Source organism: Ahaetulla prasina, chromosome 1 (genome assembly GCF_028640845.1).
Source record: "Ahaetulla prasina isolate Xishuangbanna chromosome 1, ASM2864084v1, whole genome shotgun sequence".
In the NCBI taxonomy this organism is placed as follows: domain Eukaryota; kingdom Metazoa; phylum Chordata; class Lepidosauria; order Squamata; family Colubridae; genus Ahaetulla; species Ahaetulla prasina.
In genome coordinates this window covers 254829651-254973829 of record NC_080539.1, presented here as the reverse complement: position 1 = coordinate 254973829, position 144179 = coordinate 254829651, and the positions used below count along the sequence as shown (strand labels likewise).

General features: G+C 40.2%; 7 protein-coding genes across 12 annotated transcripts; 3 read left to right on the top strand and 4 right to left on the bottom strand.

The window, feature by feature from the left end:
- Nucleotides 1-9977: 9977 nt before the first annotated feature.
- Nucleotides 9978-21938, bottom strand: OOSP3 (oocyte secreted protein family member 3). The gene is made up of 9 exons (XM_058197210.1): nt 21869-21938; nt 19500-19678; nt 18076-18188; nt 17557-17660; nt 16618-16789; nt 15189-15300; nt 14163-14346; nt 12311-12529; nt 9978-10237 (listed from the first exon to the last, which is right to left on the bottom strand). Exons 1-9 carry the CDS (start codon nt 21936-21938, stop codon nt 9978-9980), a joined length of 1413 nt encoding a protein of 470 aa, XP_058053193.1.
- A 2490-nt stretch (nt 21939-24428) lies between these two features.
- On the top strand, nt 24429-44700 carry LOC131205204 (cobalamin binding intrinsic factor-like). 2 transcript variants are annotated; one of them, XM_058154561.1, is made up of 9 exons: nt 24429-24513; nt 35696-35875; nt 38232-38375; nt 39629-39784; nt 40330-40511; nt 40657-40843; nt 41512-41647; nt 41983-42101; nt 44353-44700. In XM_058154561.1, exons 1-9 carry the CDS (start codon nt 24444-24446, stop codon nt 44412-44414), a joined length of 1236 nt encoding a protein of 411 aa, XP_058010544.1. In that variant the 5' UTR covers nt 24429-24443; the 3' UTR covers nt 44415-44700. The 2 variants fall into 2 exon arrangements, with proteins under 2 accessions (XP_058010544.1, XP_058010535.1); XM_058154552.1 differs by lacking the exon at nt 24429-24513 and adding an exon at nt 27609-27894.
- Nucleotides 44701-53597: 8897 nt separating this feature from the next.
- On the top strand, nt 53598-65937 carry LOC131205194 (cobalamin binding intrinsic factor-like). Its single transcript, XM_058197196.1, has 9 exons — nt 53598-53745; nt 55709-55885; nt 57772-57915; nt 59564-59719; nt 60508-60689; nt 60806-60992; nt 62055-62190; nt 62527-62645; nt 65800-65937. Exons 1-9 carry the CDS (start codon nt 53616-53618, stop codon nt 65859-65861), a joined length of 1293 nt encoding a protein of 430 aa, XP_058053179.1. The 5' UTR covers nt 53598-53615; the 3' UTR covers nt 65862-65937.
- Nucleotides 65938-68714: 2777 nt separating this feature from the next.
- Nucleotides 68715-73184, top strand: MRPL16 (mitochondrial ribosomal protein L16). Its single transcript, XM_058154613.1, has 4 exons — nt 68715-68902; nt 70614-70679; nt 72230-72378; nt 72515-73184. The coding sequence occupies exons 1-4, from the start codon at nt 68845-68847 to the stop codon at nt 72998-73000; spliced, it is 759 nt and encodes a 252-aa protein (XP_058010596.1). The 5' UTR covers nt 68715-68844; the 3' UTR covers nt 73001-73184.
- Nucleotides 73185-74618: 1434 nt separating this feature from the next.
- STX3 (syntaxin 3) lies at nt 74619-122727 on the bottom strand. 5 transcript variants are annotated; one of them, XR_009151856.1, is made up of 12 exons: nt 116781-117234; nt 92800-92880; nt 90499-90598; nt 90160-90234; nt 89131-89198; nt 88367-88475; nt 87010-87083; nt 86514-86648; nt 84224-84334; nt 81175-81289; nt 76571-80120; nt 74620-76166 (listed from the first exon to the last, which is right to left on the bottom strand). XR_009151856.1 is itself a non-coding variant. In XM_058154592.1 (11 exons), the coding sequence occupies exons 2-10, from the start codon at nt 92868-92870 to the stop codon at nt 81206-81208; spliced, it is 861 nt and encodes a 286-aa protein (XP_058010575.1). In that variant the 5' UTR covers nt 92871-92880; nt 122584-122727; the 3' UTR covers nt 74619-80120; nt 81175-81205. The 5 variants fall into 5 exon arrangements, 4 of the variants coding, with proteins under 4 accessions (XP_058010575.1, XP_058010584.1, XP_058010567.1 ...); XM_058154592.1 differs by lacking the exon at nt 116781-117234 and adding an exon at nt 122584-122727 and having other exon boundaries at nt 74619-80120; nt 90499-90632; XM_058154601.1 differs by lacking the exon at nt 116781-117234 and adding an exon at nt 122584-122723 and having other exon boundaries at nt 74619-80120.
- A 4840-nt stretch (nt 122728-127567) lies between these two features.
- On the bottom strand, nt 127568-128509 carry LOC131185155 (olfactory receptor 10V1-like). Its single transcript, XM_058157414.1, has one exon. It carries the CDS (start codon nt 128507-128509, stop codon nt 127568-127570), a length of 942 nt encoding a protein of 313 aa, XP_058013397.1.
- Nucleotides 128510-142198: 13689 nt separating this feature from the next.
- On the bottom strand, nt 142199-143149 carry LOC131185105 (olfactory receptor 10V1-like). The gene has a single exon (XM_058157274.1). It carries the CDS (start codon nt 143147-143149, stop codon nt 142199-142201), a length of 951 nt encoding a protein of 316 aa, XP_058013257.1.
- Between the last annotated feature and the right edge of the window lie 1030 nt (nt 143150-144179).

Below are 144179 nucleotides of genomic sequence, written 5' to 3'. Positions count from 1 at the left end.
TGTCTATCTAGACCCGTTCCAGTCCGGTTTCCGACCCGGGTACAGCACGGAGACAGCTTTGGTCGCGTTGGTGGATGACCTCTGGAGGGTTAGGGGTAGGGGTTATTCCTCTGCCCTGGTTCTCCTAGATCTCTCAGCGGCTTTCGATACCATCGACCATGGTATCCTGCTGCGACGGTTGGGGAGTTTAGGAGTGGGAGGCACCGTATTTCGGTGGTTCTCATCCTATCTCTCCGACCGATTGCAGACGGTGTTGGCAGGGGGGCAGAGATCGACCTCGAGGCGCCTCCTTTGTGGGGTGCCACAGGGGTCGGCTCTCTCGCCTCTCCTGTTCAACATCTATATGAAGCCGCTGGGTGAGGTCATCAGTGGTTTTGGGGTGAGTTATCAACTGTACGCGGATGACACCCAGCTGTACATTTCCACCCCTGACCACCCCAATGAAGCTGTCGAAGTGTTGTCTCGGTGTTTGGAGGCCGTGCGGGTCTGGATGGGGAGAAACAGGCTCAAGCTCAACCCCTCCAAGACTGAGTGGCTGTGGATGCCGGCATCCCAGTACAGCCAGCTGCAACCGCGGCTGACTGTTGGGGGCGAATCATTGGCCCCAGTGGAGAGGGTGCGCAATCTGGGTGTTCTCCTGGATGGACGGTTGTCTTTTGAAGATCATTTGGTGACCGTCTCCAGGAGAGCTTTTTACCAGGTTCACCTGGTTCACCAGTTGCGCCCCTTTCTAGATCGGGATGCCTTATGCACGGTCACTCACACCCTCGTCACTTCTCGCCTGGACTACTGCATTGATCTCTACATGGGGCTCCCCTTGGGGAGCACCCAGAGGCTTCAGTTGGTCCAGAATGCAGCTGTGCGGGTGATAGAGGGAGCCACTCATGGCTCCCATATAACACCAATCCTGCGCAGGCTGCACTGGCTACCTGTAGTCTTCTGGGTGCACTTCAAGGTGTTGGTTATCACCTTTAAAGCGCTCCATGGCATAGGACCGGGATATCTTCGGGACTGCCTTCTGCTACCACATGCCTCCCACCGACCGGTACGCTCCCATAGAGAGGGTCTCCTCAGGGTGCCGTCAGCCAAACAGTGTCGGCTGGCGACCCCCAGGGGGAGAGCCTTCTCGGTGGGGGCACCTATCCTCTGGAACGAGCTTCCCCCAGGACTTCGACAACTTCCTGACCTCCGGACTTTTCGCCGCGAGCTGAAAACATACCTATTCTTCTGAGCAGGACTGGCTTAATAGGGGTTTTTAATTCGTTTTTAAACGGGGTTTATTTTATATTATGTATTTTATATTTAAATTTAGGCCATATGGAATAAGTTTTTTAAATAGTTTTTATTGTAATATATTGTATTGTTTTATTTGGCTGTTCACCGCCCTGAGTCCTTCGGGAGAAGGGCGGTATAAAAATATTATTATTATTATTATTATTATTATTATTATTATTATTATTATTATTATTATTATTATTATTATTATTATTATTATTATTATTATTTTAGTGTGTTCATTATTTTAATTAGGAGACTTATCATTGCAGATTTGTAAGACATCCAAAGCTTGGGGAATGGACAGCAGATACTTCACATTTGTTAAATAAACCTATTTAACGATAATATGTAGAAGCAAGAAACAGCTTAAAACCTCAAACCAATGTTATTGTTCTTGGCTTTGGCTATGGCATTTCACAGCATTGAGGACACAACAACATTGGGCTGTGTGGTTCAGTTCCAACTTCCAACAGTCCTGACTAGCATAGCTAATGGTGGATGATGGGAGTTTCTGTCCAACAAAATCCTGACAAAGGAAAGGACTATATAATTCAGACAACACATAACTAATCAAAAATAAATCCCACTAAACATTATGGGGTTTATGCCCCAATAAACAGGGCACAATCATTGAAGCTTATTTATTTGTCGATATAAATCTGTGTTAGAAAGATTTATTTAAACCTTTGTAAAGAATTATGAAGATGAAGCATTTAGCAGAGACTCACGTAAAAGTGAGTCTCTTCAGACAGTAAGAAAAAGAAGGTAAGACAGTTGCAGCTTTAATCAAAGAGAGAAAAACATAACTTCAGCAGCTATAGCTTGCCATTTCTCCTGCTGATTTTATCCTTTGTACAATCTTACCAAAAGTGTGGAATCAGTGCTATCTTCTGTTTCTGAATTTCCAGCATATCGACATTAATTCACTTACCAGGGAACCTGAGAAGAAGTGAATGCCAAGGTCATCTGTATAAGAACAGCAGACGGTTAGAAAGAGGACACCAAAAGCCACCTGCAGCAGGCCAAGTATCACCAGCACAGCCTGAAAAAGAGAATCCACGGAGTTAAATGCAAAGTATCCTGTAATGCCACAGTAGAAATCATGCTCTAGGTAAGTATTGGAAGGATATAAGTACAGTATATGTATGTACAGTATACATACATATACAGTATATATGTACTGTATATGTACAGAATTCAAATACAATACGTGGAACTTAGCATGAGTTGAAATAGATGCTCTTCATTTTCTTTAAAACAAGTACATACATAGTCCTCAGGGATTCAAAATTAGCAAGTGGGGGTGGGAGGAGGAGGGACTTATATTGGCTGGAAGGAGACATTTTGTAACCCTATGGCAGGGGTGAAATGCTCCCGGTTCGGACTGGATTGCGTGATCCAGTAGTGATCATAGCTGGTAGTTTGGAGAACTGGTAGCAATCGCAGTGTGAGGCTCCGCCCACCTGCCCGGCTGTCAGTTTTAACAGGAAGTAATGTGTTTTGTACCCTCTGCGCATGCACAGAAAGGTTTTGCGCATGTGCAGAGGGTGTGCATGCGCATGTTACGCACATGCACGTGTGAGCGAAGCACCCGCACCCGCGTGGTGTGTGCACTTCCGAACCGGTAAGGAAGGTAAGTAGATTTCACCCCTGCCCTATGGATTGTATAGTTGGGGAAAGCAGGAATTCTAGAAAGTCATTTTATAATGCAGATAAGGATATTGTTTAGTTTTACTTTCGGTTCCCACTTTCAAAACTTTAAAGAGAAGGTGAAAGCACTGAAAGATTATTTTAAAATCTTTGTTAAATTTCAAAAATAAAAAGTTAAAATTAAAAATTAAAACAGAAAGGGAAAAATAGGGAAAGCAGCAGAGTGTAACAAGAAAAACACAGACTTCAGAGGATAATTAGAACTGCAGAAAAAATAATTGCTACCAACTTGCCTTCCATTGAGGACCTGTATACTGCACGAATCAAGAAGAGGGCCGTGAAAATATTTGCAGATCCCTCGCATCCTGGACATAAACTGTTTCAACTCCTACCCTCAAAACGACGCTATAGAGCACTGCACACCAGAACAACTAGACACAAGAACAGTTTTTTCCCGAAGGCCATCACTCTGCTAAACAAATAATTCCCTCAACACTGTCAGACTATTTACTGAATCTGCACTACTATTAATCGTTTCATAGCTCCCATCACCAATCTCTTTCCACTTATGACTGTATGACTATAACTTGTTGCTGGCAATCCTTATGATTTATATTGATATATTGATCATCAATTGTGTTGTAAATGTTGTACCTTGATGAACGTATCTTTTCTTTTATGTAACACTGAGAGCATATGCACCAAGACAAATTCCTTGTGTGTCCAATCACACTTGGCCAATAAAATTCTATTCTATTCTATTCTATTCTATTCCTTTGTTAGGAGCAATATAGGGGAAAGCAGTAAGCAAGATCACTAAGGCAAACAACAGGGACCAGGGCCTCAAGGACAGACAATTGCTAAGGTTCTTATTGTTTTATTTTTATTGTTGAGCATTGGACATAGAGAGTGGCCTTTTGAAACAGGAATTCCTACTAAAGCAACTTAAAACTCTGTTCTAAATATGAGACAAGGATCAGCCTCAAGGTCTAGACTTAAAGCCAAGTTAGAAAATGATAGAGAAATTCTAAGGCTATGCAACCTGTTTTCCTCCACCTCTGAATACCCCACCCTTGAGGGTATCAGAGCAAAGCTGCCTCAGTTACTTCCAGAGAAGAATGTTGTCGTGCATCCATCCTGCCTCATCCACAGGCAGTTTGCACACACCATCTTCCACTGAGAGCCCATCCTCCAACTTTTTTCTGACCACAGAAAATCCATGAAGAAGAAACAGAAGGGAACATGGCACAACACCTTTTGAATGGTAGTGCTGTTTTTCTGTGCCTGAAAATACCCCAAGGTAGTACCAAATCGAGTTGGTCTCACAATTCTTTCTGATCTCTTCCTAAAAGAGACAGATAGAAGATAGGTTGTCACTCACCCCAAATATTCTTGGCTGAATCCCAAGAAATTTCTGTAACAAGGGTGCTTTTTCCAGCATATTTTTCACGTCTGGTTTATAGCTTCTGTAGCGTAGCACCTATGAGTGTTACAGAGTAAGTAGGAGTTAGGAAAACAAAGGTCCATTTTAGTTATGTCACATCATTTGTAAATTTGCAGCTGATCAGTTAGCTGGAACTCTAACCTTACCATCATTCCTAAGGATCTAAAAAAGCAAGTTGCAAGAAATGTATTTGTAGTTTCCATCCTTCCATTAAAATCCGTTCACATTAGTCTGCAGAGAGCATGCCCTCTATAAGGATATACAAACTTAGTCTTGAATTAAGAATCTTCAAATTAAGATTAATACCAGCTTTTTGAGGTAGGCCTGCTCGAGACATATTTATTTATTTATTTATTTATTTATTCATACTTTTATACCGCCCTATCTCCCTAGGGACTCAGGGCAGTGTACAGCCATATAAAAAACACATAAATATACAAAGTAAAACATTAATCTAAAAAACTTATTAAATAGGCCAAATATTTAAAATAGACATATAAATAATAAAACCCGATTTAAAACCAAATCTAAAATTTAGACATTTAAAATTTAAAAATCTAGTCCAGTCCTGCGCAGATAAATAGATGTGCCTTAAGCTCGCGGCGGAAGGTCCGAAGGTCAGGAAGTTGACAAAGTCCTGGGGGAAGCTCATTCCAGAGGGTGGGAGCCCCCACAGAAAAGGCCCTTCCCCTAGGCGTCGCCAGTCGGTACTGCCTGGCCGACGGCACCCTGAGGAGTCCCTCCCTGTGAGAGCGCACAGGCCGGTGGGAGGCATTCGGAGGCAGCAGACGGTCCCGTAAGTAACCCGGCCCTATGCCATGGAGTGCTTTGAAGATCATTACCAAAACCTTGAAGCGCACCCGGAAAACCACAGGCAGCCAGTGCAGTCTGTGCAGGAGAGGTGTTACATGGGAGCCACGAGGGGCTCCCTCTATCACCCGCGCAGCCGCATTCTGAACTACCTGGAGTCTCCGGGTGCTCCTCAAGGGGAGCCCCATGTAGAGAGCATTGCAGTAGTCCAGACGAGATGTCACAAGAGCATGAGTGACCGTGCATAAGGCATCCCGGTCTAGAAAGGGGCGCAACTGGCGAACCAGGCGAACCTGGTGAAAAGCTCTCCTGGAGACGGCCGTCAAATGGTCTTCGAAAGACAATCGTCCATCCAGGAGAACGCCCAAGTTGCGTACTCTCTCCATTGGGGCCAATGACTCGCCCCCAACAGTCAGCCAAGGTTGCAGCTGACTGTACCGGGATGCCGGCATCCACAGCCACTCCGTCTTGGAGGGATTGAGCTTGAGCCTGTTTCTCCCCATACAGACCCGTACGGCTTCCAGACACCGGGACAACACCTCGATAGCTTCGCTGGGGTGGTCCGGTGTGGAAAAGTACAGCTGAGTGTCGTCAGCGTACAGCTGGTACCTCACACCGAAACCACTGATGATCTCACCCAGCGGCTTCATATAGATGTTGAACAAGAGGGGCGAGAGAATCGACCCCTGAGGCACCCCACAAGTGAGGCGTCTCGGGGCCAACCTCTGCCCCCCCGTCAACACCGTTTGGGCAGCCTACAATATAATAAAAGATTTAAAAAATACTAGAAAACAATTAAAATTAGTAAACTTCAATAGATTCAATTTCTGTTTTGTAGGATATATTCACAAGATCTTAAAAGGCTGCTAGCAGCTTTTCCGTCTGTCTCCTCTTTTACCAACCAGAATCAAAGTGGGCTTACTTTGAGTCTGTCTCCTGCTCTCCCTACTTCCAGGATTGAGCTGTCATTTACTTTCTTTCAACCCCTCTCCTTGCAGCTCCCGCATACCTTTCTCAAAGCTAGCTCCACAATCCTTTTCATTTCATAGTAGCTCTGCTCTCTGGGTTCTATGCTCCATCTCTTCTGCCTGAATTGAAGGACATCTTTACTGGTTTTTAATGGGATGAAACTAAAATAATTCTGCACTGAATAACTGGTGCTTCAAACTCAATGAAAGACCAGGAGGGCTGTCTGTATTAAAGGGGAATTGCTCCTATTGAGCTGGATATCTTTGGACCACCAATACCTGCCCAGTTACTACACCATTCACCTATGTCACTGCCTGTAGCATAGAACTTAAATTCTTTTTGCCCAGAATTTCTCATCAACTATTCTCTCCCCATTGAGGATAGAAAAATGTTTCTGTTGGACAGGAGCACTGTTACAGAGAAGGAAGCATCCCAATCTGTCCCTCAGCAGACCACTCTTTCTGTACTGCGCAGCTTTCAACACAATCCTTTTTGGGCAATACCAAACATAAAATTTTGATCTTTCTTATCTTAGAAAAGCACAGCAAGTTGAAACTGGCTTGATTGCAACTATCTAGTCAATGGCTCCCAAGCATTGTGTGACTTTCTTATATTTACATCTGTGTCAAAGAAGCAGCAATAGCCACAGTGGTGCAGTGGTTAGACTGCAGTACTGCAGGCTACTTCTGTTGACTGCCAGCTGCCTGCAATTTGGCAGTTCAAATCTCACCAGGCTCAAGGTTGACTCAGCCTTCCATCCTTCCGAGGTGGGTAAAATGAGGACCCAGATTGTTGGGGGCAGTAGGCTGACTCTGTAAACCGCTTAGAGAGGGCTGTAAAGCACTGTGAAGCAGTATGTAAGCCTTAAGTGCTATTGCCATTGCTAATAGAGAATGAATCAAAAAGCAAAATTAAAGTCTGTTAAACTTGAGTGTTGCTGCAGAAGCAAATGGTACTGGGTAGACCAGAAAAGAGTGGATTTCCAGACGGAAAGCAAAGCTCTCTTTTGCAAGAACAGGCTGAAAGAAAAAGCAAGTCAAAATGGAGCAATACAAACCAGATGTCTGTATTGGCTAAGGCAGGAATGGCGAAAGATACGGTGGTGATTCAGCTTTATATATTTTCAGACAATTTCCCCTCCATGCTTTTTAAAGTTACATTTTAATACTGCATTTGTAGCAGTTCCCCTTTCTTTTCTGTTGTAATTTTCTACTAAAATGCTTTAAAGGGGAAAAAAAATAGCCTTCTCAAATTTTTCATAGCTGTACTTTTAAGGGCATAAAAGGGGAATCTGCTATACAGTACTTGTTTCATATGTACACTTTTTTTAAATTTGCATTTATATCCCGCCCTTCTCCGAAGACTCAGGGCAATAATCTCATCCATTTTTATATTATATACAAAGTCAACTTTTATTGCCCCCAACAATCTGGGTCCTCATTTTACCTACCTTATAAAGGATGGAAGGCTGAGTCAACCTTGGGCCTGGTGGGGCTTGAACCTGCAGTAATTGCAAGCAGCTGCTGTTAATAACAGACTGCATTAGTCTGTTGAGCCACCAGAGGCCCCCTTTTAAAAGTACAAAACCCTTTTAAAAGTACAAATGGATTTTGTCATATATGCTCTTTCCAAGGTATTTTTAAGGTGCTGATGAAGATAACTGTTCTTGAGGACCTTTCTCCACAAAAGAGTTAGGGCTACCCATCCAACCTTGAGCTGGCAGATATTATGCCTACCTAAAATATGCTATCGTCGGTGAAACCTAAATGGGCACAGGAATGATGGCAAATGGTGCTTTCTTTCTTTCTTTCTTTTTTTTACAGTGTAGAGGGCATGTTAAGACAAGGGTTGGGAGACTGGTGAATTACCTCTAGCTTTGGTTCCCAGCCATGTCTAGCATAAATCATCATCCAGTACAAAAACATGGGTTTGTTTAACCACCTGTCAAAACCTACTGTGGTTTTCTGCAAATGTTTCTTTCCTTCTCCAAATCAAGTCTGACAATCAACCAACTATAATTGGATTCCTTTTAGACACACAGCTGAACAATTCTAGAAGAGCATTAACCAGTGTTCAGCAGCAGTGGGGTGAAAATAGAACTGACAGGTTAAGGGAGTCATCAGAAACATGGTTGGCTCACTGTTTCCATGCAGCCTCTATTCCTGGCCACCTCCAGTTATTAGACTCTGTTTAAGGTTAATCAAGGTTTCTAAGTTGGGGATTTGCTGAGAGATCTGGCAGACACAAGGGAAGAGCTTAGTATGAAAGAAAACGGACTCTCTTGCTACCGGAGCAGCACAGCCCTGGAAGATCTGAGGGGAGGAAGCTGTCAAGGTTCCAGAAAAACCTCTTCTGCATAAAAAAAACTCAGAAGCCATTGTTTTTCAGAGTTCTTTACTAGCATGAGGAAACTGGCACACGATGAGTGAAATTCCAAAACTGAACTTCCGGATTCTTTTCCCAGTTATACAAACCCCCAGAGTCCCACCCCCCTGACCCCTTTGATGGTCACATGGTCCCACGTTCTCCCAGTTCATTCGAATATCTTCTCGCCACTCTTCCTGCAGATGTGAACACCATCCGACCTTGACCGCTTGAAGAATGTTACCATACCCCTCATCCCCCCTTCTTCCCCTCAGGGGAAAAATGTGGCAGCGTCTGGAACCCTAAAGTCTAGTATGGTTTCCAGGCCTGACAGAAGCCTGCTCTCTCTAGTCACTTGACTTTGTCACCAGTAGAGCAGTAGTCAATGGATGAAACACATCATAGTGTATCCATGGCAAAATCTGTGTTTGGATAAGAGAGAAAATACAATTTTAACCCTGTTACAGCTAAGAACAATTTAAGACTGCCTGAGGTATGACCTGAGGAATCAAATGAAGGAATGAAGGAACTGGGGTTTAAGGGCAGGACTGTGCTGCAGTTGGGTGCAAATGAAGAAAGGTTCATCCTTTTTGTTGTTGTTGTCGCTCTCCCATTGCATAACTTCCAGAGAAAGGAAAGAAGCAAGACTGATTTGGGCTAAACACACAAGCCTGACATTTTGGGGATGAGACTAAAAGAGAAACAGGTAGCTGAGTTCTCCACCAATAGAAATCTGGTGCTACTGTTTCCCCACTGCCACGCCAAACCTGAATTCAAAAATAAAGTTAAGTTATTAAAGTCTTGTTGCTGTGGATCTTCAGTTATGCCCAGACCATATATGTAAACTGTGTTAGGAATATCTTGAGCATCCTAATTCTACATTCGTCACTCCCCCACCCTACCCCTGCCGTTTGAAGATTGCGTGTGTGAGATATATTATAATGAGCTTTGAGGGAAGGGTCCATATGAATCGAGAAGGACATTTAGTCCTGTACTCTCTAATTCTTAAGCATTAAAGATTTCTAAATATAGCTCTCCATGTGGACGGCTGAAGGTAAGCCGCTTAAAGTGTGACAAGGAGTCAGATGATATCTGCAGTTGTGTTGCAGCTGATCAACAAAGCAATTAATAGCCAGTGATGTTTCTGTGATAAGAAATATATTTGCAATGGTAGCAGATGAAATATATTTTGCAGAGTGCAAAACCAGCAAGCTAGTTCTGCTTTTGGAGCTCACCCTGGGTTTCCTTAGAAATGTTTTGCCAGCTTGTTATCATGAACTCACATGCTGGAACCTCTGGAACATTTTGTGGATTAGAATTGGGTTGAGTATGCATATTACCTTGGTCTAGGACTATAACAAAAATTTGATTGTTACACATTACACAATCACACTTTCTGTTTTGCACTGGCATATTTATTTTCTTAAATACTTGCTATCCAGAAAGGAGTAGGTTTGCCTTTCTAAAATACAGCTACTAGGTCATCAGGTTTCGTAGAAGCAATGCTGGACTGCCCAGAGGTTCCAGTGCCAGATGATCCAACTGAAACAGGTGCCATGGCCACAGCACTAGTTTCGCTCAGGACTGGCTGGATCATCCCCATTTGGTATCTTCTGCGTGAATGTTTGATGGAGTAGAAACAGGCCAGGATGGACACCAAGACAATGAAGGAACAGGCAGCTAATATGACCGTGGTGGCAGTGGAAAAGGGGAGATGAAACCCTGTAAGGAGAACAAATGAAGCAGAGAGAGAATGGAAAGTCAGGATGCCAATTCCCAGAGAAGATGACAAACTGAATCATTACCAGTATTAACTGCTAAAAAAACAAATCCCTCCTAGACCCGTTCATTCTCTCCACCTTTTTAGATGGCCGACTGAAAATCATATCAGATCCAAAGAGCTCTCTTCATTTCCACTCCGAATTGTAGTGCCTCCTGCTACTCGGTTCCAGATGAATGCTGCAGAAATGCCAGTGCAAACTTGTTTTATGCACTAATCTTTGGGTTCAAACGCAGGTTCTCTGATTAAACCAAGGCTTCAGAGAAAGTCTTGCCATTTTTACACGGAGGGAATATTTGCTGTGTAGATAATATCTGGTCTAATGCAAATGTCATGAGGCAACTGTTAACTGTACAGTATGAACACAGCTGTGGCTTTCTCTGAATATCTCTTTAGATTTGAAAGACCATTGAAAAAAATACTCTACAGCCTTTCCTGCCCTGGCATTGGGTGCTTTTCCCACTTGCACCCAGCCAGAGTACTACAAACATGTCCTAGCAATAGATCTTTTTAGTTGTGTGCCCATGATTTTGCCTTCATTTATCAGCAAGGCAGGCTGAAGTGGCTCTTAGCCATATCGGTATTAACATAAAGCTTCCTTATTTTGACACAATCCAAAGGCAGCTTTCAAGTGAAGGGACCCCTTAAAAGGAAAATCAGGTGATGGACACTGACTGAGAACAGACAAAATAGAGTCAGGAAAAGGATCCACAATGGGGACAGCCAATTTCACTCAGGTAAAGTTTTCTGCTGGAAACTTTAATTTGGCAAAGAGGAAAAGCCCTGGGATCTGATATGCACCTCCTTTGGAGAACACCATGTTGAGACTATATAAAGGACTTGCATCAGTGGTGGGATTCAGGTAACTTAACAACCGGTTCTCTGCCCTAATGATTTCTTCCAACAACCAGTTTGCCAGACTGCTCAGAAAGTTAACAACCGGTTCTCTTGAAGTGGTGCGAACTGGCTGAATCCCATCACTGGACTTGCTCCTTCATGCATCAGAAATACATTACTATTACAGAAAGTACCAGAACCTGTATTTTGATCTTTCATAGCTGAGCCATTTGCCAATTATAAGATTCCGTAGCAAAGTCCTGCTCCAAATATTTAGCCTAATGACAATATCTCATGTACCCAATTAAGCCTAATCTAGCTATGAAATCTTATACCATGATAAATTAGTTAAAAGTTAAAAGATTTGATAAGACTATGAAGTTCTTTGCTATAAAAAGCTTACTTCTCTGGAAAAAGGAAATGTTTACTTTGCATTATTGCCTATAGATCAGAAAGAACATCCATCCTTAGCAAAACAAACAAACAAACAACCACCCCAAAACCTGATATAGCAACTGGATTCTCAAGAATCTCAAGTGGAATTCACTATTTGCAGGCAGCTTTACGAAACAAGTTAGCTTATAATTAAAGACTTACTCTCCCTGACAATTATATCTACAACTGTTTCTTATAGACATGCATCTATCCAGTGATGGGTTTCATTTTTTTTTACTACCGGTTCTGTGGGTGTGGCTTGGTGGGCATGGCATGGCTTGGTGGGCGTGGCTTGGTGAGCATGGCAGGGGAAGGATACTGTAAAATCTCCATTCCCACCCCACTCCAGGGGAAGGTTATTGCAAAATCCCCATTTCCTCCCAATCAGCTGGGCATTGGGAGGCAGAGAATAGATGGGGATAGGGCCAGTCAGAATTTTTACTACCGGTTCTCCAAACTACTCAAAATTTCTGCTACCGGTTCTCCAGAACTGGTCAGAACCTGCTGAAACCCACCTCTGCATCTATTGGATGAAAATATTTGCAGCATAAAAAATGGCTGATGCATTTATTTCTACTGACACCAGATCCATTGGCCACTGCAGCATGAAGGAAGAAAAGTGTGGTTTGCCATCTTACCAACTGCTCTGTAAAACACACCGTCATATCCATGGCCTCAGTTCTGTCCCACCCCCTGCCCCAAATCTCAACCCATCAAAAAATGGAAAAATGTGGTATTCTTACTGGAAACATCTTCTTTCATTCCTTCTTTCCTCATGATAATATTCACCATCTGGTTCAGAGATGGCCTAGCAGCAGGAGATGTGTTGGATACAGCAGGGGCAGAGTTGGTCACAATGGACACCAGCTCCAAGGTCCTGGAGCCGTTCTGCAAAGAGATGTGGGCCTGCACCCCTTTCAGTTCAATGGGACCAAGTTTGAGATCTCCTTCTCCAAATGTTCCTGGAAAGATGCAAATAACAGCTAGGAATTCAGCCCTGCAGTCCCATACATTATTACCACAATTATTACACAGTGATTCAATTTCTCCATGCTGTTCTTTTAATTCTACTTGTAATACATGCAAGATAGTTGGTGTAGAAATTTGATAAGTAAATAAATTTTATGGACTTTAGAAATCCCAAATTAGCCTGAACTCTGCTAATATAGAAGAACAAACTGGGTGCTTCTATTCGAGTAGGTGCCAAACAGGACCAGTAAATAAAGCACGGTTTTGCTGATCTTTTAAATAACAAACATTAAAGTAAATGCAGTAAAATTATATAAAATATTACAATGAGATAAAATAGAATAAGATAGAATATACAGATATAATCTAGAATAAAAATATGGATAAATAAGATAATTATATCTCAATATCACCCCTACAATCCACCCCAATCAGTCCCACATATGCCGGGTTATTCTGCAAAGCGGATATTGTTTACTACATTTATATACTGGACTCTTGGAGATCTTGGAGTCTACAGTAATAATTTTTTAAAAAACCTGACCCAAAATTACCAAGGAAAAGGGGCCTCTGGTGGCTCAGCAGACTAAGTCTGTCTGTTATTAACACAGCTGCTTGCAATTACTGCAAGTTCAAGTCCCACCAGGCCCAAGGTTGACTCAGCCTTCCATCCTTTATAAGGTAGGTAAAATGAGGACCCAGATTGTTGGGGGCAATAAAGTTGACTTTGTATATAATATACAAATGGATGAAGACTATTGCTTAACACAGTGTAAGCCGCCCTGAGTCTTCGGAGAAGGGCGGGATATAAATTCAAATTAAAAAAAAGGAAAAAACAGTAACCAATAAACCCAGATGGCAATATCTTCATTAATCCCCAAATATCCTCTGAAAAATGTCCTGAGCTCTGTTTTTATCATCCTCTGGAAAGCTACCACAGAGGGACCTATTCTTGTTCCCGGGAGGCTATTTCCAAATATGGGTACCCTTATCCAGAAATAATGCTTCAGCCTCTCTCGCCTCATGAAAGTGTGGCACCACCAGCCTTTTCCTCCAGGGCAGCTATATTGGATGGGTTGATTCTGGCTGGAGAAGAGATATCTGGGCACCAAGGTATAAGGGTTTATAAATTAATACCAGCAATTCAGGAGCTCTTCTCTCCCCCCCCCTTTTTTTTAACTCATTGTCTAGGTATTTATTCTAGCACTTTATTTCTCAGAGCAATGCAGAAAACGAAAGGACATGCTGGGACTGACCAACCGCGAGCTTAAAACATATCTATTTAACTGCGCAGGACTGAGTTAGATTTTAGTTTGTGGTTTTTATCTTGGGTTTTAATTTTAATTTTTATATTTTTAATTAAGGCTTTTGAATAAGTTTTTTAATTGTTTTTAGAATTGTATTTATTGTATTTTTTGTTTTTTAAATGCCTGTAAACCGCCCTGAGTCCTTTGGGAGATAGGGCGGTATATAAATATAAACAATAAATAAATAAATAAATAAACCAAGATCCAATCTTGTCAAGGGCCCAGATCTCCTCCTGGTACCAGAGGCCAGAGTGGGATCACTGGACCAGGTCCACCAGATGCCCGAGATGGAGCATTCTAATAGGGGAGATCACGCTACCTCTCCTCTGCTGCTCTCTCCTTTTTCTTCTTTTGCTGCCACAGCCAGTATGAGATGTACAACAGGAGCAGTCAACCCCTTCGTGAGAGCTCCAGGTTGCAGTAGTGCGATCATAGGAGCATGCCTTATTGAGATGGTTTGCTGAGCCCACAGGTACTGCCTTCAAGTGGCAGATGAGGTAGATCTAGAAGAATCAGAATAGATATTAGCTAGTAACTGTAACTGTCCTGTATTTAGGAAAGGGAAGACAAGGTACCGAACAATCCATGGTAATCCCTTACACCAAAGTATCTGCTGTTATTGGCAAAATTATTATTAATAATAATAATTGGCATCAGGGGTGAAATGTAAAATTTGTTACTACTGGTTCTGTGGGTGTGGCTTGGTGGGGGGGTAATGTGACTGGGTTGGCGTGGCCAACTTTTTTTTTTACTTTTAAAAGCATCGGCCGAAGAGGTTGTAAAAAAATGCTTTTAAAAGCCTCTGATGATCAGGCAACTCAACTAGGATCACCAGAGGAGCCGTTTAAAAGCTTTTAAAGGGTTCTGACAATCCCAGCTAAGCCGCACGATCATCAGAGGCTTTTTTTTACTTTTAAAAGCATTTTTTCAGCCGAAGAAAAAAATGCTTTTAAAAGTTAAAAAAAAAATCCTCTGATGATCATGCACCTCAACTGGGCATGGGTGGGGCAGGGCAGGGATTTTTGCTACCGGTTTTCCGAACCACCCGCCGCCATTGCTACCGGATCGGGCGATCTGGTCTGAACTGGGAGCATTTCACCCCTCATTGGCATCTGTTGTGATGCATTAAGGAGGACTTGCTCCATTTCAATATCTCCGCTCAATACAGGCAGTTGCAGAATTAAATTAGGAGGCTGGCTTTATTCCTCACCTTTGAAGAAGATATCATATCTATATATATATATGCTTAGATTTTCCATCCCAACTCATACCCACACGCTAATCAAGTATACTAGTCCTACATTTAGAAATTCAACTTCCATTTCTTCCCATCTTCTATCTTAACCTGATTGTTGGAAGCTTCAATGAAGGTAAATGTATCCAGCTGGAAACGGAGAAACCCATCTTCTCGCATGGCAAGAAAATGGGAGCCACTCTGCAGCCCATCTACAAAGCATCTGCAGAATAGAGAGAGACAACATAAATGGGCTCATTTTCCTTCCCCAGGTTATCAATACTTTTAATTATGGCTTTCTTTGTGTTTGTCGACAGTATTGCAATAATGAGCACAACTGCAAGCTGGGTGATTTTGAGCCAGATACCTTCTCTTAGGTCCAGCCCACATCACAGGATTCTTGTTGTTTGAAAATATCCATTAGGTGGAGCAGACCATGATAAACACCACATGGATGGCTAAAACTACTCTTATTGAGATCGGCTCAGTAACAACAGAATCTTGCAAATCTGATTGTGCTGTACCCCTCCACCTTTCTATAGTTCAGTGAATTATGGGAGGTGCCTGAGCCACTTCTCAATGTTATCTAGACATTGTTGGGTTTAAATATGTTTAGGGCCTTTTGCTTAGGAAACAACATTGTGCCCGTCTCCTTCAAGGTCGTGTTCTTTACTGTCTATTGGAAAACAGGAGGAAGGAACATTATGTACCACACATTCAGTTGTACAAAATAAAGTGGGATCACAAAATAAATTGCCATTTTGACCTCTGCACGTAAGCTAGCAGCAGTAGTAGATTTCCAGATAAACCCCTTACTTTGGAAAGATGCTTTATTTTGAGAAACAGGAAATCATTGCCATTTCTACATATTTTGGAAACAAAAGTAATTTCCTCCAAATCTAAGTTCAAGTTGACATAATGATGAAATAGTGGCCAGCTTCTTTCATCATGCTAAGCTACAACCTCATTCTATGGCTTAGCCTTAGACATTTCAGTGGGTCAAAGGAAGTGATGGTTGGGGAGGTTCATTTTAGGAATGATAAACAATAACCATGGTTTCTACAGGTCTCCCTAAACCTCCCAAAGGGCTGCTCCCCTCACTTCTTTTTTTCCTCAGGTTTAGTCTGAGAACAGACAGGAAGAAAAAGAAGAAAACTCTGTCTTTGGACACAATTCAACTCAGAATAGATCTGTTCTCCAGTAGCCACTTTGGGGCACCTATATGCTTTTTATACATGGTGGAGGTGTGCTAAAATGTTATGGGCCCTTCTAATGGTAAAAATTATAACCTGTTAAGTTCTTAACCATTGACTTTACCAAACAATCTGCTTTCTCAGCTATTTTAGTTTCCAAATGGGGTAGTCACCATTCAAATCAGAGAAAATAACTGAACACCATTTACCCTCAAAGTCCAATGATTATGAGCTTACTTTCACAAACATAGGAACTCAGCTTACTTCTACTAAGAAATATGAGGCTACTTGTAAAGATAATGACCACCACCTCTCATTCTGCTGGGCCCAAACTCTCAGAGACTTACCCGTGATTTGTGATGACCTCATATTTCACAGAGGATTCTGCACTTGGCCGGGCGACACATTCATCCACATAGATTCTTAATGGAACATGGTTATCCTTTCTTACTGATGCCTGGATGTTGATGAAGTCCCCAAGATAGTAAGTAGGGTGAGGCATCAGTTGTGACCAGCTATCTGAAGAACAATATATTAATAGAGAATCATCAATATCACAGAAAAGCAACCGGTAGCCTGCTGGCAAAAAACTTTTTTTTATTCTTAATAATTTCTTAAGCTCTTCCTTTTTCCAGTGCACGTTTCAATGGTATGGATTTAATGTTTTAAATACTGAGCATGAAGGTTCATTCTCCGAGCTTATGGGTTGGTTTCTGAATGTTTCATTACCAGGCTAGGTAAAATCTTCAGCAGAGTTTAGGGGATGCCAATGTTCTTCTATTTTAAATACTCTTTAAAATGCTCATTAGGGATTTAAAAATGACTATTAGATGTACTTAATACGGGTAGTCCTCAACTTAAAACAGTACATGTAGTGACCATTTGAAGTTACAATGGCCCTGAAAATAGTGACTTATGACCACTTATGGTCATTGCAGCATCCCCATGGTCACGTGATCGAAATTTGGATGCTTGGCGACTGACTCATATTAATGACGGTTGCGGTGTCCCAGGGACGTGATCCTCTTTTCCAATCTTCTGACAAGCAAAGCCAATGGGGAAGCCAGAGTCACTTAACAATTGTGTTACTAATTTAACAACTGCAGTGATTTTCAACTAGCAACTGTGGCAAGAAATGTCATAAAATGAGGACAAATTCACTTAACAACTATCTTGCTTAACAGTTAAAAAATTGGACTCAATTGTGGTCGTAAATCGAGGACTACCTGTACTGCAACTTTCTATAAGTCAATGGAAACGGTATTTGACTTGATTAGCACACTCACTGTCATAGATTTCCAGGGCGAACACCAGGCTCTGATGATCCATCACGGTAGAGGTGAAAGGGACCCAAGTAGGACGCAGTTCAGAGGAAGAGACATTCCAGAACCTAAATTTAGACACCATGTTTATCTACTCACATCCTCTTTGCATTTCCAAAGTTCTTTAATTGTTTTTACATTTATCATTTTGCCGTCTGTAAGCTGCCCAAAGTCACCTTATAGATGAGAGGGGCAGTATATAAGTTTAATGTAAAAATAAAGGACATTATATAATTTCCTAGAAGGAAAGAGGCAGCTAAGTGCAAATCCAATCCAAATTAATTCTCAGAACTCAGGATGCTGGTAGCAATAATGATATAAGAGACTTTCTATTGTACTTAGCTTCTTGGTCTGCTTTAAATAGATAACAAATGACAAAAGATGGATCCCTACATTTCAATATTTAAGACTCAGTCTATAAATACACAGAGCAATTTATAAGTGAGACTGTCTCACTTCTTTCACCAGTATTCCATGACTTACCTAGGATAGAAACAGTTTATAGCATGGGAGAATGGATTGGTTCTGATCACCCCATTTGGAGCTGAAGGCGCATAGTGGAGAATGTTCTTATAATGGATGCTTCGTGGAAGAAGCTATGGGGTCAAATAAAAAAAAAATACAGAAGCTCATTTTAAGGTTATATTCTAAAATGACTACGGGCCTTTCCCCACTGGTGAATTAAAGTGCCATTCACCCATCCTTGAATAAGCAAAAATGAACTCAATAGGATATAGCTGCCCACCTGCTGATCCTTATCCTGTTTAATGCCTCTGTTCTGCTCATTGGTGAACAGTATAGTATTATTTGGATATTGCTTAATTTTGTTCCAACATTCTGTTGAATTGGGAAGAATGAAAAGAAATCCCAACAGATTGCAAATAAATCAATTTTTCCCCAAAGCTACTAAGGTTGTATTAACAGATCCTTCTTTCTAATTTTCCGAAAAAGAATCAATGAAATTAGTGTGATTCTTGCTAAGTAGCTCACTCTTGCCAATAATCAAGGCCAAGGCTATAGCTTCATTTCAAGAAATGGCATCTATAGTTGGGTAGAGGATGACATGATAACAAATAAAACCAGTTTATCTTTTGACAAAGCATCCTTGTCAGCTAGATTTAGAATTATTACTTTTCAACAGAAAACCTCCTACTAGGTGTTAGATATTTTGGAGCAACTTCAGTAATCTATTAAGTAAAAAAATTATAAAGAGCTATAAAGTAGGTATGTTAAACTGCTTTATCTAATGCCAAATTTTAGATTTTATCTGTAGTTTGTTATCTGGGGTTTTTGGCTAGAAATAAAACTAAATGAAAACTCTTTGGAGAAATGTATATATTGTGCTATGCTTGTAAGTACTATTTATTACTGATACCATCACAATACTAATATCTGCATTTGTAGAACATATCCAATAATTGTTGCTAAATAATTTTCAAGACACAATTTCCCATGAATTCAAATCACGGGAAAGCTACCACTTCGTTCTATTATGCACAAATTAGGAGGTATTTAGGATATTGTGTTTGGGCACCAAAGCCCAAAAGTGACAATGACACCTTGAAACAACTTCAGAAAAGTGCAGCCAAGATGATGATATGGAAATCAAACTGTAATTAAAGTATCTGGGTATGTCCCATCTATGGAAGAAATTACTGAGGGGAGGTATGATAGCAGTCTTCAAATACTGAAGATTGTTGCATAGAAGCAGCATGGAATTTATGGCAGAATCATATCCAAAGGGTTAAAATAACAAGGAAGGAGGTTCAGGCTAGACCTCCAGATCTAGTGGTTCTGTCATTCTACTGCTATTATCCAGAAGGGTACTTGCCTTCCTGAATAGTGTTATTGTAAAGACCTCTATAATTAAATCTATTCACAAAATTCCAAACACAGAACTATCTTACTTGTCTGGTGGCTCCACAAGCAGAGAGAGGATATTCAAGCAGGAGAACATTTGGACGTACAGCTGTCACTGGACAGCCAGATCCCAGAATGAGTTCATTGGCATTAACCACCACACCTGTCCCAAAAAGATTCACAGGAACGGTGATCACTAGATGTGAGCTTCCACATGACACTGAAACTGCAGAAGATATAAGAGGTCAGGCATGAAGAGCAACCTGTAGCAGCATATTTTTTCCACAAACAGGAACATGCAAGTGTTTTCATAAATGGCACCATTATGCTTCTGAAAAGATGGAGGATCCAGCGGACCAAATCAGAGCTCCAATAAATTGAGATTATCATTATACACATTGCATAAAATGCCTCCAAGAGGTCAGGAGGACCAAGACATAAGGCCCTCATTTGTTGTTGGTCCCCACCAATTAGCTTCAGAGCTGCTGGCAGAGCAATTAGCCAGCTCAGAGGGTAAATAATGGAGAGAATGAGGAAAACCATGAGAGGAAGAGAGGGTTGTGGCTGGTCTGAAGTCGTTAAGTCAACTGTACTGCCATCGGCAGTGTATTGTTCTAACACCATCTAACCTTTGTAATCATCAGTTTTATTTGTTAAGCCTCTGCTTAAATGTCAGAGGGTCTAGAAAGTTTTTCAATCATCTGCATTCCTTTGTAATAAAACCAACAAGCAACTGAAGCAATCACATATTCAAAGCTTGTCGTCTATTTAGGTGCACAGAAGTAGCCACTTCAGTTAAAGTAACTACTCAGGCAGAAAATTTGGATCAAACTCTTTGTTATATCTAACCCACCAAGCTCTTTAGGGCACTTGACAGCCCTATCAAGCCATTTTGTGGCTTTGTTTACATGCCCTGCTGTTTTCTCATGCTTAACTAAACTACAACTTATTCAATTGACCCAGTTGTCAACCCTGAACTAATTACAATATGTAAATCTAAAAGGTAATTGGTAGTTTGTGGTCCTGGAAGTTCTGTAAATTTACCTTGCATGCATTTCTCCAAAGCTCCCTTTAAACCAATACATTGGCTGAGTTTACACAACTTTTAATTTATTTACCCTATTTTCCAATACACAGAATATATTGATGTAATTTATAAATGTATTTACAATTTTTGCAAAGAAACCAGAAACTACTACTTTGCATCTTTTTTTCTATTTTTTTCTCTGTTTCATTTTTAGCTTTTTATTTTTTCAATTTTCATGTGTATACACACATGTACATACACACATTTGTTTTATGGGCCATTTCCAAGTATTGTGGCCCAGCAGCTATCCCAATTAATCAGACAATGATAGGAAAATTACCAGTATTTTACTTAGCAATTAAGAAACAAACTTTTGATCAAATGCGGGGCCTTGCCAGCAAACAGGCCAAGTGAAGGACTCCCAGGAAAAAGTAACCTACCTCTTATGCTAAAGAATGTGCACATATAAACTGTATTTGTATGAATCTATAGTGAAGTCAGGCTGTCTCCAGTAGTAACTTTTTTTTAATGTTGACCATTAGATTTCACCTTAACAGTCATGAACTTATTTAACATTCCCTTTACTGTATCTAGAGATGACCTAATTGACACCATGTTTAAATTCTCTAAGACTCTACAGGCATTTTATAAATAAAACAGCTTGAGGCACACCTTGCTCTGGATTCTTTTTTTATTTTTTATTTTTAAATCCTCTTTGGGTTTTTTCCTGATTGGCCCAGTTTAGAAACCATGCAAAGATGAATCCAAAAATTGGTGGACTTTACATGTAACTCACAGAGTCTATATACTGCATCCGTTCATTTAAAACAAATAATTGCTTTCCTTAACTCTGCATCAGCAAACTTTCATGCAACTAAAGATTTTGCACAAATTAATCTAAGTGTTCTCCAATAAGACTTGTCTATTGATCTGAAAGCATACTAAATCTAGCAAAATGCCCAGAACTCAAAAGCCAATGGGTTTTCTTTCTAATTCTGAACCAAATTCCCCACTTTTCCCCCATTTTACAACTTGGTAAGATGTTCCAATAAATATACTTTCTCCCCATTCCCAGCACTCGTTCACAAGCCTGGTGAGCTGGGTAGCTTGTGTTATGAATACATTGAAGGAAAAATGCTAACTCTACCCTAACATCAAGTAATACACGTCAGCTTTAATTAATCCTCATTAAAAATTGTTTTGTAATTAGACATGCATCTTGGCAAATCTTTAATAACAGGAAACAACCTATGATCAAAACACATTTAAACCTGGTTCTCTCTGGATTGAGTACAAACCAAAACCAAATTATAATAGCTAGTTAAGGAGCAATCAATTAATCTTTCTTCCTTTTCATTTCTCCAAGTTGTATTCCCCCTCTGCATTTACCTGAGGAGTTCTGAGTAGAAACGCCAGTGATTAAAAGCAACAACGCCCATATTCTTAGATGATTCTCCATCATTCACAGCAACTACTCAAGAATTCTCTCAGGTGAGAGCCAAGTCCTGGGGCCTCTCATTGGCTTCATTTATAGCCCATGCAATACTCAGGTGCCTTGGCTTCTTCCAATGAAACTCTATAAGCTATTTCCTTACCTAAATGATGAAGCCATTTCCTCTACTCTGAGAGAATTCAGAAGTGGTATTCAGGCTAGGTTCACACTCCTTTCTGGGATAAAAGACAGGCTGTTTTTTGGTTAATTCATGTAACGTACTTTGTCAATAGTAATTTCACCATGTTGTTCAAATACTAAGACATTTTGGAGTCAGGAATAGACTTTGTAACCAAGGTTTATTGAAAGTTACAAGTTCTAGTTTCTATTAATCCAGAATGGAAGCTATTCTGAATTCAGTACGCTCAATAGAAGTATACAGAAAGTTACAATACATTGTAAGTAAACTCATAGACATAATTAATAATTGCTTTGGCTAGTATGATATTTAAACCCAGCAGTTTGCTTGCATAGCTAAAACAAACCATGCTGGCACAGTAGTTAGAATGCAGTACTGCAGGGTACTTCTGCTGATCACTGGCTGCCAGCAGTTTGGTCAGTTTGGGTCTCACCGGCTCAAGGTTAACTCAGCCTTCCATCCTTCCGAGGTGGGTAAAATGAGGACCCAAATTGTTGGGGGCAATATGCTGACTCTGTAAGCTGCTTAGAGTGGGCTGTAAAGCACTGTGAAGTGGTATGTAAGTCTAAGTGCTATTGCTATTCCTATATCAAGCTCATTATGTGTTATAAGGAATAAAAGAACTACAAATGGGAGAATTTATAACACATGTTCAATATAATTTATTTTCAAACAGTTGTCATGGATTTTCAACTTGTTCATCTTTCAAGAATGTTGTGTGGCATTAAATACTGGGCCATCGAATAAGAATTCATTTCTTTAGAATACTGCCAGAAGAATCTAGTGTTAATGGCAGTCTTAATGTTAGTGTTAGTGTTAAGGATGGTCATGAAGACTACCAGCATAACACTTCTCTATCAACTTTATAGGGAAAAAAGAGCAGATGGACTACAGAAAAGGGGACTGGAAAGGAGGGAGATACATCCATATCTGCCTAAAACAGCCCATGAAAACTATGATCTCACCCATGAGAGATCGGCTGAGCTCACTTCCTATGTAATTACATATTAGTATGTAATACTGTATGTGCAGAGCAGGGGTGAAATCCAGCAGGTTCTGACAGCTTCTGGAGAACCGGTAGTGGAAATTTTAAGTAGTTCAGAGAACCGGCAAATACCACCTCTGGCTGGCCCCAGATTGGGGTGGGAATGGAGACTTTGCAATATACCTTCCCCCAGGAGTGGGGAGGGAATGGGGATTTTGCAGTATCTGTCCCCTGGAATGGGGTGGGAATGGAGATTTTGCAGTGTCCTTCCCCTGCCATGCCCACCAACCCACACCCACCAACCCACACCATGCACACCAAGCCACGCTCACAGAACCGGTAGTAAAAAAAATTGAATTTCAGCACTGGTGCAGAGGTATTAATTGAAACAACCTTTTTCCTGGGTAATTTATTTAAAAGTACATTGGGTTCTAGTTTTAACCTGATCCTTTCTTACTCTGTTGATCTTTGAAATTTGCCAGTGAGAAGGCACACTAATTCATTATCCTACCTGGATACGGGTAGTTCTTGATCACAATTGAATTCTTACGATCACAATTGAACCCAAAGTTTCTGTTGCTAAGTGAGACAATTGTTAAAGAAGTTTTGCCTCCTAAAACAAGTTTTAAAGACTATATGTAAAAATAGAACCAAAGGGACAGACAACAAGGATTTTACCCTATCAATTACCTCCATCAGTAACCCCTCCCCTTGGGGCCCCAAGACAACTAGGAAACCAGGTTTTGATACTTGTTTTCACATTTTATGACTGTTGCAGCATCCCCATGGTCACATGATCAAAATTCAGATGCTTGGCAACAGACTCATACTTATGACAGTTGCAGTGTCCCAGGGTCATGTGACCATCTTTTGTAACCTTCTGACAAGCAAAGTCAATGGAAAAACCAGATTTTGTTAATAACAAGGTTATTTTACAGTGATTCACTTAACAAATGTGGCAATAAAAGTTGTAAAAGGGGGCAAAACTCATCTTTCTCTTCTTTCTTCTCTGATCTTTGACTACAAAACTGAAAACTGGGCAAGATAAACATTTGGCTCATCCAGAGGTTTTAGTTGAACCTTGTTTTATTATTAAACAGGACTCTCTGGGAATCATCTTTCAGTGGTACTCAGCACCCGGCTTTCGGGTTTACTGAAGTCCAACCTTACAATCACAGTTGTGTCATCCTGCATGTCTTGAAGGACATGTCCACATTAGGAGGCATTACTCAATATCTCTTGCTTTGGTATGGGAATGCAACAGGACAAAGGAGGAGCCCTCTGCCTCTGCTTTTCAATCACAACATAAATACTTCTCTGTGCACTTCACATTGCATGATAGCCCTGCATGATGATGAGAGCTCTGGTGAGTTTCCTGCTCCTGCTTCTCAGCCAGGGACAGCACTGCCTTAGGTGTGGTAAGTAGGAAAAACCGGATGCGGCCATTTGGATTCCTAGTTCCTTAGGTCCTTATTCCCTTTATCTCAAGAGGCGCTCTTAGAAAACACAATACATTTTCCTCAGTACCAAAAATCTGCTGTGATAACGTATGCTTCACTAGCTTCTTTATGGATGTAATCAACTTCAAAATCTTTGCTTTCCTATTGTTAGCTGCCTATGTTCCACTTTTAAAGGGTGAGAAATTTCAGGAATGTTAATGAATACTCAGCATCAAGTTCCTTGGAAGACAGAACATAATCTCCTTCCACAATAAAAGGGTTTATTAATACACCTATGGAGGTACACAGAATTTAATAATAACAGGTTTACTGTAACTGATCTTTATTTTATGTCAGATTCTTAGGGAACCCTTATTGGCACATCATTTCTTACCATGTTTTTTATTATTTCTTCCCAATTCAGCACAAGTCTATGCACTACTATCCATACAACCAGATTCTTAGTTGGATAAGAAAAATGAGTTATCACCACTGTCATTGTTCAGGTTCAGTTTCCAATGCATTATTATAGTTTTCTGGCAATAACTTGACTTATGAGTCATTGAAAAGACAACAGTGGTTCTCAATTGTGCAATTGTGCCTTAAGACAGATTGCTCAGTGGTAATTATACTAATTTCTCCATTCATAATCAAAAAATTAATGTATTTGTATCCTGCCATTGTGGTGCAGTGGTTAGAATGCAGTATTGAAGGCTAACTCTGCTCACTGCCAGGAATTGGATCCTGACTGGATCAAGGTTGACTCAGCTTTCCATCCTTCTTAGGTTGGTAAAATGAGGACTCAGATAGTTGGGAGCAATATGCTGACTCTGTAAACCACTTAGAGACGGCTCTAAAGCACTATGGGGGGGGTTATATAAGTGGTATTGCTTCTTGCTATTTATTATTTTTCCAAATAACTCAAGGCAACGAACATAACCAACATAACTTCCTCCTCCTATTTTCCCCACAACAAAAGCCCTGTGAGGTAGGTTGGGCTAAGAAAGAGTGACTAATTAGCCTAAAGTCATCCAGCTAGCTTTCATGCTTAAGATGTGAGATTTGAAAAATAAAGTAAAACATACTCCTAGTATTAGAATCCAAACATTAGCAGCAGAATTACACTAACTGTAAATACATGCATAGCATCGATCTCTCATTCAGTAATCAGAGGAATTGCTCCAAAAGCTCCATTTAAGCTTTGACACTTAAGGAAAAGCTTTTGAAGTAGGATTCATTTCTGCAATTTGATCTTGATCACTCATTTCTGAAGAGCTTCTAGTATCTGGATGACATTGTTATAATAATTATTGCCAAACTATTTTTCCACATGGTTCTACATTAGCATTTTTTTATAAAAAAAAATTGAACAGCCTTATTTCTTTTTTTTTTTGAAAATTTTTGTTTATTTTTAGACATAAAATAAAAAAAACCTCATCAAATCAATTCCATTACAACGTGCTGCATGGGTGTTAACATATATTCGTGTGCATTCACAAAATGAACTTCTCTTTCATACATATATCTTATACTCATTTTTCCTAACATAGCTTTCCGTTTAACCAGTTGTAGAATAAGTCCCATATTTTATAGTGCCATAATTATAGTCCCATAAGTCCCATATTTTATATTTTATATATTTTATAGCTTATCTTCTTGTTCTCTAATTTCAAATGTTAATTTACTCATCTCTGCACATTCCAACATTTTTCTAATTATTTCATCTTGCGAAGGTAACTTTTCATTTTTCCAATTTTTTGCAAATACAATCCTAGCTGCTGTAATAATATTCACAATCAAATATTTTATATCTCTAGTATATATCTCCGGAATAATTCTCAATAGAAAGACTTCTGGCTTAAAGTCAATATGCTTTTTGATCATTTTTTCCAACCACGTGTGTATTTTAGTCCAGTATCTTTTAGCTTCAATGCATGTTCATCACATGTGGTAATATGATCCAGGTATCTGATGACATGTCCAGCATTTTTCAGATTTATCCTTAGACATTCTGGCAATTCTTGTCGGGGGTAAATGCCACCTGTAAAACATCTTATACAAATTCTCTTTGAATGCTGTAGACATCGTCATTATATAATTATACATCCACAATTTCTGCCAATCCTCTAAATCTATCCCACAACCAAAATTCCTCCCCCAAGCAGTCATTGTCTCTTTAATTTGTTCTTCCTCTAATTTCACCTCTAATAAGTATCCATACAATTTCTTTATCAGGTTGTTATCTGAACCTGTTAAGATCTCATCAAAACTCATTAAATTATTATAAAAGCCTTCTGTTTTAACATCATTATCATATCTGGATTGTATTCCTGAATGTAGGATCATTTATAGCAATAGCATGTTTTTAAGAGACACGGTTTTAGCATATACAGTGACATATGGGTGGTAGCAAAAGGCTTAGGACAGTGATGGCTAACCTTTTAAGTCACCATGTGCCAGCCTGCGTGCCGGACATGGCACATGAAACCATTTTGTAAGGAATGCACGGCCCTACTGGCCTTTGCGCATGCGGAAGTTTGGATGTCGGCCTGTGCATGTGTGACAGAACATTGCTGCTCCAGGTTTCGCCGCTCCTGCGCGCGTGACCAGTGCATGTGGAAGAGAAGCCAGCAGGGCTGCGCATTCCTCGCAGGATGGTTTCATGTGCCGCTTTTGGCACACATTCCATAGGTTCACCAACACTGGCTTAGGAGAAGCTCTATTGCCATCTTCTATTTCTCTAGAGTAGCCTAGCAATTCCCGTTCTTTAGCCTTTTTAAGCATGGACCCTGGAGGAAGATACAGTGCTGTTTTTCCTGGGCAAGAAAGGTCAGAAGGACACAACTTTCTCAACACAGCTTCTCTTCCGTGAAATTTATCCCATCCTAGCCATTTGTTGAGCCTACGTGACTCAACAAATGCTTGTTTAGCAAGTGGCTGTTCTCTCACAGATGGCATGCAACGTCTTGCCAAGTTACATAAGTAGCCTTCTTCCTGCTAATATGCAACCCACCAATTTTCCTGAAAGGATTTGTTCTTTGGCATCACCTTGCCAGACCTGTTCAGACCCAGTGCTGGGGAAACTGAGATAAGCAAAGGAAAGTCAACAGTGCTAGAAATGAAGTGACTATATTCGAAGGTGAAAGGTTGGTAGGGAGGATCCAGAGCTGTCCCGGCAGTTTATATAAAGGAAGACGAGCAAGTTTTCGCCCTTGACTTCCAATATTCTGCCACATCAAGGAAGATTTGATCTAAGAAAGGATATACCCACCTCTGAGCCCAAAATGTTCCTCTTCACTATTGTCGTGTGTGTGTTCTACACGGTCACTAATGCAGCTTCCAGTTCTTCAGGAACTTGCTGTAAGTATTTCAAGTTAATTTTCCTCTTGCATTAGCCCTTCTTAACCTGATGCTTATCCCTAACTTGATTAATAACTTGACTGAAGGATGTTATGGGAGTCAGTCAATAACTTGACTGAAGGAGTTATAGTCCCAACACATTTGGAGATCTTAAATTGGTCACGGTGATCAAGTAGGGGCAGGATATGCTCTTTATTTAAGTGGCAATAGGTCTCTTACACAGCCGAAAGCCCATCTTTGCAGCTATGTCCTTTCCAAGGATCATGTAACTGTTTCAAAGACTATCGCTGGGAGTCTCCATATGCTCACGCAATCACATGACTTCACTGACACTCACCAAAAGGGTCTGCACATAAGACAACTAGAATCAACTTTTGCAGCAGCCACTGAGCTTTGCCAAGGACATGAATGTTTTAACAATTCAAAAGGAAGTGCTTCATTTGCAGTAACGTACTGTGCAAAACGTGTCTTTGCACAACCTTAGATAATGTATGTAAGCATTTCCAATGTTCGTGCACTGAATGAAATATTGATGCATAGAGGGTGTGTAGGCTAGATCAGCTTTCCTTCATGAAATAGTTTTGTAACTAAACTGAGCCATCATGACTGCCAGTTTCTGTTCTCCATTCATCATTAATGATGAAGCCAAAAAGCTGTGCCCTAACTAAATCTTGGTTTAATAAAAGCAAGACATAGTGAGGAGCTTTCTCTCCTATGATCCCCACCAGATTGAATTGCAGAGCTAAGATTCCAAGCAAGAATGCACATTTCTGTATACACAAATAGTTTCACTTACTGTACGTAAAAAAACATAGTACAATGCAGAAACTGATTTATCTCCTTATGTGGTGATGATATGATGTGATCTGGAATGTAATAAAATCATAATGCAACCTTTCCTAACCTAGTAACCTTCCAAATATCCGTGTTCGTAAGATATGCATACCAATGAGTGCCGATGAGATAATTTTCAACAAAATTATCAAAGAATATATGAAGTGACTGAAGGTACTTGGGGAAGCAGCTGTTTAGAGATAATGACCAGCAGCCTATCTAAGTCCCCCCCCATCTGCCAATCCATTACTTTAACTACATTTGCTATCTGCCTGTTTTCATTGATCACAGTGAGTCAGTAGAAGGCACAGAGAATAGGAAAGTAGCCCATCAGAAGACAACATACAAAAATTCAAAACTTAGTGCCAAGTGTCTCATTGAGCAAAAATGCTTCATGTGTATTGAACTGGATTAATTTAGTTAACTTACTTGATCTGTATTCCTACTGAAAATAATGGTACTTAAAGTTGTATCTTCTTCCATTGATTTCAATAAGTCAGTTCAGCTTAAACAGAGCAAGACGGGGTAAGTTTGATTGAGTTAACTGTAACAAAACCTTGCATGAGGATATGTGGGATGGCAATTTTGGCTAGCATCCAACTCCTTGGTTGGAATTTAGCAAAATATCTACATTCATAGCTGAAGGTGAGGCTCAGACAATTGTAAATAGCCTTTATTCCCCCAAAAAGGACAGAGTTACAAAAGTGCAAAAAGCTGAAATGTAAGCTGACTTGGCGTTAGTTAGTTGTTGGGTTTTTTTGCTCACTGTCAGTGATAAAGTTCACGTGCAACATTTTTGCCCAAAAACAGATAAATTCACATAGACCTGAATACCTTTATGAATAACAAATCTGCTACATGAATATTAACAACTCAGTTGTATGGATCATGCATGATATATACGAAGAATTTGAAGTAATCCTTATAATTTCAGAACTCGCTGGTGAACCTAAAATTTTGGTGGGCAAAAAAAGGAGCAAGAGCCCCAAATGCAGAAGAACAATATAACAGAGACAATTTCTGAGGCTGAATAGAATAGACTTTTTTTTATTGGCCAAGTGTGATTGGACACACAAGGAATTTATCTTGGGTGCATATGCTCTCAGTATACATAAAAGAAATCATAAGGTACAACACTTAATAATAGTCATAGGCTACAAATAAGCAATCAGGAAACAATCAATATAAATCATAAGGATACAAGCAACAAAGTTACAATTATACATTCATAAGTGGAAGGAGATTTATTTTATTTATTTATTTTTGTCACACAGTATATATAAGCATAAGCATATAATAACTATACCGGGGCCGCGATGTGGCTCAGGCTGTAAGAAGCCTGTTATTAAACACAGCTGCCTGCAATTACTGCAGGTTCTAGTCCCACCAGGCCCAAGGTTGACTCAGCCTTCCATCCTTTATAAGGTAGGTAAAATGAGGACCCAGATTGTTGGGGGGGGGGGCAATAAGTTGACTTTGTATATAAATATACAAATAGAATGAGACTATTGCCTTTCACAATGTAATGAAAGAGGCGGTGGTGAGGCCCCTCCTCAAGAAGCCTTCCCTGGACCCAGCTGTTTTAGGTAATTATCGTCCAGTCTCCAACCTTCGTTTCGCGGCAAAGGTTGTAGAGAGTGTGGTGGCATGTCAATTACCCCAGTACCTGGATGAAACTGTCTATCTAGACCCGTTCCAGTCCGGCTTCCGGCCCGGATACAGCACTGAGACGGCTTTGGTCGCGTTGGTGGATATCTCTGGAGGGCCAGGGATAGGGGTTATTCCTCTGCCTTGATCCTATTAGACCTCTCAGCAGCTTTTGATACCATCGACCATGGTATCCTGCTGCACCGGTTGGAGGGATTGGGGGTGGGAGGCACCGTTTTTCGGTGGTTCTCCTCCTATCTCTCTGATCGGTCGCAGACGGTGTTGACAGGGGGGCAGAGGTCAACCCGAGCCACCTCACTTGTGGGGTGCCGCAGGGGTCGATTCTCTCGCCCCTTCTGTTCAACATCCTATATGAAGCCGCTGGGTGAGATCATCAGTGGTTTCGGTGTGAGGTACCAGCTGTACGCTGATGACACCCAGCTGTACTTTTCCACACCGGACCACCCCAACGAAGCTATCGAAGTGTTGTCCCGGTGTCTGGAGGCCGTACGGGTCTGGATGGGGAGAAACAGGCTCAAGCTCAATCCCTCCGAGACAGAGTGGCTGTGGATGCCGGCATCCCGGTACAGTCAGCTGCAGCCGCGGCTGACTGTTGGGGGCGAGTCATTGGCCCCGATGGAGAGGGTGCGCAACTTAGGCGTCCTCCTGGATGAACGGCTGTCCTTGGAAGATCATTTGGCGGCCGTCTCCAGGAGAGCTTTTTACCAGGTTCGCCTGGTTCGCCAGTTGCGCCCCTTTCTAGACTGGGATGCCCTATGCACAGTCACTCACGCTCTCGTGACATCTCGTCTGGACTACTGCAATGGTCTCTACATGGGGCTCCCCTTGAGGAGCACCCGGAGGCTCCAGTTAGTTCAGAATGCAGCTGCGCGGGTGATAGAGGGAGCCCCTCGTGACTCCCATGTGACACCTCTCCTGCGCAGACTGCACTGGCTACCTGTGGTCTTCCGGGTGCGCTTCAAGGTTTTGGTGACTATCTTCAAAGCGCTCCATGGCATAGGGCCGGGATACTTACGGGACCGCCTGCTGCTACCGGATACCTCTCACCGACCCGTGCGCTCTCACAGAGAGGGACTCCTCAGGGTGCCGTCGGCCAAACAGTGCCGGCTGGCAACACCCAGGGGAAGGGCCTTCTCTGTGGGGGCTCCCACCCTCTGGAACGAGCTTCCCCCAGGACTTCGCCAACTTCCTGACCTCCGAACCTTTCGCCGCGAGCTTAAGACACATCTATTTATTTGCGCAGGACTGGACTAGACTTTAAATTTGAATTGGTTTTAATGGGGATTTTATTATTTTTATTATCATCATTTTAATTATTCGGCCAATTATAATAAGTTTTTTAATGGATGTTTTTATTTGTATTTATTTGTATATTTTTATCTGGTTGTTAACCGCCCTGAGTCCCTAGGGAGATAGGGCGGTATAAAAATATGAAAAATAAATAAATAAATAAATAAAAGCCGCCCTGAGTCTTCGTAGAAGGGCGGGATATAAATGTAAAAAAAAAACCACAATATATAACCATATATATAAGTATGAGTATGTAATAACTATATTAATTGGATATAACGAAAGAAAACAATAGGACAGGAACGGTAGGCACACTGGTGCTCTTATGCACGCCCCTTACAGACCTCTTAGAAATGGGGTGAGGTCAATAGTAGATAGTTTTTGGTTGAAACTTTTGGGATTTTGGGAAGAGACCACAGAGTCAGGTAGTTTATTCCAAGCATTAACAACTCTGTTACTGAAGTCATATTTTCTGCAATCAAGATTGGAGTGGTTAACATTAAGCTTAAATCTATTGTGTGCTCATGTATTGTTACAATTGAAGCTGAAGTAGTCTTCGACAGGAAGGACATTGTAATAGATGATTCTATGAGTTAAACTAGGTCATGTCAAAGGCGGCGTAGTTCTAAATTTTCTAGACCCAGGATTTCAAGTCTGGTGCATAAGGTATTTTGTTGTATTCAGAGGAGTGGAGAACTCTTCTTGTAAAATATTTCTGGACACATTCAATTGTATTGATGTCAGAAATGTGGTATGGGTTCCAGACAGTCGAGCTATATTCAAGAATTGGTCTAGCAAATGTTTTATATGCTCTGGTTAGTAGTGTAGTGTTTTTGGAGAAGAAGCTACACAAGATTAGGTTTACAACTCTTAAGGCCTTTTTTGCGATGTAGTTACAGTGGGCTTTGGCACTTAGATCATTTGATATGAAAACTCCAAGGTCTTTAATAGGGTGGGGGTCATCTGTAAGGTAATGTCCATCAAGCTTGTACTTAGTGTTTAGGTTCTTTTTTCCAATATGTAAGACTGAGCATTTGCTGGTAGAGATTTGGAGTTGCCAAGTTTTAGACCATTCAGATACAACGTCAAGGTCTTTTTGAAGGGTAGTTGTATTGTTGGTGGTGTTAAATAGTTTGACATTGTCAGCAAAAAGAACACAATTATTTGTAATATGGTCACAGAGATCATTAATGTATAATATGAAGAGTGTTGGTCCAAGAACGCTGCCTTGGGGAACGCCACTTTTGACAGGAACAGGATTTGATAGAGCACTGCCAATTTTGACCACTTGTTGTCTGTTTGACAGGAAAGCTGTTATCAAACCCTTCCATACTTCCCTTCCAAACCCTTCCATACTTCCACCTCTCACAATACTTGACAACACAGTATCAACAGTAGAAACCTTCAAATTTCTGGGTTCTATCATATCGCAAGATCTCAAATGGACAGCGAACATCAAAAACATCATTAAAAAAGGACATCATTAAAAACATCATTAAAAAAGGACATCATTAAAAACATCATTAAAAAAGGACAACAAAGAATGTTCTTTCTGCGCCAACTCAGTAAGCTCAAACTGCCCAAGGAGCTGCTGATCCAATTCTACAGAGGAATTATTGAGTCTGTCATTTGCACCTCTATAACTGTCTGGTTCAGTTCTGCAACCCAACAAGAAAAACACAGACTTCAGAGGATAATTAGAACTGCAGAAAAAATAATTGCTACCAACTTGCCTTCCATTGAGGACCTGTATACTGCACGAATCAAGAAGAGGGCCGTGAAAATATTTGCAGATCCCTCGCATCCTGGACATAAACTGTTTCAACTCCTACCCTCAAAACGACGCTATAGAGCACTGCACACCAGAACAACTAGACACAAGAACAGTTTTTTCCCGAAGGCCATCACTCTGCTAAACAAATAATTCCCTCAACACTGTCAGACTATTTACTGAATCTGCACTACTATTAATCGTTTCATAGTTCCCATCACCAATCTCTTTCCACTTATGACTGTATGACTATAACTTGTTGCTGGCAATCCTTATGATTTACATTGATATATTGATCATCAATTGTGTTGTAAATGTTGTACCTTGATGAACGTATCTTTTCTTTTATGTACACTGAGAGCATATGCACCAAGACAAATTCCTTGTGTGTCCAATCACACTTGGCCAATAAAAATTCTATTCTATTCTATTCTATTCTATTCTATTCTATTCTATTCTATTCTATTCTATTCTATTCTATTCTAAATTGTGGAGGGGTCCTAACATGCTGTAGGATTTTAGTTTTAGGAGAAGTTTATCATGTACTACTGAGTCAAAAGCTTTACAGAAGTCTATGTAGATTGCAACTATTGCTTTGCCCTGATCAAGATTTGTAGTCCATATGTTTTTACAATGTAGAAGTTGTAAGTTACATGATAAATTTTTTCTGAAACCAAATTGTTTATTAGAGAGTAGGTTGTTTGTTTCTAGGTGGAGGGTAATGGATTGGTTGATGATAGATTCCATTACTTTGCAGGTGATGCAGCATAGAGAGATTGGTCTGTAATTTTCAACTAGGCTGGGGTCTCCTTTTTTGAAGACAGGGATGACCGTGGCTAGTGACCAAAGTTTGGGAAGGGAACTGGTAGTGAAAGCTTTATCAAAGATTATGCTTAGGGGTTCTGCTATATTAGTGGAAAGTTTTTTTAAGAAGTATGCACATAGTCCATCAGGTCCAATAGATAGGGATGGTTTCAGTTTGCGAAGAGCTTTTTCAACATTATCTTCTGTGAAGTCTATATGTGTTAGGTCATTGTACTCATTGTTGGTACGATTGGGGAATGTCGGGTATGAGCCATTACTGTTAACAAAGACTGAGCCAAAGAATGTGTTAAAGAGGTTTGCTTTAACTGTTTCATCATTATATTCTTTGCCGTTAGATTCTTTTTGTGGTGGGATGGATCTTGAGTCTTTAAGTTTGTTGTTCACAAAATTATAAAAAGCACGATTGGAATTTGTGCACAGAAGGTCTTCTTCTTGCTTGGTGTGGTAATTGGTGCATTCAGTTTTTATTTGGTTGCATATATTTCTGTAGAAGTTTTTGAAATTTGCTACATAGCCCTTTTTGTTTCTTCTCCAGAGGGATTTTTTTTTTGGATTCAAGCTTTTTTATTGATATGGGTGTTTGTTTTTTATTTTGGTGGTGGTTTGTGGTATGTAAATTTTAATGACTCTATTGACTTCGAGTAGGAAAATTCTATAGTGGTCTTCAGCAGTGATACAGGTTGAGAACAGATTTTGCCAGTCAAGAGATGAGAGGTCATTGTTTATAAGGTCATAGTTGGCTTTTTTGAAATTGTAGTTTGGAATACTATTATTATGACGATTTATGTAAGGGCGTATATTGAGACAAAAGTCTATCATGCTGTGGTCGCTGTTGGAAAAGGGTTCTTTTATTTGTAGTCCATAAATTGAGTTTGTGTTGTTGCAAAAGATGCGGTCAAGGCAGTTGTTGAGTCTTGCATTGTTAGTTACTAGCTGTTCAGGAACGATAAGAAGATTGATAGTAGTGCAGATTTAGTAAATAGTTTGACAGTATTGATGGAATTATCTGTTTAGCAGAGTGATGGCATTCGGGAAGAAACCGTTCTTGTGTCTAGTTGTTCTGGTGTGCAATGCTCTCTAGTGTCGTTTTGAGAGTAGGAGTTGAAACAGTTTATGTCCAGGATGTGAGGGGTCTGTAAATTTTTTCACAGCCCTCTTTTTGACTCGTGCAGTATACAGGTCCTCAATGGAAGGCAGGTTGGTAGTAATTGTTTTTTCTGTAGTTCTAATTATCCTTTGAAATCTGTGTCTGTCTTGTTGGGTTGCAGAACCAAACCAGACAGTTCTAGTTATAGAACTCTATAACTTATAGAAGTTATATAGTTATAGAACTCTACTACATCAGACAAGCTACATCAGAGTTCTCAAGGAACAGGTGCTGTTCTTGGTAAACCTCTGGTTTCTCTGTTCTAGATGTCCCGAGTGATCGGCAATGGTTGGTTAAAGGCCTCCAGACTCAACTGGAAAACTCTGCAACCTGCCCGCAGAGTAAACCTGATCCCAGTGTCCTGATTGCTTTGAACCTGGCTGAAGACCACAATCTTAGTGTGATAACACAGCTGGTGAGGCAGATAAAAGAAACAGCTGGAACAGGTATGATGTCGAAATGAGAAGTTTTTACATAAATGAGTTTATTGATTTCTATAACCACTTCTGAACCAGTTTAATTTGTAGCATTTTGTAAAGAGAGAAACGTGGAAATAGTTTTTCATGTGTCACTTTTGAAGACTGTGGGTAACTCGCTAAGCTGAACAGATAATGAAAAAAACCACAAAGCTTTATGATTTATTTTGTTTTACTAATGCCTCCTAGGTTTGACTATGATGTACCTCCCAAACTTAATTAAAACTTAATAAGCCCAATTCTATTTCTAGAATTGCCACTTTTTCTTTGTAATATAATAGGTAGAACACTACAGGTAGTCTTCAAGTTACCACAGGTCACTTAGCGATGGTTCAAAGTTATAACACCAGCCCCAAAAGTACTTATGATACAGTCCCAAAGTTACGAATGTTTTATTTTTATTCATTTTATTTATTTATTTTTGTCAAGCATCTATAAGATTACAGATAAAAGTATAAACATGATTATGAATACATGAAATGTATAAACATGATTATAAATACATGTAAAGGATATGAATAAAAGAAAACATTAGGACAGGGATGGTAGGCATGCTGGTGCGCTTATGGACGCCCCTTACAGACCTCTTAGAAATGGGGTGAGATCAACAGTAGACAGTCTAAGGTTAAAGTTTTGGGGGTTTGGGGAAGAAACCACAGAGTCAGGTAGTGCATTCCAGGCATCGACCGTTCTGTCGCTAAAGTCATATTTTCTGTAATCGAGTTTGGAGCGGTTTACCTTATTGTCTGCTCGTGTATTGTTGTGGTTGAAGCGGAAGTAGTCATTTACAAGCAGGACATTGTAGCAGATAATTTTATGTACTATGCTTAGGTCAGACAGAAGGCAGTGTAATTCTAAGTTCTCTAAGCCCAAAATTTCAAGTCTGGTGGCATAAGGTATTCTGTTGCGAGCAGAGGAGTGGAGGACTCTTCTCGTGAAATATCTCTGGACTCTCTCAGTTGCAGCACCATGGCAATCATTCACCCTTACAACAGACCCCCGCCCCACAGGGACCTAACAGGCACTGGATCTGCTATGCTAGCCCACTGCCTCCTCCCCATTCCATCACCAAACACACATTTACCTTTCAGGACTCAGGGCCATGTGGCAGAAAAGTGGTCAACTTCTCAGACAATGGTGAAGATATTTTCATTAGATCCTGTGTCCCTTTTGCCAAAGGCTTTTCACACAGATGACAGAGGCCTGCAGGAACATGAGATCACGCCCCCAAAGGCTTGTGTCCCCTTTGCCAAAGGCTTTTGGTGTGGGGAACGGAAGCCTGCAGGGGCTCTTCTGTTCTCCACGCCAAAGTTTTTGCAAAGGGGATGGAAGCCTACGGTGGCGCAATCTTGCACTCCTTCAGGTCTCTGTCCCCTTTGCAAAGGAGGTTCAGAGGACGAAAGCCTGAAGGAGTGCCTGATGCCTCAAAAGTGGATCTGGTGTCCTGCACCTGCAGCCTTGGTGAGTCAGCCAAACTAAGCAGAGTGCACTCATCCTACTCTGCCTCTGCAAAGAAACACCACTGCTGTGCAAACCCCACAACAGAGATGCTGGAGAGGAGACAGACAGCTCATCTGATGAGTGAGAAAGAGCAGTCAGTCTGTTCTGGAACTCTGGACATCTTTGAAAGATAAATGAGTCTCCATAGGTCCAGTGTCTGTGGAGACCCGGTGGGGAGGATGGGGGGGAAAAGCAACTAGGGGGACCCCAGGGGATTGTAAGCGGAGCATGAGATATCTCAGTGGGTGGGAGGAGGCCTTGGGTGGTCGGAAGCAGGTCCTCCATGGTCTTCCCCACCCTGAAATACCTCATGCACGCTTAACAACCTGTGCATTTGATTAACGAATGCATTGGGGAAAGCAGGGAGGGATCGCATTCATTTAATGTGATCCAATTAATAAATCCTCAGTTTGCAAATGTAATTGGCAGGCTCTATTACATTCGTAACTCGAGGATTACCTGTAAAAGGCAAAGTTTTCATTATGACCATATGTCCATACTTGGCAAACTTGGCTAAATGTTTCCCTGTTACTGTTTGGCACAAGGAACCAGAACAATTTCATGAATAGTCCAAAACAGGGTTTTTTTTTAATTGTTGATCACCTATATTACAAGAATCTCATCCAACTGGCAGCAGCCCCTTGAGAACCAGTAGATAAGCCTTCACAAATCTGATTCCAGTTACTGTATATCTCCAATTTTTAAAGCAATTCTCCCAGATGTTTTGGGCTGCAGTCTAGACTTCCAGCCAGGATGGGAAAAGGTTCTTTATTGCTTTCGAAGCATTGCTTATTCAGTCTTTGTTCTCTCTTATCCTTTCTTGCAGAGATGACCTCTGGCAAAGTGGCCCTTTATGTCCTAGCTCTTCGGTCCTCCTGTGAGAATCCTGCTGATGTCAGCACACCAGAAAAACATGTCAACCTGGTGCAAGTCCTTGAGGAGAAAACAAAGGAAGAGATTAACCATATCCGTAAGGAGACAAATGGGCATTAGGTTCCTGCCTTTCACTCAGGGACAACAAAAGGGATGATTAATGCATGGATCCAACTGTCTTTGTTCTTTCCCCACCACTGGCTTTCAAGGATGGTACTCGGTTGAATTGAAATGTCCCTCTATTTTAGGAATGTTATCCATGCAATTCAGATAGTTCCAAGCGGTTCCAGGCTCAACATCAAGTTAGCACTCAACTGTCTATCTCTAGATACAAATACTCCATCAATTTTATAATTATTCTTATGACCATAATTGAAACCAGACTTTCCATTGTTAAGCACGATGGTTGCTAATTGAGTCATGTCTGATTTCATAACCTTTTTTTGCCATGGCTCTTAAGTAAACCATTGCAGTTGTAAAGTGAATCATGTAGACATTATGCAGATTATGCATTATGCAGATTATGCAGATTATGCATGTAGACATTATGCAGATTTCCCCCATTGACTTTGCTTGTCAAAAGCTGGGTGGGAAGGTTGCAAATAGCAATCATTTGACCCCAGGGCACTGCCACTGTTGTAAATATGGTACATATTGGTGGCCAAGAGCCTGAATTTTGATCACATGACTATGTAGACACTATGACAGACATAAACGTGAGGACCAGCCATCACTTTATTCAGTAGCATTGTAAGTTTGAACAGTTGCCAAACAAATTATTTTAAGTTAAAGACTGTCCATATTGAGGGGTAGGTAGTATTATAAATTATGCCTAGGAGAGGTTTATAGCCCTTTAGAGATATTCTCCCTATAGCATTATAAGCTCTCATGTAGCAGGAGAATGGGACTTCATTTTCTGCCCTTTCTCATCATTTCCCAGTATTTAAACCTTACTTGCCTTCCAAATTAGAGGGAAAAATCTGCAGCTACAAACCCAGTCATTCCCCATACACTAACTATGTGGACATCTTCCAGGTGAGTAGACTTCAATTGTGATGCTAGCTGGGGAATTCTGAAATTGATTTCTACAGATTGGGAAAATACTAGTTGATAAAAGGTTATTTTTCGTGATTTAGAATCCTGCACCATTATGGTTATCAATTCCATGGGGATACCACAGAAGTATAGCTAGTTTGTGATTTCAGATCTCTCCTTCTCCAATAGTACTGTTTAGAATTAGTTTTCCATTTCTGCCTCGCTTTGAACTCAACCTCCAAACAGCAACAAGCTGAAAGTAGATGTCTTTTGTGATCACACAGGAAGTAACTGATAAACATGCTTACTTTTCAGATACCACTGGGACTCCCAAGACAACTTACTACCAATTGGCTCTAGATACTTTGGCTCTGTGTGTAGAAAAAAGTCCAGAATTAGAAATTACTGCCACCACCCTGGCCAAGGCCGCCCTGAATAATAGTTTCCAATTCGATGGTCGTTACTCTGTAGGTAAGAAAATGCTTCACAGAGACACAAACACATATATGATTTTGAACAAGATTTTAAATTACCTTTTTATTCTGAGCTTCCACATACCTCGGGATAGCTCTTTCAATGTTACCCTGCAATGATCCTGGCAAACAGACCGAACTGGGAGATGGTGAGTGGGACATTGGGGAATTTCATGGGGAGAAAATGATTGATAAGCTAGAAATCTATTAACCATTATACCAAGGGTCCCCAACCCCCAGGCCACGGACTGGTACCAGTTGCAAGTGAGCAAAACCTAAACCATCTCCCTCCTCCCCCTCAATCTGTGGAAAAACTGTCTTCCACAAAATCAGTCCTTGGTGCCAAAAACTTTAGAGGCCACTGCATTACACTATCCGCAATGACAACTTGTAATAAGCAGCCTTTTCCAGTTTGGCCTGCTTCTCTCAGATAGCTTCTATTGTCCAATATTTAAACCAAAGAGATCCATGATTCTTCCTAGATTGGCAAATACGCCTGACTTTCTCCTCGTTGCTCAATCCCTTGTTTGATGTAATTCACAGATACTGGTGCCGTAGCAAGTCTAGCACTATTCTGTGTGTATGAAGGAAGGATCTCTTCTCAGCAGAGCAAAATTACAGGAACGATACAAGCAGCCTTAACCCTCATCACAGAGCAAATCCTTAATGAACAGCAGACTAATGGCCTCCTTGGAAATATCTATAGCACTGGCCTTGCAATGCAGGTACACCTGACCTTTTATTTGGATGGGATGAAAATCTAGCAATCTGGTCTTTATCCCTTTGAATCTTACTGAGCATCTCTCTCTCTCTCTCTCTCTCTCTCTCTCTCTCTCTCTCTCTCTCTCTCTCTCTCTCTGTGATTTCCAGGCTCTCAGTGTTACCTCTGAGTTCTACTCTGCTAATGCATGGAACTGCCCAAAGACTTTGAACGAAGTGCTGAGTAAGATCATTGAGGGAGCCTTTAGCACTCCAGCTGCTGCTTCTCAGATCCTGCCTTCTCTGGTGGGCAAAACATATTTGGATGTGAAGGGTCTCACTTGCAGCTCTGAAACTGGTAAGGCAGCTTCTTCAGTGGAAAGAAACTCCTCTGGCACCTCCCTTGTTCTCTGAAGGAGAAAAAACAGCAGATTTGGCTAGTGAGATAGAGTCGTGAGTTCTGTATTATAGGTCCACATTCTCGATCACTACGTTTCCACACCAGGAACAGGTACAGTTTTGCTGTTATTGCTTATCCTGGAGACACTGGAATTATTCTGGAAGAAAGGAAATGATGGAGGCTGGAGATGAAAATAAGGGAACACAGTCATGCCATTTAGAGTCTAATAACATTTGGAATAATCACGTAATCCACAAAGTAATGCTATCCAAGTTATGCTACTTTCACATAGCTTGATTTTAACTTTCACTTAATTCTGCAATCCCCACCCCCCAAAAAAAAGGTGTTGTGGGGCTGAGGATTACCTATTTTGGAATGATCCACTTATTTACTCTTATGGATCTCGAACTTCTACTGAATGGATCGTCCATCATGCCGAAAACCAACTGCAGCTGCTAGCAATAGTAATATTTTAAGCACCTTCAAATGGATGCCAACTTGTGCTTCCAAGTCTCAGCTCATGTCATTGGCTATCCCTCATCTCAACTGTGCAAGCCCAGGATTGGCATTATATGCTAAGGATGTAATAAGTTATTTCACCTACCTTCTCTTCTCTTTCTTTGCAGTCACAGTGCATTATACTGTAATCAATAAGCTAATAGGACCTCACTTCAGGTATTCCACAACTGTGAAAGTGCCAAAGGGTTCTGTGCTGCTTGCTGTCTTGGAAGCAGCTCAACAACTTAATGCAAATGAATTCAGGTAAATAGACTCCTGGTAGACTCCTTTTAGATTCTGTCTGTGTCTTTTTAGGGGAGGGGGCATTCAACCCAGGATGTGAATTACTGACCTACTGGCGGTTCCTCAGTGAACTTTTCAAATTTTTAATTCAGGAAACCTCAAACCTTTATCAATGTATTTTAAACTGTCTTTGGTCTGGAGGCTGGATACATTTGAATATTTGATTTCTATTAATGATTTTCACCTATACCATTCCTGATCTTTTCTGTTTCTTTCATTTTTTCTTATGTGTATATTAAATACCCCTTAAATTACTTCCTTCTTTCTGCTTTTGTAATGAGTTTGGCATCTTGCAGCTTTCAAACAGAGGAGACATCTTGGGGCCCCATGGTCACCTCTATCAATGGCCTCCAAGGCAGCACCAATGAAAAGACCTACTGGCAGTTCCTCAGTGGCAAAACACCCCTTGAACAAGGTACATTTTCTTGGGAAGGAGGAAAGTGCTGAAAGATACAACATAGTTCCTCCAGATACTTGCAGCCTTTATCACACATCTTAATTATGATTAACTTGCTAGTAAATATGCAGATGTAGGATAATAATAATCAAGAAAACAAAAATAATAGGTTGATGCCTGTTCAAATGGCAAAGTCTTCAAATCGAGCTCAGCTCCTCATGAATTAATAGATATATGTAGGTAGCCTTCTCAGTGCAACTGTCAAGGTTCCAGAAAAACCTCTTCTGCATAAAAAAAACTCAGAAGCCATTGTCTTTCAGAGTTCTTTACTATCATGAGGAAACTGGCACACGATGAGTGAAATTCCAAAACTGAACTTCCGGATTCTTTTCCCAGTTATACAAACCCCAAGAGTCCCACCCCCCTAACCCCTTTGCTGGTCACATGGTCCCACGTTCTCCCAGTTCATTCGAATATCTTCTCGCCACTCCTCCTGCAGATGTGAACACCATCCGACCTTGACCGCTTGAAGAATGTTACCATACCCCTCAACCCCCCTTCTTCCCCTCAGGGGAAAAATGTGGCAGCATCTGGAACCCTAAAGTCTAGTATGGTTTCCAGGCCTGACAGCAACACTGAAATTATGTGTCTTTGCCTTCTCCTGGAATAAGCTTTCAACTTCCCAGTCTACCCTACAGTGCCGGCATGTCCTAGAAATATCCTATCCAGAGACTAATCAACTTTGATTCTGCTTAGCTTTTGACCCCAGATGAGATTTTCAGGTGCTGCAATTAATTGAGAGCCTACTCAAATGGACAATTCCCAAAGGGCAAGAGGAAACACAACATACAGATTTTATCTATTTACCAAAGTGACTGATCTGCAACTCAAGAAAAATCAAGGTTGTTAATCAATTCGGCACACAGTCTAGGACTGAGTGCCCAAAGCGCATGCGCACGTGTGTGCATGCGTGATTGCATGATTGAACCCCCAAAAAGCAATGTGCGTGGTGCCCTCCACATGCGCCCCCCCCACATGTGCCCGCCCCCTGCGCATGCACGGCAGAGACCCGAAGACCAGCTGGCTGGTGGGAGGTGCGTATGCGCGCATCCGCAGCGGAGCTGAGCTGGGGCGATGGCTCGTGTGCCCAGAGAGAGGGTGCTGCGTGCTACCTCGGGCACGTGTACCATAGGTTCGCCATCACTGGTCTAGGAAGGCAATTGCATTAGCAAGGGTATCAATCAAATGAAATTAGAGCTGAAATGTACCAGAAAAAGACTAAGCAAAGGATCAAGTTGAAGAAGAGGTTGACAAGTACATTGGAAGTTTTTAAGAAGATATTGGATAACCATCTGTCTGAAGTCGTGTAGGGTTTCCTGCCTAAGCAGCGGGTTGGACTAGAAGATCTCCAAGGCCCCTTCCAACTCTGTTATTCTGTTCTGTACTGTTTTCTCAATAGCAAACTGAAGATTCAGTGGAAACAGAGGGACAGAAGGTTGAGACTAACTGGTCTTCTAATCTGATGAATGATTGCCTAACATTATCCAGTGATGTTCAATTATAGATGTGCATAAAGCTGGCATATGTATATAATAGCATAGAACATAGTTGTCCAATCTTTTGTCTTGCCTGGGCCACACTGAATGAAGAGGAATTGTCTTGAACCACAAATAAGGCTAATAATAAGGTTAATCTACATAAATAACAAGCTTCCTTTATGTTTATATTTTTTATTATCCTGTGGGGTTGTATTACTAACTGTCCAAGGCCACATGCAACTCATGGGCATGCCTGGAATAGTGGATAGGGGTATGAAGTATAGGGGAATTCTATATCTTTGGATTTGATTCTAAAAAGATGCTTCAGTGCACTTGGAAATGTGAATTTTGAATTTTGAAATGTGAAATGTATTTGTTTTCTACTCTTTAAAGCAGCTATATCTTTTGGAGGATTACATGGCAGCTGCATTTTAGGCATGCTTTGGGGGGGCACAGGGCAAGTGAAAAAGTGTGCTTCATGACTCAAATCCTACAACTTTTGCATTTGCATCTAGTATGCAACTATGAAAGTATGATGTTGTAGTGTGATATTACTGTATGCATATTAGTTTTCATAATCATCACTGGCTGTAACCAGCAAGGCAGCTGAATATCTTTATATATCTAATATAAAACTAGTTTTTAAACATCTACACATATTAAGACTTAGAATAGATCTAATGTAGAGTATGCTCTAGTTTTTCAACATCATTTTTTTTTTATGTTTTCAGGTGTTGGCAGCTACAAACCGAGAGATAATGAGCTAATTGTGGCCATCTTCAGTAGATACTGAACTATTACCTGTCCTATAATAAAGAACTGAGATTCGAGTCTGTATTTATCAGATGATCTCCCTTCCAGTCAAAAAGTTATGGCAACTTAGAGCCAAGCCTTTCTCATGAAATTTGATATGTTACAGTTCTGGCAAGATGATAATAAAATGGTGATTTGTGTGCATTGTTCTGTATGTTTAAAATTGTTTAATAACTAAATGCCAACAACACTAAAGTACTGATTTCTTTCACATTCACAAAGCAAATCATTTTTGCTAGGCCAAAATATGTTACATGACAACATAATACTAATAAAAATTTCTATTTTGGAAAAAAAAAGCCTGCAATTTTTTTTATCAGATGTTGCTATGTACACTGAGAGCATATGGACCAAAGACAAATTCCTTGTGTGTCCAATCACACTTGGCCAATAAAGAATTCTGGCTGTCTGGCTGTTTGTCTATCGTCTGTCTGTCTGTCTGTATGTATGTATCTATGTATGTATCTATGTATCTATCTATCTATCTATCTATCTATCTATCTATCTATCTATCTATCTATCTATCTATCTATCTATCTATCTGTTGCTATATATATTCAGCATAGGAAAAGAAAAGATAAGCATACAAAATGCAGTTAAATAAATAGAACCCAAAGGCTACCTGAAACAATTGAAATAAGAAAGCACGTAATACTTACAAAGGCTGACTTACATATATGATTATAAATTATTAATATTAATATAATTGAAATACAAATACATCTTACTGAATAAATACATAGATTCATAATAAATAAATAAATAGATCTTACCGAAAGGAGGAATATTTTTTTCCCTCTAGTTAACTTGCTGCTGACAAACATATGTCTTTTCTTTTAACGCTGGTCTTTAAATGCACCCTGTCTTTTGTAACACCTGTTCAAAGAGAAAATTGCCCTCTAAAGGGAGAAGACCCAACACTTTAGATATTGATTTATTTAGCCAGTTTGATGTTGTTCCATCTCAAAAGACACAAAGTGATTTATAATATGCCAAAAGTAACATCAACCTTAAACCAACAGGAAAAAAGTGAATGACAAAAATAGCCCTGAGCTAACCCACAACAGTTCACCAGAATTTGCTTTAATATAATTGGTAATATTCCAATGTTTATACATCTTGAGGTTGCGATTAAATGCTGTTGGCTTTAAAGGAGAAAACACACTGCTAAGGACAACTGAACCAATCTTGTGCATGGACTGAGAAAAAGATCAAAGCAAAAGCCTTTTTGTTTAACAAGATATGTACAGTTAAGTCCTTGATTTATGATCATAACTGAGCCCAAAATTTCTATTGCTAAGCAAAATATTTGTTTTTATCTGAGCATTTTATTTAACCATTTCCTGACAGCATCACTACAAACCAATACTTTTGAAAGCGAAATTTTACTAAGTAGCAGTGGAGATGAACCCTCCCAGAGGAAATACCTAAATCTTTATTGGTGGAAGAATCCATGTGAATCTGACTGGACATAAATAAAAGTATTTTAGGAATTACTAAAGATAAGAGTGGCAACTCTCAATGATTTTATTATTGTATTTACTGATCGTTATTCAGTGGCCCTATTTAAGGTGACCTATTTTCTATTGGGTGGAGGGCCCAGCAGAACATCTGGTGGACCATTGTGAAGATTATTCAGGCTACCTGGTTTTTGTATTTGTATTTATTTATTTGTCAAACATGTACAACGTAACAGGTATAAGTATAAACATGGATATGAACACAGGAAATGAGTACAAATAAATGGGGACAGTAGGAAAGGGACATAGGCATGCTAGTGCGCTTATGCACGCCCCCTTTACGGACCTTTTAGGAATGAGGTGAGGTCCACGGTAGACAGTTTAAGGTTGAAGCTGTGGAGATTAGAGGATGTAACAGCGGAGTCAGGTAGAGCATTCCAGGCGTTGACCACTCCGTTGCTGAAGTCATATTTTCTGCAATCGAGGTTGGAGTGGTTTACCTTGAGTTTGTATTTATTGTTTGCCCGAGTGTTATTGAGGTTGAAGCTGAAGTAATCATTGACAGGTAGAACATTGTAGCGGGTAAAGTAATTCAGATTTGCTTCTGAATGGGCAGAGGAGGCTGATGCTGTGATTTGGGATGAATTTGAAGCAGTGACTTATGAGGAAGTGGACAGGGCTCTCTTAGCTGTCACACAGATATCTGCTTATTGGGTCCAGGTCCCACCTGGGTTGCCAGGGAGGTGAGCCATGCATAAGTGTCGGCCTCTTTGATGGAGGAAGTGGCAACCGTGGTATTAAAAGAGGCAGTGCTCCCTCCTCAAAAGACTGTCCTCAGATCCAACAGTCTTCCTATTGGAACCAACAGTCGTACCTATCATCCTTTCCTTTTGGATGTACAGATGATGAAAACTGGAGGAAATAGATTATCTTCACCCATCTCAGTCAAGTTTCAGGCTGGGATTTAATATTGAGACAGATTTGATGATCTGCTGGCAGAGCCAGGATGGTGGTGATGGTGCATCCAACTTTGTGCTCTTTAATCTCTCAATGGCTTTCAGTATCATTGACCATCGTATCCTTCTGAGTTGGATCTGTGAGTTGCAGATTGGGGGCACCATTTTATTTTGGCACTCTTTCTTTCTCTGGGGCTGGTTCAGTAGGTGCTGGTTGGAGAGATCGTCCCCTAGTCTCTCACTTGTGGGATGCCACAGGTTCTATAGTCTCTCCCCTCCTTTTCAACATTCACATGAAATTGCTGGGTGAGCTCATCTGCCACTCTGGGGCTCAGTATCATCAATGCTATATACTGACGATACTCAATTGTATCTTTCAACACCAGGCCAGCCAAATAAAGCTGTCATGGTTCTATCCCAGTGTGTGGAGACTGTGCAGGTTTGGATGGAGAGAAACAATGTTCAACGTAATTCTGCCAAGACGAAGTGGCTGTGGGTGGACCACCCAAACCCAGTGTGCAATTTGGTGGCCTTTGTGGACTCATAGCTCTTGCTCAATGAGCAGGAGGCAGCTGAGACTAGGACAGCTTTCCTCCAGCTTCAACTGGTACATCAGTTTCACCCTTTCCTATATTGGAAGCCCTCCGGGCAAATATTCATGCTATAATCACCACACGGCTAGACTACTGCAATGCGCTTTACAGATAGCTGCCTGTTCTGTCCCCCCACCTCACATAGGAAGACACATGAGCAAACGACGTCTACCAGTAATTTATTTTTACAAGCCAACCTGAATCTCTTTAGCAGATAAAAGTTCTGGCAGCTACTTTCCAAATGCCTGCCAAGTTTCTTATCACCTCTAGAAACAGGAGTCCGCGTATCTGTAGTCTGTTGCTGGGGCAACCAAGAGTTCAAAGAGTAGTCAGAAGTCATCCACAAAGTCCAAGCCTTAATTCCAAAAACTATCCCATCCGAAGCTCACGATATGCAGTTTTTGTCCGTCACAGAGCCTGCAGAGCAACCCCACCCACTTTTATCCCCTGTGGGGCATGGCTCAGTGACTCAGCAATCTCTGGCCCTTCCACACCTCTTCCTTTGCTGCGCATGCCTCTCCCTCCGACACTGCCTGGGATCAATCCAAGATTGATCTTCATCACTCCCTATTAATGGGTGCTCCGACATGCCTTCCTCCTGGCCTTCAGCTGGAACCTGAGGTGTTGCCAGAAAGGAGGGTCCTGGAGAGGGAGGCCTTGTCAGCTCCTCCCCATCACTTTCAGAGTCATCTTCCTCCGTGAGGGCAGGCTCGGGAGCCGGAATCACAACACTGCCCTTAAGACTATCCAGAAGGTTCAGCTGGTCCAAAATTCAGCAGTGTCGACAATGACAGTCATGCCTTAGTATGTTCATGTAACATTTCTGCTTTGAAAGCTTCACTGATGGCTTGTTTGCTTCTGGAAATGACTCACAGTGCTGGTGGCTAGCTATAAAAGCCTACATAGCATGAATACCTGGGGGACTGCCTATTTTCTATAGTATCTGGCCAGCCAGTTTGAATTGGCAGGGTTGGTCTGTTCCAGATTCCATTGATTAAGCATTGCCATCTGTTTAACCCTGCAATTGTGCTTTCCATGTAGCAGCAGCTATCCTCTGGAATGAGGTTCCCTCCAATTTTGAACAGCTCCTACCCTACTGGTATTTCGAAGAGCTTTAAAAAACTGGCTCTTTGCCCAGGTCTTTGGAGAGAACAGCTGATGGCCCTTTCTTCCTTTCTGTTCCCTTCTGGTTTTCTTTCTCATTGTTCTTTAGTCTTGTGTGCTTTTGCATTTTTTGTATCATTTTTTGTTTTTAAATGTTTTGTTTTTAAATGTAAATCACCCAGAATTGCTGGGAGTCAGTATATAAATTTTATCAATTATTATGGTTTGCCACATAACTAGCCAGATGTTTAGGCTGGATTTGGCATTTTTTTTATCAACCAAGGACCTGGGAAAGGGAGATGTTTGATGACATTGAAAGTACTGTAGCATGTAAGCTATTCTAAGTAAAACTGTTGTTTGCAACTGACTGGTGGTGATTTTATCAGTGCTGATGGTGTTCAAGTGGTACTTCAGTTGTTTTGGGGTTCCACCAAAGGCAGGGGTGAAATGCTACCGGTTCTCTCCAGTTCGGGCAAACCAGTAGTGATAAAAACTATCAGTTCAGGTGAACCGGAAGTAAAAAAAAAAGCTATGATCCGACAATCAGCTGTGCCACGGCCAATGAACTGGTAGCAAACTGGTTCAGATTTCACCACTGCATTTTTGAAAACAAGGAAGGATTGCTATGTGAAATAGATATAGATACAGATACATGATATAAATAGGTGGCCCAAAAGATTAATCAGATTGGCATTGATTCTGATTATTTGTTTTAAAGGTTATGACATCAGCATTTTATTGTATTTTTAAAAGATTGAGGGATAATTCAGTACAGAATGGCAAAGGCTAAACTTCTGTGTTTACCTATGAATAAATTGCAAATATACTTTTTGAATAAATTGCAAATATACTTTTCAGCTCCATGTGTTTATATTTAATTAGATATAGAACAGCCTTTTCAAAAGCCAGATTAAATGTGTCGCCATAAAATATGCTGTATGGTAGATTTCAAAAGACCCTCAGAGTTTGTACCTGGAATGTGTGAGAGAGGGTATGTTTTTTCAAGTTGCCCTTAAAAAAAGCTGAGGAACAGGAGACTTTATTTCTGATGCACACTGGATAATTAAGAAAGCCAAAGAACATGAAAAAAGTCATTATATGCTTTATTAATTATAGAAAAATCTTTGATTGTGTCACTCACATAAAGCTGTGGAATATTCTAAGAAAAATGGGAATCACGGGACATCTCATTGTCCTCACCAAAGAAATGTTTACCTGAATGGGCTGCTCCCTTTGGCCAATTTCAACTTCTTTGTCAAGTTCATTAGCTTTTGTTTTAGTGTAATTTCTCACCCTTTTGCCCTGGAAATGGCTGTGAGATTGGGATTGAGGAACAAGGGAAGATTGAATGTTAGGGAATGTTTGATTTCCTTTCCATAACTGTATAGGTGTTTTTGAGTTTTTGTGTTGGAGAAGACTCCTGAGAATACCAAGGACAGTCAAGAAAACAAACATATGGAACATTGAAAAAATTAGCAGAGATTTCTCACTGGAGGCACAAATGATCAGGCTCAAATTATCCTACTCTGAACACATTATGCAACGTCCTAACCAGTTAGTAGTCCTAACTGCCGGTTCTGTGAGTGTGGCTTGGTGCAGCTTAGTGGCCGTGGCAGGGGAAGGGTACTGCAAAATCTCCATTCCCACCCCACTCTGGGGAAAGGATACTGCAAAATCCCCATTCCCGCCCCACTTCTGGGGGAACGATATTGCAAAATCTCCAATCCCACCTCACTCTAGAGCCAGCCAGAGGTGGTATTTGCAGGTTCTCCGAACTACTCAAAATTTACGCTACCAGCTCTCCAGATCCTGTCAGAACCTGCTGGATTTCACCCCTGGTCTAACTCTCTGGAGGAGGCTTTAATGCTGAGAAAAATGGAAGGAAAAAGAAAACAACCAGTAGCAAGATGGGTGGACTCAGTTACAGTTATGATAGGTTTGCCTTGGAAATCCTGAAAAACCAGGGATGGATCATCATAGAGCAGGGGTCCCCAACCCCTGCTCCGTGGACTGGCATCAGTGTGTAGCATGCCAGCAACTGGTCTGCGAAGCCCCATCTGCAGGATGCAGGCAGCATGCGAAACCACTCCCCCTCCAGTCCCTGGAGAAATCTCTCTCCACCGAACTAGTCTCTGGTACCCAAAAGGTTGGGGGCTGCTGTCATAGAGAAAATTTGTCCATGTGATTGCTAAGAGTTGTCACAAGGTGGATTGTATTTTATTGTATTATGAATTTTCAGCAGGATGTTATCAAATCTACTTTAAAATCAAGACAGGTAGAGACATTTCTGGATGTATTAAAAGTTTTACTCACAAATAAAAATCCTAAAATTATAACAGCATCAGCCCAATTTTCACTATGGCAATAAAAAAAGTTCTCTGGTAACACATCAATAAAAAATAGTTTAAAATGTTTTATGTAATATTTACCAATTATTATACATATTAAACTGTTTTACCTAGTGTCAACTTTTAGATTATATTTGCACTTTGCTATTTGAGGTTTGGTGATAAAATTAAATGAAAACTCCTAGAAGAAATATATACATAGTGCTATCTTGTAAATTTATAAGTACTATCCCAACAGTAATGTCTACCTCTGTAGGAGAAATCCAACAATTATGGAATAATTTTGCAGACAATCCAAAGCTGGGCAGGATGGTTAATACTTTAAATGAGTTTGATACCCCTGGTCTAGACAAAGGAGTTCTTGAGAAGTCAAAGCTGCCCCAGTGCTTTGACATTTGAATGGATTCTATTTTTAACATCTTTTATTGGCTTTTAATCCTGGTGGGCCCAGCTTTGAAAAAAAACACACATTTAATTACACAAAGATAGATCCAAAACCTGGTGGACTGCCATTTGCTAGCTGCAAATAATACATATTTTTAGAACCTACATATCCTCAATATTGGGTATTATTCCAGTCGAACTTCCATTTAAAAAGTTCCACTAAATAAATGGAAGGATTACATGTTTCTTTACTTCTATCTCACAGAATCAATGAGTTGTAGCAGTTCGTTTAAAAACGAAAAGAAACAACCACTTTCTTCTAACTCAGCAAACCTTCATGCAATTGAAAATCTATTTTGCACAACCTAATCTAATTAAGTGGCTTCCAAACAAGACTTGCCTATTGATCTGAAACAACAGCAAATCTAGTAAAATGTCCAGAACTTTAAAACCATTACGTTTTCTTTTTAATTCTGAGCCAGATTCCCCAATGTTTGCCTTTTTTACAGCTTGGAGATATGTCCTAATAAATATACTTTCTCCCCTAACCCAGCAATGGTACACTAGCCTGGTGAGCTGGGTGTTTTCTATTTTGAGCACATTAAAGGAAGAAAGCTAATTTTTCTATTACATCATGTAATGCATACCAATATGGATATAGTTTCCTAAAAAATATTTCATTAATTCTCATTAAAAATAGTTTTCATTAGATTTGTATCTTGGTAGATCTTTACTAACTGAAAACATTTTGTAATGAGAGAACATTTAAACCTGTTCCTCTGAGGGCATAGTATTAGTATAGTGCACACCAAAAGCAACCAACCAAAGCAGTTTCTTTCCATATCTCCAAGTTGTAGTCCCTCTCTGCATTTACCTGAGGAGTTCTGAGTAGAACTCAGTGATTAAAAGCAACAAAGCCTGTATTCTTAGATGAGTCTCCATAGCAACTACTCAGGAATTAACTGTCTGATTCGGTTCTGCAACCCAACAAGAAAAACACAGACTTCAGAGGATAATTAGAACTGCAGAAAAAATAATTGCTACCAACCTGCCTTCCATTGAGGACCTGTATACTGCACGAATCAAGAAGAGGGCCGTGAAAATATTTACAGACCCCTCGCATCCTGGACATCAACTGTTTCAACTCCTACCCTCAAAACGACGCTATAGAGCACTGCACACCAGAACAACTAAACACAAGAACAGTTTTTTCCCAAAGGCCATCACTCTGCTAAACAAATAATTCCATCAACACTGTCAAACTATGTACTGAATCTGCACTACTATTAATCGTCTCATAGTTCCCATCACCAATCTCTTTCCACTTATGACTGTATGACTATAACTTGTTGCTGGCAATCCTTATGATTTATATTGATATATTGACCATCAATTGTGTTGTAAATGTTGTACCTTGATGAACGTATCTTTTCTTTTATGTACACTGAGAGCATATGCACCAAGACAAATTCCTTGTGTGTCCAATCACACTTGGCCAATAAAATTCTATTCTATTCTATTCTATTCTATTCTATTCTATTCTATTCTATTCTATTCTATTCTATTCTACTCTAATTATCTCAGATGGGAACCAAGTCCTGGCCCTCTCATTGGCTTCATTTATAGCTCATGCAATACTCAGGTGCCTTGGCTTCTTCCAATGAAACTCTATAAGCTATTTCCTTATCTAAATGATGAAGCCATTTCCTCAACTCTTGAGACAATTGAGGTGAACCCAGCCTACATACTCAGGCTGGATTCACATTTCCTTCTCAGATAAAACACAGGCTGCTTTTTTGGTTAAATCATATAATATACCTCATCTATAGCATTTCTACCATGTTCTACAAATCCCAAACCAAGAGTTTGGAGTCAGGACCCTGGTGGAAGATACAGTGCTATTTTTCGTAGGCAAGACAGCTCGGAGGGACATGTCCAATTCAGTTTTATTTCCTCTTTTTCTCAACCCAACTTCTCTTCCATGAAATTTATCCATTCCTAGCCATTAACTGAGCATGGCTGAGCAAAGGATTTCTTAGCAAAGGGCTGTTCTCTCACAGATGGTTGTCAACATCTTGCCAAGTTACCTTCTGCTAATATGTACAACTGCCCCACCAATTTCTCTGAAAAGATTTGTTCTTTGGCATCTTCTAGTCAAACCGGTTCCTACGAAATGTTGAGGAAATTGAGATATGAAATTGAGATAGGAAATTGAGAAAAGTCAACAGTGCTAGAAATGGAGATAAAAGTTTGGCAGGGAGTCTATTTAAAGGTTGTATCAACAGTCTATATAAAGTGGGGCATAAAGCATGCTTTCACCATTGACCTCCAATATCATGCCACATCAAGGAAGACCTGGACTAAAAGAAAGGACCGATTCCTATCCCAAAATGTTCCCCTTCACTATTATCCTGTACGTGTTCTGCACAGTCACCAATGCGGCTTCCATTTCTTCAGGAACTTGCTGTAAGTTTTTCAAATCGCTCTTCCTCTTCGATCAGCCTTCCTTAGCCTGATGCTTCTTCCTAACTTGAAGATCTGTTGACTGATCTTTACAGCCAAATGAGCCTTGCAAAGGACTTTGGTGCAGGAATTGGGTATGTCTAGTTTAATGAAAAGAAGTACTATGGGGGATATGATAGCAGTGTTCCAATACCTAAAGGGCTGCCACAAAGAAGAAGGGGCTAACCTATTCTTCAAAGCACCTGAAGGCAGGACAAGAAGCAATGGGTGGAAACTAATCAAGGAGAGAACCAAACTAGAACTAAGGAGAAATTTCCTGACAGTTAGAACAATTAATTAGTGGAATGACTTGCCTCCAGAACTTGTAGGTGCTCGAAGAAATTGGACAGCTATTTGTCTGAAATGGTACAGGATTTCCTGTTTGAGCAGGGGGTTGGACTACAAGACCTCCAAGGTCCCTCCCAACTCTGTTATTCTGTTATTTTGAAAATAAGTGCTTCATTTGCAATACTGTACTATGCAAAGCACCTCTTTAACAGCCCTAGAAACATAATATTTGTGCATTGTGTGGATTATTGATGCATAGAGTATTTATGTCGGGCTAACTTTACATCATGGAAATAGTTCTGTATAAAAAGATAATTAAAATGTAATATTGGATAAAGCCCAATCTGTCATAATCTCTAATCTCTATTATTTTAATTGATCTTTGTTTCTATGAAAATAATGGGCCTTAAGCTTGTGTGTATTTTCCTGCATTGACTTCAGTGAGATTTCAGAACAAGAGAGTACATTCCATTGAGTTAATTGTGACTAAGCCCTACATGAGGATACTAGATCCAATGCCTGGATCCAATGCCTTGCTTGGAGTTTATGCAAATTCATAGCTGAGGGTGAGGCTCAGGTAATTCTGGATAGTCTCAATCTGAAGAATAAAAATAAGAAAAGTAGTGATAAATGTCATGCCCAAACTTTGCAAACACACACGTATGCAGTGTGCGCGTATGCAGTGGTTCAGTGGCTAAGACACTGAGCTTGTCGATCAGAAAGGTCGGCAGTTCAGTGGTTCGAATCCCTAGTGCCACATAATGGGGTGAGCCCCCATTACTTGTCCCAGCTTCTGCCAACCTAGCAGTTTGAAAGCACGTAAAAAATGCAAGTAGAAAAATAGGAACCACCTTTGGTGGGAAGGTAACAGTGTTCCGTGCGTCTTTGGCATTTAGTCATGCCAGGCACATGACCACAAAGACATCTTCGGACAGCGCTGGCTCTTCGGCTTTGAAACAGAGATGAACACCGCCCCCTAGAGTTGGGAACGACTAGCACATATGTGCGAGGGGAACCTTTACCTTTTTATATTGCATTTGAAGTTATCCTTGTTATAATAACAGAACTCACTAGTGGGCAAAAAATTTTGGTGGGCAAAAAAAGAGGAAGAGCCCCAACCACAACCAAATGCAAATGTAATACAGGGAGTCCTTGAATTACAACAGTGCAGTTAGTGACTGTCTGAAGTTACAAAGGCAGTGAAAAAAGTGACTTATGACCATTTTTCACACTTATGACTGTTTGTAGCATCCCTATGGTCATGTGTTCAAAATTAAGGTCCTTTGCAATTGACTCACGCTTATGACGGTTGCAGTGTTGCAGGGTCATGTGATCACCTTTTGCGACCTTCTGACAAACGAAGTAAATGGAAAAACCAGAATCATTTAACAACTGTGTTATTAACAATACAGTGATTGGCTTAACAACTGTGGCAAGAAAAGCTGTAAACTGGAGTAATATTTACTTAATGAATGTTTTGCTTAGCAACAGAAATTTTGGGCCCAATTATAGTCATAAGTCAAGGACTACTTGTAGAGACAATTTCTGAAGCTGAATTGTAATTCTGTTGACAAGCTACATGAGAGTTGTCTAGGAACAAGTCCTGTTCTTGATAAACTTCTTGCTGTCTTGGTTCTAGCTGTCCCGAATGATCAGCAAGGGTTGGTTAAAGGCATCCAGAATCAACTGGAAAATTGGGCCAGGCTGCAGGGCAAACCTGATCCCAGTATCCTGATTGCTTTGAACTTGGCTAAGGACCACAATCTTAGTGTGATAATGCATTTGGTGCAGCAGATAAAAGAAACAGCTGGAACAGGTAGGATGCTTGAAATGAGAAACTTTTACATAAAAAACCATTTCTGAACCAGTTCAGTTCTTTAATTTGTTCCATTTTGTAAAGAGGGAAACATAGAAATAGTTTTTCAGAGGTCACTTTTAGTAACCGGATAACTTACTAAACCTAACCTGATCATGAAAAATACTATGAGGGTTTGTGATTGTGTTTTTACTAGTACATCCTAGTTTTAACCACAATATATCATGTCCTATTCTATTTCTATAATTGCCTGTAAGCTTTTTCTTAGTAATAAATGGCCACTAAATGGCAAAGTTTTCATCATGATCATATGTACACACCAGTGGTGGGTTTCAAATTTTTTTACTACCGTTTCTGTGGGTGTGGCTTGGTGGGTGTGGCAGGGAAAGGATACTGTAAAATCTCCATTCCCACCCCACTCCAGGGGAAGGTTACTGCAAAATCTCCATTTCCCCCCCCCCAGTCAGCTGGGAATTGGGAGGCAGAGAATGGATGGGGGTGGGGCCAGTCAGAATTTTTACTACCGGTTCCCTAGATCTGGTCAGAACCTGCTGAAACCCACCTCTGGTACACACTGGCAAAAGTTCACCTGCTAAATGTTTCCCTGTTACTATTTGTCACAAGGAATCAGGACAATTTTGGGAATAGGCCAGAGGTGGGTTTCAGCAGGTTCTGACCAGTTCTGGAAAACTGGTAGTGGAAATTTTGAGTAGTTTGGAGAACTGGTAGTAAAAATTCTGACAGGCCCCGCCCCCATCTATTCTCTGCCTTCCAGATCCCAGCTGATTGGGAGGAAATGGGGATTTTGCAGTAACCTTCCCCTGGATTAGGGTGGGAATGGAGATTTTACAGTATCCATCCCTGCCACGCCCACCAAGCCACGCCCACAGAACCAGTATTAAAAAAAAAATTGAAACCCACCACTGGAATAGGCCAAAGCAGCTTTGTTTTTATTGTTGATCACCTTTATTAAAAGAATCTTGCCAGGCTGCATTCCTTTGGGAACCAGTAGGTAAGGCTTCAGTCGTCTGATTTATGATGTTTCCTCCCAGGGTGTGATTCCAGGCCGGTGCCCCTTTTTACTCTCACTTCTCTTTTAGCTGGTGATTCCTCCATGGTCACATAACTATTAAAGTAGATATTTAAATATAGGATATAATAGGAAGCATGTATATATGTATGTATCTCACTTTTGTACCTTAAACCTACTCTGGGTCATCATTCTCCACTCATGCGGAATACATTGTGGATCAATGTTAACTGAATACTATCCTCAGAACTTCTTTGTCTCATATTTAAAATAAATTTCCAGACAACACGCAGTCTGTTGGGAGGCATAAATACAATTGATTGATTTACAGTCCTCTCAGACGTTTCATTAAGTCTAAAGAAACCTGCTGTCCTGTAAGTGGTTTTAAATTGCAGCTGAAAATCCCCTCAACAGACTAAAAGCAGTAGGTTCCAATGACGATAAAACAGAAATTAAGAACCTCATGGCAAAAGCAAAACAGTTTTGATTAGAAGGCTTAGAAGCATCTTTTCCTGGAGCTGAAATTATATTAACAATTGTGAGTCAGTACTAATTCAGCCATATCTGTGTCTAGACTTTCACAGATTACAGTATGGTACATCTGACACCAGGAGCTCCAGTCCATGAAACCTTATATTATCATCGGTTTGTCTTTAAAATATCAACCACATGGTTCTGCAATGTATGCAAGGAAAAAGAATCAGAGATGGTGTCCAGTTATATCCCAATTTTTAAAGCAGCTCTCCCAGATGTTTTGGGCTGCAGTCTAGACTTCCAGCCAGGATGGGAAAAGGTTCTTTATTGCTTTTGAAGCATTGCTTATTCAGTCTTTGTCCTCTCTTATCCCTTCTTGCAGAGATGACCTCTGGCAAAGTGGCCCTTTATGTCCTAGCTCTTCGGTCCTCCTGTGAGAATCCTGCTGATGTCAGCACGCCAGAAAAACATGTCAACCTGGTCCAAGTCCTTGAGGAGAAAACAAAGGAAGAGATTAAGCATATCCGTAAGGAGACAAATGGGCATTAGGTTCCTGCCTTTCACTCAGATAACAAAAGGGATGATTAATGCATGGATCCAACTGTCTTTGTTCTTTCCCCACCACTGGCTTTCAAGGATGGTACTTGAAAGGTTGAATTGAAATGTCCCTCTATTTTAGGAATGTTATCTATGCAATTCAGATAGTTCCAAGTGATTCCAGGCTCAACATCAAGTTAGCACTCAACTGTCTAGATACAAATACTCAATCAATTTTATAATTATTCTCTTACTCTGGCAATTACCTGTTCTTTGTCCCAATTATGAGCAACATATTCTCTTCTGCATTTGAAAGACTAATGCAATCTTAATTGCTTACAAACATTCTTAAACCCTTAGTTAGGGCACATTTTCATCAAGACAACTGAATCCAGTTCTCTACGTACAATATCTCACAATTTCTATTCATTCTAATCTTCATGCACATTTATTCTTCAGAAATAAATTTTCTGAATAAAATGTACTTTTATAGCAGCTGCAAAATTGATCTACAACACTGATGATCATAGATCATGGCTTTGTAATGTATGTATATTTATTTATTTATTTATTTATTTATTTATTTATTTATTTATTTATTTATTTATTTATTTATTTATTTATTTATAACATTTATCTAGCCACTCAGCATGTACTAAATACTAGGCGGTTCACCATTCAAAAATAAAACAGTATCAATACAGTAAAAACGTTGAAATCAAAACAACCAACATCACAGTTAAATTTTCTCATGCAGCACATCTTATGTCCCAGCCAATCAACACTGTACATAAAATCTACTGAAAACAGGAAAATCTTTGCAAAATCTCTGAAAGGTGATATTGCAGTAATGTACTTGTGGGGAAGATTTGTCGTAGTTCAGGCTTAAAACATGTTCTGTGCTAGAAAGAGTAGAATTCATAAAGTACAAAATGTTGCTTAGCAATTAGATATTTGTAACCTTGCATTCTGAGTTTCCAACAATATATCTCACAGACACTTTCCACAAAAGTCAATATTGTGGTGTAGATAGTATTATAAATTATGCATAGGAGAGGTTTATAGCCCTTTTTGAGATATTCTCCCTGTAGCATTATAAACTCTCAGGCAGCAGGAGAATGGGACTTCATTTTCTGCCCACTGTCATCATTTCCCCAGTATTTAAACCTAACTTGCCTTCCAACTTAGAGGGGAAAATCTGCAGCAACAAATCCAGTCATTCCCCATACACTAACTATGTGGACATAAATAAAAGCAGTGGTGGGATTCAGCCAGTTCGCACCACTTCGGAAGAACCGGTTGTTAACTTTCTGAGCAGTTTGGTGAACTAGTTGTTGGAAGATATCATTAGGGCAGAGAACCGGTTGTTAAATTATTTGAATCCCACCACTGAATAAAAGGTTATTTTTCGTGATTTAGAATCCTGTACCATTATGGTTATCAATTCCATGGGGATACCACAGAAGTATAGCTAGTTTGTGATTTCAGATCTCTCCTTCTCCAATAGAATTAGAATTTTAGAATTAGTTTTCCATTTCTGCCTCATTTTGAACTCAACCTCCAAACAGTAACAGGCTGAAAGTAGATGTCTTTTGTGACCACACAGGAAGTAACTGATAAACATGCTTACTTTTCAGATACCACTGGGACTCCCAAGACAACCTACTACCAATTGGCTCTAGATACTTTGGCTCTGTGTGTAGAAAAAAGTCCAGAACTTGAAAGGGCTGCCACCACCCTGGCCAAGGCAGTCCTGGCTAATCGTTTCCAATTCCATGGCCGTTACTCTGTAGGTAAGAAAATGTTTCACAGAGACACAAACACATATATGATTTTGAATACGACTTTAAATTACCTTTTTATTCTGAGTCTTGAAAGTCTTCAAGATAGACCTCTTAATAATACTCTGTAATGATCTTGGGAAATAGGTTGGACTAAGAGATGGTGAGTGGGAACTTCACAATGAGCAAGTGATTGATAAGCTTGGAATCCATTATCCATTGCATCATCCACAATGACAACTTGTAATAGAATAGAATAGAATAGAATAGAATAGAATTTTTATTGGCCAAGTGTGATTGGACACAAGGAATTTGTCTTGGTGCATATGCTCTCAGTGTACATAAAAGAAAAGATACGTTCATCAAGGTACAACATTTACAACACAATTGATGATCAATACATCAATGTAAATCATAAGGATTGCCAGCAACAAGTTGTAGTCATACAGTCATAAGTGGAAAGAGATTGGTGATGAAACGATTAATAGTAGTGCAGATTCAGTAAATAGTCTGACAGTGTTGAGGGAATTATTTGTTTAGCAGAGTGATGGCCTTCGGGAAAAAACTGTTCTTGTGTCTAGTTGTTCTGGTGTGCAGTGCTCTATAGCGTCGTAATAAACAGTAATAAATAAATAAATAAATAAACAGTAATAAACAGCCTTTTCCAATTTGGCCTGCTTCTCTCGGATATCTGCTATTGTCCAGCTCCTATATCAAAGAGATCCATGACTCTTCCTAGATTGGCAAATACGCCTGACTTTCTCCTCACTGCTCAATCCCTTGTTTGATATAATTCACAGATACTGCTGCCGTAGCAAGTCTAGCACTGTTCTGTGTGTATGAAGGAAGGATCTCGTCTCAGCAGAGCAAACTTGTAGGAACTATACAAGCAGCCTTGGCCCTGGCCACAAAGCAAATCCTTAATGAACAGCAGACTAATGGCCTCCTTGGAAATATCTATAGCACTGGCCTTGCAATGCAGGTACACCTGACCTTTTATTTGGGAGGGATGAAAATCCAGCAATCTGGTCTTTATCCCTTTGAATCTTACTGAGCATCTCTCTCTCTTCTTTCTCTCTCTCTCTCTGTGATTTTCAGGCTCTCAGTGTTACCTCTGAGTTCTACTCTGCTAATGCATGGAACTGCCCAAAGACCTTGAACGAAGTGCTGAGTAAGATCACCAAGAGCGCCTTTAGCACTCCAGCTGCTGCTTCTCAGATCCTGCCTTCTCTGGTGGGCAAAACGTATTTGGATGTGAAGGGTCTCACTTGCAGCTCTGAAACTGGTAAGGCAGCTTCTTCAGTGGAAAGAAACTCCTCTGGCACCTCCCTCGTTCTCTGAAGGAGACAAAAATAGAGAAATAGAGGCACAGCTTAATGAGGCCTGTATTGTAGATCCACCTTTTCCCAACATTATATTACCACACCACAAAAAAGTACAGTTTTACAGTTATTTGTTATGCTGGAATAACAGCTATCCTGGAAGAAAGGGAATGATAGAGGTGGAGGAAACAGTGCTATTTCACGGTAATATTTATTTCACCTGGGTGCATTTTGGATATTTTCCTGGAGGGCGCCAGAATCAGATAAAGTAAACAAGGACAAGCACTTTTTAGCCATGCTTTCAAAATGTATTTATTTGAAGTGTCCAAAGATTGAAAGAGGCACGATGGGAACACTCTAAAGCCATTGGAAAGGCATGGGGCACAATTTTCAGCATTTTTTATTCTAATCTATTTTTATTCAAAATAAATTTTTTGCTACCAGAGGTTTAAATCACTAAAGTTAGTGGCTTGTATGTCCCTATTTAGAAAGAATTGCAGTACCCTCCACAAAACTATGCCACCAAAGCCAAACAGATTTTTCATCCAATTTGAATGCTTCTTGGAGCCACAAAACAAAGGTGATGCTGTAGGTGCGCAATGGATTGCCCAGCCTGTAATGATCCAATTTTGTCAGTATTACTGATCTTCAGCTTCTACTCAATAGCTCATCCATAATGATGAAAACAGTGATGCCTTTAGCACCACTCTTCTGGTCATACTGGCCAGGGTTGTTTCTGGAGTTGCTGTATAGTGATTCTTGAAAGTTGTACAACAATTGCTGATATATCAGATGCAAGGGAAAAAATGGGTAATGTAGATATGGAGCTCTGGTATAACAAGCATATTTTAATTCTGCGTATGGATATACTTTCACTGCACCAAGAAGCAAACTTTAAATTTGCTACCAAGTCTAGCTCATATCACTGACTCTTCTACATCTCAGCTGCGAAAATCTAGAAACAGCCCTAGGATATTAAGGTGTAATAAGTTATTTCACCTACTTTCTCTTCTCTTTTTTTGCAGTCACAGTGCATTATACTGTAATCAATAAGCTAATAGGACCTCACTTCAGGTATTCCACAACTGTGAAAGTGCCAAAGGGTTCTGTGCTGCTTGCTGTCTTGAAAGCAGCTGAACAACTTAATGCAAGTGAATTCAGGTAAATAGACTCCTGGTAGATTCCTTTTAGATTCTGTTTAAAACTTTTAGGGAGGGGGGCATTCAACCCAGGATGTGAAACTTTTCTTATTTTCAGTTCAAGAAATCTTAAACCTTTATCAATGTATTTTAACCTGTCTTTGGGCTGGAGGCTGGATACATTTGAATATTTGATTTCTATGAATAATTTTCACCTATAACATTCCTGAGCTTTTCTATTTCTTTACATTTTTCTTGTGTATATATTAAATATCCCTTAAGTATTATGATATAATTCACCATTTTCTTATTCATACTTCCTTCTTGCTACACTTTTAATGAGTTTGGCATTTTGTAGCTTTCAAACAGAGGAGACATCTTGGGGCCCCATGGTCACCTCTATCAATGGCCTCCAAGGCAGCACCAATGAAAAGACCTACTGGCAGTTCCTCAGTGGCAAAACACCCCTTGAACAAGGTACATTTTCTTGGGAAGGAGGAAAGTGCTGAAAGATACAACATAGATCCTCCAGATACTTGCAGCCTTTATCACACATCTTAATTATGATTAACTTGCTAGCAAATATGCAGCTATAGCATAATAATAATCAACAAGACCAAAATAATAGATTGATGCCTGTTCAAATGGCAAAGTCTTCAAATCGAGCTCAGCTCCTCATGAATTAATAGATATATGTAGGTAGCCTTCTCAGTGCAACACTGAAATTATGTGTCTTTGCCTTCTCCTGGAATAAGCTTTCAACTTTCCAGTCTATCCTACAGTGCCGGCATGTCCTAGAAATATCCTATCCAGAGACTAATCAGCTTTGATTCTACTTAGCTTTTGACCCCAGACGAGAGTTCCAAGTTCTGCAATTAATTGAGAGCAAACACAACATACAGATTTTACCTATTTACCAAAGTGACTGATATGCAAGTCAAGAAAAAATCAAGATTGTTAATCAGTTTGGTACACAGTCTAGGGCATCAATCAAATGAAATTAGGGATCAAATGTAGTCCCAGAAAAAGACTGAGCAAAGGATCAAGTCAAAGAAGAGTTGAATAAGGGGCGTGCATAAGAGCACAAAAGTGCCTACTGTTCCTGTCCTATTGTTTCCTTCATTATATCAAATTAACATAGTTGTTGTATACTTTTACTTATATATAATTTTTCTCTCATGATGAGTTATTGTTTATGTTGATGATTGTATATACTGTTGTGACAAAATCAAATAAAAAGAAAAAGAGGTAGAGGAGTACAATTGCAAAATGAAGCATCAGTGGAAACAGAGGGACAGAACCTTAAAGATTGAGAAGACTAACTGGTATTCTAATTAATGGATGCCTAACATTATCAGGTAATATTTAGTTATTGATATGCATAAAGCTGACAGAAATATATTACAGTATAGAATAGTGATAGTTAACCTTTTTGGTGCTGAGTGCCCAAAGCACGCGTGCATGTAAGCGAATGTATGTGCACATGACCAGACCCCTAAAATGCAATGCAAGTGCCCCCCCACATATACACCCCAGGCCCTGCATGCATGTGCGTCCTCCATGCATGTGCATGTGTCACCCACACATGCGCCCTGCCCCCTCATTTTGGCTTCCAGGTTGGTGCAGGAGGCCTTCCAGGCTCAAAACAGGGCGTGGGGGTGGAGTGCGCATGCAAACCCCCAAAATGCAATGCGAGCACCCCAGCACACCCACCCCGCCCCCTGCACATATGTGGTAGAGACCCGAAGACTAGGTGGCCGGTGGGAGGTACGTGCGCATGCACAGTGGAGCTGGGCTGGGGTGACGGCTGGCGTGCCAGGTGACATGGCTCCGCGTGCCACTTTGGGCACACGTACCATAGGTTCGCCAACACGGGTATAGAACATAGTTGTCCAATATTTTTGCTTGCCTGGGCCGCATTGAATGAAGAGGAATTGTCTTGAACCACACATAATGCATATAATATACCGTATATACTCGAGTATAAGCCGAGTTTTTCAGCACGTTTTTTGTGCTGAAAAACGTCCCCTCGGCTTATACTCGGGTCTATACGGCTTATACTCGAGTTTTTGTTTTTTTTAAGCCCCTCGGCTTATACTCGAGTATATACGGCTTATACTCGAGTTTTTTTTTTTTTCTTTTTTTCACATTTTACCGGACGGCACGGGGAAGCCCTGCCGGTGCAGTGAGAGGGCGGGGCGGGGGAGCCGCCAGCCTTCTCAGCTGAGGGAGGGAGGGTTTCCCCAACCGGTAGGTGCCTCATTTCCCACCCTCGGCTTATACTCGAGTCCCCAGTTTACCCCAGTTTTTGGGGTAAAATTGGGGACCTCGGCTTATACTCGGATCGGCTTATATTCGAGTATATACGGTAGTTAAGAATCATAAATAACAAACTTCCTTTATTTTTATAATTTTTATTATTGCGGTTGCATTACTAACTGTCCAAGGCCACATGCAACTCATGGAGAGTGTGTTGGACATGCCTGGTATAGTGGATAGGTGTATGCAATGCTTTGGATTTGATTCTAAAAAGATGCTTCAGTGCACTTAAAAGTGTGAATATATCCCAAATGTGGTTTTTCAAGAGGCAACTGGACTTCCTTGTTTTTCTTTGAAGACGTTTCGCTTCTCATCCAAGAAACTTCTTCAGCTCTGACTGGATGGTGGGGAATGGAAGGATTTATATTCCTGGCAGACAGGTGGTTGTTTGAATTCTTCTAGATAGTTGTTGAGGCCACTTAGAGGTTTATCTGTGTCCTCGGGATCACCTGAGTAGTGCAAATGGGTGTGGAGCCTTCTTAAAACTGTTGAAAGGACTTTATGGACTGGAGATAGATGAAGTCATATTCCTCTCCCTCTGTTGAGAGAGGGGTGCTCAATTTTGACATAGATGGCCTCTTTGACCCCACTTTCAAACCAGCAGTCCTCTCCGTCCAAAATGAGGATGTTGCTGTCTTCAAAAGAGTGGCCTTTGTCTTTTAAATGCAGATGGATTGCTAACTCTTCTCCTGATGGTTTGTTCTCCTATGATGTGCCATGCGTTTCATAAACCCCCAAGTGGCCTCAACGACTCTCTAAAATAATGCAAATGACCAGCTGTCAGCAAGGAATATAAACTCTTCCATTCCCCACTATCCAGTCAGATTGAAAAGGTTGATGAGAAGCAAAACATCTTCAAAGAAAAACAAGAAACTTCAGTTGCCTCTTGAAACAAAACACTTTTGGAGCAATCATAACCTGGATGCCTGAGAATCCCCATAAACAAGTGTGAATACAGTACTTGTTTTCTACTCTTTAAAGCTGCTATGTCTTTTGGGAGCTTACAGGTCAGCTGCGGCTTATGCATCCTTCACAGGTCACAGGGCAAATAAAAATGTGCTTCATGACACAAATCCTTCAATTTACGTATTTGCATCTAGTATCAGGAAGCAACTATGACAGGGTGGGGTTGTATTGTGATATTACTGTATGGATACTATTTTTCATCATGACTGGCTGTAGTCAGGTATACAAGGCAGTTGAGTATCTGCATATATCTAATGCAATACTAGTTTTCAAACATCTACATATATTAAGACTTATAATGTAGAGTATAGTCTAGTTTTTCAACATCATGTTTTTATCTTTCCAGGTGTTGGTAGCTACAAACCGAAAGATAATGAAGAAATTGTGGCTATGTTTAGTAGATATTGAATTATCACCTACAATATAAGTTAGGACTAACATTCAAGCCTGCTTTGTATCAGAGGATCTCCTTTTTAGACAAAAAATGTGGCAAGATGACAATAAAAATGTTGATTTGAAGTGTGCAATGTATTGTATGTTTCAAACTGAATTAATAACTGAATGCCAACAAAAGTCAATTATTATAAAACATTATATACTGAAATACTTACAAAGGGATTGACAATTTTATTACATGTTGCCAGGGATATATTCAGCATAGAGAGGAAAAGTTGAGCAAAATAGAGAGAGAAAGAGAGAGTGATCTTAAAGAGATATTTGCTTCTACAAACTGAAACCTATCAAAATAAATGAACAGAAACTTGAGTAACATTTGCATATGCTGACTTACATATATGAATATAAATTTAGCATATATAATATAATTGAAATGGACATGAATACATCCTACTGAAATGGAGAAGATTATGTTCAGTTTCATTAACTACTGATGGACAAATGTTTTATCTTTTTAACTCTGGTCTTCAAATGCTTGTCTTTTATAATAGCTGTTGAAATAGAAGGCTGCCCTCTAAAGTGAGAGACAAGGCAACTTAGATATTTTTTAATTAACTAGTTTGATGCTTCCCCATTTCATAATACTCAAAAGTAGTTTATAATACTGTATAGCAAAAATAAAACAACTACTAATCAACAGAAAAAAATAAATTAACTCTTGTGCTCTGTAGGGACTCCCCATGGGCTTTTGCAAACCTCCCATCCTGCATTTCTTACCTGGGACTCCTGTCTCTTCCTGTTTAATGATCCATGTGCTCCTGAGGCTACAATGACAATCAGGTCTGCCAAAATTGCTGTCACTAAACAATGTAGTCACATGAATTGTGCTTTACAATGGCATCACTTAGTAAAAGAAAAACCAAAAGTACACATATAGACTGGATGAAACTAGGCTAAATAGCAGTAACTGTGAGAGGGATCTTGGAGTCTTAGTGGACAGCCAGCTAAATATGAGCCCACAATGTGCACATGCAGCCAAAAAAGCCAATGCAATCCTAAACTGCATTAACAGAGCGATACAATCAAGATCAAGTGAGGTATTAATAATACTCTATAAAGCCCTAATAAGACCACACTAAGAGTACTGCATCCAATTTTGGTCACCATAATATAAAAAAGATGTTGAGACACTAGAAAAAATGCAGAGACGAGCAACCAGGATGATTAGGGGACTGGAGACTAAAACATATGAAGAATGGTTACAGGAACTGGGCATGGTTATTCTAGCGAAAAGGACCAGGGGAGACATGATAGCAGTGTTCCAATATTTAAGGGGATGCCACAGAGAGGAAGGAGTCAAGCTGTTTTCCAAAGCAACTGAAGGCCAGACAAGGAATAATGGATGGAAACTGATCAAGGATTCAACCTAGAAATAAGAACTTTCCTGATTGTGAGAACAATCACCCAATGGAACAGCTTGCCTTCGGAAGTTGTGGGAGCTTCATCACTAGAGGCTTTCAAGAAGAGATTGGACTGCCATTTGTCAGAAATGGTGTAGGGTCTCCTGCTTGGTGGGTGGGGGAGTTGGACTAGATGACCTACAAGGTCCCTCCCAACTCTGTTACCCTAATCTAATAATAGAAGTTCCAGTCCCAATTGCTACCATAATTACAAGACCACCTATATCCAGCTAGAAGAATTAATAACATTGTTTTACATTCCTTCAAAGGAACAGGTTGTAACTTGTAATTAAATTATAAATGAGGCTTAGTGAGGGGGTGCATGATTTTCCTACTTTATTCCTCTCCAGATGACACTGCTGCTTCCAAATGGATCTTTTAATGTACAGCAGTTTTACAAGTCAATTTAAGGCAGAAATATGCCAAAATATACACCTTCAAAGTCATTATAATTCATTCTATTAATTTATTTATTTATGGTAATACGTTTTCCATCTAACCAATAAAGCAATTCTGTATGGCTTTTACAGCAGTTCCTGCTTTGAAAGGCCTTTATGCTGATCATTTTTAATTTTAACTTTTTTTGTTTGTTTGTTTATATTTATACCCCGCCCTTCTCCGAAGACTCAGGGCGGCTTACAGGGTATAAGGCAATAGTCTCATTCTATTTGTATATTTTTACAAAGTCAACTTATTGCCCCCCCAACAATCTGGGTCCTCATTTTACCTACCTTATAAAGGATGGAAGGCTGAGTCAACCTTGGGCCGGGCTTGAACCTGCAGTAATTGCAGGCTTTGTGTTCTTAATAACAGGCCTTACCAGCCTGAGCTATCCGGCCCACTTTCCCCCACTCTGTATTCTATGAATGCCTATTTTTTATTAACTAACTAAAGAATCCACTATCTGCTAGTAGAATTTCTCTCTCCTAGATAAACTTATCCTAGTCTCAAACAGCCGGACAGCGCCGTGGTGGGGGTGGAGAGGAAGACAGGATCCGGTAGCTTTTATTTTTTAAAATAAAAGACCCCTACACCATCAGACTGTAATAACTACACTCTGCGCCTTGTGATCTGTTGATATTAAAGATGCAGGATGATTTACTGCCACAAATTTAGGCTGTTTCAGTACAGCATGGTTGTTTTACTGTCACACACACGCTCCTTATTCGCCGTAACGTCACAAAAAATAAATTAACTCGGGTATATAAAAAATATACAAGAAACACTGGAAGAATCAAAGTTCCCCTTCTCAGCAGACTTTTCTCTCTCCCCACCACCCCAGCGGCGACACGCATATGCCTTTCCCGGAACCAAAGTGTCGCAGCGCTTGTTTCCTGGGGAGATGCATAGAGTTCTTCCCACCGGAAGCGTTGCTGCCCGGGTGGATTAGACCCGCGCTCTTCGCAAGAGAGAGAGAGAGAGAGAGAGAGAGAGAGGGAGAGGTGGTAATTCCCTCTGTTCCTTTGTCGAAGCGCAAGCAGGGACCACCGCGCCCGGCGTTTCTACAAGGGTGGCTCGTCTTCGGGATTAAGGGAATGTGGAGGCTGGCTAGGCGCCCTTTAAGCGCCCTCGCGGGGACGCCGACGCCAACAGGTCAGAAGGAGCTCGAGCCGTCTTCTTTTAAGAATCGTGGAGGGAGGATGCAACGCCTTGGGCCTTTTGCAGCGCAGCCGTTAAATCTTCCGTGCAGCAACAAGAGCCAGTTGAACAACCCCCCCTTTTTTTTTCTTCTTCAGGGCTATGAAATGAAATGGTTGAGCTCCTGTTTGTTTTTTTATTTGAATTTATATCCCACCTTTCTCCGAAGACTCAGGGCGGCTTACACTGTGTTAAGCAATAGTTTCATCCATTTGTATATTATATACAAAGTCAACTTTTATTGCCCCCAACAATCTGGGTCCTCATTTTACCTATCTTATAAAGGATGGAAGGCTGAGTCAACCTTGGGCCTGGTGGGACTTGAACCTGCAGTAATTGCAGGCAGCTGCTGTTGCATGCCTGTCTATCTGGCACGCAGTAATACGGCTCGAACGAACCCAGTTAACTACGCGCGATAACTGTACAGCAAAGGCAGTTATTTCGTATCTATAATAGTTATGAAAGGAGACAATTGTAAACCAGTATAAACTGTCTACCCTCTGCAAGTCTAGACTTTGGGGAAGATTGCAAAGAAGAAGAGCTAAGACGGTTAAAGGCCTGGAGACAAAAACATGTGAAGAACGGTTGCAGGATTTGGGTTTGGCTAGTCTAGAGCAGGGGTCCGCAACCTTGGCAACTTTAAGACTTGTGGACTTCAACTCCCAGAATTCTGGGAGCTGAAGTCCGCAAGTTTTAAAGTTGCCAGGGTTGGAGATCTCTGGTCTAGACCAGAGGTCTACAAAGCTGGCTGAGGAACTCTGGGAGTTGAAGTCCACAAGTCTTAAAAGAGACAAGTTTGCAGACCCCTGGTCTAGAGAAAAGGAGGACTGGGGGAGGGGGAAGAGGTGACATTATCAGAGTATTCTAGTATTTGAGAGGCTGCCACGAAGGGGGGGGGGTTCAACTTATTTTCCAAAGCACCAGACGTCAGGACAAGAAACAATGGATGGAAAATAATCAAGGAGAGAAGCAACCTGGAATTAAGGAGAAACTTCCTAACAGGACAATCAACCAGTGGAACAGTTTGCCTTCAGAAGTTGTGGGTGCTTCATCACTGGAGGTTTTTAAGAAGAGACTGGACAGTCACTTGTCTGAAGTGGTATAGGGTCTCCTGCTTGAGGAAGGGATTGGACTAGAAGACTGCGAAGGTCTCTTCCAGCTCTATTCTGATTGATTGATTGATTGATAATAAAGTTTGGAAGGCTGGTGCATTATCTTTAAGATAGAAGTCCTTCTGTCCTTGGTTGCCAGCTTGGGGAGATGGGTTGGCAATAGTCTTGAGAAACAGCAGTTTATTCTGTTAATTGTTCGACCTTTTGTGTTTGATTCCTTATGGCTTTCTTTTAATGTGATATTGTAACTGGTTTTTGCCCATTATTAGTATAGTTGGTGCTGTTGAGTATAATTCTTCCCAGTCTCAAATAAGTTGCTGTGGCTTGTAGAAGTATTAGGACTATAATTCCCATCATTTCCAATCAGCGTGTTTGATAGATTACACGACTTGATGTCTTCAGAGAAAATATAACTGTAACCAGTCTCCTAATATGAGAGAAATGTTTCCAGGATATGCTACTGGTTTGTTAGATGGAAGATGCCTTTATAAGAGTTGTGTATGGGCTAATTCCTTTTTGGCAATAACTTTTTGTGCATTTTTTTTTTTTTTTAGGTTTTGGTGGAATCAAAATTCTCACCGCTAGTTACAGGAAATATGATCCACTTCCAGATTATACAGGTACTCTGAAGGATAGAGGAGAATGTTACTGAAATAGTGTTACTTTTATTGCTTTTAAATGTATGTGTATAGTAATACACTGAAAGTGAGAAATATCCCATTCTTTTGGTTTGGTGCTAAAACATTCCCTCCAATCAGTTTTTTACTTTTAACATTCATACTCTTGTTGCTGACGTTTGGCAGCAAATCACTGAATACCATAAAGATAAAATATTTTTCTCTGAATGCTATTTGTTTAATGTGTTTGTAGATAATTTATCATTTTAAGAACAAATCTTGGAAAAAGTACAATCAGTTAAAATACAAAATATAGTTAATAAATTTAAAAAAATAGTATAGTTGAAAACCCTGGGAAAGAAGGAAGAATACAAGTGAAGCCAACACACACACACACACACAAATATGAATGAATGGAAATGGAATGGTATGAGGGAAAAATAAGTGTTCAATAGTCCCCTAAAAATATAATACAGGGCCTCATTTATTTCAGAAGGAAGAATATTCCAGATACATAATTTGAACATTTTTACTTTGTTATTTTCTTCTGATGGAATTGGGGAATATGTTTCTAAAATATTTCCAGTGTGTGCCGTTGAGGTGTCATGCAATTAATGTACATGTTTATCTTTATATGCTTTGTAATACTTAGCAAAGCATTACTGTGACATCTGTTAAAAGTTCTCTGTATTAGAACTGAAATCAAACTAATTACAGCGTTTTTAGTTATGCCACTGATAGTTCTTTAGCTAAGGCTGAATCAGAACTTGCTCCTAGATCATAACTTTATTCCACAGAGCCTCTTATATTATTTCAAATGTGGATTTGAGCCTGCTTTTTTAAATCTCAAGAGATAGCTTGCTCAGTTTAAAGTAAATATGGAATCTCAATAAAGGCAGTGGACAGTAGACAAACCACCCTGTCTTCTGCTGCTTTGAATTAAGCATTAGCAACATGATAGGTTGTTTCCTTGATCCCAACTTAGATTTAACTGAAGGGAATAAAAATAGGTTTTATATGTATGAATATCTCCAAGTAGTGTCACTGAAATGTAAGGGGAAATCTGCTTCTAATTTAAGGCCAATTTAGACTCCTGTAATTGCAAAGCTGAAATACGCACACATTTTTTTGCAATCACTTCTAGTACTCCCTCTTTTGGTCAATACCATGTACTTGCCTGCTGTATGTGGATTCTATTTATCACTTTGGATTAAGTTGCTGGCATGTACTTCCTTCTCTATGTTTCTTCAAAGTTGGTTCTTACATAAAACTTCAAAGGACAGAATTCCTGTCAACCTTTCAGTTACATTTATCAGAACTTTAACCGGACACTCTTAAATAAGATGCCTTGATCTCTTGAGTTAGTAATTGCTAAATAATGTTTTGTTTTAAAAGATAGTGATGGTACTTTTATATAGTTGTGGTAGGGAGGCAGTTAGAAGGCACAAGCATAATTCATAAGCTGAAATTCAAAAATTTGAGCACCTCTCCTGAGTAGTCCAGCTAAAAGGCAGTTATGAGAAAAAACTGAGTCTACAATTCCATTCTTTTAGGAATTATCATTCCTGAGAAACCCAAACTGAAAATGGTTGAGAGAGCACCAAACTTGCTTAAGGTTAGGCGACAGCCCAAGAATTTACGTGACATCCGCGGTCCATCTACAGAAGCCACTGAATTTACTGAAGGAAAATTTGGTATTGTGGTAAGTGAGAATCTTCTTAGTTGTATAAAACAAATATAAGATGGTGGCAATTGAATTTCAAAAATGTTATTTAATGATGGTCTTTCTTACTTGAATTATTTAAAAAAAATCCCCCTCAACTTTCCTTGCCCTGCAGGCTATGAGTGGTGGCTATCTCCGCTGGATTCACTTTGAAGTGATGCGTCTGAGTATTAATAGGCACATGGATTCCAAGACAATGTTTGCAGTGTGGAGAGTCCCTGCTCCTTACAAACCCATTACTCGCAAAGGACTAGGACACCGTATGGGTGGTGGCAAAGGTGCAATTGATCATTATGTGTCAGCAGTGAAAGCAGGTCGCCTCATAGTGGAAATTGGTGGGCACTGTGAGTTTGCTGAGGTGAAACACTTCCTCACTCAAGTGGCCAAGAAACTGCCTTTTGAAGCCCAAGCAGTCAGCAAGGAAACCCTTCAAGAGATGCGGGACAGTGAAGAGGAGAGGCGGCTTAATAACCAGAATCCATGGACATTTGAGCGCATTATTACTGCCAATATGCTGGGAATACGGAAATATCTGAGCCCTTATGACTTACAGTACAAGGGTCGCTACTGGGGAAAGTTCTTCCTGCCTGACAGGGTGTGAGTGGAGACTTTTGGAACCTGATTTGCTGCAGCCATTCTTTGAAAACTTTTGTCTTTCTCAGTAGAGAGACTTGTGCATGAAGAAACAAGTGAGTGGCTATATATCTGGAAGTCCAATAAGGATGGAGGGTGATGGAGTGGTGATAATGTAGAACTTGGGATAAATAAACTCATCATGGAAGTTTGTTAGTGTTTGATATTTTGACCTTCATCTGAGAAATTCTGTGCACCTTTGATTTGCAAAAAAAAGTTGGGACAAAATTCTCAAAATCCAGTTTAAATATTTGGATGTGTAATGAGTTTGGTAAAGAAAATATCTTCGCATAAGCTGGAAGCATTTTTCCTGTAAGCCACATGGCTCAATAGACTTGCTGGGCATTTTAGAACATTTTATGAGAATTATTTCCTATTCACAAAATGGCTGCAACCTTTCTCAATGGAGACTTACCAGGCAATAAATCAGTGAAGTACTTGCTACCCTTCCAGCATACCCTTTTCTTTGAGTGAGAGTGCATTTTCAAGCACAAAGCACTGATTATGGTGACTCATCATTTGTAATGGTATGTGGGAATGATCTGCAGCCTAGGCAAGAATCTTCCTCCCGTTTCCCAAGGACATTCCCACATACCATCACACCATTATTATTTACTACAATAAAAATGTCTCTGGGATCAATGTAGAAGTAAAAATAGAGTTGTCATTTACTGCCGGTACTCTTATGTGTTAATTAAAAGACTAATGAATTCTAGTCAGGTATAGGCAGCCTTTAATAAAAACGACCATTGGGTCATTGTTTCAGAGATATTTCATTACCTAAACAAACAGAATGGCCACAGCAAAGAAAATCAATGGGAGCAGGAGCGATTTCCAATTTCCTGTCAACTTCCCCAGTTTCCTTATGGGACATTGGAAGGAAGCAAGGGAAATCTTCCCTCCCTCTTTCTCCTTCCTCCCTCCTTCCCCTTTCTTTCCTCCTCCTTTCTGCCAGCATCTCCATTGACTTAATAAAAAAATAGGTACTATGTGGGTTGGGAAAAAGGCACATGTGCAGCATGGATGAGGAAGAGTGCATCAGAGTGCATAAGGGATGCTCAGCAGGTTGAGGAGTGCGAGTTGGGAAGGAGGCACAGGCTGCCCGAGGTTTACACAGGACAGGAAGGAAGCATCAGAGTGCTGCATGGGTTGGGAAGTGTGTGTGAGGGTGTACGAGAGGTGCGATGTTGGTTTAGGGCGTGCCATGATTTAGCATAGGTTGGAGAGGGTGCACAAGAGATGGAGGAATCAGGGAAGGCATGGGGGGTGTAGTGTAGGTTGAGCAAGGTGCACAAACATGCAGAGGCACCTCCTAAATTGAGTGTGTGCAGGATGCAGCATGGGTCAGGAAGGTTGTGTGAATGATTCGTATGGCATGAGCACAGAAGGGAATGGGGAGATTGTACAGATTATGTACCTGAGCACTATGCGACCTCTCCTGCCTGCTTCCCTGTTCCTGATACTCACAGCCAGCATCCTACAAGCAAAGACATGGCTTGTGGGAAATTAGTAGGGAACCTGGACAATTAGATCGAGTTTATACTTCCAGCCGGCTTCCCCATTGACTTGTGGGAAGTTGACAGAGAGCACTGGAAATGACAATCATGTAACTGCAGCTAATTATGGCAGCACTAAGTGGCCACAAATTTGCCACATTTCAATCCCACAGGAGTCATGGGTCCTGGATTTGGAACATATTCTGTAAGTTAGCCCATTTGAGGTATGTTGATTCAAAAATTGTTGTCCTGTGATGTACCACTTTGCCCAATTGAATGTTACAAACACCAAAGTTTTAGTAGTATATAGATTTTTTTAAAAGTGTGCATTTAGGCCCATCCCTGCTGTAAATTTAGATGGAAAAGTTATTCCAGTATTTGGAGCTGAACTGGGAAGATCCTAGGTCCTAGGAGATTCTAAGACCCAGATTTTTTCCCCCCAGATACTACTGTATCTGAGGAATTTTTTGTTGACTTAGTCCATCACACATGATTCTAGATGAAATAAACTTTTTATTCAAGAGAATTCCTTTGTTAACATCTATGCTTTTGGAACAGTAGCAGAATAACTTAAATCTGGACTTACTAGAATAGTTCATTATATAGTTACAAATAACTCCCTTTCCCTAACTAATGATGAATTCATTTCAAAGGGGAAAATAGATGTTAATCCAAATGGAAGCGAAATGGATATTATTGGACCAGGATAAAATGAATAATATGCTAACCACACTCACTCATCCTAACAGGGCCATGATCCATAGCAATAAATATTACATGCTTGAATAAATAAGTTTTAATTCTTTAAATAAAAGACAAACTTTCTCTCAGTATGTAAGAAATGTATTAAGTCGGTATGTAAAAATATGTTGAAACTGTTGATGTCCAAACAAATCCTCATGAATATTGAAGCCTTGCCTCCACTACAGATGCCTGCAGCTTGGCTCAAAATTTGCCGTCATGCAGTTAAATGAGCTAGAAATATATACATATCTGTGGCTGGAATCACAAGGTTTACAAAGATTGTTCTGGATATTATTCAGAAGGTGAGAAAATATGGGACAGATCTTTGTCCAGATGTCTAATTTTATATCATTGTAGCAAAGAGTCTTGGAAGGAGTCTTGGAACAAGTCATTTCTTTTGACATTTGACATAGCACAAGCAGAAAGTACAGCCAAGGAAAACACCTCACATTTAAAAACAAGGAGGTGCATATAGATTTTGACAGCAAAGATAAGGCAGGGGAATATGTAGCTTATTGTCGTCTTCCATAAGAATAATTTAAGGTGTCTCCCAAGAATTGGGTTTCAATGCCAAAAAGTGTACACTGGGCAGAAGGAGCCAGCATAACTGGTAATGATGTTCCATAAAACCTAAGCATTAATGTTGATTGATCAATCAAGAGTTAGGTTGGTTGGTTTTCAGTAGTTGTTATAAAAAAGACCCTTATGTACTAATGTTCACTTCCCCCTTCCAAGCTGAAGTTTCTAGGCATTGCTCTATTCTGGCTCCTTCTTCCCCTCTTTGTACCAACTAAGACGTTTTGATAGGTTAATCATTGGCTATGACATCTCATCAAAAGTGGGTGAACAGGACTGGGAAAGCCTGAAAGGCCAAAATCATCTTACAGATCCATCCTGAAAAGAAAGAGAAGAAAAATGAAAATATACAGAGAACATAAGTGGTGTCTGAGCATATTAACCAAAAAAGATCCTGGAAGTTACTATCCTAATATGTAGATAATTTCCCTCTTGTTAATTAAAATAAGGTATCTTTTATCTTTTCACTTGATTCAGTTTAAGTTTAAGAATAGGATATTTAACTTTGCCTACCCAGATTGCATAAACTTAAGTAGATGACTATTTTTCTGTAAACAATTAGTTACTGCAGAGAATTATCAGGTGAAGCATTTTCACCACTACTAGGCGTGCACTAGTCTAGGTGAAAAATAGAAATACAGCCCAATACAACCACAATTTGGAGGATCCCAATTGCCCTGGTTAAGATGATAACACCAAGCTTCTATTCGCATACAACTTACCTTTGACAAATGGCAAAGAACAAGGAATTAGTGTTCACATAAAGAAGCTCCCAAGAGTAGAAGCCAGGATAATGATGAGGATGATGCAGCATATCATAATCATTATCTTCTTCTGCTCAGCAAGAAGAAAAATACCCAGATATATTAATAAACATGGAGGTGGTAGAATTGGAGGAAGAACAGGACTTATTTTATGAGTTCACATAGTACAGGTAAGTCTTCAACTTACAACCACTATTGGGACCAGAATATCCATTGCTAAACAAGGTGGTTTTTAAGTGGGTCATATTTGCAACCTTTTTTTTCCATGGTGGTCAGGCAAATCATTGTATTTGTTAAGTGAATCATGTTCTTTGTTAAATGAATCCAGCTTTCCTCATTGACTTCACTGGTCAGCTTCCTCTTCTGGGAAGATCACTAATAGCCTTCGTGTGAACTTGGGACTCTACAACTGTTGTAGTTACATGCCAGTTGACAAGCATCCAAATTCTGATTGTGGGAATGCTGCAATGGTCGTATGTGCAAGGACTGGTTGCAAGTCACTTTTTTCAGTGCCATTGTAACTTTGAACTGTAAACAAATGGTTGTAATAGAGGACTACTTGTAACTGATTTTAGACTATACAATAGGAAGGTTGAGACACAACACAGAGGAGTTGAAGAAGATACAAACTATTCTTTCACAGACCCAGATTATATTGCAAAATGCTCTTCATTGAGTTTTTGTCCCCTAAGTTCAGTTCATGTTGGCAACTTGTACAATTCATAGTTGTTTTAGATGGAAAGGGTACTATCCAAAAGCCCATTTCTAGTTGTGCATTCATTTACCAGGACATCTCTGTATAATTACTAGCAACGAGAGGAAAATATTCAGCTAAGGTTGGTGTCCTAAAAATACATAGGGGGAGTACGTCTATGTTCATAGAACCATTCTTACCACACCTTCCTACAGATGCTGCAACCATATGGCAAACATAATACAGGCCAAAGGAAGTACTTGTTCCTCAAAATTAATTGTATGGTTATACCCACTACTTCAGGAGTTCAGTGGACAGACGCAAAAATGACAGACCGATGTTCCAATAATTCATTTATTCTTAAGCTTCATCATTTCTTTAAAAAGTTTCATCAAAAACAATTTCCTAGAATCTGCGCTGTCCATAGGCAGCTTACTATGTTGAAGTGCAGTTTTTCATCTTTACAGATAGTTTTCATAAATGGTGCTTTCACTGCCATTCCCATTTACAAGTTACAGACATCAAAGCCAAGAGAGACCACCACACTTTCTTAGCTCTGTCTGTGTACCCTTGAAAGTGTTATATAAATTGTTTATCCGTGGCTAGACAAACTAGAATCTAAATGGTGGAACTGATGAAGTCGATAGGTTTTGCTAGGGATTAGATGGTAGTCATCTCTCCCCTGATAAAATGGGAATCACATTCTCTTTGGTTCCAATCAAAGGACTGTTATGTCTCATATAATTAGAAAGAAATTAATCTTTATAAAATTTGAATATGCTGCTGATCTCTAAATCTGCATAAAACACTACTGCCAGAGTCCCAAAATATGCCATAAAATGAGTCATCTACAGCCCCACATCAAAAATCAGGTGTAAGCAGAGAATCTGGTTGATTCAGTCTCTGAGGTAGATTTCCATGCAGCAAATATACTGATTTTGAAGGCAACAACAATTGTATTAACTTTTCCCCCAGGGAAAAATCTGGCACTCTTCTGATGATATAACTAGCTTCTCTAAATAAACAAAAAAGTATCCCCTCAACTAAAAAAAATCACACATTTTTTAAGCACAAATCTTTCCATTTCCATGAGTTATACCACTGTAGGAATGGAACAGGTGCAGCTGAGCAGACCAAAGGGGATACAGGTTGTTAATCACAGCAAAATGTTCTTATATACAAAAACAAAAGTTAGAAAAATGTTGATATTTCTATCAGAAAAACATTAATGCTATAACCACATTCATAAGAGAAAGCTTCTTTCTTTTTCATCTTTAAGAAAACAGAACGATTTTACCAAGCAATAAAATACCTTCTATAAACAGATTAGATGTTAGAAGAAACGGGTCTCGGCTGCCATGCCACATCTACTAAACCCAATGTTTTTCTCCAGACCAATTTTTCTGCCCTACAAACCTTGGCCAGGTTACAAACAGCAAGTTCAGTGATGGGTGCAACATTTATCAACCAGAAACCATCAGCACAAAATTTAAAATATTAAAACAAAAAGAACCCTCCCAACCCCCAATTTCCCTAATCTTCATGTCCTCAAAAAGATAGACCATAAAAACAATTGTATATTAGAAAAAGAGATGAGATACAATTGTGCCTTCAGTATTTGATTTGAAAGAAATTAAACTTTGCAAATAGAGCTGTACAAAACATGTTGGGTTAAAATGGACTTTCAAGTGTACTGGAAGTGGTCCTACCTCAAGGTGACATATTCATTTTTGGTTCCAAGGTCAAACAATTTTAGTGCACTCAGAGCAACTGCTCAAAACTGGATTATTTCAAACTCAAAACACTTTGAATACACCACTACTTACAGCACCTCAGAAATATAATTGCTTTCCAAAAGTGAAAGGAGCTGTCCAATATGAAATAACACCTATCCCAAGGAGTGTCTTTGTTAATGAGTATGTAAAGACAGGTCTTCCTTCTTACTCTAAGTTCCCAAAATATGGAATATCCATGGTTATACCAAAACATTTGAGCTGAGTAGTTAATAAAACACAAGCAACTCAGACTTCAAGAGTGTGAGTGCTAATAGTCCATCTCTAATGCATAATACAAATATTGGCCTGATTTAAAACATGGACTGAACACCAATTGGAGTGCCTCAATTTTGCTTGTTTGCCTAAATCCATTGTGTCTTCCAATAATAGCTTAACTGACTGCAGAGTTATTTGTCATGTTCATAGCTACCATTCCCTCACTTGATGTGGATTGAAGGACCCCCTCTTGGCTATCATCTCATGTTTTCTGTAAAAAATACAAAACCTGCTCCAGCCTGTGGAGTATAAAATGGGGTAAAGATTAGGAATTACCTAGCAGTTTAAGTCTTAGTTCTAAATGGACTGTTTGAAAGTAACATTGTCTGACATCTCCAATAATCTGTACAAAGTTTTTGAAAGGGTTAAATCAAAGCAGTGAGGTAGGCAATAAGGCTCTCCAAATTCCTCTAATGTTCATTTCCACTAATGTTGATCATTCCAGAATAAATCCTTGAATTGAAGCCAGCAGGTAAATCGGGAAGGAAAGGAGGAATGGATAAGGAGTGGATCAGATGGGAACTCCTCTCTGGAATGCCAGGAGATTTCTGGATGTTCTGGTTGCAGGAAAGTACATTAGGGTCTTCAGGCTATGGAACTGGAACAGTCTGGCTCTCACAGGAAGCACGGGTGCAAGTGCACTCATCAGGCAGAGCACCATTCATACTTCATCCAAGCAGGGTAGGGAAGGAAAACACAAACCATGGCACTGAGGTTCAAGAAGGGAAATCTTGCTACTGACTTAGAAGGAGCTTGGGAATGTCTGGAAGATGGAAAGGAACAAAGTGGGAAAAGTTAGGTCTCAAAAAGGAAAGAGCATCCCATTTTATTTTAGTCATATATCAATATAAACTCCTATAGAGTGGTACACCATGAAAGGAATCATCCCCTTACCTGGTTTTCAGTATGCTTAATGAATTAAAATTCTATATTTTTTTTCCCATGACGGCCTTCCTTAATAGCCCTGAAGCTTCAGTCTACAAAAAGGCAATGGGAGCCCATCACCATCATCTTTGGGGTATAACAAAAGTTACACTCTCAGTGAGGTGCTCAGAAAACAATGGTGAGGGGAAGCGATGGGACTAATATGAGGAAAAATAGCTTATCTGTTATCAGGGACCTATATTCTCATGGGAAAATTTCACAGATCAACCAAACATAAAAATCAACTAATTTCTACAGATGGTCTTGTAAGTTTTTACCAGAGGACCAAGTAGTACTGTTAATACCATTCTCAAATACAATTTATTATCTGTGAAGGAACATACAATAGATTCCTTTTCAGAAAGTATACATCACGTTTGTGGGAAAACCCAAACTTCTCCAAACTATCAAACATTTGCAAGGTTTATTTTAAGAGTTCTTGACTAAGCCATGGTGACCTAGTTCATGTATAATGAACTTAAGCCATTGTTCATTAAAAGAACAATGGCAGAGAGGGCATGTGGTACTAAGATGAAACCACACAAAGCATACCACGGCTTAGTTAGATTCATGAAGCTGGTCATTCTTTTCTACCACTTTCCAGTGCTGGGAAGCCAAATTCAGAAGCATATGTAAATGTGCAAATTGGATATCAGACCCTTATCCCACAAGTTGTAGAAAGACCCATATTGGAGTATATGCAGTTCTTTTTATAAACCAAGGGATACATTTGGGTACTGTGATTAAATAAACCAATCAACCCTGACCCAAGTATTATGATCATCAAACCGAGAGGAAAACATTAAAAACTTTCGCTGGCAGTGGCAAATTAAACTAATCCTGAAAAAGCAGTCAAGAACTGAAATAATAATTCAGCTTCCCAGGCTACTTACGGTTCAGTGCCAGAAACCCAGTTGGTTACTTTTATTTCAGTCCGACTGAAAGTCCAATAATGAGAGCTACAATTCCCAGCAAGACTACTATTATCACAATGATAATTATTGTTTTCTAGAAGAGTGAAAAAAGGAAGATTTAACCAGTGTGCCAACAAATGGGAGGTAAAGTTTGAGCAAATTGGATGGATAGCATTTGATTAAGTTAATGCACTTGGTTTGTAGTATTACTTCAATAGTACTACTGGTAGTAGTAATGTACTTTGATACTACTGAAATAATACTATTAGGTAGATCAGACAGGAAGTACATCCAGATGAATTAATTATACTTCATTGTAAGATTACATTAACAGAATCTTGCAAGTCTGGAAGTACATTTCTTCCATTCTTGCTTTTACAACCCAAGAAACTAGGAAGTGTCCCTTCTGAGATGTTTGCCATGTCCCCATTTCTTCTACAGGCTAAGGTGCCTTTTATTTCCACATACCATCACAGGACAGATATTTGCATTTCTATGACTTAGTAGAATTGATAATCTATATGTATAATCAACAAATGATCTAATCACCACTGAATATGTTGCCAAATGTATACACGCTCAGTTCTTCTATTCAACAGACGCAAGTAATCGTGTAAGGAAAAGTTCAAAGGTTAAGTTTCATTGTGATGGGTATGAATGTGCAAATGAACATTGGCTTTAGAACCCTCCATCCAACTATTCAACTTTTTGAATAGATGGGATTATCAGAGCCCACCAGACAGACAATCCCTGGTGTACAAGACTGATTTTATTTTAAATTATTAGGCAGAGATCAGAAAGATCAGGATGACGGAGAATAGGATGGAGGCTTCATCTGGACTTGGTGGCTTCTGTTTATATTATGTTTATATGTTTATATTAGTAAAGTAGTAAAAATTCCAAATTATATTTTTCCAATATAATGGAATTTGGGGAAGAATTAGTGTAAAGAGACACGACTCTGTCAGGATAATTCTGAAAATTGAATAGATTGGGATAAAATTTGATATGGTCAGAGAAATCAGATAAAGTTTTAAAAATAGGCTGGATCTGGCTAGAAGCTGCTGGGAAAAATAATTCAGAAAAATTTCCATAATGTTTCTTATGGGAGAAGGAGTTGAGCAGTGTGAAGTTATATTTCTAACTGCTTGGTTCGGAGTCTCCACTTTGAACCTTCCCTTCCTCCTGGTCCTGTAGCCCACAGCAGCACTATTATTAAAGTGTGGGGAAAAATTCCAGAAACCATGATCTTTATGCCCTTGTTATCTTGTTTTTAAAGAATTGTAAGACAGCTATCTGTAAGATACCTGGCCTTCATTTCAATACAAAGTTTGCTTTAGATATTACATACAGAAACAGAAACACACACATATTGCAACCAAGGATACAATAAAATACAGATCCTTATCCAGTTTTCACTTCAAAATGGGATTTACTGTCCAAACCTGCACACCTTAATCAGAAATGTGCATTAATTAGAGCTATGCAGGACTTTGGAATCAAAAGAAAAAATATGCTCTGGCATGCATATGATTCAGCATTTTTTTAAAGCAGTTGAGTCTTTTCCTGGAATCATTTAAGGATAAGGAATCACCCACAGGTGCTACTTGCATGCTCACATGGGCTCCTAAACACCCCTTTTCCTTAGAACTCAAAAACTCTGCACAGCCTTGTTACCAGTAACCCAATCTGGGTTATTTCTTCAGCCAACTACCAAAACTATAAAGAGGATCCTTTCCTCAGCGAGCAGAATGTCTGCATTTGTCAATTTAGAGTTTAAGGAATTCCTTTTCCAAAGTTCAGGTTTACAAATGTGGACAAACCTGCTTTCATGTTTTTTCCATACAAGAGTGCTAGCAGACTGGTTAAGACATAATTTCAATCTTAATTTATGTCACACATTTTGCATGGTGAATGCTGTACAAAATAGCTGTAATTCTTAGGCTTTCTTACGCCACATCCCCCAAACCAACTATTTTTCTCAGCATAAAAACATTTTATTCTTTAATATAGGGTTTTTTATTATTGTAAGCCTTTCAGAACCATGTATTTGAGAAAAGCGGCTATATAAATTGAAATAAATAAGCAACACACTGTTCTTGAACAATGGGTTTTCAACTACTTTCAGTTTCTGGCTTTCTTACAGCAGGAAGTAAAAACTAGAAGCAAACTAGTTCCCTTTGCCATTTTCAACTGAGCAAACCTCCCCATCTTTAACAGCTACAGAATTTTCAATATCTTCTACTTACTGACTCATTAAGCCAAAAGCATTCTTAGGTGAACCTCTGCCTACCATATAGTTATTAAAGTTGAGGGAGAATTTTACTACAAGTTGGTTTATTGACAGTCATGTGCCATACCCTCTATATAGCTTACCAAAACCAACAGGGATAAGCCTTCACATAAGCCGCAATAACAGAATGAAAAGACAACTTAAAGCAGAAGATATTTGGAGTAGCTTTTGAGAGAAGTTCAAGCCTCACATACTTCAAAGACATTTAAAACATTTTAAAAGGAGCTGTGAAAGAAGAGATCTTCTTCATGTTGAAGGGAAGGAACAGAAAAGGAGCACTCATGAAACAAAACTATGCTTAGCAAAATAACTAATAACATTTATTGACAAAGTGGGTGGGTTTTGAAGTGGCTGTAGGGTAGGCTGAGGTGCAGAAAGAGCAGGAACAAAGAACTGGGTCTGAATCTAAAACACAAAGCTGACAGAAAGATGTCTGCAGGAGGTGAATTCAACAGACACTGGGACCAGGGTCTAAACCAGGTGAAATGGGGACGGGTTCCTGTAATTCTTCTCACCCTTCGTGCTTCACTCTGAAATTTTACAGCCTTTTTGGTATCAGCAACAGCCCTCTCCACAAAGCCTACTGACTGGTCCATATTGCTCTCTATGCGGTCAATCATGGCTCCCTTGAAGAGGAAGAAGATGGCAGAAGCCAAAGAGAGAGGCAGAAGCAAAAAGTGTAAACTGGCAAAATGGCTGAGAGTGCCAAGCTGGAGGTCTGTAGGAGAGGCTCACCTTGCGTGCCCTACTCTTATATTTTAAAGCCTTCTTGGTTTCCTCACGTGCTTTCTCTATGTGGTCCATGGTGTGCATCATGTTGAGTTCTATATTATCTACAATTTCACCCTGTGAAATTTTAAAAAGGGAAAGAGAAAGAACATTTATTTATTTATTTATTTATTTATTATTTAAATTTATATACCGCCCTATCTCCCAAGGACTCAGGGCGGTTCACAGGCATATAAAACATCAATATACAAAATTAAAATAATCTTTAAAAAACTTATTCCAATGCCCTATTATTAAAAATAGAAATATAAATATTAAAATCAATTTAAAACCCCTGTAAATTTAAAATCTAAGCCAGTCCTGCACAGATGAATAAATGTGTCTTGAGCTCGCGACGGAAGGTTCGAAGGTCCGGAAGTTGACGGAGTCCTGGGGGGAGCTCGTTCCAGAGGGCGGGAGCCCCCACAGAGAAGGCCCTTCCCCTGGGCGTCGCCAGACGACACTGCCTAGCTGACGGCACCCTGAGGAGTCCCTCTCTGTGAGAGCGCACGGGTCGGTGAGAGGTATCTGGTCGCAGTAGGCGGTCCCGTAGATAACCCGGCCCTATGCCATGAATACGCTAGAAAGTCACCCCCAGCTTTCCAACCATCCTGCCTCTAGACAGACTTGAATTTTTCACTGGTCCAGCCATCCTTCCTTAACAGTGCTTTTTCTCTCCCCAAAGTATGTCAATTCTTCATTTTAGCTAGGTGCCTCTCTGGGTAAGAATTTGTTTCAAGTCCACAGACTTTCAGTCACAATAATCAAGCATAAATCCCCATACATTTTCTGCCTCCCTCCCAAACTAGGTTTATGGTCTAAAAATATACTCACCATCAACTGACTTGATTGCCATCTCCTCAGCAATCCATTGTGAGCAAAAAACAAGAAAAGACCCTTAAAGACTGGCATCAAAGCCTAAATGCTATTAAACTGACTGCTTCTCACCCCTAACTGATTCTAACAAGGATTATGTTAACCATCATCATCACGTGAAGGGCCTTTTGAAAAAATTCAAATTAAAGTATAACTCATTAAAATAGTGCAATGCAGAAAGCAAAAGTGGAGATAAATCTTACCTCTGATACCATATCCAAGTTATCTCAGCTATGTTTCTAGCCTCCCATTATATATGCACAGCCAACCAAACCATAATGCAAATCAATAAGCCAAAAATTTTATAGTATGAGCTATAGCATTCGAAGCCATGCTTAAATAAACTCAAGTGGGCCTGTTCTGTCCCATTAAAAATGGAATGTCTTTCATCAAGTTTTAAATTTTCCTTCTCTAGTGTCTTTTCAGCTGTAATAAACAGAATAACAGATTAACAGAGTTGGAAGGGACCTTGGAGGTCTTCTAGTCCAATCCCCTGGTCAGGCAGGAAACCCTATACCATTTCAGACAAATGATTGTCCAATCTCTTCTTAAAAACTTCCAGTGTTGGAGTGTTAATTAGAATTATTTGATTCCAAAAACATACTTAAACTTACCTTAATTGAATCTCATTTGCTATTTTGTCATCCATTCACTCAATTTTAAGAGATTTCTTTTTTCAGTCAATTTATGTCCCGGTTTTTCTCCAACACTTCAAGGATTATTCCTTTTCCAATTTTATTTCTGTAACCCCATGTATAATGGATTAGGCCAGTGTTTCTGAACCTTGGGGACTTTACAATGTGTGGACTTTTAACTCCCAGAATTCCCTACTCAGCATGCGGTTTAAAGTTGCCAAGACTGAGAAACTGGGTTAGACTGAGAAATAATGACTAGCCCCAAATTACCTAATGGGTTTCTGTGGCTGACTGAGTAACAGAAGCAGGTCTCCCAGGTTTAGACCAACATCACATCCACTGCATACCTTCTTAAATCCTTATATTCTGAACAGTCTATTATGGATTTCACTGTCCCATGCCTAAGTCCTCCCTTATTTTATATTGACAATGCTGTTGAATGCCTCTTTCTTCCCAAGCTCCTAGAGTATTGTAAAAAAGTCTTAGTCTTATTTGGGGAACGCACATAGCTCTTTTTTTATTCGTATTTTGCTTCATCTGAAAATGATAATGCCAGATAATCCGGAGCACTGCCAATATGACAAGATCTTGGACTGGTAGGAAATGTACTCATTGTCCTCTCCCTTTCCTGGTTCTTGCAAGGAACTGTCATTTCAGCCCCCCCAGATGTTGTTTTTTTCTGAAACAGATGTTCTTTTAATTTTCTCTGCTATTTTTCCAGCCTCCTTCCACCAAGGGTCAGTTACCTGATTTTCTACCAGCATGGCAATGTCCACAAACATGTCATGAAGCTCCTTGATGCTATTCTCAAGCCGCAGAATATCTTTATGTCGTCCCTCAATCTCACTCAGTGCTTGCTTCGAGATCTGGGAATCCATGATCTAGAGAAGATCCAGAGACCATTGCATGGAAGAAATGCCTTTTCTATAATAATCCCGAACAATATTCAACATATTGCCCCAATTTTCTTTTGCCCCAATATAGCATTTTCTAAATGCTAAATTCTATAGATGGATGGATGGATGGATGGATGGACGGACGGACGGACAGACAGACAGACAGACAGACAGATATTTCACTTTCACTTCCCATCCAACTCATTCATCCTTCTATTGCTACGATCAATGCCATTAGGGATAACACTCCAAACCATCCTTCTCGCAAATCATCAGCATTTAGGATCGTAAAGTTATTTCTTATGAACCCACCCCACCCCCCAGCCTGCTTCACATACACACTCACCCCAGAGGTGAATATCGAGGGATTCCCACTCTCTAACATTTCCTCTAGTTCTTCATCTGTTGTATTTTTTCCAGCTGTATCCCAGGGAAAAGAGAGAGAATGTCAATTTTTATAGTATGAATGAACATTGTAATAAATAACACACAATAATAATATTCATTTTTGCACTTTTCTGTTCTCAGATCCAAGCAGGCGGAAATGTAATTCTTAACTACACTAATGACTTATAAGCAGTCATTATTCTGTTGTAATTTATTGTTCCATAAAAGCATATCCAAAGTGTATGAAATGAAAATAATAAAAAAAAAATCAGATAAAGTGCTAGTTTTAATGTGAGGGATAATATGATTATTATACATTTACTAGCTTACAAAAAACATTTGATAGATTTGACGATTGTACATTTTGTATAAACAGAGTCGAAGGTTGGTAAAGGAATGCAAAAGGAGATATTTGCAATTAAAATAAAGCACACATAAAAACACACAGAAGGCTTAGGAAATGGTTCAGCGCTGAGCAAGAAGACAGTCAAGAATGTTTATTTCACTGTCACTCAGTTTATTTAATGTTTTTTTATGGGTGAATACTTTGGATCAGGGGTCTCCAACCTTGTCAACTTTAAGCCTTGTGAATTTCAACTCCCAGAATTCCTCAGCCAGTGTTGCTTTGCTGGCTGGGGAATTCTGGGAGTTGAAGTCCACAAGTCTTAAAGTTGCCAAGGTTGGAGATTCCTGCAATAAAGACAAAGCCACATGTAGCTTTTCTCCATAATGATCATTCTGTCCTAACCCAGACCTTCAGGTCTTCCAATGGTGCATCTGTTGCTACTATAACTGAATTCATCCATTTTTCTGGTGTACATAAACAGCATCTTGAGGATTCCAATTGTCATTTTAATTCCTACTTAATTCCTAAGGCTAAAAAGGTAATGCAGGTTTAAAACATGAGCAACGGGCAACTGATTTTCAAAAAACAGCAGCTTAGAATGGAGGTAACTAAAATTAAGAAATGAAGTTTGCATGGCATTCTTTTGCTGATACCTGTCCAGCAATATTGAAATGAGTCTCCAAATTCAGTGCCCTTGAAATGTTCATGAGAGATGAACGGCCAATAACAAACAAATGGTGCAGAGCCATTTTCTCAACTTGGACCCTTGGGAAAGGGTGTATTTTTTGACACCCATGATTGGAAACATCATAAGGAGAAGTCAACACAAAGATTCTAGAAGATTCCAAGTCTGTGTAATGCCTATCAAAAGAGTCCCATTTTAAAAAACAAAGCAGAATCATTTTTCTTCCAAGCTTTCAAGATCCTACATTACTCAGGCGATGTGTAAGGCAAACAGGAAAAGCCTTACTGATCTCCAGCTGCCGTTGGATCCTCCCTTTACTCCGTTCTCGGAAGTCAACCTGTGCCTCATTGTATTTAGTCATCACTTCCACAAATTTTCGGGAAAGAACTGAGTGCTGGTGGATAAGAAAAATAAGTCATGCTTCAGAGACCCTGGCTTTCATTCCATTCCAAAAAACCTGCAGCCTTCGTTTAGTTTTTGGCTTTTTGGTAAATAAAAATTTAAATATGCCTTAATTTGTGTCTAAAATAGTTACTAAATAACTTCTAGCTAACTTATTTCCTCCTTTTCCTTTTATTTTGAAAAACATGAAAGATCATTACTTCTGTTTGTCCCCCAAAACTACTTTCAAGGCATTTAAAATCATTACATTTTTGTCAAAGCATTAAAAACGGCTCCAATCCCGCAGTCCTTCAAAATTGAAAGGTATTTTGTGTCTGGTAATTCACCTGCTACGTTTGAACCGTCACTTTCCTTTACTTCCCCTTTAATTAAAGCTGGTTTTTGGTGTTTAATTTGGACATTGGAACAGTTAATCCCTAGAGCTTCTCATGAAATATGCCTAGGAATCTGAACATGCTAGTCCTCATAATGCCAACTGGGATTGGAATCAAGGTTATGTACATGAGCAGATAAGGGCTTCAGCACTAGCAATTCACCATTGCTTCATCAAAAAATATGGTTCTGTCTCATCTATATCATTCTGTATCATTTCTTTACCCCTTGCTGGTGAAGTCATTTTAATCCAACCGCTGTGGAGCTCCACTTACCTGGGACTTCCGTATCCGCAAGTCAGCTGATGATCGAGCTGCATCCTGCTCTATATTCTGCTCCATACCTGAACAGCCAAGAAAAATGGAGAGGTATCACAGTCTGAAAGGAATTCTGGCTACATTCTGCAGAGTTAATCCCTTCTTTGGATTGTATTTAAGGGGCTTCCATTGATTCTGTTGATACTCTGACTGTTCTGGCCTGCTTCAGAGGGATTTAAAACTAATTTAAGGGTTTTATGATGTGGGAATTTTGTACAAAGTTTATATAGCAAAATGTTTTTCTCTAAATTGTTGTTTTCATGGTTGTATCCTCAGGGTGGGATTGTTTTACCAGTGAGAAGTGATTAGAAACTTTTAAAATAGTTTAAACGTATCTAGATAGAGATATAGGCAGGGATAAAGATCACTCTCTTTGTGCCATATAAGTAAACATTCAGTTTTTCAACATACCTAATTGCAGAAGAAAAGGCAAGGAAAATCTTAAGAAAAAAATACCAATTTTAAAATGGACACGTGTATAGTATTGTACTGTGGTGTAGATTGACTGAATTTATGATATTTCAAAACAAAGGAAATAGAATGCAGATCTAAACTGGGAAGAATAGAAGCTCACAATGACTTCTAATTAAACCCAGTACTATATTTTTGTACATCTTAAGTCACTTGTTAGCATTTGGAGTGGTAGGTTGTTCAGGTAGGAAGAGCAAACCTAAAGGGGAATTCTTAGCTTTGAGCACGGATTTGGTTTAAAGAGTACCCTCCCTTCATGTAATGGCTACAAAACTTTTCCTGAAGCTGGGCATCCTTCATTGGGGTTGGCTTTCAACTCCACACATCCAGAGGGCAGAGAGACTGGGGAAGGTGTCTACAGAATTCATAATATGCCCACAGGACTTGCATCTGACATGTAAAGGCAACTAAGTAAGCAACAAACATTTAAGCCACACAAATAAAATTTAGTAATTGTTTAAGTAATACTGTACAAATAAAACAATCCCCAGCCTGTTCCAGGAAGACGTCTCTTACTTTTAAGCTTGTTTCGAACAGCATTGGCCGTTTTCTTGATTTCTGATGTCAGCTGCTCCAGATCATCTTTTGTCTCTACAGAACACAAATAAGATTTCCTCTAGTAGGAGAACAGCAGTAAAGATCCTTTCTCCATTGCACTACACACAGCACCTCCCCACCCACAGTCTGGATGAATCAATTCAAGTATAAAAGGAGAAACATTTTAGTCTCTTCCAGAAGCTGCAACCACCTTTCTACTTCTACCTGACACAGAGTTAATCTTTAAAGAAAATTGGGGAGAAGGGTTTAGGATCAGAATTTTCAAACAAAAGTTTGTGAACACTGCATCCTACTCACTTGGTTCAGGGATAGGAGCAGACAGGATAATGCTGTAGAGCTTTTTTGCCTCTTCTACGCTCTTTGAAACTTTGTCAATATTCTGCCGAGTCTCTTCAATCTGCAAATTATGAAGAGATGCTGAGAAGGAATCACTGCCACAGGCCAAGAAGGGAAGACCAAATTCCATCAAGTCAGTCCAAAGCTCAAAGCTCATTTTCATTACAGAAATTCATGTAGAAACATAGCAATAGCAGCAGCCATGACCATCGTGCATGTAGTGGAGAGTGCTTTCTTATCATTGGAGACAATTTATGTCTTATTCTGCAGGCAGGGACTTGAAGAGTGAATTTTACAAAACAAGGCAGACATTTCCCCTTCTTCTGCATCAAGCAAAGATGCAATTCATCTTCTATCTACCCCCACCATCCCCGCTACAACGCTGAAAAAAATAAACCAATATTCAGTGGAAGTGTTCTATTATTTTCAGTAATGTCAGTAAACGTGTGAGCTTCACTTCTGGTTCGTACAACTGAAATCAAAATACCCTATAAGGTATTTTGATCTATCAGTAGAATCAGTTTCCCAGATGGCCAATCTATCTATCTATATCTATATCTCACTATATCTATCTATCTATCTATCTATCTATCTATCTATCTATCTATCTATCTATCTATCTATGAGGTATATATTTAAAAGCAATATTTTAAGGATCATGTTCACATTCACTCTTTATGGCTTCATAAACACTAATGCAGAATTCAGACTTATGTTCTTCGCTGCTCATAAGATCACAATAGTTTGCCTCATCCTATCATTATAATTATTATCATCCTCAACAACTACTCAAAGCAAGGAGATGTTGTTTCCTTTGTCATAGGTAGCTGCAGACCTAGTATTAGCAGTTGATATGGTAGGGAAAATGGTGCTCGTGGACCATGAGGGCCCTCCAGTAACCCTTTTTTAAGCTTAAAATTTTTTTAGGCCATACCAGACATATTCATTTTTTCTTTTGTCAAATATTCCAGGTTCTACTTTTTATTTCATAGGCACTGGAGATGAGAAAGGTAGCAGCAGTAGTGGTGACTGTAGTTTATTTTGCCCAGCATCTCCTTTTTAAATTTTGGGCTAAAGAAAATAACAAGTGATGGAAGTTGCACTGCTTCCTTTATTGCTTCCTGCCACCTCTCTCTGTCTGTCTGCCCCTTGCTGATCTTCCAAAAGGCCCACAGCAATAGCAATAGCAATTAGACTGATATACCTCTTCCTAGTGCTTTTATAGCCCTCTTTAAGCAGTTTACAGAATCAGCATATTGCCTCCAACAATCTGGGTCCTCATTTTTACCGACCTCGGAAGCATGAGTCAACCTTGAGCTGGTGAGATTTGAACTGCCGAACTGCAGTTAGCAGTCAGCTGAAGTAGCCTGCAGTGCTGCACTCTAACCCCTGCGCCACCTCGGCTCTAACAAGGAAATACAAGAAGGCTATTGAGAACATACTGACCAGAGCCTCCCATTTAGTAAAATAAAAAATGAGATGGGAATCAGGAGCATTCTACCAAGTCTGATTAAAATAGAATAGCTCTCTCAAGTCTCTTCTTCCTAAACTTTAGCCAGCAGGACATTATATAAGACTTGCAATTGAAACTGGTGCCCAAGTTCAATTCTCTCTTTAATTTTCCTCCCAGGCTAGGGATAGGCTGAAAACCTGTGGAGAAGGCCCTACATTCTCTCTGACTCTTACTACATTAAATGTATGAACTCCACTCTGGAGACTTTTTTTGGGGGGCGGGGGAAACAGGATAAACATGCTATAAGGAAAAAAAATAAATCTGGCCTTTGCCCAATGTACTAAAGAAACTGGAACTGGCTATCTCTGTTTCAATCAGGACTACTGGAACTGAGCAATCATTTTGCTCAGTGAGATTGTACCACCAGGATTCAGTGGCAAAATGGCTGTTAGCTAAAATTAGCAGTAGAAATGGGAGGAGGAACCCACTGAGAGTCAAAATGTTTACATCCCCACCCTTAAAAAAATGTATAATGTGCTTCCCAAGCTGGAAAAAAAAAGGCAATTTGGGGACCATTCTTGATCACATTACCACATTACCAATCATCTTTTGTGGCCACTTAAGTGGGTTAGTTGCCGCCCATGGCTCCTCCAACATTAGTCTCTTTTGGTCTTTGAAGTTTTTCCATCTCCTCAAATAAGAGCTTTCACAGCACAATTAAATAAATCTCACAATGTTCCACAATTTTATTACTCTGAAGCCCCAGCTTTAAATTCAGAGCTGCTTTTTCTTTTCTCAGCAATGCTTACCTCTGAAAAGAATTCATCCATGAAAGCAGTGTTGTCAATCGCAATTTCCAATTCATCTTCAGCTTCATCATCGTCCTGCTTCTGTAAAGAGACAAATAACACCAATTAGAATCATATGGTTCTTGATTTCCTAAATCTGGCCTGGTGAAGGAAAAATGCAAAACCTACATCGGTGGTATTCACAATGACAGAACGATAATAATCAAGTATATTAATTTTTAAGCCACAGAAAGACGTGCAAGGTGGTCCACTTAGTGAAAATATAATAAAAAGACAATGAAGCAGCTTCCAGTGTGATTTACGGCTGACTAACAAAAGAGATTTGGGAGATCCTCACAAGTGCACTGAATGGCAACTTCTGATGAGGAGATCACGAAACTGTCTCCTGCAGGTGTCAGCACCAGAAGCTAGGGGAGACATGTTTCTTCTCCACAGTGGTGAGGCCTTTCATAAGGACATAAATCCAGCTAAACTCAATTTCTAAACACATTTGGAAATGTTCAATTTAACCACTTTATGGATATTAGAGACCTTCAAAACAACAAGCTTAATTTGACACATAGTGAGTTTCACTTTTTTCAGATTTAAGAAATTTTAAACAGAGACTTAAGAATTTAAAATAATATGCAATTGGCCAGAGGCAAAAAAACAGGTTGTAAACAGATTGGGAGTCCAGAGAGATTTGGAATATTGATTATTTTTGCTATAAGACTTGCAAAGCAAATATATAATTAAATAACAAACGTATGGAAATGACTAAAATGGAATTAAACCTGTTAAAAACTGAAGGTTTATACAGATTGCAAATAGACACTAGAGGGAACTAAAGAGCCAGGCAGCAAAGAATTAAAATGACTAAGCTGGCTACAGTATAACCTTGTGTTATTTTAAACAGTCTTTTTTAACTCGACTGAAATATTAACATATATATATATATATATATATATATGTTTTCTGAGGTTTTCACGGGTGTTTGTATATAGGTCTTTGGTTGTTCGGGTTTTCTCCCGTGTAAAATTGGAAGTGTCTTGGTGACGTTTCGACGAAGTCTCATTCGTCATCTTCAGGCTTCAGCTTCGTGCTTCTGGGAGCAATGTGTGATCGCAGCTGTTTCTTCCTTTTAACTGCTAGTGGGGGTTTGAACTGATTGGGTGGGAGCTTGGCTGTGCTCTGATTGGATGGGGTTTTTTCTGTGCTCTGATTGGCTGGGGGTGTGTCCTGTGTTGGTGGGGGCTTGGTTGTGCTCAGTCTAGTCTGTGCTGCAGGGGGATTTGAGCTGGTGAGCTGCACAGCTGTTGTTTGGCTTTGTGGTTGTGCTACATCTTCATAGTGGGTGTCAGTCTGCTGCATGAATGGATTGGAGGGGTTTGAAATGGCTAATGTTGCAGCTGCGGTCTGGCTTCTGGTCCTTGGTCGTGCTTCATGATCAGTGTGGGTTTGGGTCTGCTTTCTGGGTGGATGTGCGGTGGTGACATCCTGTGTGGACCTTGTGAGTGTGGGTCTGGTGTCATTCCTCGTGTTAGGGACTCGTTTGTCAATAAGGGCGGGTTTCCAAAAGGCTGGTAGGCGGGAGGTGTCATCTCGTTTGTTCATGCTGTGTGGGCGTTTTTCTATCTCAATGGCTTCTCTGATTATTCTGTTGTTAAAGTGTTCAGTTTTGGCGATAGTTCTGGTCTTTTTAAAGTCAATATCATGTCCTGTGACTTTAAAGTGTTGGACCAGGGAAGAAGTTGGTTCTTCTTTTTTGAATGAGTTCTTGTGTTCTTCAATGCGTGCACTTATTCTTCTGTTGGTTTGTCCAATGTATGTGGTGGGGCAGGCGGTGCATGGGATTTCATATATATATATATATATATATATATATGTATGTATGTATGTATGTATGTATGCTTATTCCTCCTAATATTTATTCTTACATATGTTTATACACTATATAATCTTTTCTGTATGATACTTATGTATATTGTTGTGACAAAATAAATAAATAAAAATAAAAATAGACATTATAGTTTGAAAATATATGGCAGACAACAAAATTGAAATTACTAAAATGGGAAAACAAAAGCCAAATCAAGAAAAGGATCTTGACACAGAACAGCTGCAACAAAAAATTCTGAAGAAGCTTCTTTGTGGGATTTACAAAGTAAGCTGATAAAAGCTTTGAAGACTCCTTTTAAATGCTAAAGAATGATGAAATATCAAATCCTGGACGTCACAGAAATAATTTAAAGGTCAAGATTGTGCAGAGCAAAAAGAAAGAATATAAAGTTTGACTGTTTGATCAGAGGTAAACTATTTGATATTTCTGGCAACTCCTAATTGGTTTTTTGCTGAACTAGAATTAAAAAGATGATGATTTCTAAATTGTGTATAGATGAAAGTCTATGGGGAGAAAATATTTTTTTATTTTTTACTTTAAAAGAGGATAAAAGATAAATATATTAGCTTCTGCTCAGTGTGATGAAGGTTGGAAGCCACTTAGTTAATATTTTTTTTGTTGCCTTTTTCTTTTCTACATTTTTCTTTTTTCCCCCTGTACTTTCTGTACTTTTCCTTTTCTCTTTTCTTCTAGTTTAGTTTGTATCAGTTTTTATTGTGCTTATTAAAAATGTCAATAAATTAACAAAAAATGAAAAGACAATAAAGTTAGAGAGAAATGGCACAGATCTTGCATTCAGCCTGTTCTGCCATCACTTTGCCACTCATATCAAAGCCAGAGACAGTTGGCAGAAACAGAGTTCAGTTCCACAGTCATGAATCACAATAACTTCATAGCATATGCCAACCATGATTTAAAGTATATAAAGCCTGCCTGTATTATTATTATTATTCTAGCCCAATAATGGTTAAGTGGCTCTAGAAGTGTTATAAATCACTAGCAAGGAAATAATCAGAGACAGACAATCATGTCACTACACGATTTCCAAAATAATACACTTTTAAATTATTGCTGCAGGTTATCTCATCCTGATGCTCTCAGGTATCCCTGCCCATTAATTATCCTGACTGAGTCGAACAGCAATTTTAGCCTAAAACATAAGAATGACATCAGGCTTTTTAGCCTAAAACATAAGAATGACATCACAAGTTTATGTGTTCCTCCACTCTGATAAAGAAACAGTTACAGACTAGGAAAGTGCCCCAAGTCTATTATAGGAAAATTAAACAGTAGGATAGTAAGAGAAAGAATCAGGATATTTTTATTTATTTATTTATTTTATTTACATTTATATCCCGCCCTTCTCTGAAGACTCAGGGCGGCTTACAGTGAGTAAGGCAATAGTCTCATTCTATTTGTATATTTAAAAAGTCAACTTATTGCCCCCCCAACAATCTGGGTCCTCATTTTACCTACCTTATAATGGATGGAAGGCTGAGTCAACCTTGGACCTGGTGGGACTAGAACCTGCAGTAATTGCATATATTTAGGCAGATACTTGTTCTGTCTCTGTCTTGATTCTAGCACTTAGTTCTACAGCCCTAAATTGAATGGATTGGAACAGTAGCTCCAACCCCACTATTCTAAGTTGGTGCTGTCTGAGAAAAAGGGAATCCAGGCCTCTGCATGAAGAAACAAAGCTAAAAGCACCATGCCAATCTGGACTATGCAGTAATCAAGCTGAAGAGATGTTTGGAAATTGGGTCTGGCCTTATTTCCCTTGCATCCCCAGTTTTTACCCATCTGTACCCATAATCACCCCTTCTTTTGCCCTGTGCTAATGTACGCTAGCTCTTATTTCATGGTTAAAATGTAGAAGCATGGGGTGATGGCGTTTACTGTGGCTTTTGTTTCCTCAAACATGCACACAAAAATGAATGACCAATTGGGGAAGAGGGTTGATTTGATCTTAATCTGCTCACTTAAGAAATAGCTTTAATTTAAACAACCGTAAAAGGGTCATTTAAAGGAAAGCTTTTTGTTTTGCTTTTGAGGGAGGGGATTGCACAGAGCAGTATTCCAAGCGCACATGTTCTGACGCTCAAATATCAAGTTGGGATAAAGACAAACTTGGGCATTTCTTTCTGAGCATATTTTCTCATTTTACGGAATTAGTTTCCACACGTATTTTGTTTTTCAGTCCTCCAACTTCGCATTTTGCATTCTAAGAGAGGGAAAAAGCCCAAGTGGTAAAAACACAGTTCCTTACAATTTATCCCCAAGTACTTTGAGGCCAGGTTTTTCATTAGCTAAAATTAGAGAAGATAAATCAGATATGGCATTTTTATTTATTTTCAACATTAACATAGTATCAACTCAATACAATACTCTACATCAGGGGTGTCAAACTTGCATTCTCACAGTGGCGTCACGTGATGTATCGGGATTTCCCCCCCCCCCACTTTGCTAAACCGGGCGGGGCCAGTAACTGATGCATCTGGACGGAGGCCATGAGTTTGACATCCCTGCTCTACATGATTTGCAGACATTCAAAACGCCATTAGACATTCATTTTTAACTATTCAGAGAGGGAGAGGGATAAGTGAACAAAAAAGATAGTGTAATATTAATCCTAATCTACTGGTGGAAAGGTGGCCGATAAAAGATTTTAATCGTTTCTCAAAATGTCCCCTACCATTGCCCCAATTTCTTAGCCTCTTTTGTTCTTTGTGCAATGGCAATATATCTGCTCTGTCTTATTTTGTCACACTTCAAATATCAAAGGATATGCCCACTTCAGTGCCTGGGTTGCAATCTTGTGATTGTTATTGATATTGTTATTCATTGTTCATGTTGTTTATTGAGGAACATTAGCTAAGCAATCTCCAGCTTTGTAGCAATTTATCCTGTTTTAGGTAGAAAAGTTGCAAAAAGATGCCAGGCTCTTAGGTCAAAAAATTTTAAGTCACAAAGTCAGTTGATTGGGAATTCAAATGGCACAACACCAAGAACTTTCAAAGGCCAGGTAAAGTGCAACTTCCAATGTAGAATTAAAGACTTGAAGAAGAAAAAAGTCCTTTATTCCAAGCAGAAACGCATATACAAGTTGGGGAAACAAAAAGAACTAAGTGCAAAGAACAGCATCTAAAATGGCTAGGAGAAATTAAAAGATTGACACTTGTGGCCAAGCACAAGCCACCAGAGATACTGCTAGTTATCAAATTGTCTTTGTCTGATAATGGGCTTTCTTTCTCTGCTTATATTATTGGAAAGATTATTCTACTTCAGGGACGTGCTGGAGGAGGAGATTACATGTCCTTTTTACAGAAACCAAAATCTTGAGAACCTACTGTAACACTTCAGCTAACTTCTCAAGTCACAGGGAAAAAACACTTCTCCTTTTTGCCTTTCTGTATTCGTTGCTCTCCCTTCTCACTTCTCTATGAGCACCATATCCAATAAGCATCTTCTATGCCCAGTAATTTAAGCACTAAGTGATGATAATACAGAACCTGTTTGGGTGTCTGCAGGCCTTCAGGAGTATGTGAAAGATATAGTACTGTGGTGATGAGCAGGCACATCTCAATGACCATTCAATCATTGGGAATAAAATATAAATATTCCTGGTAATTCCTGGTGATGATTGCCTACCAGTCAGGTCCAAAAATAAATCAAATATAGTTACCTAATGCTGCCTAATTAAGCTAAGTTTCCATGTTACTGCTGGAAACAGAGTGTTTGTCAAATTCTCCTCCAGGGGGCAAACTTCTTTTCAGATAAATAGTTCCACTTCAAAATGCTTCCATTTGTATGACAAAATAAATTTGGGAAGTACATATATTTTTTTTGCCTACAAGCCAAAAACATTGTGTGTACAGAAGACTGAAGCTCCAAAGAAAGGAACAAGGAAGAAACATTTCCTACTTGTACTTTTTTTTTAATGCAAGAAGTATATTAAACACAGGATCTCTTCAGTTAGGCTGTTGTCAGTGACCAAAAATTAAATATTTCACACCCAGCCTCTTATCTCACTTAATTCCTCATATATCCACCAGAATAATCTGGAACTGAACACACTCAAAACCGTAGAAATGGTGGTGGACTTTAGGAGAAACCTTCCCATACTACCACCTCTTACAATACTAGAGAACACAGTATCAACAGTAGAAACCTTCAAATTTCTAGGTTCTACCATATCTCATGACCTAAAATAGATATCCAACATAAAAAACGTCAACAAAAAAGCATAACAAAGAATGTTCTTTCTGCGCCAACTCAGAAAGCTCAAACTGCCCAAGGAGTTGCTGATACAATTCTACAGAGGAATTATTGAGTCTGTCATCTGCACTTCTATAATTGTCTGTTTTGGTTCTGCAACCCAGCAAGACAGACACAGACTTCAGAGGATAAGTAGAACTGCAGAAAAAACAGTTGCTACCAACCTGCCTTCCATTGAGGACCTGTATACTGCACGAATCAAAAAGAGGGCTGTGAAAATATTTACAGACCCCTCATATCCTGGACATAAATTATTTCAACTCCTACCCTCAAAACAACGCTATAGAGCACTGCACACCAGAACAACTAGACACAAGAACAGTTTTTTCCTGAAGGCCATCACTCTGCTAAACAAATAATTCCCTCAACCCCGTCAAACTAGTTACTAAGTCTGTGTTACTATTAATCTTCTCATTGTTCCTATCACCCATCTTCTTCCACTTATGACTGTAACCTTGTTGCTGGTATCCTTAAGATTTATATTGACTGTTTATTTATTATTTATTTATTTATTTATTTATTTAATTTGATTTTTATACCGCCCTTCTCCCGAAGGACTCAGGGCGGTGTACAGGCAAAATAAAAACAACAATACAAATATACACAATTTAAATACCCTTAAAAAACTTATTCAAAATTAGCCTGATATTAAAAAAAATCATCATCAATTAAAACCCCATTTAAAATTTGTAAAATTCCCTTTTAAAATCCAATTAAGCCAGCCCCACGCGAATAAAAAGATGGGTCTTCAGTTCGCGACGAAATGTCCGAAGGTCAGGTATTTGACGTAAACCAGGGGGAAGCTCGTTCCAGAGTGGGAGCCCCCACAGAAGGCCCTTCCTGGGGCCGCCAGCCGACATTGTTTGGCGGACGGCACCCTGAGAAGTCCCTCTCTATGGGAGCGTACGGGTCGGTGGGAGGCATATGGTAGCAGCAGGCGGTCCCGTAAGTACCCAGGTCCTAAGCCATGGAGCGCTTTAAAGGTCGTAACCAACACCTTAAAGTGCACTCGAAAGGCCACAGGCAGCCAGTGCAGTCTGCGCAGGAGCGGTGTTACATGGGAGCTACGGGTAGCTCCCTCTATCACCCGCGCAGCTGCATTCTGGACTAACTGAAGCCTCCGAGTGCACTTCAAGGGGAGCCCCATGTAGAGAGCATTACAGTAATCCAGCGAGAGGTAACGAGCATGAGTGACTGTGCATAAGGCATCCCGATCAAGGAAGGCGCAACTGCGGACCAGGCGAACCTGGTAGAAGGCCCTCCTGGAGGCGGCCGTCAAATGATCTTCAAGCGACAGCCGATCATCCAGGAGGGCGCCTAAGTTGCGCACCCTATCCTTTGGGGCCAATAACTCGCCTCCGACAGCCAGCTGCGGCTGCAGCTGACTGAATCGGGATGCCGGCATCCACAGCCACTCCGTCTTGGAGGATTAAGCTTGAGCCTGTTTCTCCCCATCCAGACCCGTCGGCTTCCAAACACCGGGACAGCACTTCAACAACTTCATTGGGGTGGCCGGGGTGGAAAAATACAGCTGAGTATCATCAGCGTACTGCTGGTATCTCACCCGAAACCACTGATGATCTCACCCAGCGGCTTCATGTAGATGTTGAACAACAGGGCGAGAGAATCGACCCTGCGGGACCCCACAAGTGAGGCCTCGCGGTCGACCTCTGCCCCCGTCAACACCGTCTGCGTCCGGTCGGAGAGATAGGAGGAGAACCACCGATATCGGTGCCTCCCACTCCCAATCCCCAGCCGGCGCAGCAGATACCATGGTCGATGGTATCGAGCGCGCCGAGAGGTCTAATAAGACCAGGGCAGAGGAATAACCCCTGTCCCTGGCCCTCCAGAGATCATCCACCAATGCGACCAAAGCTGTCTCCGTGCTGTATCCGCGTCGGAAGCCGGACTGGAACGGATCTAGATAGACATCTTCATCCAGGTATTGGGGTAGCTGTCGCGCCACGGCACTCTCTACAACCTTCGCAACAAAGCGAAGGTTGGAGACTGGACGATAATTACCCAAAATAGCTGGGTCCAGGGAGGGCTTCTTAAGGAGGGGTCTCACCACCGCCTCTTTCAAGGCGGCAGGGAAAACCCCTTCCAATAAAGAAGCGTTGATAATCCTCTGGAGCCAGCCTCGTGTCACCGCCTGAGTGGCCAGTACCAGCCAGGAAGGGCACGGGTCCAGTAAACATGTCGTGCCGTGCAACCCCCCCAACAACCTTATGACTATCCTTATGACTTTCCTTATGACTATCATTAAGTGTTGTACCCAGTAGTGGGATTCAAGTAATTTAACAACCGGTTCTCTGTCCTAATAATTTCTTCCAATGACCAGTTTGCCAAACTGCTGAGAAAGTTAACAACCGGTTCTCCCGAAGTGGTGTGAACTGGGTGAATCCCACCACTGGTTGTACCTTATGATTCTTGATGAACATATCTTTTCTTTTATGTACACCGAGAGCGTATGCATCAAGACAAATTCCTTGTGTGTCCAATCACACTTAGCCAATAAAGAATTCTATTCTATTCTATAGTGTTTTCCCCCTATTGAAATAGGTTTTTAGTAATATTACCATCAAATCTCATTTCATGGTAAAACAAAATTCCGTGCTACTTTGGAGTTTTGCTGAGAGAAAACATTAGTACAGCAGGAATGTAAGTTAAAAGGCTGAAAGATATTGACCATCGATGTTTCTCATAGAGATTGTAATATACCACCACCACAACCACAGCAGTTCTGTGCTATTTACCAAGAAATAGAAAGGAAAGACAAGGTATCATCTCATCAATGACTATCCAATGCTGAAAGAATCCAAGAACAAGCAAACTGAATAGTTCCCTTTTCCCAGCATCTTTTACCGAAAAAAAGGGAGGAGAGGAATACAGTAACTCAAACAGGCACAAAAAGTCTTCTCTCCAAGCAGCAGAAGTCCGGTTTCTGCAATGACATGTTTTCAGAGTCTTATAAAATGGAGGTCAGAGGTTACATTAGTTGAGCAATCACTGAGTCATCTGGATCAAAAGGAGCACAGCTAATCTCCCATCTAGTCCTGAATATGCCTCACACTGAACAAGCAGCATTAGCAGACTGTGGTTAGAGGAGGCTTGTTTGCGCTCACCAGTTTTAGGAATACACTAACTACCTGCATATAATCAACTTCCCCTTTGGAGAATTTGTCCCTCTTTGAGCTTTTCTTGTAAAGCTGATGTGAGAGGGGCTAAGAACTTTCCTCTGTTTCCTCCTTCATCTTTTTATTCAACATTTTTAACCTTTAAAATCACAATTACACTATTACAGCTTCCCGTTATCGGAATTTTTTCTTAATTTCAACTTATCTACAGGCCTATTGTTTTATACATATACATTCTTGTTTCATAGTTACTTATTTTTATACTATTTACAATATTTACATGTCTACTACATTCTAAAATATACATTTTATCCATTATTATCATTTCTGTACAATCACTATACATTAATTTTAGACTTCTTTTCAAGCCAGTTATACTACTTGTTCCACGTCTCATAATACACAGTTTGTTTGTTTTTTGTTTGTTTTTTGTTTACATTTATACCCCGCCCTTCTCCGAAGACTCAGGGCGGCTTACAGTGTATAAGGCAATAGTCTCATTCTATTTGTATATTTTTACAAAGTCAACTTATTGCCCCCCCAACAATCTGGGTCCTCATTTTACCTACCTTATAAAGGATGGAAGGCTGAGTCAACCTTCCTCTCTGTTCCTTAATTCCATCGTTAATTTGTCCATTTCTGCGTATCCTAGCACCTTTTTTATAATCATTGTGTTTGATGCAGTTTCCTTGTTTCCAATTTTGGGCAAATGTGATTCTGGCTGCGGTGATTATATGGAGCATGATGTATTGAATTTCTTTGTTTATATTACCTTTTATTGTACCCAAAAGAAATAATTCTGGCTTCATCTCAATTTTTTGTTCAACAATTTCCTCCAAACATTTTTTAATTTTTGTCCATAATAATCCCTGGCTTTGGGACATGTCCACCACATATGGTAGTAGGTCCCTTGTTGGTGGTTACATTTCTAGCTATTTGGTGGTCTATTGGGAAACAATTTGGCCAATCTCACCTGCAGAGATTCTCAACATTCTTATCTCTCTAACATACATTTTTACAACACAGAAAGCAAAGGCTAACAGAGCCTCGTCCCTTTCCCAGCATCACCCAGCATCACCCAGTGCCCCATGCTCTCAACAGGGTGCCCCAACTCAGCCTTTGCAAGGAGCATGTGCATCCTGCATTCTTCGGCCTGAGAAAAAGCAGACCAGATGGCTGCTGTCCTTATTTAATTGCATTACACCAACATGTTTGACAACGAAAGCCTTTAAGCTAATGAATGGGATGGGTAGGGGGTGGGGGGTTGCACACTAGTTTGTACACAGAGAGAAGACCCCAGGTTGGGTTGAGGAGGATGGCAACTCAGGCAACACATAGGCACTTGAGGGATGGCATTTTACAATCCATTAAAATGAGATAGCCATTTTGGCCCATATATGCAGTCACATTTGTAATAAATATTAAATACGAAACATGCAAAATCTTAAAACAATGTCACACATGCATGCACATAAATAAGAAAACCATTTTGTGCACATTAATTTCAGTTTCTACATTTTTATGTTTTCTAGTAGTTACCCGACTGAATTGCATAGGATTTCCCATTTCTAAGGACATTCTTCTTAAGGCATTCCCAGTCATAAAAATAGAAGGTGTGTATGTCAACATCGGCAGAGACAAACTGCTATTTCCCTTTGCTCTAAGGGCATGGGGTGTGGAGAGGTTACAGTTGTCAACAGTGATTCATTCCTAGTACTGAAAACAGATACCTGGGCCCATCACACCTGAAACTCAAAGGAGGATGCTGTTTCTTACATGCCATTGAATTATTTTCTTTGAGGAGCTAAACAGTAGGATTGAAAGGCCGCCAGAATGTCCTTCTGTGTATATGTTATTAATCCATTGTCAAGTACAGAATCTCATATAGATGGTCCTTAAATTATGGCAGTAATTGTGCCTGGAATTATAGTCATAAGTTATGTTGGTCATTAAGCAGGTCACTATGCAATCACACCCAATTTTATGACATTTCTTGTGGTGGTTATTAAACAAATACCACAGTTAAGTGAGCCTATTGTACCCAATGGGCATTTTGCTGGAAATCAGAAGTAAATGCTGATTTCAGGCAAAACCATGTTAAATCGTAGTCACAAGGGAGGCTGCAAACAGCTGTTAAAGTAGGTGCTGCCAAAATATGATCACATTACTGCTGGGGGAGACGACAGCCATTAGAACTTCAAAGCCAGGTTGTAAGTAACTCTGGGGAGGTCTGTCATAACGCTATTTGCTAAGCAACCAAGTCATAAGCTGAGAACTTCCTGTATATATTTCAACACCATCCCTTTTCTTGAATTCTTTGGTACTAAAGAGCAAGTTAGTGACAGATTAAGTGCATATAATAAATATATTTATCCTGAGTAAATCAACTAAAACTGTATTATAGACCGTAAAGATGACCTTGAAGGAAATATGCAAACTTTGTTGCCAAATTGACAAGAAATATAACATATGTTATAAGTAAACAAAACAGTCAGATAATATTAGGAAGTGGCTCTGACAGATATCTCCCTAATTCATTGAACTATAAATAATAAGAGGAGGGAGAGCATTATCAGATTTCCGAGGTTCTGTTATTATAGCTGATCTCAATAAAAGTAGTTTTAACTTTCCTCTAGAGTTGATTTTTTAGTTTGTTGTGCTCAGTCAGGCTTACAGAAATGGCAGAGTCAGGGCTGTTGTCATTCACAATTGATATCCACGTTTCTACCTAGACAGTATTCAAGAAGCCAACAAAATGTAACTCATATGATTAAAATGTTATTAGAATGTTTTAAATGACTACTAATTCAAACTAATCTGCTTCAGATGAAAGGTTTTACTTCTTTTCCTAAAAAGCAGGAAGAGTGAGGCCAAATACAATGTCTAAGGGAGTGCATTCCAGTGCTTGGGAGCAACACAGAGACAGTATCTTTAACCAGATGGAGCACTGATCCCAAGTTTATTTATAATACCAGAAAAGATTATTGAGAAAAGGTGGATTATAGTTTGGCATGAGGAAAAATCAGCAGAACAGCTAAAATGAACATATGTACTCCCAGAACTACAAAAAATACAGGGACAAAGATTTGGAACACTTCTATCTATTAGCTTAAAATATTCTTCATACCTTCTGTTCCTCCTTTGGAGCTATAGCCATGTCTCAGCTAATGATTATTACAGACTATATTTACTGACTTTTTCCTACCAAATACACAGCAGTTCTACTGAGACACCAGTGCACTTGAATCTTGGAAATAAGAATGCTGCAAACCAATGCTGTCAATATTTTTATTCAGTTTTCACATTTTAGTACATCCTTCAATTTTTTCTAGTCTCCCACACCTAATTTGTTGAAGGTCAAAAGTACTGATAAATGTCTAACATTCCACTTCCAAGATGCTGTCATTAATAGCAAAACTTTCTATGCCAGCTCTTGAAATTGAGTTTCCTTGGTACAAACTACAGAACACTCCCTGTTGGCAGGCAATATCAAACACATATTTAAACCAGTCTACATATTAGGACCATATGGTTGATATAGAGTTGGAAGAAAAGAGCACAACACGCTGGGTTGCAGGACGGAAGGTTGAACAGAATATTTTTCAATTTCAGCACCTTTCAGATGTGAGGACTTCAGCTCCCAGAATTCTCCCAGCCAGAATGTTGAACAGGACAATGACCAGATGAAGAAACAACAATGAGAAGCTGGGGGAATTCTGGGAGTTGAAGTGCACACATCTTAAAATTGCTGAACTTGAGAAACCCTGACAATGGAAAATATGAACTGGAAGTACTGGATATTTCCATTATTGCACTAGGCACTCAAGTTATTTTGTGTTTCTAAAAATAGGCTAATTAAAAACAACGTTCTACAAGAGATGCTTTGCCTTTAATGAATCCGATATTTTCCATCTTTGTTATCAAGCTATAATCAGTCAGTTGACTTTTAATGTCACACAGATTTAAAAGGTAGAGTTCCTGGTTTAAATTCTGTTCTGTGGGCAGAGTAATGTTTCTACCCTTGGGAAAATTATTTAGTACAGAAACAATAAAGTTATTTAAAAACATGTTTAGCCCTAACCCTAGCCTTCCTACTTTCCATGATTAGGATATTGAAAAACTGGTTAAGTGAAAGTGCAAGCCTGCCCACTCATATTCCTCAGATATCTCACATTCTAAACATGCTAGAGGGGAAAAAAGCACCTTTACTTTCAGGAATATAATGATCAAAATAAAAAGTGAAGTTATTTGCTCCTATATCTCAACCCACATTTCCCAATTTTTAGTTATTTTGTAAAATAAATTTGTAAAATAAAGGGGAAATATGTAGTGCGCAACTGCTGGAATTGTTCCAATCACTTTACCAGCAGTGGGAGTGTTTCTATTTTCTTCTGAATAATGAAATAACAAGTTGTGATTTCATTTATTGATGTATATTGGGAAGCACAGGCAGACTGCATATGTGAAGCTCTAGGTCATCTGATGGGAAATGTCTTAGACTAGAACAGTCAGCAACATGCTAAGTCATTGCCTAACTGCCTCTTCCATTGAGGAAGGATGCATTGAGGAAAATTGGGGGATTTTTTCCTCTGCAGAGATCCATTTTCAAACTCATTTTTTTTCTAAAGCTGGCTTCTTTCCACATAGCCATTTGATCCTGTTTTGTTTCAGGAGACAGATAGGCAGAATCAGGATCCACAATCTATTTCCAACATTCTGTTGGGTTGACAGAAATAAAATTCTATAGTGTCTATAATTTCTAGTCACTGCATACAAGTTAAGAGAGGAAAAACAAACCTAAACATTTACTCATCAAGCTGACAACTTGATCATCCAAAAGTTTTACTTGAAGAAGGCTTCTGAAAAATTTTGGATCAAAAAGCATCCTTCACTGTGAGATTCCTTTGATCTTTTGTGCACAAATTTGCTGTTGATGTGCACAAACAAAAACTGGCTGCATCTTCATGCTTACAGTTACAATCTTAACCACATGTATATGGAAATGCCTATCAATTTTAAATGTTATGACACATGTGCCACAGCTGGTTAAAACAAGAACTTCCTGAAAAGGACAATGAGTTTTAATCCACACTTTTACTGATGAACTTTCTTGAGTGTTAACATTAATTTTGGCACCTCTCAAAGCCATCCATAGCACATTGGGTGGAATGAACATGTCATTAATGTGAATTCCTGTATGACAGTTGCAGTTTACTATCTGTGGTTTCCTAAAAACCAATTTTAATTATGGATTTTATTAAAATGATAGCTATTTTTCAGGGGGTTGGGTGTTAAGTAAATAGGAGTACTCTGATCCCCTCAAACCCCCCTGCTCCCAACCCTACCTTTAATTTTAAAACAAAAGCACAAAATATTGCAATGCCAATATTGGATCAGTTTACCACTAAACTCTGGCAATGCAGGGAAAAAGGTTGCCCACCACTGTGATAAATCATGATTCCTTACCATGCCTTACACAATTTATCAGCCTAGCTATTGTCTATCAAGTTGTACAAAGCATCCATATGATTCTGGAAAGAAAGATAAGACTTGTAAGGTAATTATTTGATGTCAATCATCATACAGCATTTTCTTTAGCAACATTTAAATTTACACTGTGCAAAGAAAGCTTATTTTCAGTAAAGAAAATATTAACAGGAAAGAAAATTGCTCCAAAACAAAGCAAAGATTCAACTGACATGACAATAATAAGGAAGCAGGAGTATTTTGCCTAATGTCCACATTGGTCTTATTCTGGTGCTGTAGAGAACAAGGAAAATGATCTTAGGGAGATCAGCAAACCAAGCTAAGAGAGGCTAAGGGTGTTTTTAAAATCCAGAACATCCATGTAACATTCATAAACAGCTGAGATGGACACCTCCCTAATTCGCTAAACTAGAAGTAGGTACAAGAAATCAGAGTTGTAGTCATTGTTATTCTAACTAGTCTCAATAAAAATAGTTGTAGGGAGTCCTAGGGAGTTGAATTGATTTCATTGTTTGGTCTATTTAATGGGGCTGACAAGTACCAGTTGAAGACCTATTTCCCCAGGCTTTTTAATTGCCTTTTAACTGTAGTTTAATTGTTTTTTAATTCCTATGGTTTTAGATGATACTGCCTTGCTTCTATCTGGTTTATATATTTCATTTTCCATTTTATTAGATATTATTGTAGATGTTTTTATTCAAAAACTGTACTGTTCAGTGTGCTTTATTGCAGTGTCCAGGGACCTTTGGCTATTAGGTGATTAAGATTAAGTAAAATAATTTGTCATCTGTTCTTACAAGACCATAAATCTTACAATCCTACAGAACCTCCTGTACCCTTCAAATAGTATACTGTACTGTCATGGTCCAAAGACTTTAGGCATATGTTCCCTGCAGGCTTCAACTGTGACATGCATCAGAAGTCCTTTGCTCTTACTACACTCTGCAAAACATTACCTACTGAAGCAGCTATCTAGCCAGTTCCCCATTCAGAGGGAGATGGGAAGAAGCAGCACCCTCCTTTACCAGATCATGCGATTATCCCTGTTCAGCTTCCACATTTTTCAGTTCACACAGCAATCGCTGTCCATACACCCTCTAACATACACCCCAGCTTTAAAAAAAAATCTTTTTAAGGAAGTACATCTACAGTTTTTAATTCAGGAAACCACAATGAACAGCCTGCATTCTGTTATCTGACAGGGACATATATGCTATTTAATTGTGCCTGTGTTTTCTCCATAAATGAATATGCCGAGAGGTTAAGGGGCTTATCTGTATCTGTCTGACTATCTTACCCAGAAGAGTTGGTTCTGTTACTGGCAGTACCAATTCTGACGAACTTTCATAATAGCAGATGTTAGGGTGGAGGCCCAAATGTCAAGTTCCTGCTTAGATGAATGAAGAAACCACGTATTTTAGAGCAACTCAATGTCTCACAGGGCTGCTATGCAAGCAAATAAAAAAGTCTATAATTCTGTTTTCCTCACTTCCATACCATACACCCAAACTGTTCCTTTAGTCTATTTGCAAGCTGACTTCTACAGTTTAGCACAAAGATTCTGTATGCTACAGAACTGTTCCAGCAACAATCTGTAATTAGATTTGTCATGTAGGAACCTTTACATGTACTGAACTGCAGTGGTATCAAGTAAATAAAAAGAATAACTCTTGCAAAACCTGCTTTAACCATTTGCTGTCACTATTCCTTCAAGAATAATTTAAAATATGGTCTAGTGGTAAAGGCAGAAAAAGGGTAGAAACCAGGAGAATATGAGTTCTAGTTCTGCCTTAAGCATGAAAGCCAACTGGGTGATTTTGGGCAGTCAGCCCAACTCACTTCACAGGGCTGTTGTGAGGGAAATAGGAGGAGAAGGTAGTAGGTGTGTTCGCTGCCTTGAGTTATTTACAAGAATAATAAAAGCAGGATATAAATAAATATAAGTACTTCTTGGTATGTATAAAGCACTCTTCCCTACTAATGAGTAGGAGGCTTGCTTTCCAAGATCAAAGCTTCCATATATGCTGGAAGCTCAGCTGGCAGGAGTGATCCCTGTCTCTGAAGAGAACCTGTTGACAGCTGGTGAGAAAAAAATAAAAACAGATGCCCTCAAATGAAGCTCATTTCCTAGAGTTTCATGCAGTTTTCCTGGTAGTTGATGGAAACCACTTGACATTGCCACTTTTAAGATTTTTTAAAAATTTCCCAGTCTAGTCTGCAGTCTTGAGATTTCCTAATAGTCTCCCATCCAAATATAATGTTAACTTGGTCCAACTTCTGTTGAGGTCAGTTAGAGTCAATTAAGCACTTCAACCTATTGTGAATAGTACAGATGGTATATTTTTCTAAACCCATGTTTTAAATTAATAGGACAATAACCACAAATGATGCGTAAACTTTTTTAAAAAGGACAATACAATTACAGTAAAACTTATCTGTAAGTGCCAATTAATGATCTTTTTTATTTTCTAGACCTCTTTAAACACCACGAGTCTGATATTATTTTCCTCCTAATGCAGGTTTAAAACATTTGCCTTTTAATTATAGATATATCTATCAAGAAACTTTGTTTATTTTGCTTTTAATAATTAGGGGTTTTAAAGAGAGGAACAAAAGATTTCTAAATATGTTGAAAAATAAATTTGTCTTGAGCAGTGACACCCCTGTCCATCTGACTCATTCTTTCTTTTGTAGTTTCAGCTCCATTTTTAAGTAACTTGTAGTTTAGTCTAATAAAAATGTAACTTGCTCATTTTGTGGGGATCTTGCAAGACATACACATTCCAATGAAGCAGAAAGGATTAAAGGTCCTGCCGTTTAGATTCAGAGATGGAATTTATCATAGTGTGAAGAATCAAAGTCAGAAGAAATGCCTTCTCTCTTTATTTCTAAATCTTATTCTGAAGGGTTTTCTTTGGATAACCAACCAAATTATTCAAACTCTGCCTGGAGGTTTAAACAAGTTCTGTATTTTTGGCTTGATCACTGATGAGCCAAAGCAGTAAAAGCAAATTCCACTTGACAGAACAAACTTCATCTGTTAGTTGGCAGGCATTTTTTTAAAAGAAAAATTGCCTCTTAGAAAAATAGTAAGAAGCCATTACATTCTGTCTGATGATCTTTACCCAGGAGTGGAGTTTTAAGCTTTAGGAGCTTTGCTTTTTTACACAGAAAATCAGATATTCTCATGATTTTAGGATTTAAATAGTTCCTAAAAGGAAAGATTTCACTCATGCAAGGGCAAGGAGGGGGCACGGGGAGAGGGGGCTGAAGGGAAAGAGAAATTCACGTAAGTTCCAGATCCAAATTCACATAAGTTCCAGATCCGATATTAACAGCCATATCAGGAACATACCATTCTTCATGTGGTAAATATAATTATTATAATTGCACAGTATTTCACTCTTAAAATACAAGTTTTGAAGTATAGTGCTTCTGATTATAAGCAGAGAAAAATACCTAAAATATAGTAACAATGTCTTTTCAATGCCCACAAGTCATAATATTTTAAATATATTAAGATTTTACTGATGACAGTGATATATTAGATAGATGAACCTTGGGCTGTGGTCAATCCAGAACTGTCTTCGATTAAAAAAAGGATGGTGGTAAATAGCAGGTAAAAATATAGGAGATTATTTGTAGTTCAGGGTTGAAATGAGGAGTCCTTGGTGCTCTCTGAGCTTGCTTGTTTTCTTACAGACGTTTCATTACCCAAACTAGGTAACATCATCAGTGCTAGTCAAGGATTGCTGTTTGCTGTCAGTTTATATTTTGGTGATTTGCTTGTCTGCATGGGTGGGGGCAGTCTTAGACAATAGCAGGTAACTTGAAACAATTTAAACAAAGCTAGCGGATTAGTTCTCAGTTGTATATTCTGAATTGGGCATTGGGTCAGATTAATTAATTAGCCTCCAATTAAGTCTACAATTCTTGTGTAAGAAAGAAATGGACTTTTCACATCTCACCTTGTTGTATTACTAAATTGTAAAGAGATGGGAAATTGAAGCTTTCCTCTTATAATGGACAACCAAATTGTAGAGTTCAAGCTGTATACATCCACTTCAGGAACTAAATATGAAGGAAGTGGGGTACAGTAATATATTCAGAACACTAATATGTGCCCCAAAACAATTTCACTTTCCCTTTAAAGAAAAGTAAAAGCATGTTTATGGGCACATCATTTCACATTTCAGATGACATAGTGAAAGATTTACATGCTTGTGGAGGTAGCGCACAAATCATTACACAAAGAGAAAATTATGTGGCCCAGATAGTGAGGCTAAATGTTTATCCAAGCCACTCAGGTCCCCAAACACAGAAACAGCATCCGGCAATGTGATTTTTCCTCTGATATTTGAAGGAATATCCTCAAGAGCCAATGTTCTCACTCAGATGAGACCACAATTGAAAGCACCGCAGGACATAGGCTTCTGCTTCTGTCATGGATATAACCCTCAAGGAATGTTATATGCAGTTTTGCCAAGGAAGCTGGGGGAAAACTCCATGCTGGAACGTTTCTCTTCCTGAATGTTCCCCCTCCACCTGGAACCTTTTCCATCAAGAAGGGGGGAAAATGTCATAAACTCTTGTCCAGAAACTCCCTCCCTAATTGTAGTTCTCTATAAAATCACTGCCTGTTTGGAACTTAAGTTCACAGAGGAATAAAAATAAAATTAATCCCCTTCTCTCTCCCGAGCATTTTATCTTCTCTCCTCCTGATTGATGGTTTTATAATCCTGACTAAATCTGTCACTCTTTTCCTCCCTTCGCCAGGCTCTTTCTGAAGCTGGGCAGAGAAACAAGTAGTTCATTTGTGCAAGGTCATCATAACCGTGGTCCATTCTCTCAATGTTACTGGTTTCATGGACTTTGGACCCTCCAAATACAGGAAAGCAGAGAGTTCAGCCCTTCAAGTTCAGCAGGAGAAAACAAAAGGTGATTTCTCTCACTGGATTAACTTTTGTGCCAGCAAAGCAAGATAGTGGTATAGGGAACAAGCCATGGGCCGGTAACAGCCTGCGGACCAGGGGATGGGGACTCCTGAAATAAAAGATTCATAAATCCCGCACTTCTCCTCAGAGCTATGCAGAAAGAAGAATTTATGGAAAGTGTAAGGAATCAAACTTCCAGGTATTCTGGTTCATAGGATTATCATTACAATCCAAAACACTCACATACAAACATTTCAGATTAAAGATAGAATAGAATAGAATAGAATAGAATAGAATAGAATAGAATAGAATAGAATAGAATAGAATAGAATAGAATAGAATAGAATTTTTTATTGGCCAAGTGTGATTAGACACACAAGGAATTTGTCTTGGTGCATATGCTTTCAGTGTACATAAAAGAAAAGATACCTTCATCAAGGTACAACATTCACAACACTTAGTGATGGTCATAGGGTACAAATTTAACACTTAATGATACAACACTAAATGATAACCAAATAAGCAATCAGGAAACAATCTATATTTCAGATTAAAGATAATGAGAAAGATAATTTACTTGCTCCCAATCAAAATAAATAAATAAATAAATAAAATAAATAAAAGATTACCACCATATTTGCTTCAAAATTCTGTTCAAGGGTAAAATAGGTGATGATTCATTATTTTACTATTTAAAATCTGCACTTTAAAAAAAATTATTGAAATGCCTGGGAAGTTTTTACCGGAAGGAAATTCAGTTACTTTTCCTACAATCGGGTTTTTAATATGCAGCACAGTCAGTTATATTGCTCAATGACTTGAGCAGGAAAAATGAATTACACACATTGAAAGCAAAATGCAAATGTACAGAATTTCTGCAGAATTCAGGTTGCCTAATTTAAAATTTGTAAAGAAAAATGATTCAGTTCCACTTTATTATAAAAAATCATCTGTATCTTATAAGCAAAGAGCACAATTTGTTTTTAAAAGAGGAACTTTGTTTGACCTTAACAACTAAGAGATACTTTTGTTTCACACATTTTCAGTAAAAGTAGAAGATTAATTATAGCGTACTATATGTTGAAAGCTGACTAAATGCTTACAATTCTTTGGTTGCTCTGAGGAGACACAAGATTACAAACTAAACAATAAGTAGGCACAGATCCAATGTCTATTTTAAGAGCAAGCAAATATCCCTAAGAAATTAGATTACTGACCCCATATCAATATAATTCAGCAAGAATAGCAAATCTTCAAAGCAAAAGGCAGATTGAAACAGCTCAATTAAAAGTAATTAACAATTTGATTTCATAAATCTTAAAGCAGGGTTTCTCGTTCATTATAACAAGTGTACTTAGTCTTTTTAAGAAGCACTATTATGGGCTGTTTGATGCTGTGCTAGGGATCATACTATCAAAAGTGGACCAAATCAAGTCTTTTTAGTTATGGGAATAGAAATATTCCCAGCATAATTAATAATCTCCTCATTTATCACATGAATAATTACAGATGGTTACAATTTTTGGAGGAGCTTTGAAAAATGAACCCAGAGTTTTAAGGATGTAAATGTTATTTTGGGACAACACATTATATGCTTCTGTCACAGAGTTAATTGTTGCATTATCAACACTGGAGAATTCTTATTATTGCTAATTTCTATGTAGGGGAACTGTTACTGGTCTTCTTTTTTATGTCTTCCTCTAAAATCTGAATTCTAACTTCAGCTGTTTGACAGTTTTATTTAATATGTTATCAGCTGAACTGGAAAACAAGCCTGATGAAAAAGTCTACGGCAAATTTAATTTACCGTAATAAATCAAGCCCACCCAAGGAAAGCTATCAATCCAACTCAACTCAAAGACTAAGTTGACCCCACACAAAGTCTAAATTTGGAATCCTTTGGCCTCTAGATATTGCTGAACTAAAATTTTCAGCATCCTTCATAACTGGCCAGGCCGCCTGAGGGTTGCAGTCCAGCAACATAAGAAAATTCACAGGTTCTTTTTCTGTTAGCCAGCATTATTTCTCCTGTGGGTTTTTTGCCTTCCTATTTTCATCTCCTGCAGATTATCTGCAGTCACATGGTCAGAACTTAATCTCAGATCATGTGAAATGTAAAAGAAATGCATGTTGATAGCACCTACCAAGTAACCTCCCCAGCACCCTCCTTCTTATGACGCAGCCTTTTCTTTTTTGCAGGATTGGAATGTGTACACCATACCAAGCTGAAACATGGTTTGTTTCCTTGGGTTTTATCACATATGTGAATTCAACTACTGTGGCATGTAAACAATCCTTTCTTGTTAAATATAGGGGCTGAATTCAACAAATTGTAGTTTCTTTAATAAATCATGATTATACAAACTGCTGCTTTGCATGTGTAAAAAAACAGCGCAAATTCACAAAATGACCTGAACATCTCTTCTTCTATAAATTAAGCCATGCTTGTAATAATCCTAACTTACTTCCTACTTCCAGTGACTGGGACACAATGTCTGTTGTGGCACTAAGCAACTGGTTCATTTCATGAGACAAGCAGTACTCAGAAAATGGCTAATTCTGTATCCCAGCAAGTATAAAGATCACATATAACTTTATTCTGAGAAAACAACCAGCCTACCTAGGAATTTGACAGTACAAAAGGCCTTCCCAACATCCAGGCTTCTACAAAGCCTGACACACATACTGAACTAACAATATATTTTGGCAATGCAGCCAATGAGAAGCTGTCCTTCTGCCAATGACCTGAGCTGAACAACCAGCCTTATAATATCAACCCCATGCTAAGAACAAGTAGCTTACACAAGAATGATGCACTGGATGAGAATTACAAGCAAACTTGTCTTAAAACCAGATACATATTTTATTTTATTTTTTGCAAATGGCTCAAACAGTTTAAAAATGGAAACTATAAAATGGTTAGTTGCACCACGTTTTAACAAAAAGCTCGTTCCTTATGCTCCAAAGGACCTTTAAAAGAAAAGATGTTCTAAATTGTGTGACCTTCAGCAGCTGCAAGTCATTCAATAAGTCAGTGTAAGAGATAAAATAAAGTAGGAATCTAAGCTCATGATACGCCTAACCCTCTCATGACATCTCAGTACAGCTTTGTTTCCAGGCTCGTAGTTTAGCAACAAGGCTACGTTTACCAGATAAAACCCGAATGTCACAAGGAGGGAAATCAAATAGGAGGAAGCTGCGGATTCTATTTATGTTCTTCAGGCATGGAAAGAAATGGGTGGCACTCCTCTATTAACTCTCCTCAACCTTCTGAAGACTACCAAGGCATTACTTTGTCTCTCCTTCTCCAAGTACTTGAATTAAGTTTGTTATTAATGGGACTACACTGCTACAACCAGATGACTCTTCTCATTGACTCAGAAACACAGGTTGGTAACAGTAGTGGGCCCCTAGGATTTGCGTGCCCTGCAGGTTGTACCGTACACCCTGGGTGCTAAGGAGTGTTGGCATTCTTTCAGAATTGGCCTGAATGCCTAGCTTCAGCCCACTGTTTCCTCTTCCCACACCTTCTACCTGAACTTTTGCAGCAAGTTTTGCAGCACGTTTTGCAGCCTGCCAGGCTTACAGTCCCTTTGCTATTTTTAATGGAGATATCAACGAACAGACAGATATGCTCTCAGCTTGCTTTTTCCTAAGAAGTGGGGCAATACAGGTAGTCCTTGACTTACAATGGTTTGTTCAGTGACCGTTCACTGAAAAAAAAGGACTGTTTTTCACAGTTACAACCTTTCTGGTATCCCCACGATCATATGATCAAAATTCAGATGCTTGGCAACTGGTTCATATTTATGACGGTTGCTATATCCCAAGACCTTACCTTCTCACAAGCAAAGTCACCGGGGAAGCCAAACTCACTTAATAACCGGGTTACTAACTGCAGTGATTCACTTAACACCTGAGGCAAGGCAAGTTGTAAAATGGGTCAAAATTCACTTCACAAATGTCTCAGTTAACAACAAAAATCTTGGGCTCCATTGTGGTGGCAAGTCGAGGACGAGCTGCACTGTCCCTGAATTATATACTCCCCCACTCCCAAAAATGACTCTGTAAGCGCATCCAGATGGATTTGGAGGGGACCGAACGCCTCCCCCCCCCCCGTGTCAATGAATTCCCGCTGCTGGATCTGGTGTATATTTACGAAGTGAAAAGACTTCAAGGGGTTTCCATTCCAGGTTCTTCTTTCACCCGGATCTCCCTGCAGCTCCTCCGGGTGGGAGATCTAGTGGCGGGGCGGCCGATACTCACCGCTTTCAGCTGCTCCAGCCGGTCCTTCATTGTGGTCGGGTGCGGCTCCTGTCCCTCGGCCAAGCAGGGAACCCAGGAGACCTGTGCACCGGGAGGGCCCCTCCAGGAAGTGGAATCCCAGCGCGAAACCCAAAGCTGCGCTTCCTCCTCTTTCGCCTCCTTTGCTCACTCTCTAGGAGGAGCGTCCGAGTTGCACCAGGGCGGGAGGGCGAACGTAGATGCCGGCATCCCCAGCCCACCCCGCGCAATCTCAATCTGGCTCTCGCTCCCCCGGCGAGCCTGATCCTCCGGCGCTGAGCTGGCTGCAGCTGCTAATCCCCGGCGACAGACGCGGAGGGAAGGAAAAGAGGGAGGGGGGAGAGGGAGAGCGGAGGCTCCGCCCCCTTTACCTGGGCAGAAAGCTCTCTTAAAGAGACAGCGGCCGCACTTAGCGGCTCTGTCGACCAGGAGTCGGGGCTTAGCCCGGGAGAGCGTTGACGAGGCGCTTGTATGACTCCCACGACTTCCTCTTGCTCTGGGCTGGGTTGTTTTGCAGCAAGCCGACCGGCAAGTCCCTGAACTCACACCGTGACCAGGTGAGGACAGGGCTGAACATCCGCCAGGTGCGGTTTGGCTTCGTTGGCTTTTGAGGGGGGGGGGTAACCCTTGCAGGAACAAGCCAAAAAGGTGAGTATCTGGGAAGTTTTAAAAAGAGAATCGGTGCTGGGAAAGGTCATGGGACAGGCATAAAGGTCGGAAATGGGTCAAGGGAAGAGGGAAGGACACTGTTTCCTGTGAACTTTTTGAACTACCACCTATGTAGTAATTTCCAGAGCCCAAAGTAAGAAGAATTGCACCAGCTGCCTTTCATGCTGAGGTTAGTCCAGGGCCAGGCCAATGTAGAATAGAATAGAATAGAATAGAATAGAATAGAATAGAATAGAATAGAATAGAATTTTTTATTGGCCAAGTGTGATTAAACACACAAGGAATTTGTCTTGGTGCATATGCTCTCAGTGTACATATAGTCTGCAATACACATAGTCTGCAATAGAGGAAACAGCAGAACTTCATAAGAAATTTGCCAGAATTGGAGATACAGATAGTCCTCGACTTACAGTTTGTTTAGTGACTGTTCAGAGTTACAACAGCACTGAAAAAGGTGACTTATGAGTGTTTTTTCACAGTTACAACTCTTGCAGTATCCCCATGGTCACCTGATCAAAATTCAGATGCTTGACCACAGATTGGTATTTATGTATTTCCCGGGGTCATGTGATCCCCTTTTGTGATCTTATGACAAGCAAAATCGATGGGGAAGCCAGATTAATTTAACAACCGTGTTACTAACTTAATTGAAGCAGTTCACTTAACAAGTTTGGCAAGAAAGGTTGTAAAATGGGGCAAAATTCATTTAACAAATGTCTCATTAGTAGTGGAAATTGTGGTCGTAAGTCAAGGACTATCTGTAGTGTATCTGCTCTTCTGCTGAGAGATGTCATAGGAGGGCAAAGAAGCAGCTATCTAGAAAAGGAAGAGTGAATAATGCTATATATAAGCACGTACTAAAATCATCCAGCTTGCAAACTTTCCATGAAAATACGGGTGAGTAGCAAAACTGTATATGATTTAAATATACCAAAACTGTGGGCAGTTATGTACAGGAAAATGTTTTTAAAAAGAGGGAGAAAGGGACACCAGCCCATTAACCTTCCTCCCCACTCCCTCCAGGTCTCTGAAACTGAATCCTGTCCTAGAATTAGGGTAGTAGGAATTAGTAAGAAGTAGGGAGCCTGTAACCAGATAGAGAGGAATCATCATGAGATGGAATACTCAACTTGCAAGATAACTTATCTCCCTCCACCTCCAAAAAAATTATATTAAATTTGGTTTTATGAAACCTCTGAATCACGCTCAGAATTTCTGCAATCATTGGTAGAGAAATTTATTTTATATGGAAACAGAATAGCAATAGCACTTAGACTTATATACCACTTGCACAGTGCTTTACAGCCCTCTCTAAGCGATTTTACAGAGTCAGCCTATTGCCCCCAACAATCTGGGTCCTCATTTTACCCACCTCGGAAGGATGGAAGGATGAATCAACCTTGAGCCTGGTGAGATTCGATCTGCCAAACTGCTGGTGACCAGCAGAAGTAGCTTGCAGTATTGCACTCTAACCACTGCGCCACCGAATGATTTTTATTTGAAAACCTCCAGTGATGGAGCACCCAGAACTCCAGGAAGCAAGCTATCCCATTGATTAATTGTTTTCACTGTCAGGAAATTTCTCCTTACTTCTAGGTAGGATCACTCCTTGACAAACTTTCACCCGTTACTTCTTGTTCTGCCTCTGGTGCTTTGGAGAGTAAGTCAATCGCCTCTTCTCTGTGACAGTTGAGTAATGTTAAACTGATTGAATTACATAAAGCTTCTTGATAGTTTTTGCTTCCTTTTTCAGCATTACACATTTGGAATTTATCCCTTTGACTGTTCAGTTACTTCATCATAAGATATTGTCTCATTTGTAAGACATAAGCAGTTTGTGTCCCACTTAAAGCACTGTGGGTTTATAACTTTCCCTCATGAAATGAAACCCAATGTTATTTATAAATTATAAGTGACTTACTCTAGACCAGGGCTCTCCAACCTTGGCAGCTTTAAGCCTGGTGGATTTCAACTCCCAGAATTCCCCAGCCAGCTTTGCTGGCTGGGGGATTCTGGGAGTTGAAATCCGCCAGAATTAAAGCGGCCAAGGTTGGAGACCCCTAGTCTAGACAGTGGGCCTCTTCTGCTGTGGTGCCCATATTATGCAATTTTCTGTCTCCAGAGATAAGATTGGCCTCCCAATCTCTGAGGGGACAGGTGAACTCATGAGGTGGCTCTCTTATTATTAACATCCTTCCATTTATTATTTTCTTCTCCTGTTTTAGCTCTGTTTTTATAATTTCTAATTCTTTGTAATAATTATTATATAATGGTTTTAAATAATGGTCGTCATATTTATTTACTGTTTTTATTGAAATGGTGTATGCTGCCCGAAGTCACTTTCTATGAGGTGGGTGGCAATGTAAATTTGAGTAATAAATAAATGAATACATTTGAAAGTAATAATATCGAAGCCATTTTTTTGCTATTCGGTTTTTAGTAAGGACAATCAAATAAAGTTGCTTCCAACTTCACGACTTTCTTTTTTGTTAGCAGCTGCAACAATGAATGAGGACCCCAACGTCCATTCTCACCAGTGGAAAAGTTATGGGAGACCCATAAGCCGGACTTCAGTGTTCAGGGTATCAAACAGAATCCAATAAAATTCTTGATGACATGTTACGCTAAGCACCCCACTTAATTTGTAAGAGCACAGTTGCTATCATCTTACCACCAGCTTTTTAACTGTCACAGCTCTTTAATTAAAGTCCACCATTTTTTGGTTTCTACTTCAATCAAATTGGCTTCTATTTCCAGTTATCAATATATGAAAGCAGCAAATTCCAAAACTTAGCTATGCTCTATATGTATATGAAAGAGTGTTTCTTTTTGTCTGTCTCGAATCTGCCATTATTTAACCTGAAGAGGAGAATTAGAATAAGATTAATGGTTCCAGCCATCTGTGGTCTCTACTATTTGTGACTCAAGTATGGAGAGTTTTGAATTGCGGGGTGGGGGGGGGATCATTGCATTACTTTTTCTGAATTCTCAAGAACTATGGAAAATTATAATTCTAAATGTCAGAGAGACATTCAGAGGATAGAGAGATTCTCTCTGGTGCAAACTAATGGAGAAACTAATGTTCTCCCTCATCATGTGTCAAATATACACTTGCTAGAATATATTGTTGGTCTAATAAATTGCAATGCTTAGGGCAAAACGGTCTTGTTGCTTGCCACTATCTACAATGTAGTGGGATTGCAAACCCCAGTGGCCCACCCATACCCCTTGTTCTATAAAATTTCTGTTACTTGGTTTTAACAGTCATAGGAGTCCCAGTGTTAAAACCTGCTTTCTCACAACTAGTTAGACTTAATCCCATTGTGTAGTAAGATCCTCACAATTCAGGACTGTAGTCTCCAAAGGCAGGCTGGTTGGACATAAAATGTAGGCTACCTACATTTCTTACAAGCTGAAAATATTTTGGTTTAGAGCTAATACTCATTCAGGGCTTTGTTGGATAAATGATACAGAGATATGTCCATTGCTTAGAGGATAAATGCTGTGGCTCCATGCTGTGTGTATTTTAGTCATGCACGTTGCCTAATGTGATATTTATTTGTTTATTAGATTTTTAACCTGCCTTTATTATTTTTATAAATAATATAAATAATATAATATTATATATTTATAAAACTTACATATATTCTTTCATTGTCCTATTTTTTCCCCAAAAGAAATTTTCTCATTACACAATTAATCTTTCCTTGAGTAAAATCCACCAGCAACTTTAAAGGTACTGATAACTATTCGTATAAATACAGGTAGTGCTTGCAGTTCATTTAGTGACCATTCAAAGCTACAACGGCACTGAAAAAAGTGATTTATGAACCATTTTTCACACTTATGACCATTGCAGCATCCCTATGGTCACATGATTTACATTTGGATCAGTGGTGGGTTGCGACTGGTTCGCACCGGATTGGGTGAACTGGTAGCGGTGGCGGTTGGAGTCTCCGCCCGGACACTTCTGCACATGTGCAGAAGCTTCTGTGCATGCGCAGAAGTGGCCCGCATGTGCATGAGCAAAACGGTAGTGATGGGATTTGGAACCCGTCCCTGATGTGGATGCTTGACAACTGACTCAGGTTTATGACAGTTCCAGCATCCTGGAGTCATGTGATCCACTTTTGCACCGTTCTGACCAGCAAAGTCAATGGGGAAACCAGATTCACTTAACAGCTGTGTTACGAATGTAAGAACTGCAGTGATTCACTTAACAAATGTGTCAAGAAAATTCATAAAACGGGGCAAAACTCACTTAACAAACTTCTCACTTAACAACATAAATTTTGGGCTCAGTTGACCCAACAGTCATAAATATGGATCAGTTGCCATGCGTCTGAATTTTGATTGCATGACCATGAGGTTGCTGCAATGATTATAAGTGTGAAAAATGGTCATAAATCACTTGTTTCAGTACCGTTGTAACTTTGAACGGTCACTAAATAATCTGTTGTAAGTCAAGGACAACCTGTATACCCTATTTGAAAAGCATTTTCCTTAAAGAAAAGGATGTTGTCTTCTGTGTTCTCCCAGCAAATATTTTGCAATTTGTGTTCCATAGCGTCATCTTTTCTTTGCAGGAATTAGGAAAGACCTCCCTAGCCTTGAAAAATAAAAACCTTAGAGCAGGGGAGTCAAACTCAAAGCCCAGGGGCCAGATCCAGCCCATGGGGTGCTTAGATCTGGCCCGTGGGGCCATCCTGGAAACAGTGAAGGACCGACCCATGGTGCTTCTTCCAGCGAAAATGGAGTTTGGGAGGGCTGCACACAGTCCTCCTGGGCTCAGTTTTCGACCACAACAGCCTCCTGCAGCTATTTGCTAGTGAAAATGGAGCTGGGAGGGGGGCATGTGCCCCTTCCCCAAGCTCCATTTTCACTGGCAGAGGGTTGCACGAGGCAGTCACAGCTGAAAATGGACTTCGAGCTGGCCACGCTCCCTGGCCATGCCTCCCACACCCCCTGAGTTCAAACACAAACCTGATGCGGCCCTCAATGAAATCAAATTTGGCACCTCTGCCTTAGAGGATATTTAAAATCCTCCCCACTTCATCCCGCCAGCACAAACACTACATAAAGAAAAAAATCCATTGTATTAGAGAGCACTACCTACTTCCAAGAATGATCCTTGGAATCCTGAAGATCAGCATTCCATTGCTAGCTGACAAATAGACTTTGTACAGTTGAGGGGTAGAAAAGCCATTTTAGCTGCCTGCGATCCTAACCATTTCCCTGCCAATCAACACTGATAGCCCTCTGAAATGGTACAGTTGTGCTTTTCCCTTTTAGCTTTTTTAGGACTATTAAGCATAAACATGTTTTTAGCATTTGGGCGGGATCAGATTTAACATTCCAGTACATCATGCGGTAGCCTCACAAGACAGGCTCATATTGTCTCCCTCGGGCTGGGAGATGAGCAACAGTGGCTTATTCATGATTGCCTAGCACATTTGTGGTTAAATATTCCTTCCCGCTAATGTACCACACAGACTCTTTCAGGAGTAATTCAGCCTTCCAAATGCCTGCATGACACGAACAGTTTCTCCAGCTGGACTTTTTAGGAAACATGCTAAGAAAAAAATGTGGTAATTCTAGACCTATCTATATACTTGTATCCTTTATTTCTTGAGGAAACTTTAAGGTACATGGCAGAATCTCTCCACATTTTATTTTCCCCTCATTGGACTGAGGTAAAATGAGCCAAAGTCACCCAGTGAATTCCATATCAAGTGGAACTTTACTTTGGGTCTCCCTGATCTTGCCCCAAATGTCCTGAACTCTAATAGTGTGTATTCTTATCCTGCCGGTTCTTTTCTATCATTTTCCATTCTATTAGGCCATTCCTCAGCCCCGATGTAAAAAACACTCAGTTCGGGATCTAAGACAGCGCTACAACTGTAGTCTAAAAATCTGTCTATTCAAACCCTTGAGATGTCAAAAAATAGAAAATCTGACAACAGAAAGAAAGAAAACAGTTTAACCTGACAGTATATAATCAGGAACAAAAATGGAATGTTTTAGTAGGCTGCTCTCTAGGATAGAAACTTTAAGATGGTGTCCTTCCTGACTGTATTAGCAAGCAGAACTCGAGAGGAAAGATGGATGGATGGAAACAGTGGAGAAAGTGTAGAGATTTGGGGTCCAGGTCTTCTTGGGTTCCTCTTCTCACAGATCAGGCAGGATTAGGGCAACTACCTAAGTGGGTAGCTGTGCCTTTTGTGATTCAAGGCAGAGGAGCAAATGCTATCTATCCTCAAGGCAGGTGGTAGTCATTGGGTGCTTGAAGGAGAGCTCAAGAGAGTCCTTCAGCACACAAAGTGAGATCCTGCTCTAGCAAAAAGCAAACCGCCTGAGACCATTACAAAAATAAAGCTCCTCCCATTCAAGACAATAAGGCCACCTGCTCTGCCTCATGGGAAGGAAGAAAAGGCACATGAAATTTTTGATTGCAATCTGCCCAGAGTTCAGTACAAGATGGGCAGCTATACAAATGTTACACATAAATAAAATTACCCAACTATTATAACTACACCTTGTATATTACATGATCCTGGCTGGATTTCTTTTTAATGGCTTCCTTAGTACTTGCAATAAACATGTCTGTTAGAAAGCTGTGTCCTTAAATCTCTACCTGGAAGACTTCTGGTTTCCTTGGTAAGAAGCCTAACAGTCCTTCCGCTTTTGCTTAAAGATTGGCCCCTGCCTGATCCTCTTCTGAATTAGTATGCCTAAATTCAAACACTACTCCACTTATTTGATAGATGGGCTAGAAAATCCTGAAATACATGTCCAACTCTATGGCTGTAACAGTGCAAAATTATTCAAAAGATTAAATCATTGTTTCTCAAGCTTGGTGACTTTGAGATGACTTTAAGATGACCACTTAAGTTTGAGCCAGCAATGTGCTGCCGCTGCCAAAAAAGCCAGTGTAGTCTTGGGATGCATGAACAGAGGGATAACATAAAGATCACGAGAAGTGATAATGCCACTTATATACCGCATTAGTGAGGCCACACTTGAAATACTTCATACAGTTGTGATCACCATCACACAAAAAAGGCACTGAGACCTATGTGTGCAGAGAAGATGATAAGATCTGGAGGTCCAAAAAGTATAATGAATGGTTGAGGAAGCTAGAAATGTCTAGACCAGGGGTCTCCAACCTTGGTCCCTTTAAGACTTGTGGACTGCAACTCCCAGAGTCCCTCAGCCAGCAAAGCTGGCTGAGGAACTCTGGGAGTTGAAGTCCACAAGTCTTAAAGGGACCAAGGTTGGAGACCCCTGGTCTAGTCTATTGAAGAGAAGGATTGGGGAGGGGACATGATAACTGTCTTCCAATATACCTTCCATCCTTATGATTCTATGTTCTAAAAAGTGGGGATTTCAGCCCCCAGAATTCTCCATGCTGGCTGGGGAATTCTGGGAGTTGATGCCCCCACCTCTTAAAGTAGCCAAGACTGAGAAACACTGGATTAGATTGTAACTAGCTTGTTCACCTTGCTTGATAGTCAGGTTCAGCTTCTTCAGGAAGCAGTCTCTGGTAGACCCAGAGGCAGCTATGGTTAAGGGATGCTATCTTTGCTTAGGAAGAGAAAAAAAGGCAGTGCTTACTTAGTGCAAACAACTGAGAAGGAATTAAAAGCTGAGATTCAAGTGTACTAATGAAAGGAAAAGCTACTGTCACTATCTTTAATACTGATTTTTGAAGTTGAATCAACTGATAGATTGCTTTCAAAATTTCCTGGTTTAAATTTTCTCCAGCTCCATTCAGGAAGGTTTATCATTCTGTAAAAAGCAAAGGTAAATAAAGTTTTCAAACAGTGTTTAACTTTAGGAAAAGGCCAAAATACAAGCATATAGTGCAGGGGTGAAATTTGACCAGTTCAGACCGGATCGTACATACCGGTAGTGGTGATTTTAAATGGTTTGCTGAACTAGTAAAAACGCTCCCCAGGTGCTTGCCTGCCTTTACAAGCTGGCCACGGGGACTGCTGGGAAGGTCGCATGGAAGGCACACAAGCAAGAATGTTGGGGCCACCTGGCCGCGGGGAAGGGAGCTAGCAGCCTACTCCCTTCCCCGCAGCCCTGCCATGCTTGCCTGCCTTCCATGCGGCCTTCCCAGTGGTCCCCATGCCCACTTCCCTTCCGAGATCTGGTCCCCTCCAGTCTTTGACAGGAGACACGCCACTTCCAGGGCGGCCCGACCAGCAGGTGGGCAGCTGGCCCTTGGGGGAGACGCAGCCGCTGTGCTGGGGCCAAGATGGGCGGCAGTAGCAGCACCACATATGCAGCCCCAGGACATCCACCTTCCCTCCCGGAGTACTGCTGCCATCCCAGAGTTCACCTTTACCTCTGCAGCCGGCTGGCCCCTTGCGGCAGCGCAAATATCGCTTTTGCCTTTCTCTTTCTGGGCACAGTGCTTCTGCTTGTTGGGCTGCTTCCCTGAAGCTGGCAGCTTTGTGGCCAGCTGCTTTGCTTTTTCCCTCTTTTTGAGAGGCTCGTGGGAGGCTTGCGCACCGGCATCGGCACTGGCATGGGAGAGGCAGGCAATCCAGATGCCTCGCACTAGTGTTTGTTCAGTGCAGCTGCAAGCAACCCAAGAGACAGTGGGACTAAGGGGCTGGTGCAGGGGTGAAATGTAAAATTTGTTACTACCAGTTCTGTGGGAGTGGCTTTGTGGGGGGCGGGTAATGTGACTGGGTGGGTGTGGCCATTTTTTTTTTACTTTTAAAAGCATTTTTTCTACAACCTCTTCAGCCGAAGAGGCTGTAAAAAAATTGCTTTTAAAGGGATCAGGCAACTCAGCTGGGATCGCCAGAACCTTTAGAAGCATTTTTTCTATAGCCTCTTCGGCGAAGAAAAAAATGCTTTTAAAAGTAAAAAAAAAACTCTGTTGATTGCGCGGCTCAGCTGGGCATGGGGTGGGGGGCGGGCTGCAGGGATTTTTGCTACTGGTCCGAACCTGTAGTATTTCATCCCTGGGCTGGTGCCTTGGGATTGCCTCTGCCTCCCCCGTGCCTCTGCCTCCACCTTCTGCTGATGCCACCACGCAAGCCTCCCATGAGGAAAAAGAGGGTAAAAAGCAAAGTGGCTGGCTGCAGAGCTGCCAGCTTCGGGAAGTGGCCCAATAGGCAGAAGCGCTGCGCCCAGAAAGAGACGGGTGAAAGTCATTCTTTGCTGAAGCAGAGGCATTCTGAGCCTTCAGCGTATCCCGTGTTTGCAAAGCTGAAGGTTTGGAATGGAGCTTTTTTTGCGAATGGCAGGAAAATGGGGAGGGGGATTTTCCTGCCTGTCATCCATTTCTGAAGCTCAGGACAGACTGAGGGAAGGACGGTAGGCAGGAAAATTCCCTGCCCCATTTTCCTGCCATTCGCGACAAGGAGTGGTTGGGAAGAGAGGGGCCGGATGAGGCGCCCCTCAATGTGAGTGATGCCAAATTGGCCATGCCCACCCAGTCACATGACACCCCCCCCCAAGCCATGCCCATCAAGTCACGCTGACAGAATCGGTAGGGAAAAAATTTGAATTTCACCCATGATATAATGCTTAAAATTATACACTGGTACTAAATCTCATAAAAAACAACATAATACATACAGTTAAAAACATTAATTTTAGCAGCAATTGAACTTTTTAATTTTCTTTTTTACAGTTAACAAATCTACATACTGAATCTCAGTAGGCCCTATTATTTGTTTAGTTTTTAGACAGCTGCTTTACAAGCATATGTTTTCGGTCTCCAACCCATTTTAGAATTTTCTTCAGAATTTGATAACAAGACGAGAAAAGACAGTTAATATCCACTGCAAGTAGTAACATTTTGGCATCCTTATCCAACTGCCACCTGTAAATAAAATGTTGACTTCTACATATAAAACAAGCTCCACAGAAGACCCATCAGTCTGAATAAGCAACATTTCTTGCTGCTCCTTGAAGAAACTAAAATTCCATTTTGATCAATAAGTTCAGATGTTTGTGAGCAATCAGTGGAAATATTATCTGTATAAACCTTGAATAAATCTTTCAGTCCTATACACTGTGTTGTTTTGCATCGTGTTTCTACCACACGGTGGTGCTAGTTGGGATTACTACACCCTTCATTTGCACAACAGATTCTTTCTCAGGATTTTGGTCAGTGCCTCTTTTAACTCCCTGTTCCGCATGGTATAGATCAGGGGGTTTAACACAGGGGTGCCAAAGGTATAGAATATAGACACCACCTGATTTTCCTCTGCTGAGAAACTGGAGCCAGGCTGCAGGTAAATTAAGCTGCCGCAGCTGTACTGCATAATGACAACCATCAAATGAGAGGAACAAGTAGAGAAAGCCCGTTGCCGACCGGAATTGGTGCTAATTCGCAAGATGGCCATCACAATGAAAACGTAAGAGACTGTGACTAAGAGAAATGGAATAGCCAGGACAACGGCACAGATGAGGATGAATGTGGTTTCATGAGCATGAATATCCCCACAGGCTAGTTTTAAGACAGCCGGGAAGTCACAGAAAAAGTGATCGATCTCATGGTTGCCACAGAATGGGAGGCGTAATATCAAGATACTGATCTGCATGCCAAACAAGCAGCACATGGTGAAGGTCCCAGCTACAAGGGCAGTGCACACCTTCCAGCTCATAATGGTTGAATAGCGCAGAGGGTGGCAGATGGCCACATAGCGGTCATAAGCCATGACGGATAGCAAGACACAGTCACTGCTTCCCAAGAGAATAAAGAAAAACATCTGGGTGCCACACCCGGCCAAGGTGATGGAGGGTTTCTTTGTAGAGATGAGGTTGGCCAGGGTAAGGGGAGCAAGGACAAAGGAATAGACCATTTCCAGCGTGGCCAAGTTCGACAAGAAAAAATACATGGGTGTGTGGAGGGAGCGTTCATTGTACACACTGAGTAAAACAGCAGAATTCACCCAAAGACTGAGCAGGAACAAAGCTAGGAAAAAAACAAAAATCAACAAACGCACCTCTGGGATGGTTGAAAAGGGATGAAAGTAGAAATAGGTCAGTCTGGTGTCATTTTCATTTTCCATGTACATTGCACAGTATGATTTGGTGCGAGACAGAAATGAAGAAAACAAATCACAAAGATGCAGTTCTTTGTATTTTTCAACAGGGTGGATCAACTCCTAGCTGCCAATGGAGGGCAGAATCTACTCCCCTCCCCGGCGAGAAGTCAATATCATGTACAATAATTACATGGCAAAGCCATAGTGACAGTAGCTTTGGCAAATTGCTGTAAATCCAGGAACTGAACATTATTAATTTGACTGTCTTGTCTCATTTTTCTTTTTCTGTTTGTGGCAATGTTTTGTGTTTTAAATGTAACCAGGCTGCTTCTTTTCCAAATCTGTTCTACTTCTGTACCTTTTTCTTCTCACTTTACTTAAAATGCAGACTCTCTTAGAAGTGTATGTTTCTTTGAAACTGGTGGAACCTTTACTATATAAATAATGTCTGGAACAAGCTGCTCTTCTGTTCTGTAATGCATTTTCCACATACAGTACTAAATCATACCCTGTTGGATTGTAGTTTATTACCACAGTCAGTCCTGTTACTTGAACTGAAGGTTGAAAATTTGTTTCCTTCCGGCGATATAAAATAGTTACTTTTATTTTACTTCATTACTTCCTTTTTAAAATCTGCATAAAATAAAATAGAAAATTCAGCAGGTCAGACTTTCAGTAAATTACAAGGACTAAATAATTGTGACACTAAATTAACAAAACTAAAACTATACACAGTATTCAGAATCTAATACATTATGTATGATTTTTAAAATATATATATATGCATCACATTACTTCCTTTGAGATAAAGCAATATAGTGTAAAGCACAAAAACAGTAAAAAAAAATAAGCAAAAGAAATTAAGGACATGAGATAAAGGCAGCTTTTTTCTTTTGTTTTCCATTGATTCTTTTGGGGAAATAACTTGTATTCTAATAATATTTCATACAGGAGCCATTGTTTCTCTTCCTGCACTCAGTCTACTTTCATTTTATTACTTTTATTTATTTATTTCTCTTCCATGTTTATTTTTTCCCAAGACTCCTGTTTGGAACTCTGATCACTCTGAATTCATTAATAATCGTAATCTTTCACTGTAAGCAATTATGTTAATCATGTTTCTTGATTCATTCCTTTTTATAAGTTAAGTATAAATAAGCTAATAAGTGAAGCATGCGTCTGAAACATATTTTTTCTTAAGGAAATCCTTATTTTATTATCACCATTTTCATTCATGCTTGCATTCAAAATGCACAATGTCATAATCCTGCCATCAATTACTACTATCTAAAAAATAATTCTTCACCTTGGATCTCATTCATTTGGAATAATGCTCAGATTATCTCAAAACTCATCCATGGTTGTTCCATTATCACCAATCACAGAAATGTAACATGCAACTATTTCCAACCTACATATTTCTACTTTTATTTTACTTTATTTATCTTTATTTGTATTGTTATATTTTCCAACAGCAACCAGGAGATGCTAATAAATATTTATTGCCATCCTTTTCATCCCTTTCATACATAATTAATCCTGCACCTTCATTTTCCTAGTGTATTCTTCAACTACACTCTCTGTTTTCCCTGGGTACAATGTTTCTATGATTCTACAGAGGAGTTTAAAAAGGACATTTTGTTGACTTTGATTATTGTTGGGAGAAGAAGTTGGGAGAAGAAAGGAAGAGACTATATTTCAAAGAAAATAATGGGAAAATGGAGGGGATGAAGGCATCCACGTTTGCTAATATCTGGGAAACGAAAGGAGAGGTACAGGGATCAATGAGAAAGGAGCAATCCCTAAAAGAGAAGACAGGCATTGATAAACTAATTCACATATTCTCCATGGATGGAAAACATTACTGGTGGTTATAGTCTAGACTGAGCCCCAACTTGGACCCATTGCCGACACCTTGTAATCTAGACTGGAATTTCTAAGTTGGTTTAAGAAACAGCCAGGAGTAGCCAAGGAAACAAGCAGCTTAAGTTGCAGCACAGAATTGCTCTTAGAGTTAGACAGTACATTCATGTTTAATTATGAGCAGTCACTATTATTTAGCATCATAATGACAATATGTGAATTTGAAATCAAAAGGAAGAAAAGTTGAATAAAATAAAATGATATGACTGGTCCTATTCCAAATTACACTTCCAGCTACAAAAGATCCATGACTAGCTTTGAATAAACATTACTTCAGATATCCCAAACATTTTTTCTTAAAATTCATATTGTATTACTTGATTTAAATACAACAAAACCTTACTTCGTTGTTTTTATTAAATCAATCCAAAAAGTTAAGACATTGTAATTTATTAGAATAAGGAATTTTCATTCAAAACTCATGGAGCTAAAACACATTTACCTTCTTTATAGTTTTAATAAATTAGTTTTAATAAATTAATGGCATGTAATGCAATAAAGTACATAATGTATGCATTGACTACATTTTGAGATAAATCAAAGTTGTCTCTATTACATGAAGCCTAATTTGTTCTCCCAAAAGATTTTTGACTTACCTATAAAGTAGATTTTTTCCCTCCACAATGTTAAGCTTTCATTTTTTACAAATAATGATCACACCGAGTAGGAAGCCCTGTTATATAATTTATCACAAGATTTAGCAATATTTGACCTTTGCTGCATCCACCTACTCTTCTCACATCCACACTACTGGCAGTTGCCAACATATTGCTATACAGTCTTCAGACATTCTGCATGTTAAGGTGTTGGTGGAAAGTTCATTTAATTTTTTTTTCATATAATGGAAAAACAGATATAAAGATATAAATCCTTACCATTTTTGTGCTGCCTCTCAACTTCATTTGGAGAGTATAAATGTGTCAGAAAGAGATTCATACATATAAAACTGGTTAGCCAGGATCGGTGAAGTGCACATTTAAGGCTCTTACTCATAAAGAATTTGGATAGAATTTCTAATTGCTAAGGTCTTTTCCAAGGCTGAGGACCTGATTTGTAGCTTTGATAATTCTATTAAAGTCAGATGCTTTTCCCACACAGAAGCAACACAGATGTGTCCTTAAACTAATAGTTCCATTAGCAACCAGCAACCTCTATCATGTTTCAACCAGTTTTTCTTTCTCTGAAAGATAAAATATTTTGAAATATCTAAGTAGAATTAAATAAAGCTGGAGTGATATTTTGGTACCTCATTATTTAAAAAAAAACATTTGACTAATACTGTCTTTTTACCAAAGTTTTAAAGATTTTCAGCAATGGTGTCTTTAGAAACTGTGCAAGACCCTGGAAGAAATCTGAATTAATATTTCTCACTGATCAGCACCAGAAACATATCAATGGCTCTTCTTTGTGCTGAAGTGAAAGGCTGTTTTATGGATATTGTTGCTACATGTGCTAAACTTTTAATCAGTTACATTATCCAATTTTGCTGCTCTCTCAAAGCACTTATGACTCTTACACTTTTCAGGATATTACAAAAATATCCGCTTGAGGGATAGGCTCAGATCATTCTCACAAGGAATCATTAATTCCATATCTAGGGACACCTTGCTGAAGATTTGCCCTTACCTAATTCCCAACAGATCTCCCTACTTCTAGTCACAGAAGTCTTAGACCAGAGGTCTCCAATCTTAGCAAATTTATGACTTGTGGACTTTAACTCTCAGAATTCCCCAGCCAACCATGGACATAACCCAGGGGTGAAATGCTCCCGGTTTGGACCGGCTCGCACGATCCGGTAGCGATGGCGGCAGCTGGTTCAGAGGACCGGTAGCAAAAATCCCTGGCCCCGCCCCCCTGCCTCTGTTGAGCCACACCATCAGCAGAGCGGATGGATCAGTTTGTAAACATCCCATAGGAACCAAACACTTTTTACCTGATACAGCAGATAGAAGTGGGCGGTGGGCAAACATGGCAGATGTAAGATGACAGCAAAGCAAATGGAAACTCTCTACTGCCAATTTGGGTCCAAGCAAAGATGTAATTTGAAAAAGCATCTTAGAATTGATATTCCCTAGTCCTAACAGAGATAAAGAGCCAAGCATATTCAGACCTAGAAAGTTCTGCTACTGTAATCTTATAATAAATGTATTAACATATATAACGTTGATTTTCTAGTCTGATCTATCTTGAAGTATTGAGACATACTGACTCCAATTTGACCTGAGAAACTGTTAAAGCTATGCAATGCTTTCAGAAACTGCTATTGACTTGAGCTCCATTTCTGCAAAGGCATGGGTGGTGAAACTATGGAGAGGAAGCTGCTCCAGCTGGAACAAGACACTGAAGCCGTTCCAGCAATAGCTGAGATGCGGCAATAGTGGCAATGGCAGCAGAAACAACTGAGAGGTGGCCACAGTGGCAGGGCCACCTGGGAAGCAGCCACCTGCACACAGGACTGTTCCGGGGTCACCTGGGGTCAGGCATGCACGTGTGATAGGGCGGGGGGGCGGGAAACATATAAAAGGTGATGGGGAGCACTGGGCAGTTAGCCCTGACTAGATTTCATTTCTTTGCTTTGCTTTCATTGATGGTCAGTTTGTGCCGGAGCGGGAGATAAAACTCTACAAACCAGGACTGTGTGTGGTGGGGTTTCATTCTGACCTTCCGTAACCTGACAGTATTATTCTTACATCCCATTATACTAGAGGCGGTATTGAGCCAGTTTGGACAAATGGGTAGCGGAAATTTTGAGCAGTTTGGAGAACCTGCAAATACCACCACCCGCCTGCTCGCCGCTCACCCTGCTCACCCACCCGCCTCTCCCATAGGAAACAAAACAGGCGTGAATGGGGAGTGGGCTTTTGCAGGAAACAATTTGTTTGTTCAGTCATTTCAACAGTGGGAAGATCTCTCCATGACTCTCAGAGACTCTGCCAAGTTTTGCCTTGCACTGCATTTGGAAACTAGTTACCTGGCAGCTTTCCAAGCGACATAAGGTCTGTGTTGATAAATATTCCTGTGAAAGACTGTTTGCCAGGCCTTGCTGACTGTGAATGAAAGCAATTCACAGTCGTGAAAATAAAAGGCATTTTGCCGGGACCAAGACTCTGCTTCCTGCATTTTAAGGGAGCCTAGGTCAGAACACTCTCCTGCTGCTGCCGCTGCCACTCTGGAGCTCATCTTTGGGATGGATCAGTAAGTTCTTGCTTTGAAGGGCTCCGTCATGGAGGGCTGTGTGCCCAGACCAGGCACTTGCTCTCGGGCCTCCCGCCTTACATGGGGTAGTGGGAGGAGGAAGTGTGTGGTGGGGAAGGCTGCCTGCAGTTCTGGGATGTCTGCGAACTTGTATGTATGAGGTCTTCTGCTTTGAGCAGAAGGTTAAGAATAGAATAGAATAGCAGAGTTGGAAGGGACCTTGGATGTCTTCTAGCCCAATTCCCTGCTTAGGCAGGAATCCCTGCACCACTTCAGACAAATGGTTATCCAACATCTTCTTAAAAACTTCCAGTCTTGGAACATTCACAACTTCTGGCGGCAAGTTGTTCCACTGATTAATTGTTCTCAATCTCAGGAAATTTCTCCTTATTTCTAGGTTGGTTCTCTCCTTGATCAGTTTTGGTCCATTGTTTCTTGTCTTTTTTTTTTTCTTGTTATAAAAAGTTTTTATTGGTCAAAAAAAATTAATGCAAATACATATCAGGTATGGTAAATTTTCATTTTTCTTATACATGATAAGAATTTTACTCAAAATTTTAAACACATACAACAGCCATATGGCAAGCAGGTGATACGAAGTAGCTAAGTTTCAATCTTACACAATAAGGAAGGGTCAAGAATAATCAGAATATCATACGAAAGAGAATAAGGAAAACCAACACAATACCAAATATCTTTGTCACTTCCTAGTTTTGGATCTCAGAACTCTGGGTTCAGCCTGACCCAACTCCAGGGCCGCAACAGCGGCAGCCGCCTCCGCCCATGGTCTATAACCTCCCTTCTTCAATTCCTGGGTCATCTAAATCCAGGAGGGCTTTGTGTTCCTCCACGTAGGCGCAGCCTCCATAATTGTACTAATTTTTTCGTAATGCCCTCCCGGAAAATCATCAATCCCTCTGGCATCAGCCATCTGAAGCCCACTCCTTCTGGTACAATTTGCTTGATAAAAAATAATATTTCTTTCTCATTTCACGTACCTGTCTGGGAATCTGCCTCAGAATGGCTATCTCCCTGCCCCTATAAGTCAGTGCCCCACTCCTATGTTTTCTAAGAATTTCATCTCTCGTCTCTCTTTTCACAAATTTGACATGAACCTCTCTAGGAACTGCATGCGTGCATATTGTGAATTAACTCTATAAACTCGATCCACATCCCAATTCATAAAATCAACACCTCTCCCAAGAAATTCTCCCAACAGTTTAGTCACAACATCTCTCAAGTCTTCTTGGTCCACTTCTTCCAAATTTTGAAACCTAAGGAAATAAGACATTTTATCCATCTGTAGTCCAAGCACAGCATTGCTTGTCGTCTCCCCTCTTTTCTGCACTGCCCGCATCTCACCCTCCAGACCTTCCACTTTCTGCTTATTTTCTGCTGAGACTTGTTGAGTATCCTTTAAATCCTTTTGGATAGTCACAATTTCTGCTCTTATTTCATCCAGTTTCTTGTCCATATTAGATAACTTTTCCAGAATTCTCTCCATTTCTCCAGCAGTTGGTCTCTGACCTTTTGCCATTTAAAAAAAAAATTTTTAAAATCCTCAGGCAAGCACAGTATCCTTATAATTTCCTCCGGATCCACCAGGGGGCACTCACAGGAGCAACGAGTCCAGAGTACAGTTAGTCAACCAGGAAGCCGAAGGGAAGTGATGTCATCAAGATTCTCATAGTGAAGGCGGAAGCTGGACGCCACCATTGTTCCCCAGAGGGAGGGGGGGCCTCAAACCCTCCCTCCTAAATTTCTCCATCACCTCTTTCTCCAGAGCTCCACAAAACCGGTAATCTTGTTATTTTAAGTTCTCCTCTCTCCAAAGTGATTCGTACTCCTTCCAGTCGCAGGGGAGAAAAAACCCCCCCGCACTCCGGAGTACTCCACTCACATTTGCCAATATCCCCTTCCCTTCTTTATTCCTCAATTCTTCTCCGTTCCCTGTTCACCACCAGGCTGCTGCAATTATAAATCCAAAGCCCCGGTGTCACCGAGCACAGCGGCCCAGGCGACGACCAAAATAATGGCCGCGGCCTGTGGCCTCCGAACCCCGCCGAGCCTAGGACGCGCCAGCATCGGTCCCCCCAGTCCTGTATATCGGCTGGGAGACCCCTGGCGAGCCGTCCGTGCGGCAGGTGTCCTTTTCGGAACACCTGGCCCCTAAGGGCCTCGGCGGCGGCCGGATTCGGACACTGGAGGCAGGAGAAGCCTTCCAGACGTCCGTTGCCACCGGATACCGGAAGTCGTCTCCATTGTTTCTTGTCTTGTCTTCTGATGCTTTGGAGAATAAGTTGACCCCCTCTTTTTTGTGGCACCCCTCAAATATTGGAAGACTGCTATTATGTCACCCCTAGTCCTTCTTTTCACTAGACTGGATATATTCAATTTGTGCAACTGTTCTTCATATGTTTCAGCCTGCAGTCCCCTAATCATCCTTGTTGCTCTTCTCTGCACTCTTTCTAGAGTCTCCACATCTTTTTTACAGTGTGGCGACCAAAACTGAATGCAATATTCCAAGTGTGGCCTTACCAAGGCATTATAAAGTGGTATTAACACTTCACGTGTTCTTGATTCTATCCCTCTGTTTATGCAGCCTAGAACTGTGTTGGCTTTTTTGGCAGCTGCTGCACACTTCTGGTTCATATTTAAATGGTTGTCCACTAGGACTCCAAGATCCCTCTCACAGTTATTACTATTGAGCAAGGTACCACATATCCGGTACCTGTGCATTTTGTTTTTCTTGCCTAAATGTAGAACCTTACTTTTTTCACTATTGACCTCCAAGGTACCTTCTGATTCTAAAGTCTCCAAAACAAGGGAATTTGCTTAAATTGAGCAAGTGTGTATGTGTGTGTGTGTGTGTGTGTGTGTGTGTGTGTGTGTGTGTGTGTGAGAGAGAGATGTGGTTTCTTGGGGGTGCATTTTAGAGAAGTGTCAAGAGAAATGCTAAAAGGGCAATCAATTTGGGATTAAATTCCAAATGAAATTGGGTTTTCAGGGTAAGGAGAGATGAAGAACTTCCAACTGCAGGTTTCTAAAAGTCTTATTAAAATGAATGTCCAGAGCCATGATGGCGAACCTATGGCCCACATACCACAGTGTACATGCACACTGTTCACCTGGTCTTCCAGTTTCCAGTGTTCCTGCACAGGCGAAGACCAGCTGGCCGGCGCACCAGAACCCAGAAGAGCAATCGGCGATGGCTGGTGTCCCCAGAGATATGGCTCTATGTAACCACTTCCGGCAAACATGCCATAGGTTTGCCATCACAGTCCTAGGATTTGTACATGGCCTCATGGGAGTCTAACAACAGCCAATAGAATACATGTTCTTGCACAGGAATAGGAAGTTGCAGTGCAAAGCCCAAGAGAAGGTAGTAAGTACCCCCCACTCTCAACTCCATGTGGTCAGCTGCCCAGAATCACCCATGTGCTTCTGCTTCATCATTAAACCATCTTTCCAATCAGCATCTATGTTTCCAGTGTCTTTCTCCCAGTTTGGAACTGAACCGGATGGATATTTCTTCCAACATAGCACTGATAATGCTACCTAGTCTGGTAACAAAATATATGCAAGGAAACAACCAAGCTCAGAGAGCATGAAGAACTCCACAGTTCACCCCTGTGATACATATATTTGCTTCTATTTTTACCCCAATCTGTTCCTTTAATACATTTATTCTACTGAATTACAATATCAACCTTCAACTAACTATCTTCCCTCAACCAACAATTCATCTATTTTCACTAGTTTTTTCCTTCCCTTCCCTTCCATATATCTACAACATCCTTGGTTGGGTACAATTGCTCCAAATATAGTTCCATTATTAAGGGGCTTTTTCTGCTCATAAAATTACTTCCCCTAGCAGAAATGTCATGGTGGATAAATATTTTAAATGCTGATTATTTGTTGTTGTACTATATGTACATTAAGAATGTCATATTCCCAAGATAAGTACAGTACCATTTTCTATTATTTTCTCTTGATTTTGTTTCACTTACTGCTTTATTTTTTGTACTTTTGGTCAGATACTGTGTTTGTTAAATTAAAAGTCAGAGATAAAAATGTAGAATTGTTTTGGAAGTGGTGACATGAGCTAAACAAGGAGCCATAAGCAAGGAGAATAGAATAAAAAATAAAAATGGTGAAATGATTTGGGATGCAGCTGAAGTGATGGAATTCAGGAAGTGATACAGAGATCTGGATGAGAGTGATAGGTCAAAGAGAGGAATTTAAAGAAATGCTATCGATGTTCAGAAAAAAATGGGGAAAAGAAAATAATAATAGGCACTAGAATGTTCAAATGGAATTGAGGGAAATCTTTGTCACAGTCATAGACCAGCATAAACATGAGAAGACTTGTCTAATGTGTGAAGAATACATCTGTGCCTGTGGAATGGAATAATGCTGCCATTGTTTTGTTACACAAAGCAAAGAAGAGTGAATGCAAAAACTACAGAGGGATTATCATGTTTGATGGAATTCTGATTGAAAAGGCATGAGCGGTAGCAAAGAGTAAGATTTGGAAAGTGCTGGTGGCATAAAGATGTTTGATCTTATGGTGGGTTATATTAATGTGTTTATTTACTTGCATAAGTCTAGTATTACTATATGCTTATTAAAGTTCATGGATATCCTTCTCAGTATTCTTCAAGCTACAACTTTTTAAAGATGGAATTTTTATTATTGTGCTAAATTTGAGCCTGTTGGTGATTAATTCGCTGCAGAGGCCAGGACTTTAAAGGAGGTCAGACTCAAGGATATTTGCTGCTATATCTCCTTATCTCTTCCAGAGATCCAGATCCAGAGCACTTTTAGGACACTGCCCGAATGACGCAGCTGCTTCACATGGAGCCCCTGAGGCTGTGATCCCTTCCTTGGACTGAAGCCAGCTTTCTGTCTTGAAGCTCCCTGACACATCTCTGTTCCGAGCTGAGGGTTGCAGCTAAATTCCCTGCTCAGCCAGCTTTTCCAGAAGGGGAGCGCAGTGCCCGGTAAGTGGCAGGGCAGCTCAGGGGTAGAGAGCTTCCCTCTGCGCAGGTCGCTGCCCAAACTAATGCATAAGGCTCAAAGGTTCTCTTTCTCCAGCCTTGGGATGGTCACTGCTTCCTAACCCACCAAACTCCATGCTTTGGGGAAGCCCAGCTGGGTGCTGCATGTTGGGACTGGTAGCAGGCAGGGAACGGCCACACCCCTCTTTGCTTCCTGCTGGGCCTGCTGGCAAAGCACCCCTCTCATGCACCCGATGCACCTCGGCACATCTGTGAGCCACTGCAGTCAGGTGCACAACGGGAACACTCTCCACACACAGGCCAAGTACAAGACCTGCAAGGGGCCGAGAAGAAGATGAGCAATTGTAACCTGCTCTCCAACAGCAAGCCAAAACTGACAGTGGGACAGAGTTAGCGTGTCCAGCAATTTGCATCTTGTTCTTCCCCCTTGCCTCAGCCTGCTGTTTGGATGGCCAGCCCGGTGGTGGCCTCTTGGCCGGGCCCTGCCCATTTCCTGCCATCAATCCCGTCACCAGTTTGGCCACCTTTGTGGAGCACATGGCCACTATATCACCCTGCCGCCTCAATGCAAACAAAGGCCTTTGCAGGACCATTCATCTTTCTTGGCCTGGGTCAGGCATGGTTTGGCAGCTTCCAACTACATAGGCTCTTCCAGTGGTGGTAGCAGTGCAGTGCCGGCGCTGCCTTGGTGGGTGTGGGCAAGGCCTCCATCTGTCGTCACTGCTGGAGCCACGCATCAATGCGTAGGCATAAGTGCATCAGGTCCTGAAGTGTGTGTATGGGGGGGGGAATCTGTGTGCACCAGCCCATCCAGCAATTCTAAGGAGAGGCCTTCCTCGAACTGATATATTAGAGCAGTCTCACTCCACTGAAGGTCCTAGCTGACCACCTGAAATTCATTAATATAATCTGTGTGTGGTCCTCATCTCTGCCGCAACTCTCTCAGATACCGGTTCGCTGTCTGGATCTTAGCTGGTGGACCATAGCTGATGGCAAAACTCAGCATAGTCGTCCAATAGCAGATTGGGCTGGATTTGCTGGGGAATTGCCCAGCAAGCCGCTAACTTGGTCAAAAGGCTAATCAAAAACCCAACCTTGTCCTGGTCAGTGGGGAAATCCTCAGGCCATAGTCTCATGTACAGCTGGCACTGCTCAAAAAACACTGATCATTAAGCCAGTGAGCCATCGAACGTGTCTGAAACAGCTACAGGGAATTTGCAACGTCGCCAGGCAGCTTGCAGCTGTGCAAGTTGCACAGAAAGGATGGCAACTTGCTGAGATAAATGTTTGTTGTCTGCGTGAAGCTACTCCATTTTCTCCAAGCATGTAAGGGGAAACAAGTTGGTTTGTGAGGTTGGGAACATAATGTGATGACCCGGGGCTGGCCACTGAAATAACTCAGCCAGAATGCTTAATTCCCCTTTATTGTTCCAACTTTTCCCCAAAAGTCCAACCATTTACTGCAAGTCCAGGAACAAAGCGCTAAACACGAACCTCAATTGTTCCTGGCTGCTATTAGTCCAGAGGAGCTGCACAGTTCTTAAAGCAGCCACAGTTCCATGAATTTGGTTCCACAGAAACCATGTCACAGGAAGAGTTCACTGGGACTGCAGGCCCACCCAGAGAATAACCGTGCACATAACCTGAGCAGGCCAGCAAGGCAAACAATACAAGCACAGCGAAGTATCCAGACATGGGTAACAGCATGTGAGACTGGAAAAAGCAACACTTGTTTCTGACAAACACCCCTCCCAACAGTGTCTCTTTAAATCTCATTCCCCAGGTGAGCCTTGTGAAGATGGCGGGGTGCCCTCCTCCCTAATCATTGGCTCTGCGCTGATCCTGCCACCTCTCCATTCTCCGTGCTCAGGGATAGGGAAGGAAGGTAATTGCTCATCAACGGAACTCTGTCACTCCTATTCTTCCGCTGCCTGCCCTGTCCTCCCCCTTCACCTGGTCCTCCTGTCGCCCCTTTCCCTCGCCGGCGACCTGTCCCAGGTCTGCTGGGACTGCTTTGTCCTGCTCCTCCAATCGTTCCTCCATCGGCCCTAGCTCCATCTCATCCTCCTCAGACTCAGGCTCCGCCGGGGCCATGACACTGCCTTTGGTCAGTATGCTGTATAAGATCTATAGAAGCTTCTGGCTTTTGCCCATGAACCATTTTCTGGTTCAAGAAAGACAAGGAGTTTTAAATTGTTTTATCTTTTATTAACTGAATACCAAACATAAGGTGGGAAATACCCACTGAGAGCTCTGAAGCAAAAAGGCAAAACAAAACAACCGCTACTCCCACAAAACAAGGAAGCATTAGCTGCTCCCAAGATTCCCAGACCACCACAATTGGAATGGAAGACCAGCTGCAAGACGCCAGATGCACCTCAGCTAAGATGGACAATAAATGGTTTCAAATGCTGAAAACAGAAGTGACAGTGGGTGGAATCACATGAGCTGATTTGGGAGCTGCACAAATGCTATGCATGGAGGTGGTTCCCAAGAGGGGTATCCTAGCAGAATAATGTTTGCTTGCCTCACAGACAAAAATATCCATGTTTCAGGTCTAGGGAGGTGGCAGGTAGCACAATTATACAACATATACAATAGACAAAAGACATTTTATTTATGTGATTAAATGTGGGGGGGAAAATTACATAAGAAAACTTTTTCTCTCCTTCCACCAGCAGAAAAACTCTCTGAAAAAGGAACAGAACAAGACCAAATTTGGTGGGTCTGAGTGTCAGCAAAAAAGGAAAGGAAAGGAACAAAAAGGGTGGGGGGTTGATTGAATTCAAATCTTGATTTAGCTGTAGAGAAAAAAAATCCTGAAACTGCTAACCACAGCATCCCAATGGAAGAAGCAATTGGGCAGCAGATCAGAATGTTGCTGATTTCTCCATTCTAGGCCCCCTCCTTCTTGCTCATAAGAGGGTTATCTTAGAGCAGGGGTCCTCAAATGTTTTAAATAGGGGGCCGATTCACAGTCCCTCAGACTGTTGGGGGAAAACTGGCTGGGGGGGGGGCCCTAGGTGGTCATGTGATTGGATGGGTGTGACTAGGTGGTCATGTGACTGGGTGGGCGTGGCCAATTTAACAGTCCATTTTTTTGCCTTTCTCCTTCCTAAGCTCCTGTTTAAATTGTTTTCAAAGACTTTTAATTTAAAGCAGGACTTTACAAGCCAAGAGCTGCTTTTCAAGGCAGGCACCAGCGAGATCACTCCTCAGTTGTCCCTCAGCTGGCCTTCCAGCTGGCTGGCTGGAAAATAAGGTCCATGGCAAGGGACGGGGTTTAATCACACCATGCTGAGGGCCGGATACTTTGCATTGGCGGGCCGTATCTGGCCCATGGGCCATAGTTTGAGGATGCCTGTCTTAGAGCATGGGCATCTTCTATGTCTACTGCCAATAAATAAAGGAGTTGGAAAGAACTTCAGATATTTGGCTCTGCAGGGATTATGATAACATAGAGAAGTTTTAAGCATGCAGATAGTCTACCCATCCATCAATTTCTTGTCTTCTTGATCCCAACATATTGTAAGTATAGTTAGTGCGCCTTTTCTACCTTATCGACAAAAGTGTCTCATTTCTTCTCAGGCAGCATTATTCTTCTGAAGGACCTGTTCATTGCCTCTTTTAACTCTTTGCTCCTCATGCTGTAAATCAGGGGGTTTAATACAGGGGTGATGAAAGTGTAGAAGACAGACACCACCCGAACTTGGGTGGCTGACAAGCAGGAAGCAGGGCACAGGTATATTAAACTGCCACAGCTATACTGTATAAGGACAACCATTATATGGGAGGAACAAGTAGAGAATGCTCGTTGACGCCCCAAGGCAGAAGGGATGCGTAGGACGGCCATTATGATGATGACATAGGACATGAAGATTAGTGTGAAGGGGACAGCCAAGAAAATAGTACTTGCAATATAAAGGCCAAGTTGCTGGCCGTGAGTGTCTCCACATGCCGCTTTCATTAGAGCAGGATAATCACAGTAAAAATTTCTGATTGACATATCATTGCCACAGAAAGTCAGAGTCAGGATGAGGAGACCCCACACTAAAGTACAGGTCCCAGACATGGCCACTATCCCAACTACAAGACTCATACACATTCTCCAGGTCATAATGAGAGGGTAGCTTAGTGGGCGGCAAATTGCCACGCATCGATCATAAGCCATGATAGCCAGCAAGAGGCAATCTGAGCCCCCCAGCACAGTAAACCAAAACATCTGGGTGCCACACCCACCCAAAGAAATGGAGATCTTTCTCACTGAAGCAAGATTAGCCAAAGTTAAGGGGGCAATGGTACAAGAGTAAGCAATCTCCAGAAATGCCAGATTAGCCAAGAAAAAATACATTGGGGTATGGAGAGAGCTTACAGTGTAAATGATGAAAGCAACGGACACATTCCCAAGTAGGCTGAGTAAGTAGAGAATCAGAAAAGTCCAGAAGATCAGCCATTTCATCTCTGGGATGGTTGTGAATGGTTGGAAATAAAATTCCAGATTCACAGTTTGATTTTCACTCTTCATTTAAGTCCTGTGGTCTGTTAAAAGGAGAAAGAACAAAAATGTATGAAAATGACATCTTTGGAAATTTAAGTTGAACTTAAGAAATTCATCAGGAGTTAAATTCCCAACCTCTGTATATTTGACTATTGTGCTGTACTTTCTGATGGCTGAGAGGAAGTCATTCTTTATTACATACTTCACCAACTACTCTTTCTCAGTCAAGATAACATGGCAAACATTTTTAAAGGTAAATTTGGTCTCACAGGTATGTATTATACATATCTCTTCTTTTATTTGGTAAGCAGAACATTTTGATCAGGCATTAAGGGGGCAAGAATACTTCTTTTTATTGCTAAATTAATAGCATTAGACTGGCTGCCTGACTTATTCCATTTATAAAACATTTTCATTAGGAACAATCAAAGCACATACAATTACTTTATTATCTATAGTCTTTGATATATAGTGTGGGTGACAGAATAGGAGATATTTTCATTTCTTACCTGTGTTTTTAGAAACATAACATCAGCTTCTATTCTCTTTTCTTTGCAGCTTCTGGTTCTGAAGTCGTCTTAAATAATCCGGGGTGTGTGTGTGTCTTTACTATTGAGGGATTTTCCCCTTAAAGCTACCATTAGCAACTTGGCATATTATTATCTTATTATTGTTGATCACAGAATGAAAACAGCTTTGTTTTTATACACAAAATTCTTATCACAGTTTAGGTGAAGATTTTTCAATGCCATACATTATGGATTGGCAATGTTTGATTAAATATAATGTATCTCTGATAAGAGAGTCTCTTTTGTATAATAAGTTGCCAATTAAAGAACTTCCAAGATGGATCTTTATTCTATTTCAGCACTCATAATAATCATGTGCAATAATGCAGCATGTGTTTATTGATTTTCCAAAGTGTTTTCATGAACTATAATGCCAAACGCTCAAAGCACTAATCAAAAGAATAAGTTGCCATCTGCCCTTACTAAATTTTGTGGATGAGTTCAGGCAACCCCACAATAAAAATGTTGTGACAAGACAAAGCATATAA

Coding starts and splice junctions, on each gene's coding strand:
- OOSP3 (XM_058197210.1), bottom strand. CDS start 21,938: ATGGAGAATCATCTAAGAATATGGGCGTTGTTGCTTTTAATCACTGGC. Junction 15,301..16,617: donor GAGGTCATCACAAATCACGG/GTAAGTCTCTGA, acceptor TCTATTCTGCAG/ATGCTTTGTAGATGGGCTGC. Junction 10,238..12,310: donor AATGAAAGAAGATGTTTCCA/GTAAGAATACCA, acceptor TTCTCCTTACAG/GGTTTCATCTCCCCTTTTCC.
- LOC131205204 (XM_058154552.1), top strand. CDS start 27,819: ATGTTCCTCTTCACTATTGTCGTGTGTGTGTTCTACACGGTCACTAAT. Junction 35,876..38,231: donor AAAAGAAACAGCTGGAACAG/GTATGATGTCGA, acceptor CCTTTCTTGCAG/AGATGACCTCTGGCAAAGTG. Junction 42,102..44,352: donor CAAAACACCCCTTGAACAAG/GTACATTTTCTT, acceptor TTATGTTTTCAG/GTGTTGGCAGCTACAAACCG.
- MRPL16 (XM_058154613.1), top strand. CDS start 68,845: ATGTGGAGGCTGGCTAGGCGCCCTTTAAGCGCCCTCGCGGGGACGCCG. Junction 68,903..70,613: donor GGGGACGCCGACGCCAACAG/GTCAGAAGGAGC, acceptor TTTTTTTTTTAG/GTTTTGGTGGAATCAAAATT. Junction 70,680..72,229: donor TCCACTTCCAGATTATACAG/GTACTCTGAAGG, acceptor CCATTCTTTTAG/GAATTATCATTCCTGAGAAA.
- LOC131185155 (XM_058157414.1), bottom strand. CDS start 128,509: ATGGAAAATGAAAATGACACCAGACTGACCTATTTCTACTTTCATCCC.
- LOC131185105 (XM_058157274.1), bottom strand. CDS start 143,149: ATGAAGAGTGAAAATCAAACTGTGAATCTGGAATTTTATTTCCAACCA.
- STX3 (XM_058154571.1), bottom strand. CDS start 116,810: ATGAAGGACCGGCTGGAGCAGCTGAAAGCG. Junction 88,476..89,130: donor TGCGGATACGGAAGTCCCAG/GTAAGTGGAGCT, acceptor CTTATCCACCAG/CACTCAGTTCTTTCCCGAAA. Junction 87,084..88,366: donor CCAACGGCAGCTGGAGATCA/GTAAGGCTTTTC, acceptor CCTGGGATACAG/CTGGAAAAAATACAACAGAT.
- LOC131205194 (XM_058197196.1), top strand. CDS start 53,616: ATGCCACATCAAGGAAGACCTGGACTAAAAGAAAGGACCGATTCCTAT. Junction 59,720..60,507: donor CCATGGCCGTTACTCTGTAG/GTAAGAAAATGT, acceptor TATAATTCACAG/ATACTGCTGCCGTAGCAAGT. Junction 60,993..62,054: donor CACTTGCAGCTCTGAAACTG/GTAAGGCAGCTT, acceptor CTTTTTTTGCAG/TCACAGTGCATTATACTGTA.